The following is a 144,179-nucleotide window of genomic DNA, read 5'->3' as shown; positions in this document are numbered from 1 at the left end:
TTCTGTGTTCCGAACACGCTTCATGTATCTCGGATTCGACAAATATTCACTACAGAGTTTTTAGCATGAGGATTACCGAACTTTCATCCACCCTACTTGGCATATTTACACCGAGAAAATATTCATCTCATTTCGCAGCGTTTTCCTAACACCAGTTTCAAAAATCAGGCAGATTTCTCAGGAAAAACTCTTGGAGTGATTTCTAACCAAGAGAAATGTAATTTACATAAACTGCCTGGCCATGAAATCCCGTGTTCCGAACATGCTACATGCATAATGGATTCGACAAATATTCACTACAGATTTGTTAGCATGTGGATTACCGAACATTCATCCCAATAGATTGAATATTGATACTTAGAACTCTTTTCTCAGATCTTGCAGCGTTTTCCAAACGCCAGTTTCAAAAATGCAGCAGTTTTCGCAGAAAAATCCTCTTGGAGCGAGTTCTACCCAATAGAGAAGTAATTTACATTGTTTCAATCACCGTGAAATTCCACGTTCCGAACACGGTATATGCATCACGGATTAGAAAAAGATTCTTTAATATGTTGTGAAAATGTGGATTACCGAACTTTCTTCCAACATAAAGGCATATTTACACCTAGAAATATTTACTCTCATTTTGCAGCTTTCTCCAAACTTCAGATTCGATAATCATGCAATTTTCGCAGAAAAATTCTATTCTAGCTAGTTCTACCCAATAGAATTGTAATTTACATTGTTTCATTACCGTGAAATTCCGTTTTCCAAAAGCGCTCCATGAATCACGGTTTGAAAAATAATTACTACACTGTTATTAACATGTGGATTACCGGACTTTCATTCACCATTCAAGGCATATTGACCCTTAGAAGCATTTTCTCAGATTTCACAGGGTTCTCCTAATGGCAGTTTTGAAAATGAGGCACATTTCGCAGAAAAATTCTCTTCAAGCGGTTTCTACCCAATAGACATGTAATTAACGTTGTTTCCTTCAATATGACATTCCGTATTCCGAACACTTTACATGCATCACGAATTCGACAAACATTCTTTAATGAGTGGGAGCATGTGGATTAGCGAACTTTCATCCACCATACAACGCATATTTACACCTAGAAGTGTTTATTCTGATTTCGCAGGTTTTTCCTAACATCCAGTTTCGAAAATCATGAAATGTTCGCAGAAGAATTCAATTCAAGCGAGTTCTATCCAGTAGAATTTTTATTTTCTGAGTTTCACTCACCGAGACATTCCATGTTCCAAAAAAGTTACATTCATCACGGCTTCGACAAACATTATTTAATGACAGTGAGCATGTGGATTACCGATGTTTCAACCACAATACAAGGCATATTTACACCTAGAAATATTTACTTAGATTTCGCAGATTTTTTCCAACATCACTTACGAAAATCAAGCAGTTTTCGCAGAAAAATTCTCTTGCTGCATGTTCGATCCAATAGACATCCCATTTTCATTGATACCGTCACCGTAACATTCCGTTATCTGAAAAAGTTACGTGAACATTGGATTCAGCAAATTTTCACAGCTGATTTTTAAGAATGTGAAATACAAATCTTTATTAAACCATTGAAGAAATATTGTCACCTTAAAGCATTTGCTCAGATTTTGCAGCGTTTTCATAACACCAGTTTCCAAACAGAGGTAGATTTTACAGTAAAATGCTCCTGGAGCGGGTTCTCACCAATAGATATGTAATTTACATAGTTTCTTCAATGTGACATTCCGTGTTCCGAACACACTACATACATCACGGATTTGAGAAACATTTTTAATGAGTTGTGTACATGTGTATTACAGAACTTTCATCCACCATACCAGGCATATTTACACCTAGAAACTTAAACTCTTAGTTTCCAGCTTTTTCCTAATAACAGTTTCAAAAATCAGGCAGTTTCCAAGGAAAAAACTGTTGGAGCCTGATCTACCCAATACATATGTAAATTACATAGATTCTCCTGCTGTGAAATTCCGTGTTTCAAACACGCTACATGCAGATAGGATTCGACAAAATACACTACAGAGGTGTTTGCATGTGGATTACAGGACTTTCATCATAATACAAGGCATATTGATGCTTAAAGCATTTTCTCTGATTTCACAGAGCTTTCCAAACGCCAGTTTCGAAACTGAGGCAGATTTCATGGCAAAAACCTCTTGGACTGGGCTCAAAACAATAGACATGTAATTTACATGGTTTCGCTCACCGTGAATTTCCGTGTTCCGAAAACGCTACATGCTTCTCGGAGTCGACAAATATTTACTACATAGTTGTTAGCAAGTGGATTACAACACTTTCATCCACCATACAAGGCTTACTGACACTTTGAAAGATTTTCTGAGATTTCACAGGTTAGTTTTAATGCCAGGTTTGAAAATGAGGCAGATTTGGCAGGAAAATTATCTTGAAGCGAGTTCTACCCAAAAGATATGTAATTTACCTCGTTTCTCTCACCGAGACATTCTGTGTTCTGAACACGTTACATGCATCACGGATTCAATAAACATTCTTTAATGAGTTGTGAACATGTGTATTACCGAACTTTTATCCACCTTACAATGCATATTTATACATAGAAAGTTTTATACTGATTTAGTAGATTTCTCCTAATGTCAGTTTTTAAATCATGCAGTTTTCGCAGAAAAATCCTCTTGGAGCGAGTTCTACCCAATAGACATGCAATTTACATAGAACCGGCCATCGTGAAATTCCATGTTCCGAAAAAGCTACATGCATCACGGATTCGACAAATATTCACTACAGAGTCGTTAGCATAAGGATTACTGAACTTTCATCCACCATAAAAGCCATATTGACACATTGAAGCATTTACTCATATTTCGAAAGTTTTTCCTAATGCCCTTTTCGAAAATGAGGCCGAATTCTCAGAAAAAGCTCTTGGAGCGAGTTCTACTCAAGAGATATATATTTTATATAGATTCGCTCACCGTGATATTCTGTGTTCCGAACACGCTTCATGTATCTCGGATTCGACAAATATTCACTACAGAGTTGTTAGCATGCGGATTACCGAACTTTCATCCACCCTACTTGGCATATTTACACCGAGAATCTATTCATCTGAGTTCGCAGCGTTTCCTAAAGCCAGTTTCAAAAATCAGGCAGATTTCTCAGGAAAAATCTCTTGGAGTGATTTCTAACCAAGAGAAATGTAATTTACATAAACTCCCTGGATATGAAATCCCGTGTTCCGAACATGCTACATGCATAATGGATTCGACAAATATTCACTACAGTTTTGTTAGCATGTGGATTACCGAACTTTCATCACAATAGATTGAATATTGATACTTAGAAGTATTTTCTCAGATTTTGCAGCGTTTTCCATATGGCAGTTTCAAAAATGCAGCATTTTTCGCAGAAAAATTCTCTTGGAGCGAGTTCTACCCAATAGAGAAGTAATTTACATTGTTTCAATCACCGTGAAATTCCACGTTCCGAACACGGTATATGCATCACGGATTAGAAAAAGATTCTTTAATATGTTGTGAAAATGTGGATTACCGAACTTTCTTCCAACATAAAGGCATATTTACACCTAGAAATATTTACTCTCATTTTGCAGCTTTCTCCAAACTTCAGATTCGATAATCATGCAATTTTCGCAGAAAAATTCTATTCTAGCTAGTTCTACCCAATAGAATTGTAATTTACATTGTTTCATTATGGTGAAATTCCGTTTTTCAAAAGCGCTCCATGAATCACGGTTTGAAAAATAATTACTACACTGTTATTAACATGTGGATTACCGGACTTTCATTCACCATTCAAGGCATATTGACACTTAGAAGCATTTTCTCAGATTTCACAGGGTTCTCCTAAAGGCAGTTTGGAAATTGAGGCACGTTTCGCAGAAAAATTCTCTTCAAGCGAGTTCTACCCAATAGACATGTTATTAACGTTGTTTCCTTCAATATGACATTCCGTATTCCGAACACGTTACATGCATCACGAATTCGACAAACATTCTTTAATGAGTGGAAGCATGTGGATTACCGAACTTTCATCCACCATAAAAGGCATATTTACACCGAGAAGTGTTTATTCTGATTTCGCAGGTTTTTCCTAACATCCAGTTTCGAAAATCATGAAATGTTCGCAGAAGAATTCAATTCAAGCGAGTTCTATCCAGTAGAATTTTTATTTTCTGAGTTTCACTCACCGAGACATTCCATGTTCCGAAAACGTTACATTCATCATGGCTTCGACAAACATTATTTAATGACAGTGAGCATGTGGATTACCGATGTTTCAATCACAATACAAAGCATATTTACACCTAGAAATATTTACTTAGATTTCGCAGATTTTTTCCATCATCACTTAAGAAAATCAAGCAGTTTTCGCAGAAAAATACTCTTGCTGAATGTTCGATCCAATAGACATCCCATATTCATAGATACCGTCAATGTAACATTCTGTGTTCTGAAAAATTAACATGCACATTGGATTCAGCAAATTTTCACAGCTGAGTTGTTAGAATATGAATTACACATCTTTAATAAACCATTGAAGACATATTGTCACCTTAAAGCATTTGCTCAGATTTTGCAGCGTTTTCATAACACCAGTTTCCAAACAGAGGTAGATTTTACAGTAAAATGCTCCTGGAGCGGGCTCTCGCCAATAGATATGTAATTTACATAGTTTCCTTCAACGTGACATGCCGTGTTCCGAACACACTACATACATAACCGATTTCAGAAACATTTTTAATGAGATGTGTACATGTGTATTAAAGAACTTTCATCCACCATACAAGGCATATTTACACCTAGAAATTTTAACTCTTAGTTTGCAAATTTTTCCAAATAGCATTTTAAAAATCAGGCAGTTTCCTAAGGAAAAAACTATCAGAGCGTGTTCTAACGAATAGTTATGTAAATTTCATAGATTCTCCTGCTGTGAAATTCCGTGTTTCGAACACGCTACATGCAGATTGTATTCGACAAAATAAACTACAGGGTTGTTTGCATGTGGATTACAGTACTTTCATAACAATACAAGGCATATTGATGCTTAGAAGCATTTTCTCTGATTTCACAGAGCTTTCCAAACGCCAGTTGCGAAACTGAGGCAGATTTCATGGCAAAAACCTCTTGGAGTGGGCTCAGAACAATAGACATGTAATTAACATGGATTCGCTCACCGTGAAATTCCATGTTCTGAACACGCTACATGCTTCTCAGAGTCGACAAATATTCACCACACAGTTGTTAGCAAGTGGATTACAGCACTTTCATCCACCATACAAGGCTTACTGACACTTTGAAGAATTTTCTGAGATTTCACAATTTAGTTTTAATTCCAGGTTTGAAAATGAGGCAGAATTGTCAGGAAAATGCTCTTGGAGCGAGTTCTACCCAAAAGATATGTAGTTTACCTAGTTTCACTCACCGTGACATTCCGTATTCTGAACACGTTACATGCATCACGGATTCGACAAACATTCTTTAATGAGTTGTGAACATGTGTATTACCAAACTTTCATCCACCTTACAATGCATATTTATACATAGAAAGTTTTTTCTGATTTAGTAGTTTTCTCCTAATGTCAGTTTTTAAATCATGCAGTTTTTGCAGAAAAATCCTCTTGGAGCGAGTTCTACCCAATAGACATGCAATTTACATAGAACCGGCCATCGTGAAATTCCATGTTCCGAAAAAGCTACATGCATCACGGATTCGACAAATATTCACTACAGAGTCGTTAGCATAAGGATTACTGAACTTTCATCCACCATGAAAGCCATATTGAAACTTTGAAGCATTTTCTCATATTTCGAAAATTTTTCCTAATGCCCGTTTTGAAAATGAGGCCGAATTCTCAGAAAAAGCTCTTGGAGCGAGTTCTACCCAAGAGACATGTATTTTACATAGATTAGCTCACTGTGATATTCTGTGATCCGAACACGCTTCATGTATATCGGATTCGACAAATATTCACTACAGAGTTATTAGCATGCGGATTACCGAACTTTCATCCACCCTACAAGGCATATTTACATCGGGAATCTATTCATCTTATTTCGCAGCATTTTCCTAACGCCAGTTTCAAAAATCAGGCAGATTTCTCAGGAAAAACTCTTGGAGTGATTTCTAACCAAGAGAAATGTAATTTACATAAACTCCCAGGCCATGAAATCCCGTGTTTCGAACATGCTACATGCATAATGGATTCGACAAATATTCACTACAGATTTGTTAGCATGTGGATTAACGAACATTCATCACAATAGTTTGAATATTGATACTTAGAAGTATTTTCTGAGATTTTGCAGAATTTTCCAAACGCCAGTTTCAAAAATGCAGCAGTTTTCGCAGAAAAATTCTCTTGGAGCGAGTTCTACCCAATAGAGAAGTAATTTACATTGTTTTAATCACCGTGAAATTCCACGTTCCAAACACTGTATATGCATCATGGATTAGAAAAAGATTCTTTAATATGTTGTGAAAATGTGGATTACCGAACTTTCTTCCAACATAAAGGCATATTTACACCTAGAAATATTTACTCTCATTTTGAAGCTTTCTCCAATCTTCAGATTCGATAATCATGCAATTTTCACAGAAAAATTCTATTCTAGCTAGTTCTACCCAATAGAATTGTAATTTACATTGTTTCATTACGGTGAAATTCCATTTTCCAAAAGCACTCCATGAATCACGGTTTGAAAAATAATTACTACACTGTTATTAACATGTGGATTACCGGACTTTCATTCACCATTCAAGGCATATTGACACTTAGAAGCATTTTCTCAGATTTCACAGGGTTCTCCTAATGGCAGTTTTGAAAATGAGGCACATTTCGCAGAAAAATTCTCTTCAAGCGAGTTCTACCCAATAGACATGTAATTAACATTGTTTCCTTCAATAAGACATTCCGTATTCCGAACACGTTACATGCATCACGAATTCGACAAACATTCTTTAATGAGTGGGAGCATGTGGATTAGCGAACTTTCATCCACCATACAACGCATATTTACACCTAGAAGTGTTTATTCTGATTTCGCAGGTTTTTCCTAACATCCAGTTTCGAAAATCATGAAATTTTCGCAGAAAAATTCAATTCAAGTGAGTTCTATCCAGTAGAATTTTTATTATCTGTGTTTCACTCACCGAGACATTCCATGTTCCGAAAAGGTTACATTCATCACGGCTTCGACAAACATTATTTAATGACCGTGAGCATGTGGATTACCGATGTTTCAACCACAATACAAGGCATATATACACCTAGAAATATTTACTTAGATTTCGCAGATTTTTCCTAACATCACTTACGGATATCAAGCAGTTTTCGCAGAAAAATTCTCTTGCTGCATGTTCGATCCAATAGACATCCCATTTTCATAGATACCGTCACCGTAACATTCCGTGTTCTGAAAAATTAACGTGCATATTGGATTCAGCAAATTTTCACAGCTGAGTTGTTAGAATGTGAATTACACATCTTTAATAAACCATTGAAGACATATTGTCACCTTAAAGCATTTGCTCAGATTTTGCAGCGTTTTCATAACACCAGTTTCCAAACAGAGGTAGATTTTACAGTAAAATGCTCCTGGAGCGGGTTCTCACCAATAGATATGTAACTTACATAGTTTCCTTCAACGTGACATTCCGTTTTCCGAACACACTACATACATAACAGATTTGAGAAACATTTTTAATGAGTTGTGTACATGTGTATTACAGAACTTTCATCCACCATACAAGGCATATTTACACCTAGAAACTTTAACACTTAGTTTGCAGCTTTTTTCTAATAGCAGTTTCAAATATCAGGCAGTTTCCTAAGGAAAAAACTGTTGGAGCGTGTTCTACCCAATAGATATGTAAATTACATAGATTCTCCTGCTGTGAAATTCCGTGTTTCGAACACGCTACATGCAGATAGTATTCGACAAAATACACTACAGTGTTGTTTGCATGTGGATTAAAGTACTTTCATCACAATACAAGGCATATTGATGCTTAGAAGCATTTTCTCTGATTTCACAAAGCTTTCCCAACGCCAGTTTCGAAACTGAGGCAGAATTCACCGCAAAAAATCTTGGAGTGGGCTCAAAACAATAGACATGTAATTTACATAGATTCGCTCACCGTGAAATTCCGTGTTCTGAACAAGCTACATGCTTCTCGGAGTCGACAAATATTCACTACACAGTTGTTAGCAAGTGGATTACAGCACTTTCATCCACTATACATGGCTTACTGACACTTTGAAGAATTTTCTGAGATTTCACAATTTAGTTTTAATGCCAGGTTTGAAAATGAGGCAGAATTGTCAGGAAAATGCTCTTGGAGCGAGTTCTACCCAAAAGATATGTAGTTTACCTAGTTTCACTCACCGTGACATTCCGTATTCTGAACACGTTACATGCATCACGGATTCGACAAACATTCTTTAATGAGTTGTGAACATGTGTATTACCAAACTTTCATCCACCTTACAATGCATATTTATACATAGAAAGTTTTTTCTGATTTAGTAGATTTCTCCTAATGTCAGTTTTTAAATCATGCAGTTTTTGCAGAAAAATCCTCTTGGAGCGAGTTCTACCCAATAGACATGCAATTTACATAGAACCGGCCATCGTGAAATTCCATGTTCCGAAAAAGCTACATGCATCACGGATTCGACAAATATTCACTACAGAGTCGTTAGCATAAGGATTACTGAACTTTCATCCACCATGAAAGCCATATTGAAACTTTGAAGCATTTTCTCATATTTCGAAAATTTTTCCTAATGCCCGTTTTGAAAATGAGGCCGAATTCTCAGAAAAAGCTCTTGGAGCGAGTTCTACCCAAGAGACATGTATTTTACATAGATTAGCTCACTGTGATATTCTGTGATCCGAACACGCTTCATGTATATCGGATTCGACAAATATTCACTACAGAGTTATTAGCATGCGGATTACCGAACTTTCATCCACCCTACAAGGCATATTTACATCGGGAATCTATTCATCTTATTTCGCAGCATTTTCCTAACGCCAGTTTCAAAAATCAGGCAGATTTCTCAGGAAAAACTCTTGGAGTGATTTCTAACCAAGAGAAATGTAATTTACATAAACTCCCAGGCCATGAAATCCCGTGTTTCGAACATGCTACATGCATAATGGATTCGACAAATATTCACTACAGATTTGTTAGCATGTGGATTAACGAACATTCATCACAATAGTTTGAATATTGATACTTAGAAGTATTTTCTGAGATTTTGCAGAATTTTCCAAACGCCAGTTTCAAAAATGCAGCAGTTTTCGCAGAAAAATTCTCTTGGAGCGAGTTCTACCCAATAGAGAAGTAATTTACATTGTTTTAATCACCGTGAAATTCCACGTTCCAAACACTGTATATGCATCATGGATTAGAAAAAGATTCTTTAATATGTTGTGAAAATGTGGATTACCGAACTTTCTTCCAACATAAAGGCATATTTACACCTAGAAATATTTACTCTCATTTTGAAGCTTTCTCCAATCTTCAGATTCGATAATCATGCAATTTTCGCAGAAAAATTCTATTCTAGCTAGTTCTACCCAATAGAATTGTAATTTACATTGTTTCATTACACTGAAATTCCGTTTTCCAAAAGCACTCCATGAATCACGGTTTGAAAAATAATTACTACACTGTTATTAACATGTGGATTACCGGACTTTCATTCACCATTCAAGGCATATTGACACTTAGAAGCATTTTCTCAGATTTCACAGGGTTCTCCTAATGGCAGTTTTGAAAATGAGGCACATTTCGCAGAAAAATTCTCTTCAAGCGTGTTCTACCCAATAGACATGTAATTAACATTGTTTCCTTCAATAAGACATTCCGTATTCCGAACACGTTACATGCATCACGAATTCGACAAACATTCTTTAATGAGTGGGAGCATGTGGATTAGCGAACTTTCATCCACCATACAACGCATATTTACACCTAGAAGTGTTTATTCTGATTTCGCAGGTTTTTCCTAACATCCAGTTTCGAAAATCATGAAATTTTCGCAGAAAAATTCAATTCAAGTGAGTTCTATCCAGTAGAATTTTTATTATCTGTGTTTCACTCACCGAGACATTCCATGTTCCGAAAAGGTTACATTCATCACGGCTTCGACAAACATTATTTAATGACCGTGAGCATGTGGATTACCGATGTTTCAACCACAATAGAAGGCATATATACACCTAGAAATATTTACTTAGATTTCGCAGATTTTTCCTAACATCACTTACGGATATCAAGCAGTTTTCGCAGAAAAATTCTCTTGCTGCATGTTCGATCCAATAGACATCCCATTTTCATAGATACCGTCACCGTAACATTCCGTGTTCTGAAAAATTAACGTGCATATTGGATTCAGCAAATTTTCACAGCTGAGTTGTTAGAATGTGAATTACACATCTTTAATAAACCATTGAAGACATATTGTCACCTTAAAGCATTTGCTCAGATTTTGCAGCGTTTTCATAACACCAGTTTCCAAACAGAGGTAGATTTTACAGTAAAATGCTCCTGGAGCGGGTTCTCACCAATAGATATGTAACTTACATAGTTTCCTTCAACGTGACATTCCGTGTTCCGAACACACTACATACATAACGGATTTGAGAAACATTTTTAATGAGTTGTGTACATGTGTATTACAGAACTTTCATCCACCATACAAGGCATATTTACACCTAGAAACTTTAACACTTAATTTGCAGCTTTTTTCTAATAGCAGTTTCAAATATCAGGCAGTTTCCTAAGGAAAAAACTGTTGGAGCGTGTTCTACCCAATAGATATGTAAATTACATAGAATCTCCTGCTGTGAAATTCCGTGTTTCGAACACGCTACATGCAGATAGTATTCGACAAAATACACTACAGTGTTGTTTGCATGTGGATTAAAGTACTTTCATCACAATACAAGGCATATTGATGCTTAGAAGCATTTTCTCTGATTTCACAAAGCTTTCCCAATGCCAGTTTCGAAACTGAGGCAGAATTCACCGCAAAAAATCTTGGAGTGGGCTCAAAACAATAGACATGTAATTTACATAGATTCGCTCACCGTGAAATTCCGTGTTCTGAACAAGCTACATGCTTCTCGGAATCGACAAATATTCACTACACAGTTGTTAGCAAGTGGATTACAGCACTTTCATCCACTATACATGGCTTACTGACACTTTGAAGAATTTTCTGAGATTTCACAATTTAGTTTTAATGCCAGGTTTGAAAATGAGGCAGAATTGTCAGGAAAATTCTCTTGGAGCGAGTTCTACCCAAAAGATATGTAATTTACCTCGTTTCACTCACCGTGACATTCCGTGTTCTGAACACGTTACATGCATCACGGATTCGACAAACATTCTTTAATGAGTGGTGAACATGTGTATTACCGAACTTTCATCCACCTTACAATGCATATTTATACATAGAAAGTTTTTTCTGATTTAGTAGATTTCTCCTAATGTCAGTTTTTAAATCATGCAGTTTTCTCAGAAAAATCCTCTTGGAGCGAGTTCTACCCAATAGACATGCAATTTACATAGAACCCGCCATCGTGTAATTCCATGTTCCGAAAAAGCTACATGCATCACGGATTCGACAATTATTCACTACAGAATCGTTAGCATAAGGATTACCGAACTTTCATCCACCATAAAATCCATATTGACACTTTGAAGCATTTTCTCATTTTTCGAAAGTTTTTCCTAATGCCCGTTTTGAAAATGAGGCCGAATTCTCAGAAAAATCTCTTGGAGCGAGTTCTACCCAAGGGATATGTATTTTACATAGATTCGATCACCGTGATATTCTGTGTTCCGAACACGTTTCATGTATCTCGGATTCGGCAAATATTCACTACAGAGTTGTTAGCATGCGGATTACCAAACTTTCATCCACCCTACAAGGCATATTTACACCGTGAATCTATTCATCTGAGTTCGCAGTCTGTTCCTAATCCCAGTTTCGAACATCAGGCAGAATTCTCAGGAAAAATCTCTTGGAGTGATTTCTAACCAAGAGAAATGTAATTTACATAATCTCCCTGGCCATGAAATCCCGTGTTCCGAACATGCTACATGCATAATCGATTCGACAAATATTCAATACAGATTTGTTAGCATGTGGATTAGCGAACTTTCATCACAATAGATTGAATATTGATACTTAGAGGTATTTTTTCAGATTTTGCAGCGTTTTCCAAACGCCAGTTTAAAAAATGAAACAGTTTTCGCAGAAAAAATCTCTTGGAGCAACTTCTACCCAATAGAGAAGTAATTTACATTGTTTCAATCACCGTGAAATTCCACGTTCCGAACACGGTATATGCATCACGGATTAGAAAAAGATTCTTTAATATGTTGTGAAAATGTGGATTACCGAACTTTCTTCCAACATAAAGGCATATTTACACCTAGAAATATTTACTCCCATTTTGAAGCTTTCTCCAAACTTCAGATTCGATAATCATGCAATTTTCAGAGAAAAATTCTATTCTAGCTAGTTCTACCCAATAGAATTGTAATTTACATTGTTTCATTACACTGAAATTCCGTTTTCCAAAAGCACTCCGTGAATCACGGTTTGAAAAATAATTACTACACTGTTATTAACATGTGGATTACCGGACTTTCATTCACCATTCAAGGCATATTGACACTTAGAAGCATTTTCTCAGATTTCACCGTGTTCTCCTAATGGCAGTTTTGAAAATGAGGCACATTTCGCAGAAAAATTCTCTTCAAGCGGTTTCTACCCAATAGACATGTAATTAACATTGTTTCCTTCAATAAGACATTCCGTATTCCGAACACGTTACATGCATCACGAATTCGACAAACATTCTTTAATGAGTGGGAGCATGTGGATTACCGAACTTTCATCCACCATACAACGCATATTTACACCTAGAAGTGTTTATTCTGATTTCGCAGGTTTTTCCTAACATCCAGTTTCGAAAATCATGAAATTTTCGCAGAAAAATTCAATTCAAGTGAGTTCTATCCAGTAGAATTGTTATTATCTGAGTTTCACTCACCGAAACATTCCATGTTCCGAAAAGGTTACATTCATCACGGCTTCGACAAACATTATTTAATGACCGTGAGCATGTGGGTTACCGATGTTTCAACCACAATACAAGGCATATATACACCTAGAAATATTTACTTAAATTTCGCAGATTTTTCCTACCATCACTTACGGATATCAAGCAGTTTTCGCAGAAAAATTCTCTTGCTGCATGTTCGAACCAATAGACATCCCATTTTCATAGATACCGTCACCGTAACATTCCGTGTTCTGAAAAATTAACGTGCATATTGGATTCAGCAAATTTTCACAGCTGAGTTGTTAGAATGTGAATTACACATCTTTAATAAACCATTGAAGACATATTGTCACCTTAAAGCATTTGCTCAGATTTTGCAGCGTTTTCATAACAACAGTTTCCAAACAGAGGTAGATTTTACAGTAAAATGCTCCTGGAGCGGGTTCTCACCAATAGATATGTAATTTACATAGTTTCCTTCAACGTGACATTCCGTGTTCCGAACACACTACATACATAACGGATTTGAGAAACATTTTTAATGAGTTGTGTACATGTGTATTAAAGAACCTTCATCCACCATACAAGGCATATTTACACCTAGAAACTTTAACACTTAGTTTGCAGCTTTTTTCTAATAGCAGTTTCAAATATCAGGCAGTTTCCTAAGGAAAAAACTGTTGGAGCGTGTTCTACCCAATAGATATGTAAATTACATAGATTCTCCTGCTGTGAAATTCCGTGTTTCGAACACGCTACATGCAGATAGTATTCGACAAAATACACTACAGTGTTGTTTGCATGAGGATTAAAGTACTTTCATCACAATAAAAGGCATATTGATGCTTAGAAGAATTTTCTCTGATTTCACAAAGCTTTCCCAACGCCAGTTTCGAAACGGAGGCAGAATTCACCGCAAAAAATCTTGGAGTGGGCTCAAAACAATAGACATGTAATTTACATAGATTCGCTCACCGTGAAATTCCGTGTTCTGAACAAGCTACATGCTTCTCGGAGTCGACAAATATTCACTACACAGTTGTTAGCAAGTGGATTACAGCACTTTCATCCACTATACATGTCTTACTGACACTTTGAAGAATTTTCTGAGATTTCACAGGTTAGTTTTAATGCCAGGTTTGAAAATGAGGCAGAATTGTCAGGAAAATGCTCTTGGAGCGAGTTCTACCCAAAAGATATGTAATTTACCTCGTTTCACTCACCGTGACATTCCGTGTTCTGAAAACGTTACATGAATCACGGATTCGACAAACATTCTTTAATGAGTGGTGAACATGTGTATTACCGAACTTTCATCCACCTTCCAATGCATATTTATACATAGAAAGTTTTTTCTGATTTAGTAGATTTCTCCTAATGTCAGTTTTTAAATCATGCAGTTTTCGCAGAAAAATCCTCTTGGAGCGAGTTCTACCCAATAGACATGCAATTTACATAGAACCGGCCATCGTGAATTTCCATGTTCCGAAAAAGCTACATGCATCACAGATTCGACAAATATTCACTACAGAGTCGTTAGCATAAGGATGACCGAACTTTCATCCACCATAAAAGCCATATTGACACTTTGAAGCATTTTCTCATATTTCGAAATTTTTTCCTAATGCCCGTTTTGAAAATGAGGCCGAAATCGCAGAAAAAGCTTTTGGAGCGAGTTCTACCCAAGAGACATGTATTTTACATAGATTAGCTCACCGTGATATTCTGTGTTCCGAACACGCTTCATGTATCTCGGATTCGACAAATATTCACTACAGAGTTGTTAGCATGCGGATTACCGAACTTTCATCCACCCTACAAGGCATATTTACACCGTGAATCTTTTCATCTGAGTTCGCAGTGTTTTCCTAATGCCAGTTTCGAACATCAGGCAGAATTCTCAGGAAAAATCTCTTGGAGTGATTTCTAACCAAGAGAAATGTAATTTACATAATCTCCCTGGCCATGAAATCCCGTGTTCCGAACATGCTACATGCATAATCGATTCGACAAATATTCACTATAGATTTGTTAGCATGTGGATTAGCGAACTTTCACCACAATAGATTGAATATTGATACTTAGAGGTATTTTTTCAGATTTTGCAGCGTTTTCCAAACGCCAGTTTAAAAAATGAAGCAGTTTTTGCAGAAAAATTCTCTTGGAGCGAGTTCTACCCAATAGAGAAGTAATTTATATTGTTTCAATCACCGTGAAATTCCACGTTCTGAACACGGTATATGCATCACGGATTAGAAAAAGATTTTTTAATATGTTGTGAAAATGTGGATTACCGAACTATCTTCCAACATAAAGGCATATTTACACCTAGAAATATTTACTCTCATTTTGAAGCTTTCTCCAAACTTCAGATTCGATAATCATGCAATTTTCACAGAAAAATTCTATTCTAGCTAGTTGTACCCAATAGAATTGTAATTTACATTGTTTCATTAGAGTGAAATTCCGTTTTCCAAAAGCGCTCCATGAATCACGGTTTGAAAAATAATTACTACACTGTTATTAACATGTGGATTACCGGACTTTCATTCACCATTCAAGGCATATTGACACTTAGAAGCATTTTATCAGATTTCACCGTGTTCTCCTAATGGTAGTTTTGAAAATGAGGCACATTTCGCAGAAAAATTCTCTTCAAGCGGTTTCTACCCAATAGACATGTAATTACCATTGTTTCCTTCAATAAGACATTCCGTATTCCGAACACGTTACATGCATCACGAATTCGACAAACATTCTTGAATGAGTGGGAGCATGTGGATTACCGAACTTTCATCCACCATAAAGGAATATTTACACCTAGAAGTGTTTATTCTGATTTCACAGGTTTTTCCTAACACCCAGTTTCGAAAATCATGAAATTTTCGCAGAAAAATTCAATTCAAGTGAGTTCTATCCAGTAGAATTGTTATTATCTGAGTTTCACTCACCGAAACATTCCATGTTCCGAAAACGTTACATTAATCACGGCTTCGACAAACATTATTTAATGACCGTGAGCATGTGGGTTACCGATGTTTCAACCACAATACAAGGCATATATACACCTAGAAATATTTACTTAAGTTTCGCAGATTTTTCCTAACATCACTTACGGATATCAAGCAGTTTTCGCAGAAAAATACTCTTGCTGCATGTTCGAACCAATAGACATCCCATTTTCATAGATACGGTCACCGTAACATTCCGTGTTCTGAAAAATTAACGTGCATATTGGATTCAGCAAATTTTCACAGCTGAGTTGTTAGAATGTGAATTACACATCTTTAATAAACCATTGAAGACATATTGTCACCTTAAAGCATTTGCTCAGATTTTGCAGCGTTTTCATAACAACAGTTTCCAAACAGAGGTAGATTTTACAGTAAAATGCTCCTGGAGCGGGTTCTCACCAATAGATATGTAACTTACATAGTTTCCTTCAACGTGACATTCCGTGTTCCGAACACACTACATACATAACGGATTTGAGAAACATTTTTAATGAGTTGTGTACATGTGTATTAAAGAACTTTCATCCACCATACAAGGCATATTTACACCTAGAAACTTTAACACTTAGTTTGCAGCTTTTTTCTAATAGCAGTTTCAAATATCAGGCAGTTTCCTAAGGAAAAAACTGTTGGAGCGTGTTCTACCCAATAGATATGTAAATTACATAGAATCTCCTGCTGTGAAATTCCGTGTTTCGAACACGCTACATGCAGATAGTATTCGACAAAATACACTACAGTGTTGTTTGCATGTGGATTAAAGTACTTTCATCACAATACAAGGCATATTGATGCTTAGAAGCATTTTCTCTGATTTCACAAAGCTTTCCCAACGCCAGTTTCGAAACTGAGGCAGAATTCACCGCAAAAAATCTTGGAGTGGGCTCAAAACAATAGACATGTAATTTACATAGATTCGCTCACCGTGAAATTCCGTGTTCTGAACAAGCTACATGCTTCTCGGAGTCGACAAATATTCACTACACAGTTGTTAGCAAGTGGATTACAGCACTTTCATCCACTATACATGGCTTACTGACACTTTGAAGAATTTTCTGAGATTTCACAGGTTAGTTTTAATGCCAGGTTTGAAAATGAGGCAGAATTGTCAGGAAAATGCTCTTGGAGCGAGTTCTACCCAAAAGGTATGTAATTTACCTCGTTTCACTCACCGTGACATTCCGTGTTCTGAAAACGTTACATGCATCACGGATTCGACAAACATTCTTTAATGAGTGGTGAACATGTGTATTACCGAACTTTCATCCACCTTACAATGCATATTTATACATAGAAAATTTTTTCTGATTTAGTAGATTTCTCCTAATGTCAGTTTTTAAATCATGCAGTTTTCACAGAAAAATCCTCTTGGAGCGAGTTCTACCCAATAGACATGCAATTTACATAGAACCGGCCATCGTGAAATTCCATGTTCCGAAAAAGCTACATGCATCACGGATTCGACAAATATTCACTACAAAGTCGTTAGCATAAGGATGACTGAACTTTCATCCACCATAAAAGCCATATTGACACTTTGAAGCATTTTCTCATATTTCGAAAGTTTTTCCTAATGCCCGTTTTGAAAATGAGGCCGAAATCGCAGAAAAAGCTCTTGGAGCGAGTTCTACCCAAGAGACATGTATTTTACATAGATTAGCTCACCGTGATATTCTGTGATCCGAACACGCTTCATGTATATCGGATTCGACAAATATTCACTACAGAGTTATTAGCATGCGGATTACCGAACTTTCATCCACCCTACAAGGCATATTTACATCGAGAATCTATTCATCTTATTTCGCAGCATTTTCCTAACGCCAGTTTCAAAAATCAGGCAGATTCCTCAGGAAAAACTCTTGCAGTGATTTCTAACCAAGAGAAATGTAATTTACATAAACTCCCAGGCCATGAAATCCCGTGTTTCGAACATGCTACATGCATAATGGATTCGACAAATATTCACTACAGATTTGTTAGCATGTGGATTAACGAACATTCATCACAATAGTTTGAATATTGATACTTAGAAGTATTTTCTCAGATTTTGCAGCGTTTTCCAAACGCCAGTTTCAAAAATGCAGCAGTTTTCGCAGAAAAATTCTCTTGGAGCGAGTTCTACCCAATAGAGAAGTAATTTACATTGTTTTAATCACCGTGAAATTCCACGTTCCGAACACGGTATATGCATCACGGATTAGAAAAAGATTTTTTAATATGTTGTGAAAATGTGGATTACCGAACTTTCTTCCAACATAAAGGCATATTTACACCTAGAAATATTTACTCTCATTTTGAAGCTTTCTCCAAACTTCAGATTCGATAATCATGCAATTTTCGCAGAAAAATTCTATTCTAGCTAGTTCTACCCAATAGAATTGTAATTTACATTGTTTCATTACGGTGAAATTCCGTTTTCCAAAAGCGCTCCATGAATCACGGTTTGAAAAATAATTACTACACTGTTATTAACATGTGGATTACCGGACTTTCATTCACCATTCAAGGCATATTGACACTTAGAAGCATTTTCTCAGATTTCACAGGGTTCTCCTAATGGCAGTTTTGAAAATGAGGCACATTTCGCAGAAAAATTCTCTTCAAGCGTGTTCTACCCAATAGACATGTAATTACCATTGTTTCCTTCAATAAGACATTCCGTATTCCGAACACGTTACATGCATCACGAATTCGACAAACATTCTTTAATGAGTGGGAGCATGTGGATTAGCGAACTTTCATCCACCATACAACGCATATTTACACCTAGAAGTGTTTATTCTGATTTCGCAGGTTTTTCCTAACATCCAGTTTCGAAAATCATGAAATTTTCGCAGAAAAATTCAATTCAAGTGAGTTCTATCCAGTAGAATTGTTATTATCTGTGTTTCTCTCACCGAGACATTCCATGTTCCGAAAAGGTTACATTCATCACGGCTTCGACAAACATTATTTAATGACCGTGAGCATGTGGATTACCGATGTTTCAACCACAATACAAGGCATATATACACCTAGAAATATTTACTTAGATTTCGCAGATTTTTCCTAACATCACTTACGGATATCAAGCAGTTTTCGCAGAAAAATTCTCTTGCTGCATGTTCGATCCAATAGACATCCCATTTTCATAGATACCGTCACCGTAACATTCCGTGTTCTGAAAAATTAACGTGCATATTGGATTCAGCAAATTTTCACAGCTGAGTTGTTAGAATGTGAATTACACATCTTTAATAAACCATTGAAGACATATTGTCACCTTAAAGCATTTGCTCAGATTTTGCAGCGTTTTCATAACACCAGTTTCCAAACAGAGGTAGATTTTACAGTAAAATGCTCCTGGAGCGGGTTCTCACCAATAGATATGTAACTTACATAGTTTCCTTCAACGTGACATTCCGTGTTCCGAACACACTACATACATAACGGATTTGAGAAACATTTTTAATGAGTTGTGTACATGTGTATTAAAGAACTTTCATCCACCATACAAGGCATATTTACACCTAGAAACTTTAACACTTAGTTTGCAGCTTTTTTCTAATAGCAGTTTCAAATATCAGGCAGTTTCCTAAGGAAAAAACTGTTGGAGCGTGTTCTACCCAATAGATATGTAAATTACATAGATTCTCCTGCTGTGAAATTCCGTGTTTCGAACACGCTACATGCAGATAGTATTCGACAAAATACACTACAGTGTTGTTTGCATGAGGATTAAAGTACTTTCATCACAATACAAGGCATATTGATGCTTAGAAGCATTTTCTCTGATTTCACAAAGCTTTCCCAACGCCAGTTTCGAAACTGAGGCAGAATTCACCGCAAAAAATCTTGGAGTGGGCTCAAAACAATAGACATGTAATTTACATAGATTCGCTCACCGTGAAATTCCGTGTTCTGAACAAGCTACATGCTTCTCGGAGTCGACAAATATTCACTACACAGTTGTTAGCAAGTGGATTACAGCACTTTCATCCACTATACATGGCTTACTGACACTTTGAAGAATTTTCTGAGATTTCACAATTTAGTTTTAATGCCAGGTTTGAAAATGAGGCAGAATTGTCAGGAAAATGCTCTTGGAGCGAGTTCTACCCAAAAGATATGTAATTTACCTCGTTTCACTCACCGTGACATTCCGTGTTCTGAACACGTTACATGCATCACGGATTCGACAAACATTCTTTAATGAGTGGTGAACATGTGTATTACCGAACTTTCATCCACCTTACAATGCATATTTATACATAGAAAGTTTTTTCTGATTTAGTAGATTTCTCCTAATGTCAGTTTTTAAATCATGCAGTTTTCGCAGAAAAATCCTCTTGGAGCGAGTTCTACCCAATAGACATGCAATTTACATAGAACCCGCCATCGTGTAATTCCATGTTCCGAAAAAGCTACATGCATCACGGATTCGACAATTATTCACTACAGAATCGTTAGCATAAGGATTACCGAAATTTCATCCACCATAAAATCCATATTGACACTTTGAAGCATTTTCTCATTTTTCGAAAGTTTTTCCTAATGCCCGTTTTGAAAATGAGGCCGAATTCTCAGAAAAAGCTCTTGGAGCGAGTTCTACCCAAGGGATATATATTTTACATAGATTCGCTCACCGTGATATTCTGTGTTCCGAACACGCCTCATGTATCTCGGATTCGGCAAATATTCACTACAGAGTTGTTAGCATGCGGATTACCAAACTTTCATCCACCCTACAAGGCATATTTACACCGTGAATCTTTTCATCTGAGTTCGCAGTGTTTTCCTAATGCCAGTTTCAAACATCAGGCAGAATTCTCAGGAAAAATCTCTTGGAGTGATTTCTAACCAAGAGAAATGTAATTTACATAATCTCCCTGGCCATGAAATCCCGTGTTCCGAACATGCTACATGCATAATCGATTCGACAAATATTCACTATAGATTTGTTAGCATGTGGATTACCGAACTTTCATCACAATAGTTTGAATATTGATACATAGAACTATTTTCTCAGAATTTGCTGCGTTTTCCTAACTCCAGATTCAAAAATGAAGCAGTTTTCAGAGAAAAATTCTCTTGGAGCGAGTTCTACCCAATAGAAATGCAATTTACATAGAACCAGCCATCGTGAATTTCCATGTTCTGAAAAAGCTACATGCATCACAGATTCGACAAATATTCACTACAGAGTCGTTAGCATAAGGATGACCGAACTTTCATCCACCATAAAAGCCATATTGACACTTTGAAGCATTTTCTCATATTTCGAAATTTTTTCCTAATGCCCGTTTTGAAAATGAGGCCGAAATCGCAGAAAAAGCTTTTGGAGCGAGTTCTACCCAAGAGACATGTATTTTACATAGATTAGCTCACCGTGATATTCTGTGTTCCGAACACGCTTCATGTATCTCGGATTCGACAAATATTCACTACAGAGTTGTTAGCATGCGGATTACCGAACTTTCATCCACCCTACAAGGCATATTTACACCGTGAATCTTTTCATCTGAGTTCGCAGTGTTTTCCTAATGCCAGTTTCGAACATCAGGCAGAATTCTCAGGAAAAATCTCTTGGAGTGATTTCTAACCAAGAGAAATGTAATTTACATAATCTCCCTGGCCATGAAATCCCGTGTTCCGAACATGCTACATGCATAATCGATTCAACAAATATTCACTATAGATTTGTTAGCATGTGGATTAGCGAACTTTCACCACAATAGAATGAATATTGATACTTAGAGGTATTTTTTCAGATTTTGCAGCGTTTTCCAAACGCCAGTTTAAAAAATGAAGCAGTTTTTGCAGAAAAATTCTCTTGGAGCGAGTTCTACCCAATAGAGAAGTAATTTACATTGTTTCAATCACCGTGAAATTCCACGTTCCAAACACTGTATATGCATCATGGATTAGAAAAAGATTCTTTAATATGTTGTGAAAATGTGGATTACCGAACTTTCTTCCAACATAAAGGCATATTTACACCTAGAAATATTTACTCTCATTTTGAAGCTTTCTCCAATCTTCAGATTCGATAATCATGCAATTTTCGCAGAAAAATTCTATTCTAGCTAGTTCTACCCAATAGAATTGTAATTTACATTGTTTCATTACACTGAAATTCCGTTTTCCAAAAGCACTCCATGAATCACGGTTTGAAAAATAATTACTACACTGTTATTAACATGTGGATTACCGGACTTTCATTCACCATTCAAGGCATATTGACACTTAGAAGCATTTTCTCAGATTTCACAGGGTTCTCCTAATGGCAGTTTTGAAAATGAGGCACATTTCGCAGAAAAATTCTCTTCAAGCGTGTTCTACCCAATAGACATGTAATTAACATTGTTTCCTTCAATAAGACATTCCGTATTCCGAACACGTTACATGCATCACGAATTCGACAAACATTCTTTAATGAGTGGGAGCATGTGGATTAGCGAACTTTCATCCACCATACAACGCATATTTACACCTAGAAGTGTTTATTCTGATTTCGCAGGTTTTTCCTAACATCCAGTTTCGAAAATCATGAAATTTTCGCAGAAAAATTCAATTCAAGTGAGTTCTATCCAGTAGAATTTTTATTATCTGTGTTTCACTCACCGAGACATTCCATGTTCCGAAAAGGTTACATTCATCACGGCTTCGACAAACATTATTTAATGACCGTGAGCATGTGGATTACCGATGTTTCAACCACAATAGAAGGCATATATACACCTAGAAATATTTACTTAGATTTCGCAGATTTTTCCTAACATCACTTACGGATATCAAGCAGTTTTCGCAGAAAAATCCTCTTGCTGCATGTTCGATCCAATAGACATCCCATTTTCATAGATACCGTCACCGTAACATTCCGTGTTCTGAAAAATTAACGTGCATATTGGATTCAGCAAATTTTCACAGCTGAGTTGTTAGAATGTGAATTACACATCTTTAATAAACCATTGAAGACATATTGTCACCTTAAAGCATTTGCTCAGATTTTGCAGCGTTTTCATAACACCAGTTTCCAAACAGAGGTAGATTTTACAGTAAAATGCTCCTGGAGCGGGTTCTCACCAATAGATATGTAACTTACATAGTTTCCTTCAACGTGACATTCCGTGTTCCGAACACACTACATACATAACGGATTTGAGAAACATTTTTAATGAGTTGTGTACATGTGTATTACAGAACTTTCATCCACCATACAAGGCATATTTACACCTAGAAACTTTAACACTTAATTTGCAGCTTTTTTCTAATAGCAGTTTCAAATATCAGGCAGTTTCCTAAGGAAAAAACTGTTGGAGCGTGTTCTACCCAATAGATATGTAAATTACATAGAATCTCCTGCTGTGAAATTCCGTGTTTCGAACACGCTACATGCAGATAGTATTCGACAAAATACACTACAGTGTTGTTTGCATGTGGATTAAAGTACTTTCATCACAATACAAGGCATATTGATGCTTAGAAGCATTTTCTCTGATTTCACAAAGCTTTCCCAATGCCAGTTTCGAAACTGAGGCAGAATTCACCGCAAAAAATCTTGGAGTGGGCTCAAAACAATAGACATGTAATTTACATAGATTCGCTCACCGTGAAATTCCGTGTTCTGAACAAGCTACATGCTTCTCGGAGTCGACAAATATTCACTACACAGTTGTTAGCAAGTGGATTACAGCACTTTCATCCACTATACATGGCTTACTGACACTTTGAAGAATTTTCTGAGATTTCACAATTTAGTTTTAATGCCAGGTTTGAAAATGAGGCAGAATTGTCAGGAAAATTCTCTTGGAGCGAGTTCTACCCAAAAGATATGTAATTTACCTCGTTTCACTCACCGTGACATTCCGTGTTCTGAACACGTTACATGCATCACGGATTCGACAAACATTCTTTAATGAGTGGTGAACATGTGTATTACCGAACTTTCATCCACCTTACAATGCATATTTATACATAGAAAGTTTTTTCTGATTTAGTAGATTTCTCCTAATGTCAGTTTTTAAATCATGCAGTTTTCTCAGAAAAATCCTCTTGGAGCGAGTTCTACCCAATAGACATGCAATTTACATAGAACCCGCCATCGTGTAATTCCATGTTCCGAAAAAGCTACATGCATCACGGATTCGACAATTATTCACTACAGAATCGTTAGCATAAGGATTACCGAACTTTCATCCACCATAAAATCCTTATTGACACTTTGAAGCATTTTCTCATTTTTCGAAAGTTTTTCCTAATGCCCGTTTTGAAAATGAGGCCGAATTCTCAGAAAAATCTCTTGGAGCGAGTTCTACCCAAGGGATATGTATTTTACATAGATTCGATCACCGTGATATTCTGTGTTCCGAACACGTTTCATGTATCTCGGATTCGGCAAATATTCACTACAGAGTTGTTAGCATGCGGATTACCAAACTTTCATCCACCCTACAAGGCATATTTACACCGTGAATCTATTCATCTGAGTTCGCAGTCTGTTCCTAATCCCAGTTTCGAACATCAGGCAGAATTCTCAGGAAAAATCTCTTGGAGTGATTTCTAACCAAGAGAAATGTAATTTACATAATCTCCCTGGCCATGAAATCCCGTGTTCCGAACATGCTACATGCATAATCGATTCGACAAATATTCAATACAGATTTGTTAGCATGTGGATTAGCGAACTTTCATCACAATAGATTGAATATTGATACTTAGAAGTATTTTTTCAGATTTTGCAGCGTTTTCCAAACGCCAGTTTAAAAAATGAAACAGTTTTCGCAGAAAAAATCTCTTGGAGCAACTTCTACCCAATAGAGAAGTAATTTACATTGTTTCAATCACCGTGAAATTCCACGTTCCGAACACGGTATATGCATCACGGATTAGAAAAAGATTCTTTAATATGTTGTGAAAATGTGGATTACCGAACTTTCTTCCAACATAAAGGCATATTTACACCTAGAAATATTTACTCCCATTTTGAAGCTTTCTCCAAACTTCAGATTCGATAATCATGCAATTTTCAGAGAAAAATTCTATTCTAGCTAGTTCTACCCAATAGAATTGTAATTTACATTGTTTCATTACACTGAAATTCCGTTTTCCAAAAGCACTCCGTGAATCACGGTTTGAAAAATAATTACTACACTGTTATTAACATGTGGATTACCGGACTTTCATTCACCATTCAAGGCATATTGACACTTAGAAGCATTTTATCAGATTTCACCGTGTTCTCCTAATGGCAGTTTTGAAAATGAGGCACATTTCGCAGAAAAATTCTCTTCAAGCGGTTTCTACCCAATAGACATGTAATTAACATTGTTTCCTTCAATAAGACATTCCGTATTCCGAACACGTTACATGCATCACGAATTCGACAAACATTCTTTAATGATTGGGAGCATGTGGATTACCGAACTTTCATCCACCATACAACGCATATTTACACCTAGAAGTGTTTATTCTGATTTCGCAGGTTTTTCCTAACATCCAGTTTCGAAAATCATGAAATTTTCGCAGAAAAATTCAATTCAAGTGAGTTCTATCCAGTAGAATTGTTATTATCTGAGTTTCACTCACCGAAACATTCCATGTTCCGAAAAGGTTACATTCATCACGGCTTCGACAAACATTATTTAATGACCGTGAGCATGTGGGTTACCGATGTTTCAACCACAATACAAGGCATATATACACCTAGAAATATTTACTTAAATTTCGCAGATTTTTCCTACCATCACTTACGGATATCAAGCAGTTTTCGCAGAAAAATTCTCTTGCTGCATGTTCGAACCAATAGACATCCCATTTTCATAGATACCGTCACCGTAACATTCCGTGTTCTGAAAAATTAACGTGCATATTGGATTCAGCAAATTTTCACAGCTGAGTTGTTAGAATGTGAATTACACATCTTTAATAAACCATTGAAGACATATTGTCACCTTAAAGCATTTGCTCAGATTTTGCAGCGTTTTCATAACAACAGTTTCCAAACAGAGGTAGATTTTACAGTAAAATGCTCCTGGAGCGGGTTCTCACCAATAGATATGTAATTTACATAGTTTCCTTCAACGTGTCATTCCGTGTTCCGAACACACTACATACATAACGGATTTGAGAAACATTTTTAATGAGTTGTGTACATGTGTATTAAAGAACCTTCATCCACCATACAAGGCATATTTACACCTAGAAACTTTAACACTTAGTTTGCAGCTTTTTTCTAATAGCAGTTTCAAATATCAGGCAGTTTCCTAAGGAAAAAACTGTTGGAGCGTGTTCTACCCAATAGATATGTAAATTACATAGAATCTCCTGCTGTGAAATTCCGTGTTTCGAACACGCTACATGCAGATAGTATTCGACAAAATACACTACAGTGTTGTTTGCATGAGGATTAAAGTACTTTCATCACAATAAAAGGCATATTGATGCTTAGAAGAATTTTCTCTGATTTCACAAAGCTTTCCCAACGCCAGTTTCGAAACGGAGGCAGAATTCACCGCAAAAAATCTTGGAGTGGGCTCAAAACAATAGACATGTAATTTACATAGATTCGCTCACCGTGAAATTCCGTGTTCTGAACAAGCTACATGCTTCTCGGAGTCGACAAATATTCACTACACAGTTGTTAGCAAGTGGATTACAGCACTTTCATCCACTATACATGTCTTACTGACACTTTGAAGAATTTTCTGAGATTTCACAGTTTAGTTTTAATGCCAGGTTTGAAAATGAGGCAGAATTGTCAGGAAAATGCTCTTGGAGCGAGTTCTACCCAAAAGATATGTAATTTACCTCGTTTCACTCACCGTGACATTCCGTGTTCTGAAAACGTTACATGAATCACGGATTCGACAAACATTCTTTAATGAGTGGTGAACATGTGTATTACCGAACTTTCATCCACCTTCCAATGCATATTTATACATAGAAAGTTTTTTCTGATTTAGTAGATTTCTCCTAATGTCAGTTTTTAAATCATGCAGTTTTCGCAGAAAAATCCTCTTGGAGCGAGTTCTACCCAATAGACATGCAATTTACATAGAACCGGCCATCGTGAATTTCCATGTTCCGAAAAAGCTACATGCATCACAGATTCGACAAATATTCACTACAGAGTCGTTAGCATAAGGATGACCGAACTTTCATCCACCATAAAAGCCATATTGACACTTTGAAGCATTTTCTCATATTTCGAAATTTTTTCCTAATGCCCGTTTTGAAAATGAGGCCGAAATCGCAGAAAAAGCTTTTGGAGCGAGTTCTACCCAAGAGACATGTATTTTACATAGATTAGCTCACCGTGATATTCTGTGTTCCGAACACGCTTCATGTATCTCGGATTCGACAAATATTCACTACAGAGTTGTTAGCATGCGGATTACCGAACTTTCATCCACCCTACAAGGCATATTTACACCGTGAATCTTTTCATCTGAGTTCGCAGTGTTTTCCTAATGCCAGTTTCGAACATCAGGCAGAATTCTCAGGAAAAATCTCTTGGAGTGATTTCTAACCAAGAGAAATGTAATTTACATAATCTCCCTGGCCATGAAATCCCGTGTTCCGAACATGCTACATGCATAATCGATTCGACAAATATTCACTATAGATTTGTTAGCATGTGGATTAGCGAACTTTCACCACAATAGATTGAATATTGATACTTAGAGGTATTTTTTCAGATTTTGCAGCGTTTTCCAAACGCCAGTTTAAAAAATGAAGCAGTTTTTGCAGAAAAATTCTCTTGGAGCGAGTTCTACCCAATAGAGAAGTAATTTATATTGTTTCAATCACCGTGAAATTCCACGTTCTGAACACGGTATATGCATCACGGATTAGAAAAAGATTTTTTAATATGTTGTGAAAATGTGGATTACCGAACTATCTTCCAACATAAAGGCATATTTACACCTAGAAATATTTACTCTCATTTTGAAGCTTTCTCCAAACTTCAGATTCGATAATCATGCAATTTTCACAGAAAAATTCTATTCTAGCTAGTTGTACCCAATAGAATTGTAATTTACATTGTTTCATTAGAGTGAAATTCCGTTTTCCAAAAGCGCTCCATGAATCACGGTTTGAAAAATAATTACTACACAGTAATTAACATGTGGATTACCGGACTTTCATTCACCATTCAAGGCATATTGACACTTAGAAGCATTTTATCAGATTTCACCGTGTTCTCCTAATGGTAGTTTTGAAAATGAGGCACATTTCGCAGAAAAATTCTCTTCAAGCGGTTTCTACCCAATAGACATGTAATTACCATTGTTTCCTTCAATAAGACATTCCGTATTCCGAACACGTTACATGCATCACGAATTCGACAAACATTCTTGAATGAGTGGGAGCATGTGGATTACCGAACTTTCATCCACCATAAAGGAATATTTACACCTAGAAGTGTTTATTCTGATTTCACAGGTTTTTCCTAACACCCAGTTTCGAAAATCATGAAATTTTCGCAGAAAAATTCAATTCAAGTGAGTTCTATCCAGTAGAATTGTTATTATCTGAGTTTCACTCACCGAAACATTCCATGTTCCGAAAACGTTACATTAATCACGGCTTCGACAAACATTATTTAATGACCGTGAGCATGTGGGTTACCGATGTTTCAACCACAATACAAGGCATATATACACCTAGAAATATTTACTTAAGTTTCGCAGATTTTTCCTAACATCACTTACGGATATCAAGCAGTTTTCGCAGAAAAATACTCTTGCTGCATGTTCGAACCAATAGACATCCCATTTTCATAGATACGGTCACCGTAACATTCCGTGTTCTGAAAAATTAACGTGCATATTGGATTCAGCAAATTTTCACAGCTGAGTTGTTAGAATGTGAATTACACATCTTTAATAAACCATTGAAGACATATTGTCACCTTAAAGCATTTGCTCAGATTTTGCAGCGTTTTCATAACAACAGTTTCCAAACAGAGGTAGATTTTACAGTAAAATGCTCCTGGAGCGGGTTCTCACCAATAGATATGTAACTTACATAGTTTCCTTCAACGTGACATTCCGTGTTCCGAACACACTACATACATAACGGATTTGAGAAACATTTTTAATGAGTTGTGTACATGTGTATTAAAGAACTTTCATCCACCATACAAGGCATATTTACACCTAGAAACTTTAACACTTAGTTTGCAGCTTTTTTCTAATAGCAGTTTCAAATATCAGGCAGTTTCCTAAGGAAAAAACTGTTGGAGCGTGTTCTACCCAATAGATATGTAAATTACATAGAATCTCCTGCTGTGAAATTCCGTGTTTCGAACACGCTACATGCAGATAGTATTCGACAAAATACACTACAGTGTTGTTTGCATGTGGATTAAAGTACTTTCATCACAATACAAGGCATATTGATGCTTAGAAGCATTTTCTCTGATTTCACAAAGCTTTCCCAACGCCAGTTTCGAAACTGAGGCAGAATTCACCGCAAAAAATCTTGGAGTGGGCTCAAAACAATAGACATGTAATTTACATAGATTCGCTCACCGTGAAATTCCGTGTTCTGAACAAGCTACATGCTTCTCGGAGTCGACAAATATTCACTACACAGTTGTTAGCAAGTGGATTACAGCACTTTCATCCACTATACATGGCTTACTGACACTTTGAAGAATTTTCTGAGATTTCACAGGTTAGTTTTAATGCCAGGTTTGAAAATGAGGCAGAATTGTCAGGAAAATGCTCTTGGAGCGAGTTCTACCCAAAAGGTATGTAATTTACCTCGTTTCACTCACCGTGACATTCCGTGTTTTGAAAACGTTACATGCATCACGGATTCGACAAACATTCTTTAATGAGTGGTGAACATGTGTATTACCGAACTTTCATCCACCTTACAATGCATATTTATACATAGAAAATTTTTTCTGATTTAGTAGATTTCTCCTAATGTCAGTTTTTAAATCATGCAGTTTTCACAGAAAAATCCTCTTGGAGCGAGTTCTACCCAATAGACATGCAATTTACATAGAACCGGCCATCGTGAAATTCCATGTTCCGAAAAAGCTACATGCATCACGGATTCGACAAATATTCACTACAAAGTCGTTAGCATAAGGATGACTGAACTTTCATCCACCATAAAAGCCATATTGACACTTTGAAGCATTTTCTCATATTTCGAAAGTTTTTCCTAATGCCCGTTTTGAAAATGAGGCCGAAATCGCAGAAAAAGCTCTTGGAGCGAGTTCTACCCAAGAGACATGTATTTTACATAGATTAGCTCACCGTGATATTCTGTGATCCGAACACGCTTCATGTATATCGGATTCGACAAATATTCACTACAGAGTTATTAGCATGCGGATTACCGAACTTTCATCCACCCTACAAGGCATATTTACATCGAGAATCTATTCATCTTATTTCGCAGAATTTTCCTAACGCCAGTTTCAAAAATCAGGCAGATTTCTCAGGAAAAACTCTTGGAGTGATTTCTAACCAAGAGAAATGTAATTTACATAAACTCCCAGGCCATGAAATCCCGTGTTTCGAACATGCTACATGCATAATGGATTCGACAAATATTCACTACAGATTTGTTAGCATGTGGATTAACGAACATTCATCACAATAGTTTGAATATTGATACTTAGAAGTATTTTCTCAGATTTTGCAGCGTTTTCCAAACGCCAGTTTCAAAAATGCAGCAGTTTTCGCAGAAAAATTCTCTTGGAGCGAGTTCTACCCAATAGAGAAGTAATTTACATTGTTTTAATCACCGTGAAATTCCACGTTCCGAACACGGTATATGCATCACGGATTAGAAAAAGATTTTTTAATATGTTGTGAAAATGTGGATTACCGAACTTTCTTTCAACATAAAGGCATATTTACACCTAGAAATATTTACTCTCATTTTGAAGCTTTCTCCAAACTTCAGATTCGATAATCATGCAATTTTCGCAGAAAAATTCTATTCTAGCTAGTTCTACCCAATAGAATTGTAATTTACATTGTTTCATTACGGTGAAATTCCGTTTTCCAAAAGCGCTCCATGAATCACGGTTTGAAAAATAATTACTACACTGTTATTAACATGTGGATTACCGGACTTTCATTCACCATTCAAGGCATATTGACACTTAGAAGCATTTTCTCAGATTTCACAGGGTTCTCCTAATGGCAGTTTTGAAAATGAGGCACATTTCGCAGAAAAATTCTCTTCAAGCGTGTTCTACCCAATAGACATGTAATTACCATTGTTTCCTTCAATAAGACATTCCGTATTCCGAACACGTTACATGCATCACGAATTCGACAAACATTCTTTAATGAGTGGGAGCATGTGGATTAGCGAACTTTCATCCACCATACAACGCATATTTACACCTAGAAGTGTTTATTCTGATTTCGCAGGTTTTTCCTAACATCCAGTTTCGAAAATCATGAAATTTTCGCAGAAAAATTCAATTCAAGTGAGTTCTATCCAGTAGAATTGTTATTATCTGTGTTTCTCTCACCGAGACATTCCATGTTCCGAAAAGGTTACATTCATCACGGCTTCGACAAACATTATTTAATGACCGTGAGCATGTGGATTACCGATGTTTCAACCACAATACAAGGCATATATACACCTAGAAATATTTACTTAGATTTCGCAGATTTTTCCTAACATCACTTACGGATATCAAGCAGTTTTCGCAGAAAAATTCTCTTGCTGCATGTTCGATCCAATAGACATCCCATTTTCATAGATACCGTCACCGTAACATTCCGTGTTCTGAAAAATTAACGTGCATATTGGATTCAGCAAATTTTCACAGCTGAGTTGTTAGAATGTGAATTACACATCTTTAATAAACCATTGAAGACATATTGTCACCTTAAAGCATTTGCTCAGATTTTGCAGCGTTTTCATAACACCAGTTTCCAAACAGAGGTAGATTTTACAGTAAAATGCTCCTGGAGCGGGTTCTCACCAATAGATATGTAACTTACATAGTTTCCTTCAACGTGACATTCCGTGTTCCGAACACACTACATACATAACGGATTTGAGAAACATTTTTAATGAGTTGTGTACATGTGTATTAAAGAACTTTCATCCACCATACAAGGCATATTTACACCTAGAAACTTTAACACTTAGTTTGCAGCTTTTTTCTAATAGCAGTTTCAAATATCAGGCAGTTTCCTAAGGAAAAAACTGTTGGAGCGTGTTCTACCCAATAGATATGTAAATTACATAGATTCTCCTGCTGTGAAATTCCGTGTTTCGAACATGCTACATGCAGATAGTATTCGACAAAATACACTACAGTGTTGTTTGCATGAGGATTAAAGTACTTTCATCACAATACAAGGCATATTGATGCTTAGAAGCATTTTCTCTGATTTCACAAAGCTTTCCCAACGCCAGTTTCGAAACTGAGGCAGAATTCACCGCAAAAAATCTTGGAGTGGGCTCAAAACAATAGACATGTAATTTACATAGATTCGCTCACCGTGAAATTCCGTGTTCTGAACAAGCTACATGCTTCTCGGAGTCGACAAATATTCACTACACAGTTGTTAGCAAGTGGATTACAGCACTTTCATCCACTATACATGGCTTACTGACACTTTGAAGAATTTTCTGAGATTTCACAATTTAGTTTTAATGCCAGGTTTGAAAATGAGGCAGAATTGTCAGGAAAATGCTCTTGGAGCGAGTTCTACCCAAAAGATATGTAATTTACCTCGTTTCACTCACCGTGACATTCCGTGTTCTGAACACGTTACATGCATCACGGATTCGACAAACATTCTTTAATGAGTGGTGAACATGTGTATTACCGAACTTTCATCCACCTTACAATGCATATTTATACATAGAAAGTTTTTTCTGATTTAGTAGATTTCTCCTAATGTCAGTTTTTAAATCATGCAGTTTTCGCAGAAAAATCCTCTTGGAGCGAGTTCTACCCAATAGACATGCAATTTACATAGAACCCGCCATCGTGTAATTCCATGTTCCGAAAAAGCTACATGCATCACGGATTCGACAATTATTCACTACAGAATCGTTAGCATAAGGATTACCGAAATTTCATCCACCATAAAATCCATATTGACACTTTGAAGCATTTTCTCATTTTTCGAAAGTTTTTCCTAATGCCCGTTTTGAAAATGAGGCCGAATTCTCAGAAAAAGCTCTTGGAGCGAGTTCTACCCAAGGGATATATATTTTACATAGATTCGCTCACCGTGATATTCTGTGTTCCGAACACGCTTCATGTATCTCGGATTCGGCAAATATTCACTACAGAGTTGTTAGCATGCGGATTACCAAACTTTCATCCACCCTACAAGGCATATTTACACCGTGAATCTTTTCATCTGAGTTCGCAGTGTTTTCCTAATGCCTGTTTCAAACATCAGGCAGAATTCTCAGGAAAAATCTCTTGGAGTGATTTCTAACCAAGAGAAATGTAATTTACATAATCTCCCTGGCCATGAAATCCCGTGTTCCGAACATGCTACATGCATAATCGATTCGACAAATATTCACTATAGATTTGTTAGCATGTGGATTACCGAACTTTCATCACAATAGTTTGAATATTGATACATAGAACTATTTTCTCAGAATTTGCTGCGTTTTCCTAACTCCAGATTCAAAAATGAAGCAGTTTTCAGAGAAAAATTCTCTTGGAGCGAGTTCTACCCAATAGAAATGCAATTTACATAGAACCAGCCATCGTGAATTTCCATGTTCCGAAAAAGCTACATGCATCACAGATTCGACAAATATTCACTACAGAGTCGTTAGCATAAGGATGACCGAACTTTCATCCACCATAAAAGCCATATTGACACTTTGAAGCATTTTCTCATATTTCGAAATTTTTTCCTAATGCCCGTTTTGAAAATGAGGCCGAAATCGCAGAAAAAGCTTTTGGAGCGAGTTCTACCCAAGAGACATGTATTTTACATAGATTAGCTCACCGTGATATTCTGTGTTCCGAACACGCTTCATGTATCTCGGATTCGACAAATATTCACTACAGAGTTGTTAGCATGCGGATTACCGAACTTTCATCCACCCTACAAGGCATATTTACACCGTGAATCTTTTCATCTGAGTTCGCAGTGTTTTCCTAATGCCAGTTTCGAACATCAGGCAGAATTCTCAGGAAAAATCTCTTGGAGTGATTTCTAACCAAGAGAAATGTAATTTACATAATCTCCCTGGCCATGAAATCCCGTGTTCCGAACATGCTACATGCATAATCGATTCAACAAATATTCACTATAGATTTGTTAGCATGTGGATTAGCGAACTTTCACCACAATAGAATGAATATTGATACTTAGAGGTATTTTTTCAGATTTTGCAGCGTTTTCCAAACGCCAGTTTAAAAAATGAAGCAGTTTTTGCAGAAAAATTCTCTTGGAGCGAGTTCTACCCAATAGAGAAGTAATTTACATTGTTTCAATCACCGTGAAATTCCACGTTCCGAACACGGTATATGCATCACGGATTAGAAAAAGATTCTTTAATATGTTGTGAAAATGTGGATTACCGAACTTTCTTTCAACATAAAGGCATATTTACACCTAGAAATATTTACTCTCATTTTGAAGCTTTCTCCAAACTTCAGATTCGATAATCATGCAATTTTCACAGAAAAATTCTATTCTAGCTAGTTGTACCCAATAGAATTGTAATTTACATTGTTCCATTAGAGTGAAATTCCGTTTTCCAAAAGCGCTCCATGAATCACGGTTTGAAAAATAATTACTACACTGTTATTTACATGTGGATTACCGGACTTTCATTCACCATTCAAGGCATATTGACACTTAGAAGCATTTTATCAGATTTCACCGTGTTCTCCTAATGGCAGTTTTGAAAATGAGGCACATTTCGCAGAAAAATTCTCTTCAAGCGGTTTCTACCCAATAGACATGTAATTACCATTGTTTCCTTCAATAAGACATTCCGTATTCCGAACACGTTACATGCATCACGAATTCGACAAACATTCTTGAATGAGTGGGAGCATGTGGATTACCGAACTTTCATCCACCATAAAAGGAATATTTACACCTAGAAGTGTTTATTCTGATTTCGCAGGTTTTTCCTAACACCCAGTTTCGAAAATCATGAAATTTTCGCAGAAAAATTCAATTCAAGTGAGTTCTATCCAGTAGAATTGTTATTATCTGTGTTTCACTCACCGAGACATTCCATGTTCCGAAAAGGTTACATTCATCACGGCTTCGACAAACATTATTTAATGACCGTGAGCATGTGGGTTACCGATGTTTCAACCACAATACAAGGCATATATACACCTAGAAATATTTACTTAATTTTCGCAGATTTTTCCTAACATCACTTACGGATATCAAGCATTTTTCGCAGAAAAATACTCTTGCTGCATGTTCGAACCAATAGACATCCCATTTTCATAGACACGGTCACCGTAACATTCCGTGTTCTGAAAAAGTAACGTGCATATTGGATTCAGCAAATTTTCACAGCTGAGTTGTTAGAATGTGAATTACACATCTTTAATAAACCATTGAAGACATTTTGTCACCTTAAAGCATTTGCTCAGATTTTGCAGCGTTTTCATAACAACAGTTTCCAAACAGAGGTAGATTTTACAGTAAAATGCTCCTGGAGCGGGTTCTCACCAATAGATATGTAATTTACATAGTTTCCTTCAACGTGACATTCCGTGTTCCGAACACACTACATACATCACGGATTTGAGAAACATTTTTTATGAGTTGTGTACATGTGTATTAAAGAACTTTGATCCACCATACAAGGCATATTTACACCTAGAAACTTTAACACTTAGTTTGCAGCTTTTTTCTAATAGCAGTTTCAAATATCAGGCAGTTTCCTAAGGAAAAAACTGTTGGAGCGTGTTCTACCCAATAGATATGTAAATTACATAGAATCTCCTGCTGTGAAATTCCGTGTTTCGAACACGCTACATGCAGATAGTATTCGACAAAATACACTACAGTGTTGTTTGCATGTGGATTAAAGTACTTTCATCACAATAAAAGGCATATTGATGCTTAGAAGCATTTTCTCTGATTTCACAAAGCTTTCCCAACGCCAGTTTCGAAACTGAGGCAGAATTCACCGCAAAAAATCTTGGAGTGGGCTCAAAACAATAGACATGTAATTTACATAGATTCGCTCACCGTGAAATTCCGTGTTCTGAACAAGCTACATGCTTCTCGGAGTCGACAAATATTCACTACACAGTTGTTAGCAAGTGGATTACAGCACTTTCATCCACTATACATGGCTTACTGACACTTTGAAGAATTTTCTGAGATTTCACAATTTAGTTTTAATGCCAGGTTTGAAAATGAGGCAGAATTGTCAGGAAAATGCTCTTGGAGCGAGTTCTACCCAAAAGGTATGTAATTTACCTCGTTTCACTCACCGTGACATTCCGTGTTCTGAAAACGTTACATGCATCACGGATTCGACAAACATTCTTTAATGAGTGGTGAACATGTGTATTACCGAACTTTCATCCACCTTACAATGCATATTTATACATAGAAAGTTTTTTCTGATTTAGTAGATTTCTCCTAATGTCAGTTTTTAAATCATGCAGTTTTCACAGAAAAATCCTCTTGGAGCGAATTCTACCCAATAGACATGCAATTTACATAGAACCGGCCATCGTGAAATTCCATGTTCCGAAAAAGCTACATGCATCACGGATTCGACAAATATTCACTACAAAGTCGTTAGCATAAGGATGACCGAACTTTCATCCACCATAAAAGCCATATTGACACTTTGAAGCATTTTCTAATATTTCGAAAGTTTTTCCTAATGCCCGTTTTGAAAATGAGGCCGAATTCTCAGAAAAAGCTCTTGGAGCGAGTTCTACCCAAGAGACATGTATTTTACATAGATTAGCTCACCGTGATATTCTGTGTTCCGAACACGCTTCATGTATATCGGATTCGACAAATATTCACTACAGAGTTATTAGCATGCGGATTACCGAACTTTCATCCACCCTACAAGGCATATTTACATCGAAAATCTATTCATCTTATTTCGCAACATTTTCCTAACGCCAGTTTCAAAAATCAGGCAGATTTCTCAGGAAAAATCTCTTGGAGTGATTTCTAACCAAGAGAAATGTAATTTACATAAACTCCCTGGCCATGAAATCCCGTGTTCCGAACATGCTACATGCATAATGGATTCGACAAATATTCACTACAGATTTGTTAGCATGTGGATTAACGAACATTCATCACAATAGTTTGAATATTGATACTTAGAAGTATTTTCTCAGATTTTGCAGCGTTTTCCAAACGCCAGTTTCAAAAATGCAGCAGTTTTCGCAGAAAAATTCTCTTGGAGCGAGTTCTACGCAATAGAGGAGTAATTTACATTGTTTTAATCACCGTGAAATTCCACATTCCAAACACTGTATATGCATCATGGATTAGAAAAAGATTCTTTAATATGTTGTGAAAATGTGGATTACCGAACTTTCTTCCAACATAAAGGCATATTTACACCTAGAAATATTTACTCTCATTTTGAAGCTTTCTCCAAACTTCAGATTCGATAATCATGCAATTTTCGCAGAAAAATTCTATTCTAGCTAGTTCTACTCAATAGAATTGTAATTTACATTGTTTCATTACAGTGAAATTCCGTTTTCGAAAAGCGCTCCATGAATCACGGTTTGAAAAATAATTACTACACTGTTATTAACATGTGGATTACCGGACTTTCATTCACCATTCAAGGCATATTGACACTTAGAAGCATTTTCTCAGATTTCACAGGGTTCTCCTAATGGCAGTTTTGAAAATGAGGCACTTTTCGCAGAAAAATTCTCTTCAAGCGGGTTCTACCCAATAGACATGTAATTACCATTGTTTCCTTCAATAAGACATTCCGTATTCCGAACACGTTACATGCATCACGAATTCGACAAACATTCTTTAATGAGTGGGAGCATGTGGATTAGCGAACTTTCATCCACCATACAACGCATATTTACACCTAGAAGTGTTTATTCTGATTTCGCAGGTTTTTCCTAACATCCAGTTTCGAAAATCATGAAATTTTCGCAGAAAAATTCAATTCAAGTGAGTTCTATCCAGTAGAATTGTTATTATCTGTGTTTCACTCACCGAGACATTCCATGTTCCGAAAAGGTTACATTCATCACGGCTTCGACAAACATTATTTAATGACCGTGAGCATGTGGATTACCGATGTTTCAACCACAATACAAGGCATATATACACCTAGAAATATTTACTTAGATTTCGCAGATTTTTCCTAACATCACTTACGGATATCAAGCAGTTTTCGCAGAAAAATTCTCTTGCTGCATGTTCGATCCAATAGACATCCCATTTTCATAGATACAGTCACCGTAACATTCCGTGTTCTGAAAAATTAACGTGCATATTGGAATCAGCAAATTTTCACAGCTGAGTTGTTAGAATGTGAATTACACATCTTTAATAAACCATTGAAGACATATTGTCACCTTAAAGCATTTGCTCAGATTTTGCAGCGTTTTCATAACAACAGTTTCCAAACAGAGGTAGATTTTACAGTAAAATGCTCCTGGAGCGGGTTCTCACCAATAGATATGTAACTTACATAGTTTCCTTCAACGTGACATTCCGTGTTCCGAACACACTACATACATAACGGATTTGAGAAACATTTTTAATGAGTTGTGTACATGTGTATTAAAGAACTTTCATCCACCATACAAGGCATATTTACACCTAGAAACTTTAACACTTAGTTTGCAGCTTTTTTCTAATAGCAGTTTCAAATATCAGGCAGTTTCCTAAGGAAAAAACTGTTGGAGCGTGTTCTACCCAATAGATATGTAAATTACATAGATTCTCCGGCTGTGAAATTCCGTGTTTCGAACACGCTACATGCAGATAGTATTCGACAAAATACACTACAGTGTTGTTTGCATGAGGATTAAAGTACTTTCATCACAATACAAGGCATATTGATGCTTAGAAGCATTTTCTCTGATTTCACAAAGCTTTCCAAACGCCAGTTTCGAAACTGAGGCAGAATTCACGGCAAAAAATCTTGGAGTGGGCTCAAAACAATAGACATGTAATTTACATAGATTCGCTCACCGTGAAATTCCGTGTTCTGAACAAGCTACATGCTTCTCGGAGTCGACAAATATTCACTACACAGTTGTTAGCAAGTGGATTACAGCACTTTCATCCACTATACATGGCTTACTGACACTTTGAAGAATTTTCTGAGATTTCACAATTTAGTTTTAATGCCAGGTTTGAAAATGAGGCAGAATTGTCAGGAAAATGCTCTTGGAGCGAGTTCTACCCAAAAGATATGTAATTTACCTCTTTTCAATTACCGTGACATTCCGTGTTCTGAACACGTTACATGCATCACGGATTCGACAAGCATTCTTTAATGAGTGGTGAACATGTGTATTACCGAACTTTCATCCACCTTACAATGCATATTTATACATAGAAAGTTTTTTCTGATTTAGTTGATTTCTCCTAATGTCAGTTTTTAAATCATGCAGTTTTCACAGAAAAATCCTCTTGGAGCGAGTTCTACCCAATAGACATGCAATTTACATACAACACGCCATCGTGTAATTCCATGTTCCGAAAAAGCTACATGCACCACGGATTCGACAATTATTCACTACAGAATCGTTAGCATAAGGATTACCGAACTTTCATCCACCATAAAATCCATATTGACACTTTGAAGCATTTTCTCATTTTTCGAAAGTTTTTCCTAACGCCCGTTTTGAAAATGAGGCCGAATTCTCAGAAAAAGCTCTTGGAGCGAGTTCTACCCAGGGATATGTATTTTACATGGATTCGCTCACCGTGATATTCTGTGTTCCGAACACGCATCATGTATCTCGGATTCGGCAAATATTCACTACAGAGTTGTTAGCATGCGGATTACCGAACTTTCATCCACCCTACAAGGCATATTTACACCGTGAATCTTCATCTGAGTTCGCAGTGTTTTCCTAATGCCAGTTTCGAACATCAGGCAGAATTCTCAGGAAAAATCTCTTGGAGTGATTTCTAACCAAGAGAAATGTAATTTACATAATCTCCCTGGCCATGAAATCCCGTGTTCCGAACATGCTACATGCATAATCGATTCGACAAATATTCACTATAGATTTGTTAGCATGTGGATTACCGAACTTTCATCACAATAGTTTGAATATTGATACATAGAAATATTTTCTCAGATTTTGCAGCGTTTTCCTAACTCCAGATTCAAAAATGAAGCAGTTTTCAGAGAAAAATTCTCTTGGAGCGAGTTCTACCCAATAGAAATGCAATTTACATAGAACCAGCCATCGTGAATTTCCATGTTCCGAAAAAGCTACATGCATCACAGATTCGACAAATATTCACTACAGAGTCGTTAGCATAAGGATGACCGAACTTTCATCCACCATAAAAGCCATATTGACACTTTGAAGCATTTTCTCATATTTCGAAATTTTTTCCTAATGCCCGTTTTGAAAATGAGGCCGAAATCGCAGAAAAAGCTTTTGGAGCGAGTTCTACCCAAGAGACATGTATTTTACATAGATTAGCTCACCGTGATATTCTGTGTTCCGAACACGCTTCATGTATCTCGGATTCGACAAATATTCACTACAGAGTTGTTAGCATGCGGATTACCGAACTTTCATCCACCCTACAAGGCATATTTACACCGTGAATCTTTTCATCTGAGTTCGCAGTGTTTTCCTAATGCCAGTTTCGAACATCAGGCAGAATTCTCAGGAAAAATCTCTTGGAGTGATTTCTAACCAAGAGAAATGTAATTTACATAATCTCCCTGGCCATGAAATCCCGTGTTCCGAACATGCTACATGCATAATCGATTCAACAAATATTCACTATAGATTTGTTAGCATGTGGATTAGCGAACTTTCACCACAATAGAATGAATATTGATACTTAGAGGTATTTTTTCAGATTTTGCAGCGTTTTCCAAACGCCAGTTTAAAAAATGAAGCAGTTTTTGCAGAAAAATTCTCTTGGAGCGAGTTCTACCCAATAGAGAAGTAATTTACATTGTTTCAATCACCGTGAAATTCCACGTTCCGAACACGGTATATGCATCACGGATTAGAAAAAGATTCTTTAATATGTTGTGAAAATGTGGATTACCGAACTTTCTTTCAACATAAAGGCATATTTACACCTAGAAATATTTACTCTCATTTTGAAGCTTTCTCCAAACTTCAGATTCGATAATCATGCAATTTTCACAGAAAAATTCTATTCTAGCTAGTTGTACCCAATAGAATTGTAATTTACATTGTTCCATTAGAGTGAAATTCCGTTTTCCAAAAGCGCTCCATGAATCACGGTTTGAAAAATAATTACTACACTGTTATTTACATGTGGATTACCGGACTTTCATTCACCATTCAAGGCATATTGACACTTAGAAGCATTTTATCAGATTTCACCGTGTTCTCCTAATGGCAGTTTTGAAAATGAGGCACATTTCGCAGAAAAATTCTCTTCAAGCGGTTTCTACCCAATAGACATGTAATTACCATTGTTTCCTTCAATAAGACATTCCGTATTCCGAACACGTTACATGCATCACGAATTCGACAAACATTCTTGAATGAGTGGGAGCATGTGGATTACCGAACTTTCATCCACCATAAAAGGAATATTTACACCTAGAAGTGTTTATTCTGATTTCGCAGGTTTTTCCTAACACCCAGTTTCGAAAATCATGAAATTTTCGCAGAAAAATTCAATTCAAGTGAGTTCTATCCAGTAGAATTGTTATTATCTGTGTTTCACTCACCGAGACATTCCATGTTCCGAAAAGGTTACATTCATCACGGCTTCGACAAACATTATTTAATGACCGTGAGCATGTGGGTTACCGATGTTTCAACCACAATACAAGGCATATATACACCTAGAAATATTTACTTAAGTTTCGCAGATTTTTCCTAACATCACTTACGGATATCAAGCATTTTTCGCAGAAAAATACTCTTGCTGCATGTTCGAACCAATAGACATCCCATTTTCATAGATACGGTCACCGTAACATTCCGTGTTCTGAAAAATTAACGTGCATATTGGATTCAGCAAATTTTCACAGCTGAGTTGTTAGAATGTGAATTACACATCTTTAATAAACCATTGAAGACATTTTGTCACCTTAAAGCATTTGCTCAGATTTTGCAGCGTTTTCATAACAACAGTTTCCAAACAGAGGTAGATTTTACAGTAAAATGCTCCTGGAGCGGGTTCTCACCAATAGATATGTAATTTACATAGTTTCCTTCAACGTGACATTCCGTGTTCCGAACACACTACATACATCACGGATTTGAGAAACATTTTTAATGAGTTGTGTACATGTGTATTAAAGAACTTTGATCCACCATACAAGGCATATTTACACCTAGAAACTTTAACACTTAGTTTGCAGCTTTTTTCTAATAGCAGTTTCAAATATCAGGCAGTTTCCTAAGGAAAAAACTGTTGGAGCGTGTTCTACCCAATAGATATGTAAATTACATAGAATCTCCTGCTGTGAAATTCCGTGTTTCGAACACGCTACATGCAGATAGTATTCGACAAAATACACTACAGTGTTGTTTGCATGTGGATTAAAGTACTTTCATCACAATACAAGGCATATTGATGCTTAGAAGCATTTTCTCTGATTTCACAAAGCTTTCCCAACGCCAGTTTCGAAACTGAGGCAGAATTCACCGCAAAAAATCTTGGAGTGGGCTCAAAACAATAGACATGTAATTTACATAGATTCGCTCACCGTGAAATTCCGTGTTCTGAACAAGCTACATGCTTCTCGGAGTCGACAAATATTCACTACACAGTTGTTAGCAAGTGGATTACAGCACTTTCATCCACTATACATGGCTTAATGACACTTTGAAGAATTTTCTGAGATTTCACAGGTTAGTTTTAATGCCAGGTTTGAAAATGAGGCAGAATTGTCCGGAAAATGCTCTTGGAGCGAGTTCTACCCAAAAGGTATGTAATTTACCTCGTTTCACTCACCGTGACATTCCGTGTTCTGAAAACGTTACATGCATCACGGATTCGACAAACATTCTTTAATGAGTGGTGAACATGTGTATTACCGAACTTTCATCCACCTTACAATGCATATTTATACATAGAAAGTTTTTTCTGATTTAGTAGATTTCTCCTAATGTCAGTTTTTAAATCATGCAGTTTTCACAGAAAAATCCTCTTGGAGCGAGTTCTACCCAATAGACATGCAATTTACATAGAACCGGCCATCGTGAAATTCCATGTTCCGAAAAAGCTACATGCATCACGGATTCGACAAATATTCACTACAAAGTCGTTAGCATAAGGATGACCGAACTTTCATCCACCATAAAAGCCATATTGACACTTTGAAGCATTTTCTCATATTTCGAAAGTTTTTCCTAATGCCCGTTTTGAAAATGAGGCCGAATTCTCAGAAAAAGCTCTTGGAGCGAGTTCTACCCAAGAGACATGTATTTTACATAGATTAGCTCACCGTGATATTCTGTGTTCCGAACACGCTTCATGTATATCGGATTCGACAAATATTCACTACAGAGTTATTAGCATGCAGATTACCGAACTTTCATCCACCCTACAAGGCATATTTACATCGAAAATCTATTCATCTTATTTCGCAACATTTTCCTAACGCCAGTTTCAAAAATCAGGCAGATTTCTCAGGAAAAATCTCTTGGAGTGATTTCTAACCAAGAGAAATGTAATTTACATAAACTCCCTGGCCATGAAATCCCGTGTTCCGAACATGCTACATGCATAATGGATTCGACAAATATTCACTACAGATTTGTTAGCATGTGGATTAACGAACATTCATCACAATAGTTTGAATATTGATACTTAGAAGTATTTTCTCAGATTTTGCAGCGTTTTCCAAACGCCAGTTTCAAAAATGCAGCAGTTTTCGCAGAAAAATTCTCTTGGAGCGAGTTCTACGCAATAGAGGAGTAATTTACATTGTTTTAATCACCGTGAAATTCCACATTCCAAACACTGTATATGCATCATGGATTAGAAAAAGATTCTTTAATATGTTGTGAAAATGTGGATTACCGAACTTTCTTCCAACATAAAGGCATATTTACACCTAGAAATATTTACTCTCATTTTGAAGCTTTCTCCAAACTTCAGATTCGATAATCATGCAATTTTCGCAGGAAAATTCTATTCTAGCTAGTTCTACTCAATAGAATTGTAATTTACATTGTTTCATTACAGTGAAATTCCGTTTTCCAAAAGCGCTCCATGAATCACGGTTTGAAAAATAATTACTACACTGTTATTAACATGTGGATTACCGGACTTTCATTCACCATTCAAGGCATATTGACACTTAGAAGCATTTTCTCAGATTTCACAGGGTTCTCCTAATGGCAGTTTTGAAAATGAGGCACTTTTCGCAGAAAAATTCTCTTCAAGCGGGTTCTACCCAATAGACATGTAATTACCATTGTTTCCTTCAATAAGACATTCCGTATTCCGAACACGTTACATGCATCACGAATTCGACAAACATTCTTTAATGAGTGGGAGCATGTGGATTAGCGAACTTTCATCCACCATACAACGCATATTTACACCTAGAAGTGTTTATTCTGATTTCGCAGGTTTTTCCTAACATCCAGTTTCGAAAATCAGGAAATTTTCGCAGAAAAATTCAATTCAAGTGAGTTCTATCCAGTAGAATTGTTATTATCTGTGTTTCACTCACCGAGACATTCCATGTTCCGAAAAGGTTACATTCATCACGGCTTCGACAAACATTATTTAATGACCGTGAGCATGTGGATTACCGATGTTTCAACCACAATACAAGGCATATATACACCTAGAAATATTTACTTAGATTTCGCAGATTTTTCCTAACATCACTTACGGATATCAAGCAGTTTTCGCAGAAAAATTCTCTTGCTGCATTTTCGATCCAATAGACATCCCATTTTCATAGATACCGTCACCGTAACATTCCGTGTTCTGAAAAATTAACGTGCATATTGGAATCAGCAAATTTTCACAGCTGAGTTGTTAGAATGTGAATTACACATCTTTAATAAACCATTGAAGACATATTGTCACCTTAAAGCATTTGCTCAGATTTTGCAGCGTTTTCATAACAACAGTTTCCAAACAGAGGTAGATTTTACAGTAAAATGCTCCTGGAGCGGGTTCTCACCAATAGATATGTAACTTACATAGTTTCCTTCAACGTGACATTCCGTGTTCCGAACACACTACATACATAACGGATTTGAGAAACATTTTTAATGAGTTGTGTACATGTGTATTAAAGAACTTTCATCCACCATACAAGGCATATTTACACCTAGAAACTTTAACACTTAGTTTGCAGCTTTTTTCTAATAGCAGTTTCAAATATCAGGCAGTTTCCTAAGGAAAAAACTGTTGGAGCGTGTTCTACCCAATAGATATGTAAATTACATAGATTCTCCTGCTGTGAAATTCCGTGTTTCGAACACGCTACATGCAGATAGTATTCGACAAAATACACTACAGTGTTGTTTGCATGAGGATTAAAGTACTTTCATCACAATACAAGGCATATTGATGCTTAGAAGCATTTTCTCTGATTTCACAAAGCTTTCCAAACGCCAGTTTCGAAACTGAGGCAGAATTCACGGCAAAAAATCTTGGAGTGGGCTCAAAACAATAGACATGTAATTTACATAGATTCGATCACCGTGAAATTCCGTGTTCTGAACAAGCTACATGCTTCTCGGAGTCGACAAATATTCACTACACAGTTGTTAGCAAGTGGATTACAGCACTTTCATCCACTATACATGGCTTACTGACACTTTGAAGAATTTTCTGAGATTTCACAATTTAGTTTTAATGCCAGGTTTGAAAATGAGGCAGAATTGTCAGGAAAATGCTCTTGGAGCGAGTTCTACCCAAAAGATATGTAATTTACCTCTTTTCAATTACCGTGACATTCCGTGTTCTGAACACGTTACATGCATCACGGATTCGACAAACATTCTTTAATGAGTGGTGAACATGTGTATTACCGAACTTTCATCCACCTTACAATGCATATTTATACATAGAAAGTTTTTTCTGATTTAGTTGATTTCTCCTAATGTCAGTTTTTAAATCATGCAGTTTTCACAGAAAAATCCTCTTGGAGCGAGTTCTACCCAATAGACATGCAATTTACATACAACACGCCATCGTGTAATTCCATGTTCCGAAAAAGCTACATGCACCACGGATTCGACAATTATTCACTACAGAATCGTTAGCATAAGGATTACCGAACTTTCATCCACCATAAAATCCATATTGACACTTTGAAGCATTTTCTCATTTTTCGAAAGTTTTTCCTAACGCCCGTTTTGAAAATGAGGCCGAATTCTCAGAAAAAGCTCTTGGAGCGAGTTCTACCCAGGGATATGTATTTTACATGGATTCGCTCACCGTGATATTCTGTGTTCCGAACACGCATCATGTATCTCGGATTCGGCAAATATTCACTACAGAGTTGTTAGCATGCGGATTACCGAACTTTCATCCACCCTACAAGGCATATTTACACCGTGAATCTTCATCTGAGTTCGCAGTGTTTTCCTAATGCCAGTTTCGAACATCAGGCAGAATTCTCAGGAAAAATCTCTTGGAGTGATTTCTAACCAAGAGAAATGTAATTTACATAATCTCCCTGGCCATGAAATCCCGTGTTCCGAAAATGCTACATGCATAATCGATTCGACAAATATTCACTATAGATTTGTTAGCATGTGGATTACCGAACTTTCATCACAATAGTTTGAATATTGATACATAGAAATATTTTCTCAGATTTTGCAGCGTTTTCCTAACTCCAGATTCAAAAATGAAGCAGTTTTCAGAGAAAAATTCTCTTGGAGCGAGTTCTACCCAATAGAAATGCAATTTACATAGAACCAGCCATCGTGAATTTCCATGTTCCGAAAAAGCTACATGCATCACGGATTCGACAAATATTCACTACAGAGTCATTAGCATAAGGATTACCGAACTTTCATCCACCATATAAGCCATATTGACACTTTGAAGCATTTTCTCATATTTCGAAAATTTTTCCTAATGCCCGTTTTGAAAATGAGGCCGAATTCTCAGAAAAAGCTCTTGGAGCGTGTTCTACCCAAGAGACATGTATTTTACATAGATTCGCTCACCGTGATATTCTGTGTTCCGAACACGCTTCATGTATATCGGATTCGACAAATATTCACTACAGAGTTGTTAGCATGTGGATTACCGAACCTTCATCCACCCTACAATACATATTTACACCGTGAAACTATTCATCTGAGTTCGCAGTGTTTTCCTAATCCCAGTTTCGAACATCAGGCAGAATTCTCAGGAAAAATCTTTTGGAGTGATTTCTAACCAAGAGAAATGTAATTTACATAATCTCCCTGGCATTGAAATCCCATGTTCCGAACATGCTACATGCATAATGGATTCGACAAATATTCACTACAGATTTGTTAGCATGTGGATTAGTGAACTTTCATCACAATAGATTGAATATTGATACTTAGAACTCTTTTCTCAGATCTTGCAGCGTTTTCCAAACGCCAGTTTCAAAAATGCAGCAGTGTTCGCAGAAAAATACTCTTGGAGCGAGTTCTACCCAATAGAGAAGTAATTTATATTGTTTCAATCACCGTGAAATTCCACGTTCCGAACACGGTATATGCATCACGTATTAGAAAAAGATTCTTTAATATGTTGTGAAAATGTGGATTACCGAACTTTCTTCCAACATAAAGGCATATTTACACCTAGAAATATTTACTCTCATTTTGAAGCTTTCTCCAAACTTCAGATTCGATAATCATGCAATTTTCACAGAAAAATTCTATTCTAGCTAGTTGTACCCAATAGAATTGTAATTTACATTGTTTCATTAGAGTGAAATTCCGTTTTCCAAAAGCGCTCCATGAATCACGGTTTGAAAAATAATTACTACACTGTTATTAACATGTGGATTACCGGACTTTCATTCACCATTCAAGGCATATTGACACTTAGAAGCATTTTATCAGATTTCACCGTGTTCTCCTAATGGCAGTTTTGAAAATGCGGCACATTTCGCAAAAAAATTCTCTTCAAGCGGGTTCTACCCAATAGACATGTAATTACCATTGTTTCCTTCAATAAGACATTCCGTATTCCGAACACGTTACATGCATCACGAATTCAACAAACATTCTTGAATGAGTGGGAGCATGTGGATTACCGAACTTTCATCCACCATACAACGCATATTTACACCTAGAAGTGTTTATTCTGATTTCGCAGGTTTTTCCTAACATCCAGTTTCGAAAATCATGAAATTTTCGCAGAAAAATTCAATTCAAGTGAGTTCTATCCAGTAGAATTGGTATTATCTGAGTTTCACTCACCGAAACATTCCATGTTCCGAAAACGTTACATTCATCACGGCTTCGACAAACATTATTTAATGACCGTGAGCATGTGGGTTACCGATGTTTCAACCACAATACAAGGCATATATACACCTAGAAATATTTACTTAAATTTCGCAGATTTTTCCTAACATCACTTACGGATATCAAGCAGTTTTCGCAGAAAAATTCTCTTGCTTCATGTTCGATCCAATAGACATCCCATTTTCATAGATACCGTCACCGTAACATTCCGTGTTCTGAAAAATTAACGTGCATATTGGATTCAGCAAATTTTCACAGCTGAGTTGTTAGAATGTGAATTACACATCTTTAATAAACCATTGAAGACATATTGTCACCTTAAAGCATTTGCTCAGATTTTGCAGCGTTTTCATAACAACAGTTTCCAAACAGAGGTAGATTTTACAGTAAAATGCTCCTGGAGCGGGTTCTCACCAATAGATATGTAATTTACATAGTTTCCTTCAACGTGACATTCCGTGTTCCGAACACACTACATACATAACGGATTTGAGAAACATTTTTAATGAGTTGTGTACATGTGTATTAAAGAACTTTCATCCACCATACAAGGAATATTTACACCTAGAAACTTTAACACTTAGTTTGCAGCTTTTTTCTAATAGCAGTTTCAAATATCAGGCAGTTTCCTAAGGAAAAAACTGTTGGAGCGTGTTCTACCCAATAGATATGTAAATTACATAGATTCTCCTGCTGTGAAATTCCGTGTTTCGAACACGCTACATGCAGATAGTATTCGACAAAATACACTACAGTGTTGTTTGCATGTGGATTAAAGTACTTTCATCACAATACAAGGCATATTGATGCTTAGAAGCATTTTCTCTGATTTCACAAAGCTTTCCAAACGCCAGTTTCGAAACTGAGGCAGAATTCACGGCAAAAACTCTTGGAGTGGGCTCTAAACAATAGACATGTAATTTACATAGATTCGATCACCGTGAAATTCCGTGTTCTGAAAAAGCTACATGCTTCTCGGAGTCGACAAATATTCACTACACAGTTGTTAGCAAGTGGATTACAGCACTTTCATCCACTATACATGGCTTACTGACACTTTGAAAAATTTTCTGAGATTTCACAATTTAGTTTTAATGCCAGGTTTGAAAATGAGGCAGAATTGTCAGGAAAATGCTCTTGGAGCGAGTTCTACCCAAAAGATATGTAATTTACCTCGTTTCACTCACCGTGACATTCCGTGTTCTGAACACGTTACATGCATCACGGATTCGACAAACATTCTTTAAAGAGTGGTGAACATGTGTATTACCGAACTTTCATCCACCTTACAATGCATATTTATACATAGAAAGTTTTTTCTGATTTAGTAGATTTCTCCTAATGTCAGTTTTTAAATCATGCAGTTTTCACAGAAAAATCCTCTTGGAGCGAGTTCTACCCAATAGACATGCAATTTACATACAACCCGCCATCGTGTAATTCCATGTTCCGAAAAAGCTACATGCATCACGGATTCGACAAATATTCACTACAGAGTCGTTAGCATAAGGATTACCGAACTTTCATCCACCATAAAATCCATATTGACACTTTGAAGCATTTTCTCATTTTTCGAAAGTTTTTCCTAATGCCTGTTTTGAAAATGAGGCCGAATTCTCAGAAAAAGCTCTTGGAGCGAGTTCTAACCAAGAGACATGTATTTTTCATAGATTCGCTCACCGTGATATTCTGTGTTCCGAACACGCTTCATGTATCTCGGATTCGGCAAATATTCACTACAGAGTTGTTAGCATGCGGATTACCGAACTTTCATCCACCCTACAAGGCATATTTACACCGTGAATCTTTTCATCTGAGTTCGCAGTGTTTTCCTAATTCCAGTTTCGAACATCAGGCAGAATTCTCAGGAAAAACCTCTTGGAGTGATTTCTAACCAAGAGAAATGTAATTTACATAATCTCCCTGACCATGAAATCCCGTGTTCCGAACATGCTACATGCATAATCGATTCGACAAATATTCACTATAGATTTGTTAGCATGTGGATTACCGAACTTTCATCACAATAGTTTGAATATAGGTACATAGATCTATTTTCTCAGATTTTGCAGCGTTTTCCTAACTCCAGAAACAAAAATGAAGCAGTTTTCAGAGAAAAATTCTCTTGGAGCGAGTTCTACCCAATAGAAATGCAATTTACATAGAACCAGCCATCGTGAATTTCCATGTTCCGAAAAAGCTACATGCATCACGGATTCGACAAATATTCACTACAGAGTCATTAGCATAAGGATTACCGAACTTTCATCCACCATAAAAGCCATATTGACACTTTGAAGCATTTTCTCATATTTCGAAAATTTTTCCTAATGCCCGTTTTGAAAATGAGGCCGAATTCTCAGAAAAAGCTCTTGGAGCGTGTTCTACCCAAGAGACATGTATTTTACATAGATTCGCTCACCGTGATATTCTGTGTTCCGAACACGCTTCATGTATATCGGATTCGACAAATATTCACTACATAGTTGTTAGCATGTGGATTACCGAACCTTCATCCACCCTACAATACATATTTACACCGTGAATCTATTCATCTGAGTTCGCACTGTTTTCCTAATGCCAGTTTCGAACATCAGGCAGAATTCTCAGGAAAAATCTCTTGGAGTGACTTCTAACCAAGAGAAATGTAATTTACATAATCTCCCTGGCCATGAAATCCCGTGTTCCGAACATGCTACATGCATAATCGATTCGACAAATATTCACTACAGATTTCTTAGCATGTGGATTACCAAACTTTCATCACAATAGATTAAATATTGATACTTAGAGGTATTTTCTCAGATTTTGCAGCGTTTTCCAAACGCCAGTTTCAAAAATGCAGCAGTTTTCGCTGAAAAATTCTCTTGGAGCGAGTTCTACCCAATAGAGTAGTAATTTACATTGTTTCAATCACCGTGAAATTCCACGTTCCAAACACGGTATATGCATCACGGATTAGAAAAAGATTCTTTAATATGTTGTGAAAATGTGGATTACCGAACTTTCTTCCAACATAAAGGCATATTTACACCTAGAAATATTTACTCTCATTTTGCAGCTTTCTCCAAACTTCAGATTCGATAATCATGCAATTTTCGCAGAAAAATTCTATTCTAGCTAGTTCTACGCAATAGAATTGTAATTTACATTGTTTTTTACACTGAAATTCCGTTTTCCAAAAGCACTCCGTGAATCACGGTTTGAAAAATAATTACTACACTGTTATTAACATGTGGATTACCGGACTTTCATTCACCATTCAAGGCATATTGAAACTTAGAAGCATTTTCTCAGATTTCACAGGGTTCTCCTAATGGCAGTTTTGAAAATGAGGCACATTTCGCAGAAAAATTCTCTGCAAGCGGGTTCTACCCAATAGATATGTAATTTACATTGTTTCCTTCAATAAGACATTCCGTATTCCGAACACGTTACATGCATCACGAATTCGACAAACATTCTTTAATGAGTGGGAGCATGTGGATTACTGAACTTTCATCCACCATAAAAGGAATATTTACACCTAGAAGTGTTTATTCTGATTTCGCAGGTTTTTCCTAACATCCAGTTTCGAAAATCATGAAATTTTCGCAGAAAAATTCAAGTGAGTTCTATCCAGTAGAATTGTTATTATCTGAGTTTCACTCACCGAGACATTCCATGTTCCGAAAACGTTACATTCATCACGGCTTCGACAAACATTATTTAATGACCGTGAGCATGTGGATTACCGATGTTTCAACCACAATACAAGGCATATATACACCTAGAAATATTTACTTAGATTTCGCAGATTTTTCCTAACATCACTTACGGATATCAAGCAGTTTTCGCAGAAAAATTCTCTTGCTGCATGTTCGATCCAATAGATATCCCATTTTCATAGATACCGTCACCGTAACATTAGGTGTTCTGAAAAATTAACGTGCATATTGGATTCAGCAAAATTTCACAGCTGAGTTGTTAGAATGTGAATTACACATCTTTAATAAACCATTGAAGACATATTGTCACCTTAAAGCATTTGCTCAGATTTTGCAGCGTTTTCATAACAACAGTTTCCAAACAGAGGTTGATTTAACAGTAAAATGCTCCTGGAGCGGGTTCTCACCAATAGATATGTAATTTACATAGTTTCCTTCAACGTGACATTCCGTGTTCCGAACACACTACATACATCACGGATTTGAGAAACATTTTTAATGAGTTGTGTACATGTGTATTAAAGAACTTTCATCCACCATACAAGGCATATTTACACCTAGAAACTTTAACACTTAGTTTGCAGCATTTTTCTAATAGCATTTCAAATATCAGGCAGTTTCCTAAGGAAAAAACTGTTGGAGCGTGTTCTACCCAATAGATATGTAAATTACATAGATTCTCCTGCTGTGAAATTCCGTGTTTCGAACACGCTACATGCGGATAGTATTCGACAAAATACACTACAGTGTTGTTTGCATGTGGATTAAAGTACTTTCATCACAATACAAGGCATATTGATGCTTAGAAGCATTTTCACTTATTTCACAAAGCATTCCAAACGCCAGTTTCGAAACTGAGGCAGAATTCACGGCAAAAACTCTTGGAGTGGGCTCTAAACAATAGACATGTAATTTACATAGATTCGATCACCGTGAAATTCCGTGTTCTGAACAAGCTACATGCTTCTCGGAGTCGACAAATATTCACTACACAGTTGTTAGCAAGTGGATTACAGCACTTTCATCCACTATACATGGCTTACTGACACTTTGAAGAATTTTCTGAGATTTCACAATTTAGTTTTAATGCCAGGTTTGAAAATGAGGCAGAATTGTCAGGAAAATGCTCTTGGAGTGAGTTCTACCCAAAAGATATGTAATTTACCTCGTTTCACTCACCGTGACATTCCGTGTTCTGAACACGTTACATGCATCACGGATTCGACAAACATTCTTTAAAGAGTGGTGAACATGTGTATTACCGAACTTTCATCCACCTTACAATGCATATTTATACATAGAAAGTTTTTTCTGATTTAGTAGATTTCTCCTAATGTCAGTTTTTAAATCATGCAGTTTTCACAGAAAAATCCTCTTGGAGCGAGTTCTACCCAATAGACATGCAATTTACATACAACCCGCCATCGTGTAATTCCATGTTCCGAAAAAGCTACATGCATCACGGATTCGACAAATATTCACTACAGAGTCGTTAGCATAAGGATTACCGAACTTTCATCCACCATAAAATCCATATTGACACTTTGAAGCATTTTCTCATTTTTCGAAAGTTTTTCCTAATGCCTGTTTTGAAAATGAGGCCGAATTCTCAGAAAAAGCTCTTGGAGCGAGTTCTAACCAAGAGACATGTATTTTTCATAGATTCGCTCACCGTGATATTCTGTGTTCCGAACACGCTTCATGTATCTCGGATTCGGCAAATATTCACTACAGAGTTGTTAGCATGCGGATTACCGAACTTTCATCCACCCTACAAGGCATATTTACACCGTGAATCTTTTCATCTGAGTTCGCAGTGTTTTCCTAATTCCAGTTTCGAACATCAGGCAGAATTCTCAGGAAAAACCTCTTGGAGTGATTTCTAACCAAGAGAAATGTAATTTACATAATCTCCCTGGCCATGAAATCCCGTGTTCCGAACATGCTACATGCATAATCGATTCGACAAATATTCACTATAGATTTGTTAGCATGTGGATTACCGAACTTTCATCACAATAGTTTGAATATTGGTACATAGAACAATCTTCTCAGATTTTGCAGCGTTTTCCTAACTCCAGAAACAAAAATGAAGCAGTTTTCAGAGAAAAATTCTCTTGGAGCGAGTTCTACCCAATAGAAATGCAATTTACATAGAACCAGCCATCGTGAATTTCCATGTTCCGAAAAAGCTACATGCATCACGGATTCGACAAATATTCACTACAGAGTCATTAGCATAAGGATTACCGAACTTTCATCCACCATAAAAGCCATATTGACACTTTGAAGCATTTTCTCATATTTCGAAAATTTTTCCTAATGCCCGTTTTGAAAATGAGGCCGAATTCTCAGAAAAAGCTCTTGGAGCGTGTTCTACCCAAGAGACATGTATTTTACATAGATTCGCTCACCGTGATATTCTGTGTTCCGAACACGCTTCATGTATATCGGATTCGACAAATATTCACTACAGAGTTGTTAGCATGTGGATTACCGAACCTTCATCCACCCTACAATACATATTTACACCGTGAATCTATTCATCTGAGTTCGCACTGTTTTCCTAATGCCAGTTTCGAACATCAGGCAGAATTCTCAGGAAAAATCTCTTGGAGTGACTTCTAACCAAGAGAAATGTAATTTACATAATCTCCCTGGCCATGAAATCCCGTGTTCCGAACATGCTACATGCATAATCGATTCGACAAATATTCACTACAGATTTCTTAGCATGTGGATTACCAAACTTTCATCACAATAGATTAAATATTGATACTTAGAGGTATTTTCTCAGATTTTGCAGCGTTTTCCAAACGCCAGTTTCAAAAATGCAGCAGTTTTCGCAGAAAAATTCTCTTGGAGCGAGTTCTACCCAATAGAGTAGTAATTTACATTGTTTCAATCACCGTGAAATTCCACGTTCCGAACACGGTATATGCATCACGGATTAGAAAAAGATTCTTTAATATGTTGTGAAAATGTGGATTACCGAACTTTCTTCCAACATAAAGGCATATTTACACCTAGAAATATTTACTCTCATTTTGCAGCTTTCTCCAAACTTCAGATTCGATAATCATGCAATTTTCGCAGAAAAATTCTATTCTAGCTAGTTGTACCCAATAGAATTGTAATTTACATTGTTTCATTAGAGTGAAATTCCGTTTTCCAAAAGCACTCCGTGAATCACGGTTTGAAAAATAATTACTACACTGTTATTAACATGTGGATTACCGGACTTTCATTCACCATTCAAGGCATATTGACACTTAGAAGCATTTTCTCAGATTTCACAGGGTTCTCCTAATGGCAGTTTTGAAAATGAGGCACATTTCGCAGAAAAATTCTCTTCAAGCGGGTTCTACCCAATAGATATGTAATTTACATTGTTTCCTTCAATAAGACATTCCGTATTCCGAACACGTTACATGCATCACGAATTCGACAAACATTCTTTAATGAGTGGGAGCATGTGGATTACTGAACTTTCATCCACCATAAAAGGAATATTTACACCTAGAAGTGTTTATTCTGATTTCGCAGGTTTTTCCTAACATCCAGTTTCGAAAATCATGAAATTTTCGCAGAAAAATTCAAGTGAGTTCTATCCAGTAGAATTGTTATTATCTGAGTTTCACTCACCGAGACATTCCATGTTCCGAAAACGTTACATTCATCACGGCTTCGACAAACATTATTTAATGACCGTGAGCATGTGGATTACCGATGTTTCAACCACAATACAAGGCATATATACACCTAGAAATATTTACTTAAATTTCGCAGATTTTTACTAACATCACTTACGGATATCAAGCAGTTTTCGCAGAAAAATTCTCTTGCTGCATGTTCGAACCAATAGACATCCCATTTTCATAGATACCGTCACCGTAACATTCCGTGTTCTGAAAAATTAACGTGCATATTGGATTCAGCAAATTTTCACAGCTGAGTTGTTAGAATGTGAATTACACATCTTTAATAAACCATTGAAGACATATTGTCACCTTAAAGCATTTGCTCAGATTTTGCAGCGTTTTCATAACAACAGTTTCCAAACAGAGGTAGATTTTACAGTAAAATGCTCCTGGAGCGGGTTCTCACCAATAGATATGTAATTTACATATTTTCCTTCAACGTGACATTCCGTGTTCCGAACACACTACATACATCACGGATTTGAGAAACATTTTTAATGAGTTGTGTACATGTGTATTAAAGAACTTTCATACACCATACAAGGCATATTTACACCTAGAAACTTTAACTCTTAGTTTGCAACATTTTCCAAATAGCATTTTAAAAATCAGGCAGTTTCCTAAGGAAAAAACTGTTGGAGCGTGTTCTACCGAATAGTTATGTAAATTTCATAGATTCTCCTGCTGTGAAATTCCGTGTTTTGAACAAGCTACATGCAGATTGTATTCAGCAAAATACACTACATGTTTGTTTGCATGAGGATTACAGTACTTTCATCACAATACAAGGCATATTGATGCTTAGAAGCATTTTCTCTGATTTCACAGAGCTTTCCAAACGCCAGTTTCGAAACTGAGGCAGATTTCATGGCAAAAATCTCTTGGAGTGGGCTCAGAACAATAGACATGTAATTAACATGGATTCGCTCACCGTGAAATTCCATGTTCTGAACACGCTACATGCTTCACAGAGTCGACAAATATTCACTACACAGTTGTTAGCAAGTGGATTACAGCACTTTCATCCACCATACATCGCTTACTGACACTTTGAAGAATTTTCTGAGATTTCACAATTTAGTTTTAATGCCAGGTTTGAAAATGAGGCAGATTTGGCAGGAAAATACTCTTGGAGTGAGTTCTACCCAAAAGATATGTAATTTACCTCGTTTCACTCACCGTGACATTCCGTGTTCTGAAAACGTTACATGCATCACGGATTCGACAAACATTCTTTAATGAGTTCTGAACATGTGTATTACCAAACTTTCATTCACTTTACAATGCATATTTATACATAGAAAGTTTTTTCTGATTTAGTAGATTTCTCCTAATGTCAGTTTTTAAATCATGCAGTTTTCGCAGAAAAATCCTCTTGGAGCGAGTTCTACCCAATAGACATGCAATTTACATAGAACCGGCCATCGTGAAATTCCATGTTCCGAAAAAGCTACATGCATCACGGATTCGACAAATATTTACTACAGAGTCGTTAGCATAAGGATTATCGAACTTTCATCCACCATAAAAGCCATATTGACACTTTGAAGCATTTTCTCATATTTCGAAAGTTTTTCCTAATGCCCGTTTTGAAAATGAGGCCGAATTCTCAGAAAAAGCTCTTGGAGCGAGTTCTACCCAAGAGACATGTATTTTACATAGATTCGCTCACCGTGATATTCTGTGTTCCGAACACGCTTCATGTATCTCGGATTCGACAAATATTCACTACAGAGTTATTACCATGCGGATTACCGAACTTTCATCCACCCTACAAGGCATATTTACACTGAGAATCTATTCAACTTATTTCGCAGCATTTTCCTAACGCCAGTTTCCAAAATCAGGCAGATTTCTCAGGAAAAAACTCTTGGAGTGATTTCTAACCAAGAGAAATGTAATTTACATAAACTCTCAGGCCATGAAATCCCGTGTTTCGAACATGCTACATGCATAATGGATTCGACAAATGTTCACTACAGTTTTGTTAGCATGTGGATTACCGAACATTCATCACAATAGTTTGAATATTGATACTTAGAATTATCTTCTCAGATTTTGCAGCGTTTTCCAAACGCCAGTTTCAAAAATGCAGCAGTTTTCGCCGAAAAATTCTCTTGGAGAGTGTTCTACCCAATAGAGAAGTAATTTACATTGTTTCAATCACCGTGAAATTCCACGTTCTGAACACGGTATATGCATCACGGATTAGAAAAAGATTCTTTAATATGTTGTGAAAATATGGATTACCTAACTTTCTTCCAACATAAAGGCATATTTACACCTAGAAATATTTACTCTCATTTTGAAGCTTTCTCCAAACTTCAGATTCGATAATCATGCAATTTTCGCAGAAAAATTCTATTCTAGCTAGTTCTACCCAATAGAATTGTAATTTACATTGTTTCATTAGAGTTAAATCCTTTTTCCAAAATCGCTCCATAAATCACGGTTTGAAAAATAATTACTACACTTTTATTAACATGTGGATTACCGGACTTTCATTCACCATTCAAGGCATATTGTCACTTAGAAGCATTTTCTCAGATTTCACAGGGTTCTCCTAACGGCACTTTTGAAAATGGGGCACATTTCGCAGAAAAATTTTCTTCAAGCGGATTCTACCCAATAGACATGTAATTACCATTGTTTCCTTCAATAAGACATTCCGTATTCCGAACACGTTACATGCATCACGAATTCGACAAACATTCTTTAGTGAGTGGGAGCATGTGGATTACCGAACTTTCATCCACCATAAAAGGCATATTTACACCGAGAAATGTTTATTCTGATTTCGCAGATTTTTCCTAACATCCAGTTTCGAAAATCATGAAATTTTCGCTGAAAAATTCAATTCAAGTGAGTTCTATCCAGTAGAATTGTTATTATCTGAGTTTCACTCCCCGAGACATTCCATGTTCCGAAAACGTTACATTCATCACGGCTTCGACAAACATTATTTAATGACCATGAGCATGTGCATTACTGATGTTTCAACCACAATACAAGGCATATATACACCTAGAAATATTTACTTAGATTTCGCAGATTTTTCCTAACATCACTTACGGATATCAAGCAGTTTTCGCAGAAAAATTCTCTTGCTGCATGTTCGATCCAATAGACATCCCATTTTCATAGATACCGTCACCGTAACATTAGGTGTTCTGAAAAATTAACGTGCATATTGGATTCAGCAAATTTTCACAGCTGAGTTGTTAGAATGTGAATTACACATCTTTAATAAACCATTGAAGACATATTGTCACCTTAAAGCATTTGCTCAGATTTTGCAGCGTTTTCATAACAACAGTTTCCAAACAGAGGTAGATTTTACAGTAAAATGCTCCTGGAGCGGGTTCTCACCAATAGATATGTAATTTACATAGTTTCCTTCAACGTGACATTACGTGTTCCGAACACACTACATACATCACGGATTTGAGAAACATTTTTAATGAGTTGTGTACATGTGTATTAAAGAACTTTCATCCACCATACAAGGCATATTTACACCTAGAAACTTTAACACTTAGTTTGCAGCATTTTTCTAATAGCATTTCAAATATCAGGCAGTTTCCTAAGGAAAAAACTGTTGGAGCGTGTTCTACCCAATAGATATGTAAATTACATAGATTCTCCTGCTGTGAAATTCCGTGTTTCGAACACGCTACATGCGGATAGTATTCGACAAAATACACTACAGTGTTGTTTGCATGTGGATTAAAGTACTTTCATCACAATACAAGGCATATTGATGCTTAGAAGCATTTTCTCTTATTTCACAAAGCTTTCCAAACGCCAGTTTCGAAACTGAGGCAGAATTCACGGCAAAAACTCTTGGAGTGGGCTCTAAACAATAGACATGTAATTTACATAGATTCGATCACCGTAAAATTCCGTGTTCTGAACAAGCTACATGCTTCTCGGAGTCGACAAATATTCACTACACAGTTGTTAGCAAGTGGATTACAGCACTTTCATCCACTATACATGGCTTACTGACACTTTGAAGAATTTTCTGAGATTTCACAATTTAGTTTTAATGCCAGGTTTGAAAATGAGGCAGAATTGTCAGGAAAATGCTCTTGGAGTGAGTTCTACCCAAAAGATATGTAATTTACCTCGTTTCACTCACCGTGACATTCCGTGTTCTGAACACGTTACATGCATCACGGATTCGACAAACATTCTTTAATGAGTTGTGAACATGTGTATTACCGATCTTTCATCCACCTTACAATGCATATTTATACATAGAAAGTTTTTTTTGATTTAGTAGATTTCTCCTAATGTCAGTTTTTAAATCAAGCAGTTTTCGCAGAAAAATCCTCTTGGAGCGAGTTCTACCCAATAGACATGCAATTTACATAGAACCCGCCATCGTGTAATTCCATGTTCCAAAAAAGCTACATGCATCACGGATTCGACAAATATTCACTACAGAGTCATTAGCATAAGGATTACCGAACTTTCATCCACCATAAAAGCCATATTGACACTTTGAAGCATTTTCTCATATTTCGAAAATTTTTCCTAATGCCCGTTTTGAAAATGAGGCCGAATTCTCAGAAAAAGCTCTTGGAGCGAGTTCTACCCAAGAGATATGTATTTTACATAGATTCGCTCATCGTGATATTCTGTGTTCCGAACACGCTTCATGTATATCGGATTCGACAAATATTCACTACAGAGTTGTTAGCATGTGGATTACCGAACCTTCATCCACCCTACAATACATATTTACACCGTGAATCTATTCATCTGAGTTCGCAGTGTTTTCCTAATGCCAGTTTCAAACATCAGGCAGATTTCTCAGGAAAAATCTCTTGGAGTGATTTCTAACCAAATGAAATGTAATTTACATAAACTTCTTGGCCATGAAATCCCGTGTTTCGAACATGCTACATGCATAATGGATTCAACAAATATTCAATACAGATTTATTAGCATGTGGATTACCGAACTTTCATCACAATAGATTGAATATTGATACTTAGAAGTATTTTCTCAGATTTTGCAGCGTTTTCCAAAATCCAGTTTCAAAAATGAAGCAGTTTTCACAGAAAAATTCTCTTGGAGCGAGTTCTACCCAATAGAGAAGTAATTTACATTGTTTCAATCACCATGAAATTCCACGTTCCGAACACGGTATATGCATCACGGATTAGAAAAAGATTCTTTAATATGTTGTGAAAATGTGGATTACCGAACTTTCTTCCAACATAAAGGCTTATTTACACCTAGAAATATTTACTCTCATTTTGAAGCTTTCTCCAAACTTCAGATACGATAATCATGCAATTTTCGCAAAAAATTCTATGCTAGGTAGTTCTACCCAATAGAATTGTAATTTACATTGTTTCATTACGGTGAAATTCCTTTTTCCAAAGCACTCCATGAATCACGGTTTGAAAAATAATTACTGCACTGTTATTAACGTGTGGATTACCGGACTTTCATTCACCATTCAAGGCATATTGACACTTAGAAGCATTTTCTCAGATTTCACAGGGTTCTCCTAAAGGCAGTTTTGAAAATGAGGCGCATTTTGCAGAAAAATTCTCTTCAAGCGAGTTCTACCCAATAGACATGTAATTTACATTGTTTCCTTCAATATGACATTCCGTACTCCGAACACGTTACATGCATCACGAATTCGACAAACATTCTTTAATGAGTGGGAGCATGTGGATTAGCGAACTTTCATCCACCATAAAAGGCATATTCACACAGAGAAGTGTTTATTCTGATTTCGCAGGTTTTTCCTTACACCCAGTATCGAAAATCATGAAATTTTCGCTGAAATATTCAATTCAAGCGAGTTCTATCCAGTAGAATTGTTATTTTCTGAGTTTCACTCACCGAGACATTCCATGTTCCGAAAACGTTACATTAATCACGGCTTCGACAAACATTATTTAATGACCGTGAGCATGTGGATTACCGATGTTTCAACCACAATACAAGGCATATATACACCTAGATATATTTACTTAGATTTTGCAGATTTTTCCTTACATCACTTACGAAAATCAAGCAGTTTTCGCAGAAAAATTCTCTTGCTGCATGTTCAATCCAATAGACGTCCCATTTTCATAGATACCGTCACCGTAACATTCCGTGTCCTGAAAAAGTTATGTGCACATTGGATTCAGAAATTTTCACAGCTGAATTGTTAGAATGTGAATTACACATCTTTAATAAACCATTGAAAACTTATTGTCACCTTAATGCATTTGCTCAGATTTTGCAGCGTTTTCAAAACACCAGTTTCCAAACAGAGGTAGATTTTACAGTAAAATGCTCCTGGAGCGGGTTCTCACCAATAGATAAGTAATTTACATAGTTTTCTTCAACGTGACATTCCGTGTTCCGAACACACTACATACATCACGGATTTGAGAAACATTTTTAATGAGTTGTGTACATGTGTATTACAAAACTTTCATCCACAATACAAGGCATATTTACACCTAGAAACTTTAACTCTTAGTTTGCAGCATTTTCCTAAAAGCAGTTTCAAAAATCAGGCAGTTTCCTAAGGAAAAAACTGTTGGAGCGGTTTCTACCCAATAGATATGTAAATTACATAGATTCTCCTGCTGTGAAATTCCATGTTTCAAACACACGACATGCAGATAGGATTCGACAAAATACACTACAGAGTTGTTTGCATGTGGATTACAGGACTTTCATCATAATACAAGGCATATTGACGCTTAGAAGCATTTTCTCTGATTTCACAGAGATTTCCAAACGCCAGTTTGGAACCTGAATCAGATTTCACGGCAAAAACCTCTTGCAGCGGGTTCAAAACAATAGACATGTAATTAACATGGATTCGCTCACCATGAAATTCCGTGTTCCGAACACGTTACAAGCTTCTCGGATTCGACAAATATTCACTAAAGAGTTGTTAGCAAGTGGATTACAGCTCTTTCATCCACCATACATGGCCTACTGACACTTTGAAGAATTTTCTGGGATTTCACAGGTTAGTTTTAATGCCAGGTTTGAAAATGAGGCAGATTTGGCAGGAAAATGCTCTTGGAGCGAGTTCTACCCAAAAGGCATGTAATTTTCCTTGTTTCACTCACCGTGACATTCCGTGTTCTGAACACGTTACATGCATCACAGATTCGACAAACATTCTTCAATGAGTTGTGAACATGTGTATTACCGAACTTTCATCCAGCTTACAATGCATATTTATACATAGAAAGTTTTTTCTGATTTAGTAGATTTCTCCTAATGTCAGTTTTTAAATCATGCAGTTTTCGCAGAAAAATCCTCTTGGAGCGAGATCTACCCAATAGACATGCAATTTACTTAGAACCCTCCATCGTGAAATTCCATGTTCCAAAAAAGTTACATGCATCTCGGATTCGACAAATATTCACTACAGAGTCGTTAGCATAAGGATTACCGAACTTTCATCCACCATAAAAGCCACATTGACACTTTGAAGCATTTTCTCATATTTCGAAAGTTTTTCCTAATGCCCGTTTTGAAAATGAGGCCGAATTCTCAGAAAAAGCTCTTGGAGCGAGTTCTACCCAAGACACATTTATTTTACATAGATTCACTCACCGTGATATTCTGTGTTCCGAACACGGTTCATGTATCTCGGATTCGGCAAATATTCACTACAGAGTTGTTAGCATGCGGATTACCGAACTTTCATCCAACCTACAAGGCATATTTACACTGTGAATCTATTCATCTGAGTTCGCAGTCTTTTCCTAATGCCAGTTTCGAACATCAGGCCGATTTCTCAGGAAAAATCTTTTGGAGTGATTTCTAAACAATAGAAATGTAATTTACATAAAATCCCTGGCCATCAAATCGGTATTCCGAACATGCTACATGCATAATGGATTCGACAAATATTCACTACAGATTTGTTAGCATGTGGATTACCGAACTTTCATCACAATAGATTGAATATTGATACTTAGAAGTATTTTCTCAGATTTTGCAGCGTTTTCTAAACTCCAGATTCAAAAATGAAGCAGTTTTCAAAGAAAAATTCTCTTGGAGCGAGTTCTACCCAATAGAGAAGTAATTTACATTGTTTCAATCGCCGTGAAATTCCACGATCCGAACACGGTATATGCATCACAGATTAGGAAAAGATTCTTTAATATGTTGTGAAAATATGGATTACCGAACTTTCTTCCAACATAAAGGCATATTTACACCTAGAAATATTTACTGTCATTTTGAAGCTTTCTCCAAAATTCAGATTCGATAATCATGCAATTTTCGCAGAAAAATTCTATTCTAGCTAGTTCTACCCAATAGAATTGTAATTTACATTGTTTCATTACGGTGAAATTCCGTTTTCCAAAAGCACTCCATGAATCACGGTTTGAAAAATAATTACTACACTGTTACTAACATGTGGATTACCGGACTTTCATTCACCATTCAAGGCATATTGACACTTAGAAGCATTTTCTCAGATTTCACAGGGTTCTCCTAATGGCAGTTTTGAAAATGAGGCACATTTCGCAGAAAAATTCTCTTCAAGCGAGTTCTACCCAATAGACATGTAATTTACATTGTTTCCTTCAAAATGACATTCCGTATTCCGAACACGTTACATGCATCACGAATTCGACAAACATTCTTTAATGAGTGGGAGCATGTGGATTACCGAACTTTCATCCACCATAAAAGGCATATTTAAACCGAGAAGTGTTTATTCTGATTTTGCAGGTTTTTCCTAACATCCAGTTTCGAAAATCATGAAATTTTCGCTGAAAAATTCAATTCAAGCGAGTTCTATCCAGTAGAATTGTTATTTTCTGAGTTTCACTCACCGAGACATTCCATGTTCCGAAAACTTTACATTAATCACGGCTTTGACAAACATTATTTAATGACCGTGAGCATGTGGATTACCGATGTTTCAACAACAATACAAGGCATATATACCCCTAGAAATATTTACTAAGATTTCGCAGATTTTTCCTAGCATCACTTACGAAAATCAAGCAGTTTTCGCAGAAAAATTCTCTTGCTGCATGTTCGATCCAATAGACATCCCATTTTCATAGATAACGTCACCGTAACATTCCGTGTTCTGAAAAAGTTACGTGCACATTGGATTCATCAAATTTTCACAGCTGAGTTGTTAGAATGTGAATTACACATCTTTAATAAACCATTGAAAACATATTGTCACCTTAAAGCATTTGCTCAGATTTTGCAGCTTTTTCATAACACCAGTTTCGAAACAGAGGTAGATTTTACAGTCAAATGCTCCTGGAGCGAGTTCTCACCAATAGATATGTAATTTACATAGTTTCCTTCAACGTGACATTCCGTGTTCCGAACACACTACATACATCACGGATTTGAGAAATATTTTTAATGAGTTGTGTACATGTGTATTAAAGAACTTTCATCCACCATACAAGGCATATTTACTCCTAGAATCTTTAACCCTTAGTTTGCAGCTTTTTCCTAATAGCAGTTTCAAAAATCAGGAAGCTTCCTAAGGAAAAAACTGTTGGAGCGTGTTCTACCCAATAGATATGTAAATTACAAACATTCTCCTGCTGTGAAATTCTGTGTTTCAAACACGCTACATGCAAATAGGATTCGACAAAATACACTACAGAGGTGTTTGTATGTGAATTACAGTACTTTCATCATAATACAAGGCATATTGATGCTTAGAAGCATTTTTTCTGATTTCACAGAGCTTTCCAAACGCCAGGTTCGAAACTGAGGAAGATTTCACGGCAAAAATCTCTTGGAGCGGGTTCAAAACAATAGACATGTAATTTACATGGATTCGCTCACCGTGAAATTCCGTGTTCCGAATAAGTTACATGCTTCTCGGATTCGACAAGTATTCACTAAAGAGTTGTTAGCAAGTGGATTACAGCACTTTCATCCACCATACATGGCTTACTGACACTTTGAAGAATTTTTTCAGATTTCACAGGTTAGTTTTAATGCCAGTTTTGAAAATGAGGCAGATTTGGCAGGAAAATGATCTTGGAGCGAGTTCTACCCAAAAGATATGTAGATTACCTAGTTTCACTCACTGTGACATTCCGCGTTCTGAACACGTTACATGCATCACGGATTCGACAATCATTCTTTAATGAGTTGTGAACATGTGTATTACCGAACTTTCATCCACCTTACAATGCATATTTATACAAAGGAAATTTTTTCTGATTTAGTAGATTTCTCCTAATGTCAGTTTTTAAATCATGCAGTTTTCGCAGAAAAATCCTCTTGGAGCGAGTTCTACCCAATAGCTATGCAATTTACATAGAACCGGCCATCGTGAAATTCCATGTTCCGAAAAAGCTACATGCATCACGGATTCGACAAATATTCACTACAGAGTCGTTAGCATAAGGATTACCGAACTTTCATCCACCATAAAAGCCATATTGACACTTTGAAGCATTTTCTCATATTTCGAAAGTTTTTCCTAATGCCCGTTTTGAAAATGAGACCGAATTCTCAGAAAAAGCTCTTGGAACGAGTTCTACCCAAGAGACATGTATTTTACATAGATTCGCTCACCGTGATATTCTGTGTTCCGAACACGCTTCATGTATCTCGGACTCGATAAATATTAACTACAGAGTTGTTAGCATGAGGATTACCGAACTTTCATCACAGTAGATTGAATATTGATACTTAGAAGTATTTTCTCAGATTTTGCAGTGTTTTCTAAACTCCAGATTCAAAAATGAAACAGTTTTGAAACAAAAATTCTCTTGGAACGAGTTCTACCCAATAGAAAAGTAATTTACATTGTTTCAATCGCTGTGAAATTCCACGTTCCGAACACGGTATATGCATCACAGATTAGGAAAAGATTCTTTAATATGTTGTGAAAATGTGGATTACCGAACTTTCTTCCAACATAAAGGCATATTTACACCTAGAAATATTTACTGTCATTTTGAAGCTTTCTCCAAACTTCAGATTCGATAATCATGCAATTTTCGCAGAAAAATTCTATTCTAGGAAGTTCTACCCAATAGAATTGTAATTTACATTGTTTCATTACGGTGAAATTCCGTTTTCCAAAAGCACTCCATGAATCACGGTTTGAAAAATAATTACTACACTGTTACTAACATGTGGATTACCGGACTTTCATTCACCATTCAAGGCATATTGACACTTAGAAGCATTTTCTCAGATTTCACAGGGTTCTCGTAATGGCAGTTTTGAAAATGAGGCACATTTTGCAGAAAAATTCTCTTCAAGCGAGTTCTACACAATAGACATGTAATTTACTTTGTTTCCTTCAAAATGACATTCTGTATTCCGAACACGTTACATGCATCACAAATTCGACAAACATTCTTTAATGAGTGGGAGCATGTGTATTACCGAACTTTCATCCACCATAGAAGGCATATTTACACCGAGAAGTGTTTATTCTGATTTCGCAGGTTTTTCCTTCCATCCAGTTTCGAAAATCATGAAATTTTCGCTGAAATATTCAATTCAAGCGAGTTCTATCCAGTAGAATTGTTATTTTCTGAGTTTCACTCACCGAGACATTCCATGTTCCGAAAACGTTACATTCATCACGGCTTCGACAAACATTATTTAATGACACTGACCATGTGGATTACCGATATTTCAACAACAATACAAGGCCTATTTACACCTAGAAATATTTAGTTACATTTCGCAGACTTTTCCTAACATCACTTAAGAAAATCAAGCAGTTTTCGCAGAAAAATCCTCTTGCTGCATGTTCGATGCAATAGATATCCCATTTTCATAGATACCATCACCGTAACATTCCGTGTTCTGAAAAATTAACGTGCACATTGGATTCAGCAAATTTTCACAGCTGAGTTGTTAGAATGTGAATTAAACATCTTTAATAAACCATTGAAAACATATTGTCACCTTAAAGCATTTGCTCAGATTTTGCAGCGTTTTCATAACACCAGTTTCCAAACAGAGGTAGATTTTACAGTAAAATGCTCCTGGAGCGGGTTCTCACCAATAGATATGTAATTTACATAGTTTCCTTCAACGTGACATTCCGTGTTCCGAACACACTACATACATCACGGATTTGAGAAATATTTTTAATGAGTTGTGAACATGTGTATTACCGAACTTTCATCCACCTTACAATGCATATTTATACATAGAAAGTTTTTTCTGATTTAGTAGATTTCTCCTAATGTCAGTTTTTAAATCATGCAGTTTTCGCAGAAAAATCCTCTTGGAGCGAGTTCTACCCAATAGACATGCAATTTACATAGAACCCGCCATCGTGAAATTCCATGTTCCGATAAAGCTACATGCATCACGGATTCGACAAATATTCACTACAGATTAGTTAGCATAAGGATTACTGAACTTTCATCCACCATAAAAGCCATATTGACACTTTGAAGCATTTTCTCATATGTCGAAAGTTTTTCCTAATGCCCGTTTTGAAAATGAGGCCGAATTCTCAGAAAAAGCTCTTGGAGCGAGTTCTATCCAAGAGACATGTATTTTAAATAGATTCGCTCACCGTGATATTCTGTGTTCCGAACACGCTTCATGTATCTCGGATTCGACAAATATTCACTACAGAGTTGTTAGCATGCGGATTACCGAACTTTCATCCACCCTACTTGGCATATTTACACCGTGAATCTATTCATTTGAGTTCGCAGTGTTTTCCTAATGCCAGTTTCGAACATCAGGCAGATTTCTCAGGAAAAATCTTTTGGAGTGATTTCTAAACAAGAGAAATGTAATTTACATAAATTCCTTGGCCATGAAATCCCGTGTTCTGAACATGCTACATACATAATGGATTCGACAAATAATCACTACAGATTTGTTATCATGTGGATTACCGAACTTTCATCACAATAGATTGAATATTGATACTTAGAATTATTTTCTCAGATTTTGCAGCGTTTTCCAAACCCCAGATTCAAAAATGAAGCAGTTTTCACAGAAAAATCCTCTTGGAGCGAGGTCTACCAAATAGAGAAGTAATTTACATTGTTTCAATCACCGTGAAATTCCACGTTCCGAACACGGTATATGCATCACAGATTAGGAAAAGATTCTTTAATATGTTGTGAAAATGTGGATTACCGAACTTTCTTCCAACATAAAGGCATATTTACACCTAGAAATATTTACTCTCATTTTGAAGCTTTCTCCAAACTTCAGATTCGATAATCATGCAATTTTCGCAGAAAAATTCTATTCTAGGTAGTTCTACCCAATAGAATTGTAATTTACATTGTTTCATTACGGTGAAATTTTGGTTTCCAAAAGCGCTCCATGAATCACGGTTTGAAAAATAATTACTACACTGTTATTAACATGTGGATTACCGGACTTTCATTCACCATTCAAGGCATTTTGACACTTAGAAGCATTTTCTCAGATTTCACAGGGTTCTCCTAATGGCAGTTTTGAAAATGAGGCACATTTCACAGAAAAATTCTCTTCAAGCGAGTTCTACCCAATAGACATGTAATTTACATTGTTTCCTTCAATAAGACATTCCGTATTAGGAACACGTTACATGCATCACGAATTCGACAAACATTCATAAATGAGTGGGAGCATGTGGTTTACCGAACTTTCATCCACCATAAAAGGCATATTTACACCGAGAAGTGTTTATTCTGATTTTGCAGGTTTTTCCTAACATCCAGTTTCAAAAATCATGAAATTTTCGCTGAAAAATTCAATTCAAGCGAGTTCTATCCAGTAGAATTGTTATTTTCTGAGTTTCACTCACCGAGACATTCCATGTTCCGAAAACGTTACATTAATCACGGCTTCGACAAACATTATTTAATGACACTGACCATGTGGATTACCGATGTTTCAACCACAATACAAGGCATGTATACCCCTAGAAATATTTACTTAGATTTCACAGATTTTTCCTAGCACCACTTACGAAAATCAAGCAGTTTTCGCAGAAAAATTCTCTTGCTGCATGTTCGATCCAATAGACATCCCACTTTCATAGATACCATCACCGTAACATTCCGTGTTCTGAAAAAGTTACGTGCACATTGGATTCAGCAAATTTTCACAGCTGAGTTGTTGGAATGTGAATTACACATCTTTAATAAACCATTGAAAACATATTGTCACCTTAAAGCATTTGCTCAGATTTTGCAGCGTTTTCATAACACCAGTTTCCAAACAGAGGTAGATTTTACAGTAAAATGCTCCTGGAGCGGTTTCTCACCAATAGATATGTAATTTACATAGTTTCCTTCAACGTGACATTCCGTGTTCCGAACACACTACATACATCATGGATTTGAGAAACATTTTTAATGAGTTGTGTACATGTGTATTAAAGAACGTTCATCCACCATACAAGGCATATTTACACCTAGAAACTTTTACTCTTAGTTTGCCGCTTTTTCCTAATAGCAGTTTCAAAAATCAGGCAGTTTCCTAAGGAAAAAACTGTTGGATCGTGTTCTACCCAATAGATATGTAAATTACATAGATTCTCCTGCTGTGAAATTCCGTGTTTCAAACACGCTACATGCAGATAGGATTCGACAAAATACACTACAGAGGTGTTTGCGTGTGGATTACAGTGCTTTCATCATAATACAAGGCATATTGATGCTTAGAAGCATTTTCTCTGATTTCACAGAGCTTTCCAAACGCCAGTTTCGAAACTGAGGCAGATTTCACTGCAAAAATCTCTTGGAGCGGGTTCAAAACAATAGACATGTAATTTACATGGATTCGCTCACCGTGAAATTCCGTGTTCCGAACACGCTACATGCTTCTCGGATTCGACAAATATTCACTAAAGAGTTGTTAGCAAGTGGATTACAGCACTTTCATCCACCATACATGGCTTACTGACACTTTGAAGAATTTTTTCAGATTTCACAGGTTAGTTTTAATGCCAGGTTTGAAAATGAGGCAGATTTAGCAGGAAAATGCTCTTGGAGCGAGTTCTACCCAAAAGATATGTAGTTTACCTAGTTTCACTCACCGCGACATTCCGTGTTCTGAACATGTTACATGCATCACGGATTCGACAATCATTCTTTAATGAGTTGTGAACATGTGTATTACCGAACTTTCATCCACCTTACAATGCATATTTATACATAGAAAGTTTTTTCTGCTTTAGTAGATTTCTCCTAATGTCAGTTTTTAAACCATGCAGTTTTCGCAGAAAAATCCTCTTGGAGCGAGTTCTACCCAATAGACATGCAATTTACATAGAACCGGCCATCGTGAAATTCCATGTTCCGAAAAAGCTACATGCATCACGGATTCGACAAATATTCACTACAGAGTCGTTAGCATGCGGATTACCGAACTTTCATCCAACCTACAAGGCATATTTACATCGTGAATCTATTCATCTGAGTTCGCAGTGTTTTCCTAATGCCAGTTTCGAACATCAGGCATATTTCTCAGGAAAAAACTTTTGGAGTGATTTCTACACAAGAGAAATGTAATTTACATAAATTCCTTGGCCATGAAATCCCGTGTTCCGAACATGCTACATGCATAATCGATTCGACAAATATTCACTACAGATTTGTTAGCATGTGGATTACCGAACTTTCATCACAATAGATTGAATATTGATACTTAGAAGTATTTTCTCAGATTTTGCAGCGTTTTCCAAACTCCAGATTCAAAAATGAAGCAGTTTTCACAGAAAAATCCTCTTGGAGCGAGTTCTACCCAATAGAGAAGTAATTTACATTGTTTCAATCACCGTGAAATTCCACGTTCCGAACACGGTATATGCATCACAGATTAGAAAAAGATTCTTTAATATGTTGTGAAAATGTGGATTACCGAACTTTCTTCCAACATAAAGGCATATTTACACCTAGAAATATTTACTCTCATTTTGAAGCTTTCTCAAACTTCAGATACGATAATCATGCAATTTTCGCAAAAAATTCTATGCTAGGTAGTTCTACCCAATAGAATTGTAATTTACATTGTTTCATTACGGTGAAATTCCTTTTTCCAAAGCACTCCATGAATCACGGTTTGAAAAATAATTACTGCACTGTTATTAACGTGTGGATTACCGGACTTTCATTCACCATTCAAGGCATATTGACACTTAGAAGCATTTTCTCAGATTTCACAGGGTTCTCCTAAAGGCAGTTTTGAAAATGAGGCGCATTTTGCAGAAAAATTCTCTTCAAGCGAGTTCTACCCAATAGACATGTAATTTACATTGTTTCCTTCAATATGACATTCCGTACTCCGAACACGTTACATGCATCACGAATTCGACAAACATTCTTTAATGAGTGGGAGCATGTGGATTAGCGAACTTTCATCCACCATAAAAGGCATATTCACACAGAGAAGTGTTTATTCTGATTTCGCAGGTTTTTCCTTACACCCAGTATCGAAAATCATGAAATTTTCGCTGAAATATTCAATTCAAGCGAGTTCTATCCAGTAGAATTGTTATTTTCTGAGTTTCACTCACCGAGACATTCCATGTTCCGAAAACGTTACATTAATCACGGCTTCGACAAACATTATTTAATGACCGTGAGCATGTGGATTACCGATGTTTCAACCACAATACAAGGCATATATACACCTAGATATATTTACTTAGATTTTGCAGATTTTTCCTTACATCACTTACGAAAATCAAGCAGTTTTCGCAGAAAAATTCTCTTGCTGCATGTTCAATCCAATAGACGTCCCATTTTCATAGATACCGTCACCGTAACATTCCGTGTCCTGAAAAAGTTATGTGCACATTGGATTCAGAAATTTTCACAGCTGAATTGTTAGAATGTGAATTACACATCTTTAATAAACCATTGAAAACTTATTGTCACCTTAAAGCATTTGCTCAGATTTTGCAGCGTTTTCAAAACACCAGTTTCCAAACAGAGGTAGATTTTACAGTAAAATGCTCCTGGAGCGGGTTCTCACCAATAGATAAGTAATTTACATAGTTTTCTTCAACGTGACATTCCGTGTTCCGAACACACTACATACATCACGGATTTGAGAAACATTTTTAATGAGTTGTGTACATGTGTATTACAAAACTTTCATCCACAATACAAGGCATATTTACACCTAGAAACTTTAACTCTTAGTTTGCAGCATTTTCCTAAAAGCAGTTTCAAAAATCAGGCAGTTTCCTAAGGAAAAAACTGTTGGAGCGGTTTCTACCCAATAGATATGTAAATTACATAGATTCTCCTGCTGTGAAATTCCATGTTTCAAACACACGACATGCAGATAGGATTCGACAAAATACACTACAGAGTTGTTTGCATGTGGATTACAGGACTTTCATCATAATACAAGGCATATTGACGCTTAGAAGCATTTTCTCTGATTTCACAGAGATTTCCAAACGCCAGTTTGGAACCTGAATCAGATTTCACGGCAAAAACCTCTTGCAGCGGGTTCAAAACAATAGACATGTAATTAACATGGATTCGCTCACCATGAAATTCCGTGTTCCGAACACGTTACAAGCTTCTCGGATTCGACAAATATTCACTAAAGAGTTGTTAGCAAGTGGATTACAGCTCTTTCATCCACCATACATGGCCTACTGACACTTTGAAGAATTTTCTGGGATTTCACAGGTTAGTTTTAATGCCAGGTTTGAAAATGAGGCAGATTTGGCAGGAAAATGCTCTTGGAGCGAGTTCTACCCAAAAGGCATGTAATTTTCCTTGTTTCACTCACCGTGACATTCCGTGTTCTGAACACGTTACATGCATCACAGATTCGACAAACATTCTTCAATGAGTTGTGAACATGTGTATTACCGAACTTTCATCCAGCTTACAATGCATATTTATACATAGAAAGTTTTTTCTGATTTAGTAGATTTCTCCTAATGTCAGTTTTTAAATCATGCAGTTTTCGCAGAAAAATCCTCTTGGAGCGAGATCTACCCAATAGACATGCAATTTACTTAGAACCCTCCATCGTGAAATTCCATGTTCCAAAAAAGTTACATGCATCTCGGATTCGACAAATATTCACTACAGAGTCGTTAGCATAAGGATTACCGAACTTTCATCCACCATAAAAGCCACATTGACACTTTGAAGCATTTTCTCATATTTCGAAAGTTTTTCCTAATGCCCGTTTTGAAAATGAGGCCGAATTCTCAGAAAAAGCTCTTGGAGCGAGTTCTACCCAAGACACATTTATTTTACATAGATTCACTCACCGTGATATTCTGTGTTCCGAACACGGTTCATGTATCTCGGATTCGGCAAATATTCACTACAGAGTTGTTAGCATGCGGATTACCGAACTTTCATCCAACCTACAAGGCATATTTACACTGTGAATCTATTCATCTGAGTTCGCAGTCTTTTCCTAATGCCAGTTTCGAACATCAGGCCGATTTCTCAGGAAAAATCTTTTGGAGTGATTTCTAAACAATAGAAATGTAATTTACATAAAATCCCTGGCCATCAAATCGGTATTCCGAACATGCTACATGCATAATGGATTCGACAAATATTCACTACAGATTTGTTAGCATGTGGATTACCGAACTTTCATCACAATAGATTGAATATTGATACTTAGAAGTATTTTCTCAGATTTTGCAGCGTTTTCTAAACTCCAGATTCAAAAATGAAGCAGTTTTCAAAGAAAAATTCTCTTGGAGCGAGTTCTACCCAATAGAGAAGTAATTTACATTGTTTCAATCGCCGTGAAATTCCACGATCCGGACACGGTATATGCATCACAGATTAGGAAAAGATTCTTTAATATGTTGTGAAAATATGGATTACCGAACTTTCTTCCAACATAAAGGCATATTTACACCTAGAAATATTTACTGTCATTTTGAAGCTTTCTCCAAAATTCAGATTCGATAATCATGCAATTTTCGCAGAAAAATTCTATTCTAGCTAGTTCTACCCAATAGAATTGTAATTTACATTGTTTCATTACGGTGAAATTCCGTTTTCCAAAAGCACTCCATGAATCACGGTTTGAAAAATAATTACTACACTGTTACTAACATGTGGATTACCGGACTTTCATTCACCATTCAAGGCATATTGACACTTAGAAGCATTTTCTCAGATTTCACAGGGTTCTCCTAATGGCAGTTTTGAAAATGAGGCACATTTCGCAGAAAAATTCTCTTCAAGCGAGTTCTACCCAATAGACATGTAATTTACATTGTTTCCTTCAAAATGACATTCCGTATTCCGAACACGTTACATGCATCACGAATTCGACAAACATTCTTTAATGAGTGGGAGCATGTGGATTACCGAACTTTCATCCACCATAAAAGGCATATTTAAACCGAGAAGTGTTTATTCTGATTTTGCAGGTTTTTCCTAACATCCAGTTTCGAAAATCATGAAATTTTCGCTGAAAAATTCAATTCAAGCGAGTTCTATCCAGTAGAATTGTTATTTTCTGAGTTTCACTCACCGAGACATTCCATGTTCCGAAAACTTTACATTAATCACGGCTTTGACAAACATTATGTAATGACCGTGAGCATGTGGATTACCGATGTTTCAACCACAATACAAGGCATATATACCCCTAGAAATATTTACTAAGATTTCGCAGATTTTTCCTAGCATCACTTACGAAAATCAAGCAGTTTTCGCAGAAAAATTCTCTTGCTGCATGTTCGATCCAATAGACATCCCATTTTCATAGATAACGTCACCGTAACATTCCGTGTTCTGAAAAAGTTACGTGCACATTGGATTCAGCAAATTTTCACAGCTGAATTGTTAGAATGTGAATTACACATCTTTAATAAATCATTGAAAACATATGGTCACCTTAAAGCATTTGCTCAGATTTTGCAGCTTTTTCATAACACCAGTTTCGAAACAGAGGTAGATTTTACAGTCAAATGCTCCTGGAGCGAGTTCTCACCAATAGATATGTAATTTACATAGTTTCCTTCAACGTGACATTCCGTGTTCCGAACACACTACATACATCACGGATTTGAGAAATATTTTTAATGAGTTGTGTACATGTGTATTAAAGAACTTTCATCCACCATACAAGGCATATTTACTCCTAGAATCTTTAACCCTTAGTTTGCAGCTTTTTCCTAATAGCAGTTTCAAAAATCAGGAAGCTTCCTAAGGAAAAAACTGTTGGAGCGTGTTCTACCCAATAGATATGTAAATTACAAACATTCTCCTGCTGTGAAATTCTGTGTTTCAAACACGCTACATGCAAATAGGATTCGACAAAATACACTACAGAGGTGTTTGTATGTGAATTACAGTACTTTCATCATAATACAAGGCATATTGATGCTTAGAAGCATTTTGTCTGATTTCACAGAGCTTTCCAAACGCCAGGTTCGAAACTGAGGAAGATTTCACGGCAAAAATCTCTTGGAGCGGGTTCAAAACAATAGACATGTAATTTACATGGATTCGCTCACCGTGAAATTCCGTGTTCCGAATAAGTTACATGCTTCTCGGATTCGACAAGTATTCACTAAAGAGTTGTTAGCAAGTGGATTACAGCACTTTCATCCACCATACATGGCTTACTGACACTTTGAAGAATTTTTTCAGATTTCACAGGTTAGTTTTAATGCCAGTTTTGAAAATGAGGCAGATTTGGCAGGAAAATGATCTTGGAGCGAGTTCTACCCAAAAGATATGTAGATTACCTAGTTTCACTCACTGTGACATTCCGCGTTCTGAACACGTTACATGCATCACGGATTCGACAATCATTCTTTAATGAGTTGTGAACATGTGTATTACCGAACTTTCATCCACCTTACAATGCATATTTATACAAAGGAAATTTTTTCTGATTTAGTAGATTTCTCCTAATGTCAGTTTTTAAATCATGCAGTTTTTGCAGAAAAATCCTCTTGGAGCGAGTTCTACCCAATAGCTATGCAATTTACATAGAACCGGCCATCGTGAAATTCCATGTTCCGAAAAAGCTACATGCATCACGGATTCGACAAATATTCACTACAGAGTCGTTAGCATAAGGATTACCGAACTTTCATCCACCATAAAAGCCATATTGACACTTTGAAGCATTTTCTCATATTTCGAAAGTTTTTCCTAATGCCCGTTTTGAAAATGAGACCGAATTCTCAGAAAAAGCTCTTGGAACGAGTTCTACCCAAGAGACATGTATTTTACATAGATTCGCTCACCGTGATATTCTGTGTTCCGAACACGCTTCATGTATCTCGGACTCGATAAATATTAACTACAGAGTTGTTAGCATGAGGATTACCGAACTTTCATCACAGTAGATTGAATATTGATACTTAGAAGTATTTTCTCAGATTTTGCAGTGTTTTCTAAACTCCAGATTCAAAAATGAAACAGTTTTGAAACAAAAATTCTCTTGGAACGAGTTCTACCCAATAGAGAAGTAATTTACATTGTTTCAATCGCCGTGAAATTCCACGTTCCGAACACGGTATATGCATCACAGATTAGGAAAAGATTCTTTAATATGTTGTGAAAATGTGGATTACCGAACTTTCTTCCAACATAAAGGCATATTTACACCTAGAAATATTTACTGTCATTTTGAAGCTTTCTCCAAACTTCAGATTCGATAATCATGCAATTTTCGCAGAAAAATTCTATTCTAGGAAGTTCTACCCAATAGAATTGTAATTTACATTGTTTCATTACGGTGAAATTCCTTTTTCCAAAGCACTCCATGAATCACGGTTTGAAAAATAATTACTGCACTGTTATTAACGTGTGGATTACCGGACTTTCATTCACCATTCAAGGCATATTGACACTTAGAAGCATTTTCTCAGATTTCACAGGGTTCTCCTAAAGGCAGTTTTGAAAATGAGGCGCATTTTGCAGAAAAATTCTCTTCAAGCGAGTTCTACCCAATAGACATGTAATTTACATTGTTTCCTTCAATATGACATTCCGTACTCCGAACACGTTACATGCATCACGAATTCGACAAACATTCTTTAATGAGTGGGAGCATGTGGATTAGCGAACTTTCATCCACCATAAAAGGCATATTCACACCGAGAAGTGTTTATTCTGATTTCGCAGGTTTTTCCTTACACCCAGTTTCGAAAATCATGAAATTTTCGCTGAAATATTCAATTCAAGCGAGTTCTATCCAGTAGAATTGTTATTTTCTGAGTTTCACTCACCGAGACATTCCATGTTCCGAAAACGTTACATTAATCACGGCTTCGACAAACATTATTTAATGACCGTGAGCATGTGGATTACCGATGTTTCAACCACAATACAAGGCATATATACACCTAGATATATTTACTTAGATTTTGCAGATTTTTCCTAACATCACTTACGAAAATCAAGCAGTTTTCGCAGAAAAATTCTCTTGCTGCATGTTCAATCCAATAGACGTCCCATTTTCATAGATACCGTCACCGTAACATTCCGTGTCCTGAAAAAGTTATGTGCACATTGGATTCAGAAATTTTCACAGCTGAATTGTTAGAATGTGAATTACACATCTTTAATAAACCATTGAAAACTTATTGTCACCTTAAAGCATTTGCTCAGATTTTGCTCGTTTTCAAAACACCAGTTTCCAAACAGAGGTAGATTTTACAGTAAAATGCTCCTGGAGCGGGTTCTCACCAATAGATAAGTAATTTACATAGTTTTCTTCAACGTGACATTCCGTGTTCCGAACACACTACATACATCACGGATTTGAGAAACATTTTTAATGAGTTGTGTACATGTGTATTACAAAACTTTCATCCACAATACAAGGCATATTTACAGCTAGAAACTTTAACTCTTAGTTTGCAGCTTTTTCCTAAAAGCAGTTTCAAAAATCAGGCAGTTTCCTAAGGAAAAAACTGTTGGAGCGTGTTCTACCCAATAGATATGTAAATTACATAGATTCTCCTGCTGTGAAATTCCATGTTTCAAACACACGACATGCAGATAGGATTCGACAAAATACACTACAGAGTTGTTTGCATGTGGATTACAGGACTTTCATCATAATACAAGGCATATTGACGCTTAGAAGCATTTTCTCTGATTTCACAGAGATTTCCAAACGCCAGTTTGGAACCTGAATCAGATTTCACGGCAAAAACCTCTTGCAGCGGGTTCAAAACAATAGACATGTAATTAACATGGATTCGCTCACCATGAAATTCCGTGTTCCGAACACGTTACAAGCTTCTCGGATTCGACAAATATTCACTAAAGAGTTGTTAGCAAGTGGATTACAGCTCTTTCATCCACCATACATGGCCTACTGACACTTTGAAGAATTTTCTGGGATTTCACAGGTTAGTTTTAATGCCAGGTTTGAAAATGAGGCAGATTTGGCAGGAAAATGCTCTTGGAGCGAGTTCTACCCAAAAGGCATGTAATTTTCCTTGTTTCACTCACCGTGACATTCCGTGTTCTGAACACGTTACATGCATCACAGATTCGACAAACATTCTTCAATGAGTTGTGAACATGTGTATTACCGAACTTTCATCCAGCTTACAATGCATATTTATACAAAGGAAATTTTTTCTGATTTAGTAGATTTCTCCTAATGTCAGTTTTTAAATCATGCAGTTTTCGCAGAAAAATCCTCTTGGAGCGAGATCTACCCAATAGACATGCAATTTACTTAGAACCCTCCATCGTGAAATTCCATGTTCCAAAAAAGTTACATGCATCTCGGATTCGACAAATATTCACTACAGAGTCGTTAGCATAAGGATTACCGAACTTTCATCCACCATAAAAGCCACATTGACACTTTGAAGCATTTTCTCATATTTCGAAAGTTTTTCCTAATGCCCGTTTTGAAAATGAGGCCGAATTCTCAGAAAAAGCTCTTGGAGCGAGTTCTACCCAAGACACATTTATTTTACATAGATTCACTCACCGTGATATTCTGTGTTCCGAACACGGTTCATGTATCTCGGATTCGGCAAATATTCACTACAGAGTTGTTAGCATGCGGATTACCGAACTTTCATCCAACCTACAAGGCATATTTACACTGTGAATCTATTCATCTGAGTTCGCAGTCTTTTCCTAATGCCAGTTTCGAACATCAGGCCGATTTCTCAGGAAAAATCTTTTGGAGTGATTTCTAAACAATAGAAATGTAATTTACATAAAATCCCTGGCCATCAAATCGGTATTCCGAACATGCTACATGCATAATGGATTCGACAAATATTCACTACAGATTTGTTAGCATGTGGATTACCGAACTTTCATCACAATAGATTGAATATTGATACTTAGAAGTATTTTCTCAGATTTTGCAGCGTTTTCTAAACTCCAGATTCAAAAATGAAGCAGTTTTCAAAGAAAAATTCTCTTGGAGCGAGTTCTACCCAATAGAGAAGTAATTTACATTGTTTCAATCGCCGTGAAATTCCACGATCCGAACACGGTATATGCATCACAGATTAGGAAAAGATTCTTTAATATGTTGTGAAAATATGGATTACCGAACTTTCTTCCAACATAAAGGCATATTTACACCTAGAAATATTTACTGTCATTTTGAAGCTTTCTCCAAAATTCAGATTCGATAATCATGCAATTTTCGCAGAAAAATTCTATTCTAGCTAGTTCTACCCAATAGAATTGTAATTTACATTGTTTCATTACGGTGAAATTCCGTTTTCCAAAAGCACTCCATGAATCACGGTTTGAAAAATAATTACTACACTGTTACTAACATGTGGATTACCGGACTTTCATTCACCATTCAAGGCATATTGACACTTAGAAGCATTTTCTCAGATTTCACAGGGTTCTCCTAATGGCAGTTTTGAAAATGAGGCACATTTCGCAGAAAAATTCTCTTCAAGCGAGTTCTACCCAATAGACATGTAATTTACATTGTTTCCTTCAATATGACATTCCGTATTCCGAACACGTTACATGCATCACGAATTCGACAAACATTCTTTAATGAGTGGGAGCATGTGGATTACCGAACTTTCATCCACCATAAAAGGCATATTTAAACCGAGAAGTGTTTATTCTGATTTTGCAGGTTTTTCCTAACATCCAGTTTCAAAAATCATGAAATTTTCGCTGAAAAATTCAATTCAAGCGAGTTCTATCCAGTAGAATTGTTATTTTCTGAGTTTCACTCACCGAGACATTCCATGTTCCGAAAACTTTACATTAATCACGGCTTTGACAAACATTATTTAATGACCGTGAGCATGTGGATTACCGATATTTCAACCACAATACAAGGCATATATACCCCTAGAAATATTTACTAAGATTTCGCAGATTTTTCCTAGCATCACTTACGAAAATCAAGCAGTTTTCGCAGAAAAATTCTCTTGCTGCATGTTCGATCCAATAGACATCCCATTTTCATAGATAACGTCACCGTAACATTCCGTGTTCTGAAAAAGTTACGTGCACATTGGATTCAGCAAATTTTCACAGCTGAATTGTTAGAATGTGAATTACACATCTTTAATAAATCATTGAAAACATATGGTCACCTTAAAGCATTTGCTCAGATTTTGCAGCTTTTTCATAACACCAGTTTCGAAACAGAGGTAGATTTTACAGTCAAATGCTCCTGGAGCGAGTTCTCACCAATAGATATGTAATTTACATAGTTTCCTTCAACGTGACATTCCGTGTTCCGAACACACTACATACATCACGGATTTGAGAAATATTTTTAATGAGTTGTGTACATGTGTATTAAAGAACTTTCATCCACCATACAAGGCATATTTACTCCTAGAATCTTTAACCCTTAGTTTGCAGCTTTTTCCTAATAGCAGTTTCAAAAATCAGGAAGCTTCCTAAGGAAAAAACTGTTGGAGCGTGTTCTACCCAATAGATATGTAAATTACAAACATTCTCCTGCTGTGAAATTCTGTGTTTCAAACACGCTACATGCAAATAGGATTCGACAAAATACACTACAGAGGTGTTTGTATGTGAATTACAGTACTTTCATCATAATACAAGGCATATTGATGCTTAGAAGCATTTTGTCTGATTTCACAGAGCTTTCCAAACGCCAGGTTCGAAACTGAGGAAGATTTCACGGCAAAAATCTCTTGGAGCGGGTTCAAAACAATAGACATGTAATTTACATGGATTCGCTCACCGTGAAATTCCGTGTTCCGAATAAGTTACATGCTTCTCGGATTCGACAAGTATTCACTAAAGAGTTGTTAGCAAGTGGATTACAGCACTTTCATCCACCATACATGGCTTACTGACACTTTGAAGAATTTTTTCAGATTTCACAGGTTAGTTTTAATGCCAGTTTTGAAAATGAGGCAGATTTGGCAGGAAAATGATCTTGGAGCGAGTTCTACCCAAAAGATATGTAGATTACCTAGTTTCACTCACTGTGACATTCCGCGTTCTGAACACGTTACATGCATCACGGATTCGACAATCATTCTTTAATGAGTTGTGAACATGTGTATTACCGAACTTTCATCCACCTTACAATGCATATTTATACAAAGGAAATTTTTTCTGATTTAGTAGATTTCTCCTAATGTCAGTTTTTAAATCATGCAGTTTTCGCAGAAAAATCCTCTTGGAGCGAGTTCTACCCAATAGCTATGCAATTTACATAGAACCGGCCATCGTGAAATTCCATGTTCCGAAAAAGCTACATGCATCACGGATTCGACAAATATTCACTACAGAGTCGTTAGCATAAGGATTACCGAACTTTCATCCACCATAAAAGCCATATTGACACTTTGAAGCATTTTCTCATATTTCGAAAGTTTTTCCTAATGCCCGTTTTGAAAATGAGACCGAATTCTCAGAAAAAGCTCTTGGAACGAGTTCTACCCAAGAGACATGTATTTTACATAGATTCGCTCACCGTGATATTCTGTGTTCCGAACACGCTTCATGTATCTCGGACTCGATAAATATTAACTACAGAGTTGTTAGCATGAGGATTACCGAACTTTCATCACAGTAGATTGAATATTGATACTTAGAAGTATTTTCTCAGATTTTGCAGTGTTTTCTAAACTCCAGATTCAAAAATGAAACAGTTTTGAAACAAAAATTCTCTTGGAACGAGTTCTACCCAATAGAAAAGTAATTTACATTGTTTCAATCGCTGTGAAATTCCACGTTCCGAACACGGTATATGCATCACAGATTAGGAAAAGATTCTTTAATATGTTGTGAAAATGTGGATTACCGAACTTTCTTCCAACATAAAGGCATATTTACACCTAGAAATATTTACTGTCATTTTGAAGCTTTCTCCAAACTTCAGATTCGATAATCATGCAATTTTCGCAGAAAAATTCTATTCTAGGAAGTTCTACCCAATAGAATTGTAATTTACATTGTTTCATTACGGTGAAATTCCGTTTTCCAAAAGCACTCCATGAATCACGGTTTGAAAAATAATTACTACACTGTTACTAACATGTGGATTACCGGACTTTCATTCACCATTCAAGGCATATTGACACTTAGAAGCATTTTCTCAGATTTCACAGGGTTCTCGTAATGGCAGTTTTGAAAATGAGGCACATTTCACAGAAAAATTCTCTTCAAGCGAGTTCTACACAATAGACATGTAATTTACTTTGTTTCCTTCAAAATGACATTCTGTATTCCGAACACGTTACATGCATCACGAATTCGACAAACATTCTTTAATGAGTGGGAGCATGTGTATTACCGAACTTTCATCCACCATAGAAGGCATATTTACACCGAGAAGTGTTTATTCTGATTTCGCAGGTTTTTCCTTCCATCCAGTTTCGAAAATCATGAAATTTTCGCTGAAATATTCAATTCAAGCGAGTTCTATCCAGTAGAATTGTTATTTTCTGAGTTTCACTCACCGAGACATTCCATGTTCCGAAAACGTTACATTCATCACGGCTTCGACAAACATTATTTAATGACACTGACCATGTGGATTACCGATATTTCAACAACAATACAAGGCCTATTTACACCTAGAAATATTTAGTTACATTTCGCAGACTTTTCCTAACATCACTTACGAAAATCAAGCAGTTTTCGCAGAAAAATCCTCTTGCTGCATGTTCGATGCAATAGATATCCCATTTTCATAGATACCATCACCGTAACATTCCGTGTTCTGAAAAATTAACGTGCACATTGGATTCAGCAAATTTTCACAGCTGAGTTGTTAGAATATGAATTAAACATCTTTAATAAACCATTGAAAACATATTGTCACCTTAAAGCATTTGCTCAGATTTTGCAGCGTTTTCATAACACCAGTTTCCAAACAGAGGTAGATTTTACAGTAAAATGCTCCTGGAGCGGGTTCTCACCAATAGATATGTAATTTACATAGTTTCCTTCAACGTGACATTCCGTGTTCCGAACACACTACATACATCACGGATTTGAGAAATATTTTTAATGAGTTGTGAACATGTGTATTACCGAACTTTCATCCACCTTACAATGCATATTTATACATAGAAAGTTTTTTCTGATTTAGTAGATTTCTCCTAATGTCAGTTTTTAAATCATGCAGTTTTCGCAGAAAAATCCTCTTGGAGCGAGTTCTACCCAATAGACATGCAATTTACATAGAACCCGCCATCGTGAAATTCCATGTTCCGATAAAGCTACATGCATCACGGATTCGACAAATATTCACTACAGATTAGTTAGCATAAGGATTACTGAACTTTCATCCACCATAAAAGCCATATTGACACTTTGAAGCATTTTCTCATATGTCGAAAGTTTTTCCTAATGCCCGTTTTGAAAATGAGGCCGAATTCTCAGAAAAAGCTCTTGGAGCGAGTTCTACCCAAGAGACATGTATTTTAAATAGATTCTCTCACCGTGATATTCTGTGTTCCGAACACGCTTCATGTATCTCGGATTCGACAAATATTCACTACAGAGTTGTTAGCATGCGGATTACCGAACTTTCATCCACCCTACTTGGCATATTTACACCGTGAATCTATTCATTTGAGTTCGCAGTGTTTTCCTAATGCCAGTTTCGAACATCAGGCAGATTTCTCAGGAAAAATCTTTTGGAGTGATTTCTAAACAAGAGAAATGTAATTTACATAAATTCCTTGGCCATGAAATCCCGTGTTCTGAACATGCTACATACATAATGGATTCGACAAATAATCACTACAGATTTGTTATCATGTGGATTACCGAACTTTCATCACAATAGATTGAATATTGATACTTAGAATTATTTTCTCAGATTTTGCAGCGTTTTCCAAACCCCAGATTCAAAAATGAAGCAGTTTTCACAGAAAAATCCTCTTGGAGCGAGGTCTACCAAATAGAGAAGTAATTTACATTGTTTCAATCACCGTGAAATTCCACGTTCCGAACACGGTATATGCATCACAGATTAGGAAAAGATTCTTTAATATGTTGTGAAAATGTGGATTACCGAACTTTCTTCCAACATAAAGGCATATTTACACCTAGAAATATTTACTCTCATTTTGAAGCTTTCTCCAAACTTCAGATTCGATAATCATGCAATTTTCGCAGAAAAATTCTATTCTAGGTAGTTCTACCCAATAGAATTGTAATTTACATTGTTTCATTACGGTGAAATTTTGGTTTCCAAAAGCGCTCCATGAATCACGGTTTGAAAAATAATTACTACACTGTTATTAACATGTGGATTACCGGACTTTCATTCACCATTCAAGGCATTTTGACACTTAGAAGCATTTTCTCAGATTTCACAGGGTTCTCCTAATGGCAGTTTTGAAAATGAGGCACATTTCACAGAAAAATTCTCTTCAAGCGAGTTCTACCCAATAGACATGTAATTTACATTGTTTCCTTCAATAAGACATTCCGTATTAGGAACACGTTACATGCATCACGAATTCGACAAACATTCATAAATGAGTGGGAGCATGTGGTTTACCGAACTTTCATCCACCATAAAAGGCATATTTACACCGAGAAGTGTTTATTCTGATTTTGCAGGTTTTTCCTAACATCCAGTTTCAAAAATCATGAAATTTTCGCTGAAAAATTCAATTCAAGCGAGTTCTATCCAGTAGAATTGTTATTTTCTGAGTTTCACTCACCGAGACATTCCATGTTCCGAAAACGTTACATTAATCACGGCTTCGACAAACATTATTTAATGACACTGACCATGTGGATTACCGATGTTTCAACCACAATACAAGGCATGTATACCCCTAGAAATATTTACTTAGATTTCGCAGATTTTTCCTAGCACCACTTACGAAAATCAAGCAGTTTTCGCAGAAAAATTCTCTTGCTGCATGTTCGATCCAATAGACATCCCATTTTCATAGATACCATCACCGTAACATTCCGTGTTCTGAAAAAGTTACGTGCACATTGGATTCAGCAAATTTTCACAGCTGAGTTGTTGGAATGTGAATTACACATCTTTAATAAACCATTCAAAACATATTGTCACCTTAAAGCATTTGCTCAGATTTTGCAGCGTTTTCATAACACCAGTTTCCAAACAGAGGTAGATTTTACAGTAAAATGCTCCTGGAGCGGTTTCTCACCAATAGATATGTAATTTACATAGTTTCCTTCAACGTGACATTCCGTGTTCCGAACACACTACATACATCATGGATTTGAGAAACATTTTTAATGAGTTGTGTACATGTGTATTAAAGAACGTTCATCCACCATACAAGGCATATTTACACCTAGAAACTTTTACTCTTAGTTTGCCGCTTTTTCCTAATAGCAGTTTCAAAAATCAGGCAGTTTCCTAAGGAAAAAACTGTTGGATCGTGTTCTACCCAATAGATATGTAAATTACATAGATTCTCCTGCTGTGAAATTCCGTGTTTCAAACACGCTACATGCAGATAGGATTCGACAAAATACACTACAGAGGTGTTTGCGTGTGGATTACAGTGCTTTCATCATAATACAAGGCATATTGATGCTTAGAAGCATTTTCTCTGATTTCACAGAGCTTTCCAAACGCCAGTTTCGAAACTGAGGCAGATTTCACTGCAAAAATCTCTTGGAGCGGGTTCAAAACAATAGACATGTAATTTACATGGATTCGCTCACCGTGAAATTCCGTGTTCCGAACACGCTACATGCTTCTCGGATTCGACAAATATTCACTAAAGAGTTGTTAGCAAGTGGATTACAGCACTTTCATCCACCATACATGGCTTACTGAAACTTTGAAGAATTTTTTCAGATTTCACAGGTTAGTTTTAATGCCAGGTTTGAAAATGAGGCAGATTTAGCAGGAAAATGCTCTTGGAGCGAGTTCTACCCAAAAGATATGTAGTTTACCTAGTTTCACTCACCGCGACATTCCGTGTTCTGAACACGTTACATGCATTACGGATTCGACAATCATTCTTTAATGAGTTGTGAACATGTGTATTACCGAACTTTCATCCACCTTACAATGCATATTTATACATAGAATGTTTTTTCTGCTTTAGTAGATTTCTCCTAATGTCAGTTTTTAAACCATGCAGTTTTCGCAGAAAAATCCTCTTGGAGCGAGTTCTACCCAATAGACATGCAATTTACATAGAACCGGCCATCGTGAAATTCCATGTTCCGAAAAAGCTACATGCATCACGGATTCGACAAATATTCACTACAGAGTCGTTAGCATGCGGATTACCGAACTTTCATCCAACCTACAAGGCATATTTACATCGTGAATCTATTCATCTGAGTTCGCAGTGTTTTCCTAATGCCAGTTTCGAACATCAGGCATATTTCTCAGGAAAAACCTTTTGGAGTGATTTCTAAACAAGAGAAATGTAATTTACATAAATTCCTTGGCCATGAAATCCCGTGTTCCGAACATGCTACATGCATAATCGATTCGACAAATATTCACTACAGATTTGTTAGCATGTGGATTACCGAACTTTCATCACAATAGATTGAATATTGATACTTAGAAGTATTTTCTCAGATTTTGCAGCGTTTTCCAAACTCCAGATTCAAAAATGAAGCAGTTTTCACAGAAAAATCCTCTTGGAGCGAGTTCTACCCAATAGAGAAGTAATTTACATTGTTTCAATCACCGTGAAATTCCACGTTCCGAACACGGTATATGCATCACAGATTAGGAAAAGATTCTTTAATATGTTGTGAAAATGTGGATTACCGAACTTTCTTCCAACATAAAGGCATATTTACACCTAGAAATATTTACTCTCATTTTGAAGCTTTCTCCAAACTTCAGATTCGATAATCATGCAATTTTCGCAGAAAAATTCTATTCTAGCTAGTTCTACCCAATAGAATTGTAATTTACATTGTTTCATTACGGTGAAATTCCGTTTTCCAAAAGCGCTCCATGAATCACGGTTTGAAAAATAATTACTACACTGTTATTAACATGTGGATTACCGGACTTTCATTCACCATTCAAGGCATATTGACACTTAGAAGCATTTTCTCAGATTTCACAGGGTTCTCCTAATGGCAGTTTTGAAAATGAGGCACATTTCGCAGAAAAATTCTCTTCAAGCGGGTTCTACCCAATAGACATGTAATTTACATTGTTTCTTCACTATGACATTCCGTATTCCGAACACGTTACATGCATCACGAATTCGACAAACATTGATAAATGAGTGGGAGCATGTGGTTTACCGAACTTTCATCCACCATAAAGGCATATTTACACCGAGAAGTGTTTATTCTGATTTTGCAAGTTTTTCCTAACATCCAGTTTCGAAAATCATGAAATTTTCGCTGAAAAATTCAATTCAAGCGAGTTCTATCCAGTAGAATTGTTATTTTCTGAGTTTCACTCACCGAGACATTCCATGTTCCAAAAACGTTACATTCATCACGGCTTCGACAAACATTATTTAATGACCGTGTGCATGTGGATTACCGATGTTTCAACCACAATACAAGGCATGTATACCCCTAGAAATATTTACTTAGATTTCGCAGATTTTTCGTAGCACCTCTTACAAAAATCAAGCAGTTTTCGCAGAAAAATTCTCTTGCTGCATGTTCGATCCAATAGACATCTCATTTTCATAGATACCGTCACCGTAACATTCCATGTTCTGAAAAAGTTACGTGCACATTGGATTCAGCAAATTTTCACAGCTGAGTTGTTAGAATGTGAATTACACATCTTTAATAAACCATTGAAAACATATTGTCACCTTAAAGCATTTGCTCATATTTTGCAGCATTTTCATAACACCAGTTTCCAAACAGAGGTAGATTTTACAGTAAAATGCTCCTGGAGCGGGTTCTCACCAATAGATATGTAATTTACATAGTTTCCTTCAACGTGACATTCCGTGTTCCGAACACACTACATACATCACGGATTTGAGAAACATTTTTAATGAGTTGTGTACATGTGTATTACAGAACTTTCATCCACCATACAAGGCATATTTACACCTAGAAACTTTAACTCTTAGTTTGCAGCATTTTCCTAATAGCAGTTTCAAAAATCAGGCAGCTTCCTAAGGAAAAAACTGTTGGATCGTGTTCTACCCAATAGATATGTAAATTACATAGCTTCTCCTGCTGTGAAATTCCGTGTTTCAAACACGCTACATGCAGATAGGATTCGACAAAATACACTACAGAGGTGTTTGCATGTGGATTACAGTACTTTCATCATAATACAAGGCATATTGATGCTTAGAAGCATTTTCTCTGATTTCACAGAGCTTTCCAAAAGCCAGTTTCGAAACTGAGGCAGATTTCACTGCAAAAATCTCTTGGAGCGGGTTCAAAACAATAGACATGTAATTTACATGGATTCGCTCACCGTGAATTTCCGTGTTCCGAACACGCTACATGCTTCTCGGATTCGACAAATATTCACTAAAGAGTTGTTAGCAAGTGGATTACAGCACTTTCATCCACCATACATGGCTTACTGACACTTTGAAGAATTTTTTCAGATTTCACAGGTTAGTTTTAATGCCAGTTTTGAAAATGAGGCAGATTTGGCAGGAAAATGCACTTGGAGCGAGTTCTACCCAAAAGATATGTAGTTTACCTAGTTTCACTCACCGCGACATTCCGTGTTCTGAACACGTTACATGCATCACGGATTCGACAAACATTCTTTAATGAGTTGTGAACATGTGTATTACCGAACTTTCATCCACCTTACAATGCATATTTATACATAGAAAGTTTTTTCTACTTTAGTAGATTTCTCCTAATGTCAGTTTTTAAATCATGCAGTTTTCACAGAAAATTCCCCTTGGAGCGAGTTCTACCCAATAGACATGCAATTTACATAGAATCGGCCATCGTGAAATTCCATGTTCCGAAAAAGCTACATGCATCACGGATTCGACAAATAATCACTACAGAGTCGTTAACATAAGGATTACCGAACTTTCATCCACCATAAAAGCCATATTGACACTTTGAAGCATTTTCTCATATGTCGAAAGTTTTTCCTAATGCCCGTTTTGAAAATGAGGCCGAATTCTCAGAAAAAGCTCTTGGAGTGTGTTCTACCCAAGAGAAATGTATTTTACATAGATTCGCTCACCGTGATATTCTGTGTTCCGAACACGCTTCATGTATCTCGGATTCGGCAAATATTCACTACAGAGTTGTTAGCATGCGGATTACCAAACTTTCATCCAACCTACAAGGCATATTTACACCGTGAATCTATTCATCTGAGTTCGCAGTGTTTTCCTAATGCCAGTTTCGAACATCAGGCAGATTTCTCAGGAAAAATCTTTTGGAGTGATTTCTAAACAAGAGAAATGTAATTTACATAAACTCCCTGGCCATGAAATCCCGTGTTCTGAACATGCTACATGCATAATGGATTCGACAAATATTCACTACAGATTTGTTAGCATGTGGATTACCGAACTTTCATCACAATAGATTGAATATTGATACTTAGAAGTATTTTCTCAGATTTTGCAGCGTTTTCCAAAATCCAGATTCAAAAATGAAGCAGTTTTCACAGAAAAATTTTCTTGGAGCGAGTTCTACCCAATAGAGAAGTAATTTACATTGTTTCAATCACCGTGAAATTCCACGTTCCGAACACGGTATATGCATCACAGATTAGGAAAAGATTCTTTAATATGTTGTGAAAATGTGGATTACCGAACTTTCTTCCAACATAAAGGCATATTTACACCTAGAAATATTTACTCTCATTTTGAAGCTTTCTCCAAACTTCAGATTCGATAATCATGCAATTTTCGCAGAAAAATTCTATTCTAGCTAGTTCTACCCAATAGAATTGTAATTTACATTGTTTCATTACGGTGAAATTCCGTTTTCCAAAAGCGCTCCATGAATCACGGTTTGAAAAATAAATACTACATTGTTATTAACATGTGGATTACCGGACTTTCATTCACCATTCAAGGCATATTGACACTTAGAAGCATTTTCTCAGATTTCACAGGGTTCTCCTAATGGCAGTTTTGAAAATGAGGCACATTTCACAGAAAAATTCTCTTCAAGCGAGTTCTACCCAATAGACATGTAATTTACATTGTTTCTTCAATATGACATTCCATATTCCGAACACGTTACATGCATCACGAATTCGACAAACATTCATAAATGAGTGGGAGCATGTGGTTTACCGAACTTTCATCCACCATAAAAGGCATATTTACACCGAGAAGTGTTTATTCTGATTTTGCAAGTTTTTCCTAACATCCAGTTTCGAAAATCATGAAATGTTCGCTGAAAAATTCAATTCAAGCGAGTTCTATCCAGTAGAATTGTTATTTTCTGACTTTCACTCACCGAGACATTCCATGTTCCGAAAACGTTACATTCATCACGGCTTCGACAAACATTATTTAATGACCGTGTGCATGTGGATTACCGATATTTCAACCACAATACAAGGCATGTATACCCCTAGAAATATTTACTTAGATTTCGCAGATTTTTCCTAGCACCACTTACAAAAATCAAGCAGTTTTCGCAGAAAAATTCTCTTGCTGCATGTTCGATCCAATAGACATCTCATTTTCATAGATACCGTCACCGTAACATTCCGTGTTCTGAAAAAGTTACGTGCACATTGGATTCAGCAAATTTTCACAGCTGAGTTGTTAGAATGTGAATTACACATCTTTAATAAACCATTGAAAACATATTGTCACCTTAAAGCATTTGCTCATATTTTGCAGCATTTTCATAACACCAGTTTCCAAACAGAGGTAGATTTTACAGTAAAATGCTCCTGGAGCGGGTTCTCACCAATAGATATGTAATTTACATAGTTTCCTTCAACGTGACATTCCGTGTTCCGAACACACTACATACATCACGGATTTGAGAAACATTTTTAATGAGTTGTGTACATGTGTATTACAGAACGTTTATCCACCATACAAGGCATATTTACACCTAGAAACTTTAACTCTTAGTTTGCAGCTTTTTCCTAATAGCAGTTTCAAAAATCAGGCAGCTTCCTAAGGAAAAACCTGTTGGATCGTGTTCTACCCAATAGATATGTAAATTACATAGATTCTCCTGCTGTGAAATTCCGTGTTTCAAACACGCTACATGCAGATAGGATTCGACAAAATACACTACAGAGGTGTTTGCATGTGGATTACAGTACTTTCATCATAATACAAGGCATATTGATGCTTAGAAGCATTTTCTCTGATTTCACAGAGCTTTCCAAACGCCAGTTTCGAAACTGAGGCAGATTTCACTGCAAAAATCTCTTGGAGCGGGTTCAAAACAATAGACATGTAATTTACATGGATTCGTTCACCGTGAAATTCCGTGTTCCGAACACGCTACATGCTTCTCAGATTCGACAAATATTCACTAAAGAGTTGTTAGCAAGTGGATTACAGCACTTTCATCCACCATACAAGGCTTACTGACACTTTGAAGAATTTTTTCAGATTTCACAGGTTAGTTTTAATGCCAGTTTTGAAAATGAGGCAGATTTGGCAGGAAAATGCACTTGGAGCGAGTTATACCCAAAAGATATGTAGTTTACCTAGTTTCACTCACCGCGACATTCCGTGTTCTGAACATGTTACATGCATCACGGATTCGACAAACATTCTTTAATGAGTTGTGAACATGTGTATTACCGAACTTTCATCCACCTTACAATGCATATTTATACATAGAAAGTTTTTTCTACTTTAGTAGATTTCTCCTAATGTCAGTTTTTAAATCATGCAGTTTTCACAGAAAAATCCTCCTGGAGCGAGTTCTACCCAATAGACATGCAATTTACATAGAATCGGCCATCGTGAAATTCCATGTTCCGAAAAAGCTACATGCATCACGGATTCGACAAATAATCACTACAGAGTCGTTAACATAAGGATTACCGAACTTTCATCCACCATAAAAGCCATATTGACACTTTGAAGCATTTTCTCATATGTCGAAAGTTTTTCCTAATGCCCGTTTTGAAAATGAGGCCGAATTCTCAGAAAAAGCTCTTGGAGCGTATTCTACCCAAGAGAAATGTATTTTACATAGATTCGCTCACCGTGATATTCTGTGTTCCGAACACGCTTCATGTATCTCGGATTCGGCAAATATTCACTACAGAGTTGTTAGCATGCGGATTACCAAACTTTCATCCAACCTACAAGGCATATTTACACCGTGAATCTATTCATCTGAGTTCGCAGTGTTTTCCTAATGCCAGTTTCGAACATCACGCAGATTTCTCAGGAAAAATCTTTTGGAGTGATTTCTAAACAAGAGAAATGTAATTTACATAAACTCCCTGGCCATGAAATCCCGTGTTCTGAACATGCTACATGCATAATGGATTCGACAAATATTCACTACAGATTTGTTAGCATGTGGATTACCGAACTTTCATCACAATAGATTGAATATTGATACTTAGAAGTATTTTCTCAGATTTTGCAGCGTTTTCCAAACTTCAGATTCAAAAATGAAGCAGTTTTCACAGAAAAATTTTCTTGGAGCGAGTTCTGCATAATAGAGAAGTAATTTACATTGTTTCAATCACCGTGAATTTCCATGTTCTGAACACGGTATATGCATCACAGATTAGGAAAAGATTCTTTAATATGTTGTGAAAATGTGGATTACCGAACTTTCTTCCAACATAAAGGCATATTTACACCTAGAAATATTTACTCTCATTTTGAAGCTTTCTCCAAACTTCAGATTCGATAATCATGCAATTTTCGCAGAAAAATTCTATTCTAGCTAGTTCTACCCAATAGAATTTTAATTTACATTGTTTCATTACGGTGAAATTCCGTTTTCCAAAAGCGCTCCATGAATCACGGTTTGAAAAATAATTACTACACTGTTATTAACGTGTGGATTACCGGACTTTCATTCACCATTCAAGGCATATTGACACTTAGAAGCATTTTCTCAGATTTCACAGGGTTCTCCTAATGGCAGTTTTGAAAATGAGGCACATTTCACAGAAAAATTCTCTTCAAGCGAGTTCTACCCAATAGACATGTAATTTACATTGTTTCCTTCAATATGACATTACGTATTCCGAACACGTTACATGCATCACGAATTCGACAAACATTGATAAATGAGTGGGAGCATGTGGTTTACCGAACTTTCATCCACCATAAAAGGCATATTTACACCGAGAAGTGTTTATTCTGATTTTGCAGGTTTTTCCTAACATCCAGTTTCAAAAATCATGAAGTTTTCGCTGAAAAATTCAATTCAAGCGAGTTCTATCCAGTAGAATTGTTATTTTCTGAGTTTCACTCACCGAGACATTCCATGTTCCGAAAACGTTACATTCATCACGGCTTCGACAAACATTATTTAATGACACTGACCATGTGGATTACCGATGTTTCAACCACAATACAAGGCATGTATACCCCTAGAAATATTTACTTAGATTTCGCAGATTTTTCCTAGCACCACTTACGAAAATCAAGCAGTTTTCACAGAAAAATTCTCTTGCTGCATGTTCGATCCAATAGACATCCCATTTTCATAGATACCGTCACCGTAACATTCCGTGTTCTGAAAAAGTTACGTGCACATTGGATTCAGCAAATTTTCACAGCTGAGTTGTTAGAATGTGAATTACACATCTTTAATAAACCGTTGAAAACATATTGTCACCTTAAAGCATTTGCTCCGATTTTGCAGCATTTTCATAACACCAGTTTCCAAACAGAGGTAGATTTTACAGTAAATTGCTCCTGGAGCGGGTTCTCACCAATAGATATGTAATTTACATAGTTTCCTTCAACGTGACATTCCGTGTTCTGAACACACTACATACATCACGGATTTGAGAAACATTTTTAATGAGTTGTGTACATGTGTATTACAGAACGTTCATCCACCATACAAGGCATATTTACACCTAGAAACTTTAACTCTTAGTTTGCCGCTTTTTCCTAATAGCAGTTTCAAAAATCAGGCAGCTTCCTAAGGAAAAACCTGTTGGATCGTGTTCTACCCAATAGATATGTAAATTACATAGATTCTCCTGCTGTGAAATTCCGTGTTTCAAACACGCTACATGCAGATAGGATTCGACAAAATACACTACAGAGGTGTTTGCATGTGGATTACAGTACTTTCATCATAATACAAGGCATATTGATGCTTAGAAGCATTTTGTCTGATTTCACAGAGCTTTCCAAACGCCAGTTTCGAAACTGAGGCAGATTTCACTGCAAAAATCTCTTGGAGCGGGTTCAAAACAATAGACATGTAATTTACATGGATTCGCTCACCGTGAAATTCCGTGTTCCGAACACGCTACATGCTTCTCGGTTTCGACAAATATTCACTAAAGAGTTGTTAGCAATTGGATTACAGCTCTTTCATCCACCATACATAGCTTACTGACACTTTGAAGAATTTTTTCAGATTTCACAGGTTAGTTTTAATGCCAGGTTTGAAAATGAGGCAGATTTGGCAGGAAAATGCTCTTGGAGCGAGTTCTACCCAAAAGATATGTAGTTTACCTAGTTTCACTCACCGCGACATTCCGTGTTCTGAACACGTTACATGCATCACGGATTCGACAAACATTCTTTAATGAGTTGTGAACATGTGTATTACCGAACTTTCATCCACCTTACAATGCATATTTATACATAGAAAGTTTTTTCTGCTTTAGTAGATTTCTCCTAATGTCAGTTTTTAAATCCTGCAGTTTTCACAGAAAAATTCTCTTGGAGCGAGTTCTACCCAATAGACATGCAATTTACATAGAACCGGCCATCGTGAAATTCCATGTTCCGAAAAAGCTACATGCATCACGGATTCGACAAATATTCACTACAGAGTCGTTAGCATAAGGATTACCGAACTTTCATCCACCATAAAAGCCATATTGACACTTTGAAGCATTTTCTCATATTTCGAAAGTTTTTCCTAATGCCCGTTTTGAAAATGAGGCCGAATTCTCAGAAAAAGCTCTTGGAGCGAGTTCTACCCAAGAGACATTTATTTTACATAGATTCGCTCACCGTGATATTCTGTGTTCCGAACACGCTTCATGTATCTCGGATTCGGCAAATATTCACTACAGAGTTGTTAGCATGCGGATTACCGAACTTTCATCCAACCTACAAGGCATATTTACACCGTGAATCTATTCATCTGAGTTCGCAGTGTTTTCCTAATGCCAGTTTCGAATATCAGGCAGATTTCTCAGGAAAAACCTTTTGGAGTGATTTCTAAACAAGAGAAATGTAATTTACATAAATTCCTTGGCCATGAAATCCCGTGTTCCGAACATGCTACATGCATAATGGATTCGACAAATATTCACTACAGATTTGTTAGCATGTGGATTACCGAACTTTCATCACAATAGATTGAATATTGATACTTAGAAGTATTTTCTCAGATTTTGCAGCGTTTTCCAAACTCCAGATTCAAAAATGAAGCAGTTTTCACAGAAAAATACTCTTGGAGCTAGTTCTACCCAATAGAGAAGTAATTTACATTGTTTCAATCACCGTGAATTTCCACGTTCCGAACACGGTATATGCATCACAGATTAGGAAAAGATTCTTTAATATGTTGTGAAAATGTGGATTACTGAACTTTCTTCCAACATAAAGGCATATTTACACCTAGAAATATTTACTCTCATTTTGAAGCTTTCTCCAAACTTCAGATTCGATAATCATGCAATTTTCGCAGAAAAATTCTATTCTAGCTAGTTCTACCCAATAGAATTTTAATTTACATTGTTTCATTACGGTGAAATTCCGTTTTCCAAAAGCGCTCCATGAATCACGGTTTGAAAAATAATTACTACACTGTTATTAACGTGTGGATTACCGGACTTTCATTCACCATTCAAGGCATATTGACACTTAGAAGCATTTTCTCAGATTTCACAGGGTTCTCCTAATGGCAGTTTTGAAAATGAGGCACATTTCACAGAAAAATTCTCTTCAAGCGAGTTCTACCCAATAGACATGTAATTTACATTGTTTCCTTCAATATGACATTACGTATTCCGAACACGTTACATGCATCACGAATTCGACAAACATTGATAAATGAGTGGGAGCATGTGGTTTACCGAACTTTCATCCACCATAAAAGGCATATTTACACCGAGAAGTGTTTATTCTGATTTTGCAGGTTTTTCCTAACATCCAGTTTCAAAAATCATGAAGTTTTCGCTGAAAAATTCAATTCAAGCGAGTTCTATCCAGTAGAATTGTTATTTTCTGAGTTTCACTCACCGAGACATTCCATGTTCCGAAAACGTTACATTCATCACGGCTTCGACAAACATTATTTAATGACACTGACCATGTGGATTACCGATGTTTCAACCACAATACAAGGCATGTATACCCCTAGAAATATTTACTTAGATTTCGCAGATTTTTCCTAGCACCACTTACGAAAATCAAGCAGTTTTCACAGAAAAATTCTCTTGCTGCATGTTCGATCCAATAGACATCCCATTTTCATAGATACCGTCACCGTAACATTCCGTGTTCTGAAAAAGTTACGTGCACATTGGATTCAGCAAATTTTCACAGCTGAGTTGTTAGAATGTGAATTACACATCTTTAATAAACCGTTGAAAACATATTGTCACCTTAAAGCATTTGCTCCGATTTTGCAGCATTTTCATAACACCAGTTTCCAAACAGAGGTAGATTTTACAGTAAATTGCTCCTGGAGCGGGTTCTCACCAATAGATATGTAATTTACATAGTTTCCTTCAACGTGACATTCCGTGTTCTGAACACACTACATACATCACGGATTTGAGAAACATTTTTAATGAGTTTTGTACATGTGTATTACAGAACGTTCATCCACCATACAAGGCATATTTACACCTAGAAACTTTAACTCTTAGTTTGCCGCTTTTTCCTAATAGCAGTTTCAAAAATCAGGCAGCTTCCTAAGGAAAAACCTGTTGGATCGTGTTCTACCCAATAGATATGTAAATTACATAGATTCTCCTACTGTGAAATTCCGTGTTTCAAACACGCTACATGCAGATAGGATTCGACAAAATACACTACAGAGGTGTTTGCATGTGGATTACAGTACTTTCATCATAATACAAGGCATATTGATGCTTAGAAGCATTTTGTCTGATTTCACAGAGATTTCCAAACGCCAGTTTCGAAACTGAGGCAGATTTCACTGCAAAAATCTCTTGGAGCGGGTTCAAAACAATAGACATGTAATTTACATGGATTCGCTCACCGTGAAATTCCGTGTTCCGAACACGCTACATGCTTCTCGGATTCGACAAATATTCACTAAAGAGTTGTTAGCAATTGGATTACAGCTCTTTCATCCACCATACATAGCTTACTGACACTTTGAAGAATTTTTTCAGATTTCACAGGTTAGTTTTAATGCCAGGTTTGAAAATGAGGCAGATTTGGCAGGAAAATGCTCTTGGAGCGAGTTCTACCCAAAAGATATGTAGTTTACCTAGTTTCACTCACCGCGACATTCCGTGTTCTGAACACGTTACATGCATCACGGATTCGACAAACATTCTTTAATGAGTTGTGAACATGTGTATTACCGAACTTTCATCCACCTTACAATGCATATTTATACATAGAAAGTTTTTTCTGCTTTAGTAGATTTCTCCTAATGTCAGTTTTTAAATCCTGCAGTTTTCACAGAAAAATCCTCTTGGAGCGAGTTCTACCCAATAGACATGCAATTTACATAGAACCGGCCATCGTGAAATTCCATGTTCCGAAAAAGCTACATGCATCACGGATTCGACAAATATTCACTACAGAGTCGTTAGCATAAGGATTACCGAACTTTCATCCACCATAAAAGCCATATTGACACTTTGAAGCATTTTCTCATATTTCGAAAGTTTTTCCTAATGCCCGTTTTGAAAATGAGGCCGAATTCTCAGAAAAAGCTCTTGGAGCGAGTTCTACCCAAGAGACATTTATTTTACATAGATTCGCTCACCGTGATATTCTGTGTTCCGAACACGCTTCATGTATCTCGGATTCGGCAAATATTCACTACAGAGTTGTTAGCATGCGGATTACCGAAATTTCATCCAACCTACAAGGCATATTTACACCGTGAATCTATTCATCTGAGTTCGCAGTGTTTTCCTAATGCCAGTTTCGAATATCAGGCAGATTTCTCAGGAAAAAACTCTTGAAGTGATTTCTAAACAAGAGAAATGTAATTTACATAAATTCCTTGGCCATGAAATCCCGTGTTCCGAACATGCTACATGCATAATGGATTCGACAAATATTCACTACAGATTTGTTAGCATGTGGATTACCGAACTTTCATCACAATAGATTGAATATTGATACTTAGAAGTATTTTCTCAGATTTTGCAGCGTTTTCCAAACGCCAGATTCAAAAATGAAGCAGTTTTCACAGAAAAATACTCTTGGAGCTAGTTCTACCCAATAGAGAAGTAATTTACATTGTTTCAATCACCGTGAATTTCCACGTTCCGAAAACGGTATATGCATCACAGATTAGGAAAAGATTCTTTAATATGTTGTGAAAATGTGGATTACCGAACTTTCTTCCAACATAAAGGCATATTTACACCTAGAAATATTTACTCTCATTTTGAAGCTTTCTCCAAACTTCAGATTCGATAATCATGCAATTTTCGCAGAAAAATTCTATTCTAGCTAGTTCTACCCAATAGAATTGTAATTTACATTGTTTCATTACGGTGAAATTCCGTTTTCCAAAAGCGCTCCATGAATCACGGTTTGAAAAATAATTACTACACTGTTATTAACGTGTGGATTACCGGACTTTCATTCACCATTCAAGGCATATTGACACTTAGAAGCATTTTCTCAGATTTCACAGGGTTCTCCTAATGGCAGTTTTGAAAATGAGGCACATTTCACAGAAAAATTCTCTTCAAGCGAGTTCTACCCAATAGACATGTAATTTACATTGTTTCCTTCAATATGACATTACGTATTCCGAACACGTTACATGCATCACGAATTCGACAAACATTCATAAATGAGTGGGAGCATGTGGTTTACCGAACTTTCATCCACCATAAAAGGCATATTTACACCGAGAAGTGTTTATTCTAATTTTGCAGGTTTTTCCTAACATCCAGTTTCAAAAATCATGAAATTTTCGCTGAAAAATTCAATTCATGCGAGTTCTATCCAGTAGAATTGTTATTTTCTGAGTTTCACTCACCGAGACATTCCATGTTCCGAAAACGTTACATTAATCACGGCTTCGACAAACATTATTTAATGACCGTGAGCATGTGGATTACCGATGTTTCAACCACAATACAAGGCATATTTACACCTAGAAATTTTTACTTAGATTTCGCAGATTTTTCCTAACATCAGTTATGAAAATCAGGCAGTTTTTGCAGAAAAATTCTCTTGCTGCATGTTCGATCCAATAGATATCCCATTTTCATAGATACCGTCACCGTAACATTCCGTGTTCTGAAAAAGTAACGTGCACATTGGATTCAGCAAATTTTCACAGCTGAGTTGTTAGAATGTGAATTACACATCTTTAATAATCCATTGAAGACATATTGTCACCTTAAAGCATTTGCTCAGATTTTGCAGCGTTTTCATAACACCAGTTTCCAAACAGAGGTAGATTTTACAGTAAAATGCTCCTGGAGCGAGTTCTCACCAATAGATATGTAATTTACATAGTTTCCTTCAACGTGACATTCCGTGTTCCGAACAAACTACATACATCACGGATTTGAGAAACATTTTTAATGAGTTGTGTACATGTGTATTACAGAACTTTCATCCACCATATAAGGCATATTTACACCTAGAAAATTTAACTCTTTGTTTGCAGCTTATTCCTAATAGCAGTTTCAAAAATCAGGCAGTTTCCTAAGGAAAAAACTGTTGGAGCGTGTTCTACCCAATAGATATGTAAAATACATAGATTCTCCTGCTGTGAAATTCCGTATTTTGAACACGCTACATGCAGATAGGATTCTACAAAATACACTACAGAGGTGTTTGCATGTGGATTACAGGACTTTCATCACAATACAAGGCATATTGATGCTTAGAAGCATTTTCCCTGATTTCACAGAACTTTCCAAACGCCGGTTTCGAAAGTGAGGTAGATATAACGTCAAAAAAATCTTGGAGCGGGTTCAAAACTATAGACATATAATTTACATGGATTCGCTCACCTTGATATTCCGTGTTCCGAACACGCTACATGCATCTAGGATCCGACAAATATTCACTACAGAGTTGTTAGCAAGTGGATTACAGCTCTTTCATCCACCATACATGGCTTACTGACACTTTGAAAAATTTTCTGAGATTTCACACGTTAGTTTTAATGCCAGCTTTGAAAATGAGGCAGATTTGGCAGGAAAATTCTCTTGGAGCCAGTTCTACCCAATAGATATGTAATTTACCTAGTTTCACTCACCGTGACATTCCGTGTTCTGAACACGTTACATGCATCACGGATTCGAAAAACATTCTTTAATGAGTTGTTAACATGTGTATTAACGAACTTTCATCCACCTTACAATGCATATATATACATAGAAATTTTTTTTCTGATTTAGTAGATTTCTCCTAATGTCAGTTTTTAAATCATTCAGTTTTCGCAGAAAAATCCTCTTGGAGCCGGTTCTACCCAATAGACATGCAATTTACATAGAACCCGTCATCGTGAAATTCCGTGTTCCGAAAAAGCTACATGCATCACGGATTCGACAAATATTCACTACAGAGTCGTTAGCATTAGGATTACCGAACTTTCATCCACCATAAAAGCCATATTGACACTTTGAAGCACTTTCTCATATTTCAAAACGTTTTCCTAATGCCAGTTTTGAAAATGAGGCAGAATTCGCAGAAAAAGCTCTTGGGGCGAATTCTAACCAAGAGACATGTATTTTGCATAGATTCACTCACCGTGATATTCTGTGTTCCGAACACGCTTCATGTATCTCGGATTCGACAAATATTCACTACAGAGTTGTTAGCATGCGGATTACCGAAATTTCATCCACCCTACAAGGCATATTTACACCGAGAATCTATTCATCTGAGTTCGCAGTGATTTCCTAATGCCAGTTTCGAAAATCAGGCAGATTTCTCAGGAAAAATCTCTTGGAGTGATTTCTAACCAAGAGAAATGTAAGTTACATAAACTCCCTGGCCATGAAATCCTGTGTTCCGAACATGTTACATGCATAATGGTTTCGACAAATATTCACTACAGATTTGTTAGCATGTGGATTAACGAACTTTCATCACAATAGATTGAATATTGATACTTACAAGTATTTTCTCAGATTTTGCAGCGTTTTCCAAACGTCAGTGTCAAAAATGCACCAGTTTTCGCAGAAAAATACTCTTGGAGCGAGTTCTACCCAATAGAGAAGTAATTTACATTGTTTCAATCACCGTGAAATTCCACGTTCCGAACACGGTATATGCATCACGGATTAGAAAAAGATTCTTTAATATGTTGTGAAAATGTGGATTACCGAACTTTCTTCCAACATAAAGGCATATTTACACCTAGATATATTTACTCTCATCTTGAAGCTTTCTCCAAACTTCAGAGTCTATAATCATGCAGTTTTCGCAAAAAATTCTATTCTAGCTAGTTCTACCCAATAGAATTGTAATTTACATTGTTTCATTAAGGTGAAATTCCGTTTTCCAAAAGCGCTCCATGAATCACGGTTTGAAAAATAATTACTACACTGTTATTAACATGTGGATTACCGGACTTTCATTCACCATTCAAGGCATATTGACCCTTAGAAGCATTTTCTCAGATTTCACAGGGTTCTCCTAATGGCAGTTTGGAAAATGAGGCACGTTTCGCAGAAAAATTCTCTTCAAGCGAGTTCTACCCAATAGACATGTAATTTACATTTTAACCTTCAATATGACATTCCGTATTCCGAACACGTTACATGCATTACGAATTCGACAAACATTATTTAATGAGTGGGAGCATGTGGATTACCGAACTTTCTTTCACCATACAAAGCATATTTACACCTAGAAGTTTTTATTCTGATTTTGAAAGTTTTTCCTAACATCCAGTTTCGAAAATCATGAAATTTTCGCTGAAAAATTCAATTCAAGCGAGTTCTATCCAGCAGAATTGTTATTTTCGAGTTTCACTCACCGAGACATTCCATGTTCCGAAAACGTTACATTCATCACGGCTTCGACAAACATTCTTTAATGACCGTGAGCATGTGGATTACCGATGTTTCAACCACAATACAAGGCATGTTTACCCCTAGAAATTTTTACTTAGATTTCGCAGATTTTTCCTAACGTCAGTTACGAAATCAGGCAGTTTTTGCAGAAAAATTCTCTTGCTGCATGTTCGATCCAATAGACATCCCATTTTCATAGATACCTTCACCGTAACATTCCGGGTTCTGAAAAAGTAACGTGCATTTGGATTCAGCAAATTTTCACAGCTGAGTTGTTAGAATGTGAATTACACATCTTTAATAAACCATTGAAGACATATTGTCACCTTAAAGCATTTGCTCAGATTTTGCAGCGTTTTCATAACAACAGTTTCCAAACAGAGGTAGATTTTACAGTAAAATGCTCCTGGAGGCGGTACTCACTAATAGATATGTAATTTACATAGTTTCTTTCAATGTGACATTCCGTGATCTGTACACACTTCATACATCACGGATTTGAGAAACATTTTTAATTAGTTGTGTACATGTGTATTACAGAACTTTCATCCACCATACAAGGCATATTTACACCTAGAAACTTTAACTCTTAGTTTGCAGTTTTTTCCTAATAGCAGTTCCAAAAATCAGGCATTTTCCGAAGGAAAAAACTATTGGAGCGTGTTCTACCCAATAGATATGTAAATTACATAGATTCTCATGCTGTGAAATTCTGTGATTCGAACACGCTACATGCAGATAGGATTCGACAAAAATACACAACAGAGTTGTTTGCGTGTGGATTACAGTACTTTCATCACAATACAAGGCATATTGATGCTTAGAAGCATTTTCTCTGATTTCACAGAGCTTTCCAAACGCCAGGTTCGAAAATGAAGCAGATTTCACGGCAAAAATCTCTTGGAGCGGGTTCAAAACAATAGACATGTAATTTATGTAGACTCGCTCACCGTGATATTCTGTGTTCCGAACATGCTTCATGTATATCGTATTCGACAAATATTCACTACTGAGTTGTTAGCATGCGGATAAGTGAACTTTCATCCACCCTACAAGGCATATTTACACCGAGAAACTCTTCATCTGAGTTTGCACTGTTTTCCTAACGTCAGTTTCAAAAATGCAGCAGTTTTCGCAGAAAAATTCTCTTGGAGCGAGTTCTACCCAATAGAGAAATAATTTATATTGTTTCAATCACCGTGAAATTCCACGTTCCGAACACAGTATATGCATTACGGATTAGAAAAGGATTCTTTAATATGTTGTGAAAATGTGGATTACCGAACTTTCTTCCAACATAAATGCATATTTACACCTAGAAATATTTACACTTTTTGAAGCTTTCTCCAAACTTCAGATCCGATAATCATGCAATTTTCGCAGAAAAATTGTATTCTAGCTAGTTCTACCCAATAGAATTATAATTTACATTGTTTCATTACGGTGAAATTCCGTTTTGCAAAAGCGCTCCATGAATCACGGTTTGAAAAATAATTACTACACTGTTATTAACATGTGGATTACCGGACTTTCATTCACCATTCAAGGCATATTGATACTTAGAAGCATTTTCTCAGCTTTCACAGGGATCTCCTAATTGCAGTTTTGAAAATGAGGCACATTTCGCAGAAAAACTCTCTTCAAGCGAGTTCTACACAATAGACATGAAATTTACATTGTATCCTTCAATATGACATTCCGTATTCCCAACAATTTATGCATCACGAATTCGACAAACATTGTTTAATGAGTGGGAGCATGTGGATTACTGAACTTTCATCCAGCATACAAGGCATATTTACACCGAGAAGTGTTTATTCTGATTTCGCAGGTTTTTCCTTACATCCAGTTTCGAAAATCATGAAATTTTCGCTGAAAAATTCAATTCATGCGAGTTCTATCCAGTAGAATTGTTATTTTCTGAGTTTCACTCCCCGAGACATTCCATGTTCCGAAAACTTTACATTCATCACGGCTTCGACAAACATTATTTAATGACCGTGAGCATGTGGATTACCGATGTTTCAACCACAATACAAGGCCTATTTACACCTAGAAATTTTTACTTTGATTTCGCAGATTTTTCCTAACGTCAGTTATGAAAATCAGGCAGTTTTTGCAGAAAAATTCTCTTGCTGCATGTTCGATCCAATAGATATCCCATTTTCATAGATACCGTCACCGTAACATTCCGTGTTCTGAAAAAGTAACGTGCACATTGGATTCAGCAAATTTTCACAGCTGAGTTGTTAGAATGTGAAATGCACATCTTTAATAAACCATTGAAAACATATTGTCACCTTAAAGCATTTGCTCAGATTTTGCAGCGTTTTCATAACACCAGTTTCCAAACAGAGGTAGATTTTACAGTAAAATGCTCCTGGAGCTAGTTCTCAAAAATAGATATGTAATTTACATAGTTTCCTTCAACGTGACATTCCGTGTTCCGAACACACTACATACATCACGGATTTGAGAAACATTTTTAATGAGTTGTGTACATGTGTATTACAGAACTTTCATCCACCATATAAGGCATATTTACACCTAGAAAATTTAACTCTTTGTTTGCAGCTTTTTCCTAATAGCAGTTTCAAACTCAGGCAGTTTCCTAAGGAAAAAACTGTTGGAGCGTGTTCTACCCAATAGATATGTAAATTACATAGATTCTCATGCTGTGAAATTCCGTGTTTCGAACACGCTACATGCAGATAGGTTTCTACAAAATACACTACATGTTTGTTTGCATGTGGATTAAAATACTTTCATCACAATACAAGGCATATTGATGCTTAGAAGCATTTTCTCTGATTTCACAGAGCTTTCCAAATGCCAGGTTCGAAACTGAGGCAGATTTCACGGCAAAAAACTCTTGGAGCGGGTTCAAAACAATAGACATGTAATTTACATAGACTCGCTCACCGTGATATTCTGTGTTCCGAACACGCTTCATGTATCTCGTGTTCGACAAATATTCATTACGGAGTTGTTAGCATGCGGATAAGTGAACTTTCATCCACCCTACAAGGCATATTTACACCGAGAAACTCTTCATCTGAGTTTGCACTCTTTTCCTAACGTCAGTTTCAAAAATGCAGCAGTTTTCACAGAAAAATTCTCTTGGAGCGAGTTCTACCCAATAGAGAAGTAATTTACATTGTTTCAATCACCGTGAAATTCCACGTTCCGAACACGGTATATGCATCACGGATTAGAAAAATATTCTTTAATATGTTGTGAAAATGTGGATTACCGAACTTTCTTCCAACATAAAGGCATACTTACACCTAGAAATATTTACTCTTTTTGAAGCTTTCTCCAAACTTCAGATCCGATATTCATGCAATTTTCGCAGAAAAATTCTATTCTAGCTAGTTCTACCCAATAGAATTGTAATTTACATTGTTTCATTACGGTGAAATTCCGTTTTGCAAAAGCGCTCCATGAATCACGGTTTGAAAAATAATTACTACACTGTTATTAACATGTGGATTACCGGACTTTCATTCACCATTCAAGGCATATTGACACTTAGAAGCATTTTCTCAGCTTTCACAGTGTTCTCCTAATGGCAGTTTTGAAAATGAGGCACATTTCGCAGAAAAACTCTCTTCAAGCGAGTTCTACACAATAGACATGAAATTTACATTGTATCCTTCAATATGACATTCCGTATTCCCAACAATTTATGCATCACGAATTCGACAAACATTGTTTAATGAGTGGGAGCATGTGGATTACTGAACTTTCATCCAGCATACAAGGCATATTTACACCGAGAAGTGTTTATTCTGATTTCGCAGGTTTTTCCTTACATCCAGTTTCGAAAATCATGAAATTTTCGCTGAAAAATTCAATTCATGCGAGTTCTATCCAGTAGAATTGTTATTTTCTGAGTTTCACTCCCCGAGACATTCCATGTTCCAAAAACTTTACATTCATCACGGCTTCGACAAACATTATTTAATGACCGTGAGCATGTGGATTACCGATGTTTCAACCACAATACAAGGCCTATTTACACCTAGAAATTTTTACTTTGATTTCGCAGATTTTTCCTAACGTCAGTTATGAAAATCAGGCAGTTTTTGCAGAAAAATTCTCTTGCTGCATGTTCGATCCAATAGATATCCCATTTTCATAGATACCGTCACCGTAACATTCCGTGTTCTGAAAAAGTAACGTGCACATTGGATTCAGCAAATTTTCACAGCTGAGTTGTTAGAATGTGAAATGCACATCTTTAATAAACCATTGAAAACATATTGTCACCTTAAAGCATTTGCTCAGATTTTGCAGCGTTTTCATAACACCAGTTTCCAAACAGAGGTAGATTTTACAGTAAAATGCTCCTGGAGCTAGTTCTCAAAAATAGATATGTAATTTACATAGTTTCCTTCAACGTGCCATTCCGTGTTCCGAACACACTACATACATCACGGATTTGAGAAACATTTTTAATGAGTTGTGTACATGTGTATTACAGAACTTTCATCCACCATATAAGGCATATTTACACCTAGAAAATTTAACTCTTTGTTTGCAGCTTTTTCCTAATAGCAGTTTCAAACTCAGGCAGTTTCCTAAGGAAAAAACTGTTGGAGCGTGTTCTACCCAATAGATATGTAAATTACATAGATTCTCATGCTGTGAAATTCCGTGTTTCGAACACGCTACATGCAGATAGGTTTCTACAAAATACACTACATGTTTGTTTGCATGTGGATTAAAATACTTTCATCACAATACAAGGCATATTGATGCTTAGAAGCATTTTCTCTGATTTCACAGAGCTTTCCAAATGCCAGGTTCGAAACTGAGGCAGATTTCACGGCAAAAAACTCTTGGAGCGGGTTCAAAACAATAGACATGTAATTTACATAGACTCGCTCACCGTGATATTCTGTGTTCCGAACACGCTTCATGTATCTCGTGTTCGACAAATATTCATTACGGAGTTGTTAGCATGCGGATAAGTGAACTTTCATCCACCCTACAAGGCATATTTACACCGAGAAACTCTTCATCTGAGTTTGCACTCTTTTCCTAACGTCAGTTTCAAAAATGCAGCAGTTTTCACAGAAAAATTCTCTTGGAGCGAGTTCTACCCAATAGAGAAGTAATTTACATTGTTTCAATCACCGTGAAATTCCACGTTCCGAACACGGTATATGCATCACGGATTAGAAAAATATTCTTTAATATGTTGTGAAAATGTGGATTACCGAACTTTCTTCCAACATAAAGGCATACTTACACCTAGAAATATTTACTCTTTTTGAAGCTTTCTCCAAACTTCAGATCCGATATTCATGCAATTTTCGCAGAAAAATTCTATTCTAGCTAGTTCTACCCAATAGAATTGTAATTTACATTGTTTCATTACGGTGAAATTCCGTTTTGCAAAAGCGCTCCATGAATCACGGTTTGAAAAATAATTACTACACTGTTATTAACATGTGGATTACCGGACTTTCATTCACCATTCAAGGCATATTGACACTTAGAAGCATTTTCTCAGCTTTCACAGTGTTCTCCTAATGGCAGTTTTGAAAATGAGGCACATTTCGCAGAAAAACTCTCTTCAAGCGAGTTCTACACAATAGACATGAAATTTACATTGTATCCTTCAATATGACATTCCGTATTCCCAACAATTTATGCATCACGAATTCGACAAACATTGTTTAATGAGTGGGAGCATGTGGATTACTGAACTTTCATCCAGCATACAAGGCATATTTACACCGAGAAGTGTTTATTCTGATTTCGCAGGTTTTTCCTTACATCCAGTTTCGAAAATCATGAAATTTTCGCTGAAAAATTCAATTCATGCGAGTTCTATCCAGTAGAATTGTTATTTTCTGAGTTTCACTCCCCGAGACATTCCATGTTCCGAAAACTTTACATTCATCACGGCTTCGACAAACATTATTTAATGACCGTGAGCATGTGGATTACCGATGTTTCAACCACAATACAAGGCCTATTTACACCTAGAAATTTTTACTTTGATTTCGCAGATTTTTCCTAACGTCAGTTATGAAAATCAGGCAGTTTTTGCAGAAAAATTCTCTTGCTGCATGTTCGATCCAATAGATATCCCATTTTCATAGATACCGTCACCGTAACATTCCGTGTTCTGAAAAAGTAACGTGCACATTGGATTCAGCAAATTTTCACAGCTGAGTTGTTAGAATGTGAAATGCACATCTTTAATAAACCATTGAAAACATATTGTCACCTTAAAGCATTTGCTCAGATTTTGCAGCGTTTTCATAACACCAGTTTCCAAACAGAGGTAGATTTTACAGTAAAATGCTCCTGGAGCTAGTTCTCAAAAATAGATATGTAATTTACATAGTTTCCTTCAACGTGACATTCCGTGTTCCGAACACACTACATACATCACGGATTTGAGAAACATTTTTAATGAGTTGTGTACATGTGTATTACAGAACTTTCATCCACCATATAAGGCATATTTACACCTAGAAAATTTAACTCTTTGTTTGCAGCTTTTTCCTAATAGCAGTTTCAAACTCAGGCAGTTTCCTAAGGAAAAAACTGTTGGAGCGTGTTCTACCCAATAGATATGTAAATTACATAGATTCTCATGCTGTGAAATTCCGTGTTTCGAACACGCTACATGCAGATAGGTTTCTACAAAATACACTACATGTTTGTTTGCATGTGGATTAAAATACTTCCATCACAATACAAGGCATATTGATGCTTAGAAGCATTTTCTCTGATTTCACAGAGCTTTCCAAATGCCAGGTTCGAAACTGAGGCAGATTTCACGGCAAAAAACTCTTGGAGCGGGTTCAAAACAATAGACATGTAATTTACATAGACTCGCTCACCGTGATATTCTGTGTTCCGAACACGCTTCATGTATCTCGTGTTCGACAAATATTCATTACGGAGTTGTTAGCATGCGGATAAGTGAACTTTCATCCACCCTACAAGGCATATTTACACCGAGAAACTCTTCATCTGAGTTTGCACTCTTTTCCTAACGTCAGTTTCAAAAATGCAGCAGTTTTCACAGAAAAATTCTCTTGGAGCGAGTTCTACCCAATAGAGAAGTAATTTACATTGTTTCAATCACCGTGAAATTCCACGTTCCGAACACGGTATATGCATCACGGATTAGAAAAATATTCTTTAATATGTTGTGAAAATGTGGATTACCGAACTTTCTTCCAACATAAAGGCATACTTACACCTAGAAATATTTACTCTTTTTGAAGCTTTCTCCAAACTTCAGATCCGATATTCATGCAATTTTCGCAGAAAAATTCTATTCTAGCTAGTTCTACCCAATAGAATTGTAATTTACATTGTTTCATTACGGTGAAATTCCGTTTTGCAAAAGCGCTCCATGAATCACGGTTTGAAAAATAATTACTACACTGTTATTAACATGTGGATTACCGGACTTTCATTCACCATTCAAGGCATATTGACACTTAGAAGCATTTTCTCAGCTTTCACAGTGTTCTCCTAATGGCAGTTTTGAAAATGAGGCACATTTCGCAGAAAAACTCTCTTCAAGCGAGTTCTACCCAATAGAAATGTAATTTACATTGTATCCTTCAATATGACATTCCGTATTCCCAACAATTTATGCATCACGAATTCGACAAACATTCTTTAATGAGTGGGAGCATGTGGATTACTGAACTTTCATCCACCATAAAAGGAATATTTACACCTAGAAGTGTTTATTCTGATTTCGCAGGTTTTTCCTTACATCCAGTTTCGAAAATCATGAAATTTTCGCGAAAAATTCATTTCATGCGAGTTCTATCCAGTAGAATTTTTATTTTCTGATTTTCACTCACCGAGACATTCCATGTTCCGAAAACGTTACATTCATCACGGCTTCGACAAACATTATTTAATGACCGTGAGCATGTGGATTACTGATGTTTCAACCACAATACAAGGCATATTTACACCTAGAAATTTTTACTTAGATTTCTCAGCTTTTTCCTTACGTCAGTTATGAAAATCAGGCAGTTTTTGCAGAAAAATTCTCTTGCTGCATGTTCGATCCAATAGATATCCCATTTTCATAGATACCGTCACCGTAACATTCCGTGTTCTGAAAAAGTAACGTGCACATTGGATTCAGCAAATTTTCACAGCTGAGTTTTTAGAATGTGAATTACACATCTTTAATAAACCATTGAAGACATATTGTCACCTTAAAGCATTTGCTCAGATTTTGCAGCGTTTTCATAACACCAGTTTCCAAACAGAGGTAGATTTTACAGTAAAATGCTCCTGGAGCGGGTTCTCACCAATAGATATGTAATTTACATAGTTTCGTTCAACGTGACATTCCGTGTTCCGAAGACACTACATACATCACGGATTTGAGAAACATTTTTAATGAGTTGTGTACATGTGTATTACAGAACTTTCATCCACCATATAAGGCATATTTACACCTAGAAAATTTAACTCTTTGTTTGCAGCTTTTCCCTAATAGCAGTTTCAAAAATCAGGCAGTTTCCTAAGGAAAAAAATGTTGGAGCGTGTTCTACCCAATAGATATGTAAATTACATAGATTCTCCTGCTGTGAAATTCCGTATTTCGAACACGGTACATGCAGATAGGATTCTACAAAATACACTACAAATTTGTTTGCATGTGGATTACAGGACTTTCATCATAATACAAGGCATATTGATGCTTAGAAGCATTTTCCCTGATTTCACAGAGCTTTCTAAACGCCGGTTTCGAAATTGAGGTAGATATAACGTCAAAAAAATCTTGCAGTGGGTTCAAAACTATAGACATGTAATTTACATGGATTCGCTCACCGTGATATTCCGTGTTCCAAACACGCTACATGCATCTCGGATCCGACAAATATTCACTACAGAGTTGTTAGCAAGTGGATTACAGCACTTTCATCCACCATACATGGCTTACTGACACTTTGAAAAATGTTCTGTGATTTCACATGTTAGTTTTATTGCCAGGTTTGAAAATGAGGCAGATTTGGCAGGAAAATTCTCTTGGAGCCAGTTCTACCCAATAGATATGTATTTACCTAGTTTCACTCACCGTGACATTCCGTGTTCTGAACACGTTACATGCATCACGGATTCGACAAACATTCTTTAATGAGTTGTTAACATGTGTATTAACGAACTTTCATCCACCTTACAATGCATATATATACATAGAAATTTTTTTCTGATTTAGTAGATTTCTCCTAATGTCAGTTTTTAAATCATGCAGTTTTCGCAGAAAAATCCTCTTGGAGCCGGTTCTACAAAATAGACATGCAATTTACAAAGAACGCGTCATCGTGAAATTCCGTGTTCCGAAAAAGCTACATGCATCACGGATTCGACAAATATTCACTACAGAGTCGTTAGCATAAGGATTACCGAACTTTCATCCACTATAAAAGTCATATTGACACTTTGAAGCACTTTCTCATATTTCAAAACGTTTTCCTAATCCCAGTTTTGAAAATGAGGCAGAATTCGCAGAAAAAGCTCTTGGAGCGAATTCTAACCAAGAGACATGTATTTTGCATAGATTCACTCACCGTGATATTCTGTGTTCTGAACACGCTTCATGTATCTCGGATTCGACAAATATTCACTACAGAGTTGTTAGCATGCGGATTACCGAAATTTCATCCACCCTACAAGGCATATTTACACCGAGAATCTATTCATCTGAGTTCGCAGTGATTTCCTAATGCCAGTTTCGAAAATCAGGCAGATTTCTCAGGAAAAATCTCTTGGAGTGATTTCTAACCAAGAGAAATGTAATTTACATAAACTCCCTAGCCATGAAATCCTGTGTTCCGAACATGTTACATGTATAATGGTTTCGACAAATATTCACTACAGACTTGTTAGCATGTGGATTACCGAACTTTCATCACAATAGATTGAATATTGATACTTAGAAGTATTTTCTCAGATTTTGCAGCGTTTTCCAAACGCCAGTTTCAAAAATGCACCAGTTTTCGCAGAAAAATACTCTTGGAGCGAGTTCTACCCAATAGAGAAGTAATTTACATTGTTTCAATCACCGTGAAATTCCACGTTCCGAACACGGTATATGCATCACGGATTAGAAAAATATTCTTTAATATGTTGTGAAAATGTGGATTACCGAACTTTCTTCCAACATAAAGGCATACTTACACCTAGAAATATTTACTCTTTTTGAAGCTTTCTCCAAACTTCAGATCCGATATTCATGCAATTTTCGCAGAAAAATTCTATTCTAGCTAGTTCTACCCAATAGAATTGTAATTTACATTGTTTCATTACGGTGAAATTCCGTTTTGCAAAAGCGCTCCATGAATCACGGTTTGAAAAATAATTACTACACTGTTATTAACATGTGGATTACCGGACTTTCATTCACCATTCAAGGCATATTGACACTTAGAAGCATTTTCTCAGCTTTCACAGTGTTCTCCTAATGGCAGTTTTGAAAATGAGGCACATTTCGCAGAAAAACTCTCTTCAAGCGAGTTCTACCCAATAGAAATGTAATTTACATTGTATCCTTCAATATGACATTCCGTATTCCCAACAATTTATGCATCACGAATTCGACAAACATTCTTTAATGAGTGGGAGCATGTGGATTACTGAACTTTCATCCACCATAAAAGGAATATTTACACCTAGAAGTGTTTATTCTGATTTCGCAGGTTTTTCCTTACATCCAGTTTCGAAAATCATGAAATTTTCGCGAAAAATTCATTTCATGCGAGTTCTATCCAGTAGAATTTTTATTTTCTGATTTTCACTCACCGAGACATTCCATGTTCCGAAAACGTTACATTCATCACGGCTTCGACAAACATTATTTAATGACCGTGAGCATGTGGATTACTGATGTTTCAACCACAATACAAGGCATATTTACACCTAGAAATTTTTACTTAGATTTCTCAGCTTTTTCCTTACGTCAGTTATGAAAATCAGGCAGTTTTTGCAGAAAAATTCTCTTGCTGCATGTTCGATCCAATAGATATCCCATTTTCATAGATACCGTCACCGTAACATTCCGTGTTCTGAAAAAGTAACGTGCACATTGGATTCAGCAAATTTTCACAGCTGAGTTTTTAGAATGTGAATTACACATCTTTAATAAACCATTGAAGACATATTGTCACCTTAAAGCATTTGCTCAGATTTTGCAGCGTTTTCATAACACCAGTTTCCAAACAGAGGTAGATTTTACAGTAAAATGCTCCTGGAGCGGGTTCTCACCAATAGATATGTAATTTACATAGTTTCGTTCAACGTGACATTCCGTGTTCCGAAGACACTACATACATCACGGATTTGAGAAACATTTTTAATGAGTTGTGTACATGTGTATTACAGAACTTTCATCCACCATATAAGGCATATTTACACCTAGAAAATTTAACTCTTTGTTTGCAGCTTTTCCCTAATAGCAGTTTCAAAAATCAGGCAGTTTCCTAAGGAAAAAAATGTTGGAGCGTGTTCTACCCAATAGATATGTAAATTACATAGATTCTCCTGCTGTGAAATTCCGTATTTCGAACACGGTACATGCAGATAGGATTCTACAAAATACACTACAAATTTGTTTGCATGTGGATTACAGGACTTTCATCATAATACAAGGCATATTGATGCTTAGAAGCATTTTCCCTGATTTCACAGAGCTTTCTAAACGCCGGTTTCGAAATTGAGGTAGATATAACGTCAAAAAAATCTTGCAGTGGGTTCAAAACTATAGACATGTAATTTACATGGATTCGCTCACCGTGATATTCCGTGTTCCAAACACGCTACATGCATCTCGGATCCGACAAATATTCACTACAGAGTTGTTAGCAAGTGGATTACAGCACTTTCATCCACCATACATGGCTTACTGACACTTTGAAAAATGTTCTGTGATTTCACATGTTAGTTTTATTGCCAGGTTTGAAAATGAGGCAGATTTGGCAGGAAAATTCTCTTGGAGCCAGTTCTACCCAATAGATATGTAATTTACCTAGTTTCACTCACCGTGACATTCCGTGTTCTGAACACGTTACATGCATCACGGATTCGACAAACATTCTTTAATGAGTTGTTAACATGTGTATTAACGAACTTTCATCCACCTTACAATGCATATATATACATAGAAATTTTTTTTCTGATTTAGTAGATTTCTCCTAATGTCAGTTTTTAAATCATGCAGTTTTCGCAGAAAAATCCTCTTGGAGCCGGTTCTACAAAATAGACATGCAATTTACAAAGAACCCGTCATCGTGAAATTCCGTGTTCCGAAAAAGCTACATGAATCACGGATTCGACAAATATTCACTACAGAGTCGTTAGCATAAGGATTACCGAACTTTCATCCACTATAAAAGTCATATTGACACTTTGAAGCACTTTCTCATATTTCAAAACGTTTTCCTAATGCCAGTTTTGAAAATGAGGCAGAATTCGCAGAAAAAGCTCTTGGAGCGAATTCTAACCAAGAGACATGTATTTTGCATAGATTCACTCACCGTGATATTCTGTGTTCTGAACACGCTTCATGTATCTCGGATTCGACAAATATTCACTACAGAGTTGTTAGCATGCGGATTACCGAAATTTCATCCACCCTACAAGGCATATTTACACCGAGAATCTATTCATCTGAGTTCGCAGTGATTTCCTAATGCCAGTTTCGAAAATCAGGCAGATTTCTCAGGAAAAATCTCTTGGAGTGATTTCTAACCAAGAGAAATGTAATTTACATAAACTCCCTAGCCATGAAATCCTGTGTTCCGAACATGTTACATGCATAATGGTTTCGACAAATATTCACTACAGACTTGTTAGCATGTGGATTACCGAACTTTCATCACAATAGATTGAATATTGATACTTAGAAGTATTTTCTCAGATTTTGCAGCGTTTTCCAAACGCCAGTTTCAAAAATGCACCAGTTTTCGCAGAAAAATACTCTTGGAGCGAGTTCTACCCAATAGAGAAGTAATTTACATTGTTTCAATCACCGTGAAATTCCACGTTCCGAACACGGTATATGCATCACGGATTAGAAAAAGATTCTTTAATATGTTGTGAAAATGTGGATTACCGAACTTTCTTCCAACATAAAGGCATATTTACACCTAGAAATATTTACTCTCATTTTGAAGCTTTCTCCAAATTTCAGATTCTATAATCATGCAATTTTCGCAAAAAATTCTATTCTAGCTAGTTCTACCCAATAGAATTGTAATTTACATTGTTTCATTAAGGTGAAATTCCGTTTTCCAAAAGCACTCCATGAATCACGGTTTGAAAAATAATTACTACACTGTTATTAACATGTGGATTACCGGACTTTCATTCACCATTCAAGGCATATTGACACTTAGAAGCATTTTCTCAGATTTCACAGTGTTCTCGTAATGGCAGTTTTGAAAATGAGGCACATTTCATAGAAAAATTCTCTTCAAGCGAGTTCTACCCAATAGACATGTAATTAACATTGTTTCCTTCAATATGACATTCCGTATTCCGAACACGTTACATGCATCACGAATTCGACAAACATTCTTTAATGAGTGGGAGCATGTGGATTACCGAACTTTCTTTCCCCATAAAAAGCATATTTACACCTAGAAGTTTTTATTCATATTTTGAAAGTTTTTCCTAACATCCAGTTTCGAAAATCATGAAATTTTCGCTGAAAAATTCAATTCAAGCGAGTTCTATCCAGCAGAATTGTTATTTTCTGAGTTTCACTCACCGAGACATTCCATGTTCCGAAAACGTTACATTCATCACGGCTTCGACAAACATTATTTAATGACCGTGAGCATGTGGATTACCGATGTTTCAACCACAATACAAGGCATGATTACCCCTAGAAATTTTTACTTAGATTTCGCAGATTTTTCCTAACGCCAGTTACGAAAATCAGGCAGTTTTCGCCGAAAAGTTCTCTTGCTGCATGTTCGATCCAATAGACATCCCATTTTCATAGATACCGTCACCGTAACATTCCGTGTTCTGAAAAAGTAATGTGCATATTGGATTCAGCAAATTTTCACAGCTGAGTTGTTAGAATGTGAATTACACATCTTTAATAATCCATTGAAGACATATTGTCGCCTTAAAGCATTTGCTCAGATTTTGCAGCGTTTTCATAACACCAGTTTCCAAACAGAGGTAGATTTTACAGTAAAATGCTCCTGGAGCCGGTACTCACTAATAGATATGTAATTTACATAGTTTCTTTCAACGTGACATTCCGTGTTCTGTACACACTACATACATCACGGATTTGAGAAACATTTTTAATGAGTTGTGTACATGTGTATTACAGAACGTTCATCCACCATACAAGGCATATTTACACCTAGAAACTTTAACTCTAAGTTTGCAGCTATTTCCTAATAGCAGTTTCAAAATTCAGGCATTTTCCGAAGGAAAAAACTATTGGAGCGTGTTCTACACAAAGATATGTAAATTACATAGATTCTCATGCTGTGAAATTCTGTGATTCGAACACGCTACATGCAGATAGGATTCGACAAAAATACACTACAGAGTTGTTTGCATGTGGATTACAGTACTTTCATCACAATACAAGGCATATTGATGCTTAGAAGCATTTTCTCTGATTTCACAGAGCTTTCCAAATGCCAGGTTCGAAACTGAGGCAGATTTCACGGCAAAAACCTCTTGGAGCGGGTTCAAAACAATAGACACGTAATTTACATAGACTCACTCACCGTGATATTCTGTGTTCCGAACACGCATCATGTATCTCGTATTCGACAAATATTCACTACAGAGTTGTTAGCATGCGGATAAGTGAACTTTCATCCACCCTACAAGGCATATTTACACCGAGAAATACTTCATCTGAGTTTGCAGTGTTTTCCTAACGACAGTTTCAAAAATGCAGCAGTTTTCGCAGAAAAATTCTCTTGGAGCTAGTTCTACCCAATAGAGAAATAATTTACATTGTTTCAATCACCGTGAAATTCCACGTTCCGAACACGGTATATGCATTACGGATTAGAAAAATATCCTTTAATATGTTGTGAAAATGTGGATTACCGAACTTTCTTCCAACATAAAGGCATATTTACACCTAGAAATATTTACTCTTTTTGAAGCTTTCTCCAAACTTCAGATCCGATAATCATGCAATTTTCGCAGAAAAATTCTATTCTAGCTAGTTCTACCCAATAGAATTGTAATTTACATTGTTTCGTTACGGTGAAATTCCGTTTTGCAAAAGCGCTCCATGAATCACGGTTTGAAAAATAATTACTACACTGTTATTAACATGTGGATTACCGGACTTTCATTCACCATTCAAGGCATTTTGACACTTAGAAGCATTTTCTCAGCTTTCACAGTGTTCTCCTAATGGCAGTTTTGAAAATGAGGCACATTTCGCAGAAAAACTCTCTTCAAGCGAGTTCTACCCAATAGACATGTAATTTACATTGTATCCTTCAATATGACATTCCGTATTCCGAACACGTTACATGCATCACGAATTCGACAAACATTCTTTAATGAGTGGGAGCATGTGGATTACTGAACTTTCATCCACCATATAAGGCATATTTACACCTAGAAAATTTAACTCTTTGTTTGCAGCTTTTTCCTAATAGCAGTTTCAAAAATCAGGCAGTTTCCTAAGGAAAAAACTGTTGGAGCGTGTCCTACCCAATAGATATGTAAATTACATAGATTCTCCTGCTGTGAAATTCCGTATTTCGAACACGCTACATGCAGATAGGATTCTACAAAATACACTACAAATTTGTTTGCATGTGGATTACAGGACTTTCATCACAATACAAGGCATATTGATGCTTAGAAGCATTTTCCCTGATTTCACAGAGCTTTCCAAATGCCGGTTTCTAAAGTGAGGTAGATATAACGTCAAAAAAATCTTGGAGCTGGTTCAAAACTATAGACATGTAATTTACATGGATTCGCTCACCGTGATATTCCGTGTTCCAAACACGCTACATGCATCTCGGATCCGACAAATATTCACTACAGAGTTGTTAGCAAGTGGATTACAGCACTTTCATCCACCAAACATGGCTTACTGACACTTTGAAAAATTTTCTGAGGTTTCACATGTTAGTTTTAATGCCAGGTTTGAAAATGAGGCAGATTTGGCAGGAAAATACTCTTGGAGCCAGTTCTACCCGATAGATATGTAATTTACCTAGTTTCACTCACCGTGACATTCCGTGTTCTGAACATGTTACATGCATCACGGATTCGAAAAACATTCTTTAATGAGTTGTTAACATGTGTATTAACGAACTTTCATCCACCTTACAATGCATATATATAAATAGAAATTTTTTTTCTGATTTAGTAGATTTCTCCTAATGTCAGTTTTTAAATCATGCAGTTTTCGCAGAAAAATCCTCTTGGAGCCGGTTCTACCCAATAGACATGCAATTTACATAGAACACGTCATCGTGAAATTCCGTGTTCCGAAAAAGCTACATGCATCACGGATTCGACAAATATTCACTACAGAGTCGTTAGCATAAGGATTACCGAACTTTCATCCACCATAAAAGCCATATTGACACTTTGAAGCACTTTCTCATATTTCAAAACGTTTTCCTAATGCCAGTTTTGAAAATGAGGCAGAATTCGCAGAAAAAGCTCTTGGAGCGAATTCTAACCAAGAGACATGTATTTTGCATAGATTCACTCACCGTGATATTCTGTGTTCCGAACACGCTTCATGTATCTCGGATTCGACAAATATTCACTACAGAGTTGTTAGCATGTGGATTACCGAAATTTCATCCACCCTACAAGGCATATTTACACCGAGAATCTATTCATCTGAGTTCGCAGTGATTTCCTAATGCCAGTTTCGAAAATCAGGCAGATTTCTCAGGAAAAATCTCTTGGAGTGATTTCTAACCAAGAGAAATGTAATTTACATAAACTCCCTGGCCATGAAATCCTGTGTTCCGAACATGTTACATGCATAATGGTTTCGACAAATATTCACTACAGATTTGTTAGCATGTGGATTACCGAACTTTCATCACAATAGATTGAATATTGATACTTAGAAGTATTTTCTCAGATTTTGCAGCGTTTTCCAAACGCCAGTTTCAAAAATGCACCAGTTTTCGCAGAAAAATACTCTTGGAGCGAGTTCTACCCAATAGAGAAGTAATTTACATTGTTTCAATCACCGTGAAATTCCACGTTCCGAACACGGTATATGCATCACGGATTAGAAAAAGATTCTTTAATATGTTGTGAAAATGTGGATTACCGAACTTTCTTCCAACATAAAGGCATATTTACACCTAGAAATATTTACTCTCATTTTGAAGCTTTCTCCAAATTTCAGGTTCTATAATCATGCAATTTTCGCAAAAAATTCTATTCTAGCTAGTTCTACCCAATAGAATTGTAATTTACATTGTTTCATTAAGGTGAAATTCCGTTTTCCAAAAGCGCTCCATGAATCACGGTTTGAAAAATAATTACTACACTGTTATTAACATGTGGATTACCGGACTTTCATTCACCATTCAAGGCATATTGACACTTAGAAGCATTTTCTCAGATTTCACAGTGTTCTCCTAATGGCAGTTTGAAAATGAGGCACATTTCGCAGAAAAATTCTCTTCAAGCGAGTTCTACCCAATAGACATGTAATTTACATTGTAACCTTCAATATGACATTCCGTATTCCGAACATGTTACATGCATCACGAATTCGACAAACATTCTTTAATGAGTGGGAGCATGTGGATTACCGAACTTTCTTTCACCATAAAAAGCATATTTACACCTAGAAGTTTTTATTCTGATTTTGAAAGTTTTTCCTAACATCCAGTTTCGAAAATCATGAAATTTTCGCTGAAAAATTCAATTCAAGCGAGTTCTATCCAGCAGAATTGTTATTTTCTGAGTTTCACTCACCGAGACATTCCATGTTCCGAAAACGTTACATTCATCACGGCTTCGACAAACATTATTTAATGACCGTGAGCATGTGGATTACCGATGTTTCAACCACAATACAAGGCATGATTACCCCTAGAAATTTTTACTTAGATTTCGCAGATTTTTCCTAACGCAAGTTACGAAAATCAGGCAGTTTTCACAGAAAAATTCTCTTGCTGCATGTTCGATCCAATAGACATCCCATTTTCATAGATACCGTCACCGTAACATTCCGTGTTCTGAAAAAGTAACGTGCATATTGGATTCAGCAAATTTTCACAGCTGAGTTGTTAGAATGTGAATTACACATCTTTAATAATCCATTGAAGACATATTGTCGCCTTAAAGCATTTGCTCAGATTTTGCAGCGTTTTCAGAACACCAGTTTCCAAACAGAGGTAGATTTTACAGTAAAATGCTCCTGGAGCCGGTACTCACTAATAGATATGTAATTTACATAGTTTCTTTCAACGTGACATTCCGTGTTCTGTACACACTACATACATCACGGATTTGAGAAACATTTTTAATGAGTTGTGTACATGTGTATTACAGAACTTTCATCCACCATACAAGGCATATTTACACCTAGAAACTTTAACTCTAAGTTTGCAGCTATTTCCTAATAGCAGTTTCAAAAATCAGGCATTTTCCGAAGGAAAAAACTATTGGAGCGTGTTCTACACAATAGATATGTAAATTACATAGATTCTCATGCTGTGAAATTCTGTGATTCGAACACGCTACATGCAGATAGGATTCGACAAAAATACACTACAGAGTTGTTTGCATGTGGATTACAGTACTTTCATCACAATACAAGGCATATTGATGCTTACAAGCATTTTCTCTGATTTCACAGAGCTTTCCAAACGCCAGGTTCGAAACTGAGGCAGATTTCACGGCAAAAACCTCTTGGAGCGGGTTCAAAACAGTAGACACGTAATTTACATAGACTCACTCACCGTGATATTCTGTTTTCTGAACACGCTTCATGTATCTCGTATTCGACAAATATTCACTACAGAGTTGTTAGAATGCGGATAAGTGAACTTTCATCCACCATACAAGGCATATTTACACCGAGAATCTCTTCATCTGAGTTTGCAGTGTTTTCCTAACGTCAGTTTCAAAAATGCAGCAGTTTTCGCAGAAAAATTCTCTTGGAGCTAGTTCTACCCAATAGAGAAATAATTTACATTGTTTCAATCACCGTGAAATTCCACGTTCCGAACACGGTATATGCATCACGGTTTAGAAAAATATTCTTTAATATGTTGTGAAAATGTGGATTACCGAACTTTCTTCCAACATAAAGGCATACTTACACCTAGAAATATTTACTCTTTTTGAAGCTTTCTCCAAACTTCAGATCCGATATTCATGCAATTTTCGCAGAAAAATTCTATTCTAGCTAGTTCTACCCAATAGAATTGTAATTTACATTGTTTCATTACGGTGAAATTCCGTTTTGCAAAAGCGCTCCATGAATCACGGTTTGAAAAATAATTACTACACTGTTATTAACATGTGGATTACCGGACTTTCATTCACCATTCAAGGCATATTGACACTTAGAAGCATTTTCTCAGCTTTCACAGTGTTCTCCTAATGGCAGTTTTGAAAATGAGGCACATTTCGCAGAAAAACTCTCTTCAAGCGAGTTCTACACAATAGACATGAAATTTACATTGTATCCTTCAATATGACATTCCGTATTCCCAACAATTTATGCATCACGAATTCGACAAACATTGTTTAATGAGTGGGAGCATGTGGATTACTGAACTTTCATCCAGCATACAAGGCATATTTACACCGAGAAGTGTTTATTCTGATTTCGCAGGTTTTTCCTTACATCCAGTTTCGAAAATCATGAAATTTTCGCTGAAAAATTCAATTCATGCGAGTTCTATCCAGTAGAATTGTTATTTTCTGAGTTTCACTCCCCGAGACATTCCATGTTCCGAAAACTTTACATTCATCACGGCTTCGACAAACATTATTTAATGACCGTGAGCATGTGGATTACCGATGTTTCAACCACAATACAAGGCCTATTTACACCTAGAAATTTTTACTTTGATTTCGCAGATTTTTCCTAACGTCAGTTATGAAAATCAGGCAGTTTTTGCAGAAAAATTCTCTTGCTGCATGTTCGATCCAATAGATATCCCATTTTCATAGATACCGTCACCGTAACATTCCGTGTTCTGAAAAAGTAACGTGCACATTGGATTCAGCAAATTTTCACAGCTGAGTTGTTAGAATGTGAAATGCACATCTTTAATAAACCATTGAAAACATATTGTCACCTTAAAGCATTTGCTCAGATTTTGCAGCGTTTTCATAACACCAGTTTCCAAACAGAGGTAGATTTTACAGTAAAATGCTCCTGGAGCTAGTTCTCAAAAATAGATATGTAATTTACATAGTTTCCTTCAACGTGCCATTCCGTGTTCCGAACACACTACATACATCACGGATTTGAGAAACATTTTTAATGAGTTGTGTACATGTGTATTACAGAACTTTCATCCACCATATAAGGCATATTTACACCTAGAAAATTTAACTCTTTGTTTGCAGCTTTTTCCTAATAGCAGTTTCAAACTCAGGCAGTTTCCTAAGGAAAAAACTGTTGGAGCGTGTTCTACCCAATAGATATGTAAATTACATAGATTCTCATGCTGTGAAATTCCGTGTTTCGAACACGCTACATGCAGATAGGTTTCTACAAAATACACTACATGTTTGTTTGCATGTGGATTAAAATACTTTCATCACAATACAAGGCATATTGATGCTTAGAAGCATTTTCTCTGATTTCACAGAGCTTTCCAAATGCCAGGTTCGAAACTGAGGCAGATTTCACGGCAAAAAACTCTTGGAGCGGGTTCAAAACAATAGACATGTAATTTACATAGACTCGCTCACCGTGATATTCTGTGTTCCGAACACGCTTCATGTATCTCGTGTTCGACAAATATTCATTACGGAGTTGTTAGCATGCGGATAAGTGAACTTTCATCCACCCTACAAGGCATATTTACACCGAGAAACTCTTCATCTGAGTTTGCACTCTTTTCCTAACGTCAGTTTCAAAAATGCAGCAGTTTTCACAGAAAAATTCTCTTGGAGCGAGTTCTACCCAATAGAGAAGTAATTTACATTGTTTCAATCACCGTGAAATTCCACGTTCCGAACACGGTATATGCATCACGGATTAGAAAAATATTCTTTAATATGTTGTGAAAATGTGGATTACCGAACTTTCTTCCAACATAAAGGCATACTTACACCTAGAAATATTTACTCTTTTTGAAGCTTTCTCCAAACTTCAGATCCGATATTCATGCAATTTTCGCAGAAAAATTCTATTCTAGCTAGTTCTACCCAATAGAATTGTAATTTACATTGTTTCATTACGGTGAAATTCCGTTTTGCAAAAGCGCTCCATGAATCACGGTTTGAAAAATAATTACTACACTGTTATTAACATGTGGATTACCGGACTTTCATTCACCATTCAAGGCATATTGACACTTAGAAGCATTTTCTCAGCTTTCACAGTGTTCTCCTAATGGCAGTTTTGAAAATGAGGCACATTTCGCAGAAAAACTCTCTTCAAGCGAGTTCTACACAATAGACATGAAATTTACATTGTATCCTTCAATATGACATTCCGTATTCCCAACAATTTATGCATCACGAATTCGACAAACATTGTTTAATGAGTGGGAGCATGTGGATTACTGAACTTTCATCCAGCATACAAGGCATATTTACACCGAGAAGTGTTTATTCTGATTTCGCAGGTTTTTCCTTACATCCAGTTTCGAAAATCATGAAATTTTCGCTGAAAAATTCAATTCATGCGAGTTCTATCCAGTAGAATTGTTATTTTCTGAGTTTCACTCCCCGAGACATTCCATGTTCCGAAAACTTTACATTCATCACGGCTTCGACAAACATTATTTAATGACCGTGAGCATGTGGATTACCGATGTTTCAACCACAATACAAGGCCTATTTACACCTAGAAATTTTTACTTTGATTTCGCAGATTTTTCCTAACGTCAGTTATGAAAATCAGGCAGTTTTTGCAGAAAAATTCTCTTGCTGCATGTTCGATCCAATAGATATCCCATTTTCATAGATACCGTCACCGTAACATTCCGTGTTCTGAAAAAGTAACGTGCACATTGGATTCAGCAAATTTTCACAGCTGAGTTGTTAGAATGTGAAATGCACATCTTTAATAAACCATTGAAAACATATTGTCACCTTAAAGCATTTGCTCAGATTTTGCAGCGTTTTCATAACACCAGTTTCCAAACAGAGGTAGATTTTACAGTAAAATGCTCCTGGAGCTAGTTCTCAAAAATAGATATGTAATTTACATAGTTTCCTTCAACGTGCCATTCCGTGTTCCGAACACACTACATACATCACGGATTTGAGAAACATTTTTAATGAGTTGTGTACATGTGTATTACAGAACTTTCATCCACCATATAAGGCATATTTACACCTAGAAAATTTAACTCTTTGTTTGCAGCTTTTTCCTAATAGCAGTTTCAAACTCAGGCAGTTTCCTAAGGAAAAAACTGTTGGAGCGTGTTCTACCCAATAGATATGTAAATTACATAGATTCTCATGCTGTGAAATTCCGTGTTTCGAACACGCTACATGCAGATAGGTTTCTACAAAATACACTACATGTTTGTTTGCATGTGGATTAAAATACTTTCATCACAATACAAGGCATATTGATGCTTAGAAGCATTTTCTCTGATTTCACAGAGCTTTCCAAATGCCAGGTTCGAAACTGAGGCAGATTTCACGGCAAAAAACTCTTGGAGCGGGTTCAAAACAATAGACATGTAATTTACATAGACTCGCTCACCGTGATATTCTGTGTTCCGAACACGCTTCATGTATCTCGTGTTCGACAAATATTCATTACGGAGTTGTTAGCATGCGGATAAGTGAACTTTCATCCACCCTACAAGGCATATTTACACCGAGAAACTCTTCATCTGAGTTTGCACTCTTTTCCTAACGTCAGTTTCAAAAATGCAGCAGTTTTCACAGAAAAATTCTCTTGGAGCGAGTTCTACCCAATAGAGAAGTAATTTACATTGTTTCAATCACCGTGAAATTCCACGTTCCGAACACGGTATATGCATCACGGATTAGAAAAATATTCTTTAATATGTTGTGAAAATGTGGATTACCGAACTTTCTTCCAACATAAAGGCATACTTACACCTAGAAATATTTACTCTTTTTGAAGCTTTCTCCAAACTTCAGATCCGATATTCATGCAATTTTCGCAGAAAAATTCTATTCTAGCTAGTTCTACCCAATAGAATTGTAATTTACATTGTTTCATTACGGTGAAATTCCGTTTTGCAAAAGCGCTCCATGAATCACGGTTTGAAAAATAATTACTACACTGTTATTAACATGTGGATTACCGGACTTTCATTCACCATTCAAGGCATATTGACACTTAGAAGCATTTTCTCAGCTTTCACAGTGTTCTCCTAATGGCAGTTTTGAAAATGAGGCACATTTCGCAGAAAAACTCTCTTCAAGCGAGTTCTACCCAATAGAAATGTAATTTACATTGTATCCTTCAATATGACATTCCGTATTCCCAACAATTTATGCATCACGAATTCGACAAACATTCTTTAATGAGTGGGAGCATGTGGATTACTGAACTTTCATCCACCATAAAAGGAATATTTACACCTAGAAGTGTTTATTCTGATTTCGCAGGTTTTTCCTTACATCCAGTTTCGAAAATCATGAAATTTTCGCGAAAAATTCATTTCATGCGAGTTCTATCCAGTAGAATTTTTATTTTCTGATTTTCACTCACCGAGACATTCCATGTTCCGAAAACGTTACATTCATCACGGCTTCGACAAACATTATTTAATGACCGTGAGCATGTGGATTACTGATGTTTCAACCACAATACAAGGCATATTTACACCTAGAAATTTTTACTTAGATTTCTCAGCTTTTTCCTTACGTCAGTTATGAAAATCAGGCAGTTTTTGCAGAAAAATTCTCTTGCTGCATGTTCGATCCAATAGATATCCCATTTTCATAGATACCGTCACCGTAACATTCCGTGTTCTGAAAAAGTAACGTGCACATTGGATTCAGCAAATTTTCACAGCTGAGTTTTTAGAATGTGAATTACACATCTTTAATAAACCATTGAAGACATATTGTCACCTTAAAGCATTTGCTCAGATTTTGCAGCGTTTTCATAACACCAGTTTCCAAACAGAGGTAGATTTTACAGTAAAATGCTCCTGGAGCGGGTTCTCACCAATAGATATGTAATTTACATAGTTTCGTTCAACGTGACATTCCGTGTTCCGAAGACACTACATACATCACGGATTTGAGAAACATTTTTAATGAGTTGTGTACATGTGTATTACAGAACTTTCATCCACCATATAAGGCATATTTACACCTAGAAAATTTAACTCTTTGTTTGCAGCTTTTCCCTAATAGCAGTTTCAAAAATCAGGCAGTTTCCTAAGGAAAAAAATGTTGGAGCGTGTTCTACCCAATAGATATGTAAATTACATAGATTCTCCTGCTGTGAAATTCCGTATTTCGAACACGGTACATGCAGATAGGATTCTACAAAATACACTACAAATTTGTTTGCATGTGGATTACAGGACTTTCATCATAATACAAGGCATATTGATGCTTAGAAGCATTTTCCCTGATTTCACAGAGCTTTCTAAACGCCGGTTTCGAAATTGAGGTAGATATAACGTCAAAAAAATCTTGCAGTGGGTTCAAAACTATAGACATGTAATTTACATGGATTCGCTCACCGTGATACTCCGTGTTCCAAACACGCTACATGCATCTCGGATCCGACAAATATTCACTACAGAGTTGTTAGCAAGTGGATTACAGCACTTTCATCCACCATACATGGCTTACTGACACTTTGAAAAATGTTCTGTGATTTCACATGTTAGTTTTATTGCCAGGTTTGAAAATGAGGCAGATTTGGCAGGAAAATTCTCTTGGAGCCAGTTCTACCCAATAGATATGTAATTTACCTAGTTTCACTCACTGTGACATTCCGTGTTCTGAACACGTTACATGCATCACGGATTCGACAAACATTCTTTAATGAGTTGTTAACATGTGTATTAACGAACTTTCATCCACCTTACAATGCATATATATACATAGAAATTTTTTTTCTGATTTAGTAGATTTCTCCTAATGTCAGTTTTTAAATCATGCAGTTTTCGCAGAAAAATCCTCTTGGAGCCGGTTCTACAAAATAGACATGCAATTTACAAAGAACCCGTCATCGTGAAATTCCGTGTTCCGAAAAAGCTACATGCATCACGGATTCGACAAATATTCACTACAGAGTCGTTAGCATAAGGATTACCGAACTTTCATCCACTATAAAAGCCATATTGACACTTTGAAGCACTTTCTCATATTTCAAAACGTTTTCCTAATGCCAGTTTTGAAAATGAGGCAGAATTCGCAGAAAAAGCTCTTGGAGCGAATTCTAACCAAGAGACATGTATTTTGCATAGATTCACTCACCGTGATATTCTGTGTTCTGAACACGCTTCATGTATCTCGGATTCGACAAATATTCACTACAGAGTTGTTAGCATGCGGATTACCGAAATTTCATCCACCCTACAAGGCATATTTACACCGAGAATCTATTCATCTGAGTTCGCAGTGATTTCCTAATGCCAGTTTCGAAAATCAGGCAGATTTCTCAGGAAAAATCTCTTGGAGTGATTTCTAACCAAGAGAAATGTAATTTACATAAACTCCCTAGCCATGAAATCCTGTGTTCCGAACATGTTACATGCATAATGCTTTCGACAAATATTCACTACAGACTTGTTAGCATGTGGATTACCGAACTTTCATCACAATAGATTGAATATTGATACTTAGAAGTATTTTCTCAGATTTTGCAGCGTTTTCCAAACGCCAGTTTCAAAAATGCACCAGTTTTCGCAGAAAAATACTCTTGGAGCGAGTTCTACCCAATAGAGAAGTAATTTACATTGTTTCAATCACCGTGAAATTCCACGTTCCGAACACGGTATATGAATCACGGATTAGAAAAAGATTCTTTAATATGTTGTGAAAATGTGGATTACCGAACTTTCTTCCAACATAAAGGCATATTTACACCTAGAAATATTTACTCTCATTTTGAAGCTTTCTCCAAATTTCAGATTATATAATCATGCAATTTTCGCAAAAAATTCTATTCTAGCTAGTTCTACCCAATAGAATTGTAATTTACATTGTTTCATTAAGGTGAAATTCCGTTTTCCAAAAGCACTCCATGAATCACGGTTTGAAAAATAATTACTACACTGTTATTAACATGTGGATTACCGGACTTTCATTCACCATTCAAGGCATATTGACACTTAGAAGCATTTTCTCAGATTTCACAGTTTTCTCCTAATGGCAGTTTTGAAAATGAGGCACATTTCATAGAAAAATTCTCTTCAAGCGAGTTCTACCCAATAGACATGTAATTAACATTGTTTCCTTCAATATGACATTCCGTATTCCGAACACGTTACATGCATCACGAATTCGACAAACATTCTTTAATGAGTGGGAGCATGTGGATTACCGAACTTTCTTTCCCCATAAAAAGCATATTTACACCTAGAAGTTTTTATTCATATTTTGAAAGTTTTTCCTAACATCCAGTTTCGAAAATCATGAAATTTTCGCTGAAAAATTCAATTCAAGCGAGTTCTATCCAGCAGAATTGTTATTTTCTGAGTTTCACTCACCGAGACATTCCATGTTCCGAAAACGTTACATTCATCACGGCTTCGACAAACATTATTTAATGACCGTGAGCATGTGGATTACCGATGTTTCAACCACAATACAAGGCATGATTACCCCTAGAAATTTTTACTTAGATTTCGCAGATTTTTCCTAACGCCAGTTACGAAAATCAGGCAGTTTTCGCCGAAAAGTTCTCTTGCTGCATGTTCGATCCAATAGACATCCCATTTTCATAGATACCGTCACCGTAACATTCCGTGTTCTGAAAAAGTAACGTGCATATTGGATTCAGCAAATTTTCACAGCTGAGTTGTTAGAATGTGAATTACACATCTTTAATAATCCATTGAAGACATATTGTCGCCTTAAAGCATTTGCTCAGATTTTGCAGCGTTTTCAGAACACCAGTTTCCAAACAGAGGTAGATTTTACAGTAAAATGCTCCTGGAGCCGGTACTCACTAATAGATATGTAATTTACATAGTTTCTTTCAGCGTGACATTCCGTGTTCTGTACACACTACATACATCACGGATTTGAGAAACATTTTTAATGAGTTGTGTACATGTGTATTACAGAACGTTCATCCACCATACAAGGCATATTTACACCTAGAAACTTTAACTCTAAGTTTGCAGCTATTTCCTAATAGCAGTTTCAAAATTCAGGCATTTTCCGAAGGAAAAAACTATTTTAGCGTGTTCTACACAAAGATATGTAAATTACATAGATTCTCATGCTGTGAAATTCTGTGATTCGAACACGCTACATGCAGATAGGATTCGACAAAAATACACTACAGAGTTGTTTGCATGTGGATTACAGTACTTTCATCACAATACAAGGCATATTGATGCTTAGAAGCATTTTCTCTGATTTCACAGAGCTTTCCAAATGCCAGGTTCGAAACTGAGGCAGATTTCACGGCAAAAACCTCTTGGAGCGGGTTCAAAACAATAGACACGTAATTTACATAGACTCACTCACCGTGATATTCTGTGTTCCGAACACGCATCATGTATCTCGTATTCGACAAATATTCACTACAGAGTTGTTAGCATGCGGATAAGTGAACTTTCATCCACCCTACAAGGCATATTTACACCGAGAAATACTTCATCTGAGTTTGCAGTGTTTTCCTAACGACAGTTTCAAAAATGCAGCAGTTTTCGCAGAAAAATTCTCTTGGAGCTAGTTCTACCCAATAGAGAAATAATTTACATTGTTTCAATCACCGTGAAATTCCACGTTCCGAACACGGTATATGCATTACGGATTAGAAAAATATCCTTTAATATGTTGTGAAAATGTGGATTACCGAACTTTCTTCCAACATAAAGGCATATTTACACCTAGAAATATTTACTCTTTTTGAAGCTTTCTCCAAACTTCAGATCCGATAATCATGCAATTTTCGCAGAAAAATTCTATTCTAGCTAGTTCTACCCAATAGAATTGTAATTTACATTGTTTCGTTACGGTGAAATTCCGTTTTGCAAAAGCGCTCCATGAATCACGGTTTGAAAAATAATTACTACACTGTTATTAACATGTGGATTACCGGACTTTCATTCACCATTCAAGGCATTTTGACACTTAGAAGCATTTTCTCAGCTTTCACAGTGTTCTCCTAATGGCAGTTTTGAAAATGAGGCACATTTCGCAGAAAAACTCTCTTCAAGCGAGTTCTACCCAATAGACATGTAATTTACATTGTATCCTTCAATATGACATTCCGTATTCCGAACACGTTACATGCATCACGAATTCGACAAACATTCTTTAATGAGTGGGAGCATGTGGATTACTGAACTTTCATCCACCATATAAGGCATATTTACACCTAGAAAATTTAACTCTTTGTTTGCAGCTTTTTCCTAATAGCAGTTTCAAAAATCAGGCAGTTTCCTAAGGAAAAAACTGTTGGAGCGTGTCCTACCCAATAGATATGTAAATTACATAGATTCTCCTGCTGTGAAATTCCGTATTTCGAACACGCTACATGCAGATAGGATTCTACAAAATACACTACAAATTTGTTTGCATGTGGATTACAGGACTTTCATCACAATACAAGGCATATTGATGCTTAGAAGCATTTTCCCTGATTTCACAGAGCTTTCCAAATGCCGGTTTCTAAAGTGAGGTAGATATAACGTCAAAAAATCTTGGAGCTGGTTCAAAACTATAGACATGTAATTTACATGGATTCGCTCACCGTGATATTCCGTGTTCCAAACACGCTACATGCATCTCGGATCCGACAAATATTCACTACAGAGTTGTTAGCAAGTGGATTACAGCACTTTCATCCACCATACATGGCTTACTGACACTTTGAAAAATTTTCTGAGGTTTCACATGTTAGTTTTAATGCCAGGTTTGAAAATGAGGCAGATTTGGCAGGAAAATACTCTTGGAGCCAGTTCTACCCGATAGATATGTAATTTACCTAGTTTCACTCACCGTGACATTCCGTGTTCTGAACATGTTACATGCATCACGGATTCGAAAAACATTCTTTAATGAGTTGTTAACATGTGTATTAACGAACTTTCATCCACCTTACAATGCATATATATAAATAGAAATTTTTTTTCTGATTTAGTAGATTTCTCCTAATGTCAGTTTTTAAATCATGCAGTTTTCGCAGAAAAATCCTCTTGGAGCCGGTTCTACCCAATAGACATGCAATTTACATAGAACACGTCATCGTGAAATTCCGTGTTCCGAAAAAGCTACATGCATCACGGATTCGACAAATATTCACTACAGAGTCGTTAGCATAAGGATTACCGAACTTTCATCCACCATAAAAGCCATATTGACACTTTGAAGCACTTTCTCATATTTCAAAACGTTTTCCTAATGCCAGTTTTGAAAATGAGGCAGAATTCGCAGAAAAAGCTCTTGGAGCGAATTCTAACCAAGAGACATGTATTTTGCATAGATTCACTCACCGTGATATTCTGTGTTCCGAACACGCTTCATGTATCGCGGATTCGACAAATATTCACTACAGAGTTGTTAGCATGTGGATTACCGAAATTTCATCCACCCTACAAGGCATATTTACACCGAGAATCTATTCATCTGAGTTCGCAGTGATTTCCTAATGCCAGTTTCGAAAATCAGGCAGATTTCTCAGGAAAAATCTCTTGGAGTGATTTCTAACCAAGAGAAATGTAATTTACATAAACTCCCTGGCCATGAAATCCTGTGTTCCGAACATGTTACATGCATAATGGTTTCGACAAATATTCACTACAGATTTGTTAGCATGTGGATTACCGAACTTTCATCACAATAGATTGAATATTGATACTTAGAAGTATTTTCTCAGATTTTGCAGCGTTTTCCAAACGCCAGTTTCAAAAATGCACCAGTTTTCGCAGAAAAATACTCTTGGAGCGAGTTCTACCCAATAGAGAAGTAATTTACATTGTTTCAATCACCGTGAAATTCCACGTTCCGAACACGGTATATGCATCACGGATTAGAAAAAGATTCTTTAATATGTTGTGAAAATGTGGATTACCGAACTTTCTTCCAACATAAAGGCATATTTACACCTAGAAATATTTACTCTCATTTTGAAGCTTTCTCCAAATTTCAGATTCTATAATCATGCAATTTTCGCAAAAAATTCTATTCTAGCTAGTTCTACCCAATAGAATTGTAATTTACATTGTTTCATTAAGGTGAAATTCCGTTTTCCAAAAGCGCTCCATGAATCACGGTTTGAAAAATAATTACTACACTGTTATTAACATGTGGATTACCGGACTTTCACTCACCATTCAAGGCATATTGACACTTAGAAGCATTTTCTCAGATTTCACAGTTTTCTCCTAATGGCAGTTTGAAAATGAGGCACATTTCGCAGAAAAATTCTCTTCAAGCGAGTTCTACCCAATAGACATGTAATTTACATTGTAACCTTCAATATGACATTCCGTATTCCGAACATGTTACATGCATCACGAATTCGACAAACATTCTTTAATGAGTGGGAGCATGTGGATTACCGAACTTTCTTTCACCATAAAAAGCATATTTACACCTAGAAGTTTTTATTCTGATTTTGAAAGTTTTTCCTAACATCCAGTTTCGAAAATCATGAAATTTTCGCTGAAAAATTCAATTCAAGCGAGTTCTATCCAGCAGAATTGTTATTTTCTGAGTTTCACTCACCGAGACATTCCATGTTCCGAAAACGTTACATTCATCACGGCTTCGACAAACATTATTTAATGACCGTGAGCATGTGGATTACCGATGTTTCAACCACAATACAAGGCATGATTACCCCTAGAAATTTTTACTTAGATTTCGCAGATTTTTCCTAACGCAAGTTACGAAAATCAGGCAGTTTTCACAGAAAAATTCTCTTGCTGCATGTTCGATCCAATAGACATCCCATTATCATAGATACCGTCACCGTAACATTCCGTGTTCTGAAAAAGTAACGTGCATATTGGATTCAGCAAATTTTCACAGCTGAGTTGTTAGAATGTGAATTACACATCTTTAATAATCCATTGAAGACATATTGTCGCCTTAAAGCATTTGCTCAGATTTTGCAGCGTTTTCAGAACACCAGTTTCCAAACAGAGGTAGATTTTACAGTAAAATGCTCCTGGAGCCGGTACTCACTAATAGATATGTAATTTACATAGTTTCTTTCAACGTGACATTCCGTGTTCTGTACACACTACATACATCACGGATTTGAGAAACATTTTTAATGAGTTGTGTACATGTGTATTACAGAACTTTCATCCACCATACAAGGCATATTTACACCTAGAAACTTTAACTCTAAGTTTGCAGCTATTTCCTAATAGCAGTTTCAAAAATCAGGCATTTTCCGAAGGAAAAAACTATTGGAGCGTGTTCTACACAATAGATATGTAAATTACATAGATTCTCATGCTGTGAAATTCTGTGATTCGAACACGCTACATGCAGATAGGATTCGACAAAAATACACTACAGAGTTGTTTGCATGTGGATTACAGTACTTTCATCACAATACAAGGCATATTGATGCTTACAAGCATTTTCTCTGATTTCACAGAGCTTTCCAAACGCCAGGTTCGAAACTGAGGCAGATTTCACGGCAAAAACCTCTTGGAGCGGGTTCAAAACAGTAGACACGTAATTTACATAGACTCACTCACCGTGATATTCTGTGTTCTGAACACGCTTCATGTATCTCGTATTCGACAAATATTCACTACAGAGTTGTTAGAATGCGGATAAGTGAACTTTCATCCACCCTACAAGGCATATTTACACCGAGAAACTCTTCATCTGAGTTTGCAGTGTTTTCCTAACGTCAGTTTCAAAAATGCAGCAGTTTTCGCAGAAAAATTCTCTTGGAGCTAGTTCTACCCAATAGAGAAATAATTTACATTGTTTCAATCACCGTGAAATTCCACGTTCCGAACACGGTATATGCATTACGGATTAGAAAAATATTCTTTAATATGTTGTGATAATGTGGATTACCGAACTTTCTTCCAACATAAAGGCATATTTACACCTAGAAATATTTACTTTTTTTGAAGCTTTCTCCAAACTTCAGATCCGATAATCATGCAATTTTCGCAGAAAAATTCTATTCTAGCTAGTTCTACCCAATAGAATTGTAATTTACATTGTTTCATTACGGTGAAATTCCATTTTGCAAAAGCGCTCCATGAATCACGGTTTGAATAATAATTACTACACTGTTATTAACATGTGGATTACCGGACTTTCATTCACCATTCAAGGCATAATGACAATTAGAAGCATTTTCTCAGCTTTCACAGTGTTCTCCTAATGGCAGTTTTGAAAATGAGGCACATTTCGCAGAAAAACTCTCTTCAAGCGAGTTCTACCCAATAGACATGTAATTTACATTGTATCCTTCAATATGACATTCCGTATTCCGAACACGTTACATGCATCACGAATTCGACAAACATTCTTTAATGAGTGGGAGCATGTGGATTACTGAACTTTCATCCACCATAAAAGGAATATTTACACCTAGAAGTGTTTATTCTGATTTCGCAGGTTTTTCCTTACATCCAGTTTCGAAAATTATGAAATTTTCGCGAAAAATTCAATTCATGCGAGTTCTATCCAGTAGAATTGTTATTTCCTGAGTTTCACTCACCGAGACATTCCATGTTCCGAAAACGTTACATTCATCACGGCTTCGACAAACATTATTTAATGACCGTGAGCATGTGGATTACCGATGTTTCAACCACAATACAAGGCATATTTACACCTAGAAATTTTTACTTAGATTTCGCAGATTTTTCCTAACGTCAGTTATGAAAATCAGGCAGTTTTTGAGAAAAATTCTCTTGCTGCATGTTCGATCCAATAGATATCCCATTTTCATAGATACCGTCACCGTAACATTCCGTGTTCTGAAAAAGTAACGTGCACATTGGATTCAGCAAATTTTCACAGCTGAGTTGTTAGAATGTGAATTACACATCTTTAATAAACCATTGAAGACATATTGTCACCTTAAAGCATTTGCTCAGATTTTGCAGCGTTTTCATAAAACCAGTTTCCAAACAGAGGTAGATTTTACAGTAAAATGCTCCTGGAGCGGGTTCTCACCAATAGATATGTAATTTACATAGTTTCCTTCAACGTGACATTCCGTGTTCCGAACACACTACATACATCACGGATTTGAGAAACATTTTTAATGAGTTGTGTACATGTGTATTACAGAACTTTCATCCACCATATAAGGCATATTTACACCTAGAAAATTTAACTCTGTTTGCAGCTTTTTCCTAATAGCAGTTTCAAAAATCAGGCGGTTTCCTAAGGAAAAAACTGTTGGAGCGTGTTCTACCCAATAGATATGTAAATTACATAGATTCTCATGCTGTGAAATTCCGTATTTCGAACACGCTACATGCAGATAGGATTCTACAAAATACACTACAGAGTTGTTTGCATGTGGATTACAGGACTTTCATCACAATACAAGGCATATTGATGCTTAGAAGCATTTTCCCTGATTTCACAGAGCTTTCCAAACGCCGGTTTCGAAAGTGAGGTAGATATAACGTCAAAAAAATCTTGGAGCGGGTTCAAAACTATAGACATGTAATTTACATGGATTCGCTCACCGTGATATTCCGTGTTCCAAACACGCTACATGCATCTCGGATCCGACAAATATTCACTACAGAGTTGTTAGCAAGTGGATTACAGCACTTTCATCCACCATACATGGCTTACTGACACTTTGAAAAATTTTCTGAGATTTCACATGTTAGTTTTAATGCCAGGTTTGAAAATGAGGCAGATTTGGCAGGAAAATTCTCTTGGAGCCAGTTCTACCCAATAGATATGTAATTTACCTAGTTTCACTCACCGTGACATTCCGTGTTCTGAACACGTTACATGCATCACGGATTCGAAAAACATTCTTTAATGAGTTGTTAACATGTGTATTAACGAACTTTCATCCACCTTACAATGCATATATATACATAGAAATTTTTTTTCTGATTTAGTAGATTTCTCCTAATGTCAGTTTTTAAATCATGCAGTTTTCGCAGAAAAATCCTCTTGGAGACGATTCTACCCAATAGACATGCAATTTACATAGAACCCGTCATCGTGAAATTCCGTGTTCCGAAAAAGCTACATGCATCACGGATTCGACAAATATTCACTACAGAGTCGTTAGCATAAGGATTACCGAACTTTCATCCACCATAAAAGCCATATTGACACTTTGAAGCACTTTCTCATATTTCAAAACGTTTTCCTAATGGCAGCTTTGAAAATGAGGCAGAATTCGCAGAAAAAGCTCTTGGAGCGAATTCTAACCAAGAGACATGTATTTTGCATAGATTCACTCACCGTGATATTCTGTGTTCCGAACACGCTTCATGTATCGCGGATTCGACAAATATTCACTACAGAGTTGTTAGCATGCGGATTACTGAACTTTCATCCACCCTACAAGGCATATTTACACCGAGAATCTATTCATCTGAGTTCGCAGTGATTTCCTAATGCCAGTTTCGAAAATCAGGCAGATTTCTCAGGAAAAATCTCTTGGAGTGATTTCTAACCAAGAGAAATGTAATTTACATAAACTCCCTGGCCATGAAATCCTGTGTTCCGAACATGTTACATGCATAATGCTTTCGACAAATATTCACTACAGATTTGTTAGCATGTGGATTAACGAACTTTCATCACAATAGATTGAATATTGATACTTAGAAGTATTTTCTCAGATTTTGCAGCGTTTTCCAAACGCCAGTTTCAAAAATGCACCAGTTTTCACAGAAAAATACTCTTGGAGCGAGTTCTACCCAATAGAGAAGTAATTTACATTGTTTCAATCACCGTGAAATTCCACGTTCCGAACACGGTATATGCATCACGGATTAGAAAATGATTCTTTAATATGTTGTGAAAATGTGGATTACCGAACTTTCTTCCAACATAAAGGCATATTTACACCTAGAAATATTTACTCTCATTTTGAAGCTTTCTCCAAATTTCAGATTCTATAATCATGCAATTTTCGCAAAAAATTCTATTCTAGCTAGTTCTACCCAATAGAATTGTAATTTACATTGTTTCATTAAGGTGAAATTCCGTTTTCCAAAAGCGCTCCATGAATCACGGTTTGAAAAATAATTACTACACTGTTATTAACATGTGGATTACCGGACTTTCATTCACCATTCAAGGCATATTGACACTTAGAAGCATTTTCTCAGATTTCACAGTGTTCTCCTAATGGCAGTTTTGAAAATGAGGCACATTTCACAGAAAAATTCTCTTCAAGCGAGTTCTACCCAATAGATATGTAATTTACATTGTAAGCTTCAATATGACATTCCGTATTCCGAACACGTTACATGCATCACGAATTCGACAAACATTCTTTAATGTGTGGGAGCATGTGGATTACCGAACTTTCTTTCACCATAAAAAGCATATTTACACCTAGAAGTTTTTATTCTGATTTTGAAAGTTTTTCCTAACATCCAGTTTCGAAAATCATGAAATTTTCGCTGAAAAATTCAATTCAAGCGAGTTCTATCCAGCAGAATTGTTATTTCCTGAGTTTCACTCACCGAGACATTCCATGTTCCGAAAACGTTACATTCATCACGGCTTCGACAAACATTATTTTTTGACCGTGAGCATGTGGATTACCGATATTTCAACCACAATACAAGGCATGATTACACCTAGAAATTTTTACTTAGATTTCGCAGGTTTTTCATAACGCCAGTTACGAAAATCAGGCAGTTTTCGCAGAAAAATTCTCTTGCTGCATGTTCGATCCAATAGACATCCCATTTTCATAGATACCGTCACCGTAACATTCCGTGTTCTGAAAAAGTAATGTGCATATTGGATTCAGCAAATTTTCACAGCTGAGTTGTTAGAATGTGAATTACACATCTTTAATAATCCATTGAAGACATATTGTCACCTTAAAGCATTTGCTCAGATTTTGCAGCGTTTTCATAACACCAGTTTCCAAACAGAGGTAGATTTTACAGTAAAATGCTCCTGGAGCCGGTACTCACTAATAGATATGTAATTTACATAGTTTCTTTCAACGTGACATTCCGTGTTCTGTACACACTACATACATCACGGATTTGAGAAACATTTTTAATGAATTGTGTACATGTGTATTACAGAACTTTCATCCACCATACAAGGCATATTTACACCTAGAAACTTTAACTCTAAGTTTGCAGCTATCTCCTAATAGCAGTTTCAAAAATCAGGCATTTTCCGAAGGAAAAAATTATTGGAGCGTGTTCTACCCAATAGATATCTAAATTACATAGATTCTCATGCTGTGAAATTCTGTGATTCGAACACGCTACATGCAGATAGGATTCGACAAAAATACACTACAGAGTTGTTTGCATGTGGATTACAGTACTTTCATCACAATACAAGGCATATTGATGCTTAGAAGCATTTTCTCTGATTTCACAGAGCTTTCCAAACGCCAGGTTCGAAACTGAGGCAGATTTAACGGCAAAAACCTCTTGGAGCGGGTTCAAAACAATAGACACGTAATTTACATAGACTCACTCACCGTGATATTCTGTGTTCCGAAAACGCTTCATGTATCTCGTATTCGACAAATATTCACTATAGATTTGTTAGCATGCGGATAAGTGAACTTTCATCCACCCTACAAAGCATATTTACATCGAGAAGCTCTTCATCCGAGTTTGCAGTGTTTTCCTAACGTCAGTTTCAAAAATGCAGCAGTTTTCGCAGAAAAATTCTATTGGAGCTAGTTCTACCCAATAGAGAAATAATTTACATTGTTTCAATCACCGTGAAATTCCACGTTCCAAACACGGTATATGCATTACGGATTAGAAAAATATTCTTTAATATGTTGTGAAAATGTGGATTACCGAACTTTCTTCCAACATAAAGGCATATTTACACCTAGAAATATTTACTCTTTTTGAAGCTTTCTCCAAACTTCAGATCCGATAATCATGCAATTTTCGCAGAAAAATTCTATTCTAGCTAGTTCTACCCAATAGAATTGTAATTTACATTGTTTCATTACGGTGAAATTCCGTTTTGCAAAAGCGCTCCATGAATCACGGTTTGAAAAATAATTACTACACTGTTATTAACATGTGGATTACCGGACTTTCATTCACCATTCAAGGCATATTGACACTTAGAAGCATTTTCTCAGCTTTCACAGTGTTCTCCTAATGGCAGTTTTGAAAATGAGGCACATTTCGCAGAAAAACTCTCTTCAAGCGAGTTCTACCCAATAGACATGTAATTTACATTGTATCCTTCAATATGACATTCCGTATTCCGAACACATTACATGCATCACGAATTCGACAAACATTCTTTAATGAGTGGGAGCATGTGGATTACCGAAATTTCTTTCACCATAAAAAGCTTATTTACACCTAGAAGTTTTTATTCTGATTTTGAAAGTTTTTTCTAACATCCAGTTTCGAAAATCATGAAATTTTCGCTGAAAAATTCAATTCAAGCGAGTTCTATCCAGCAGAATTGTTATTTTCTGAGTTTCACTCACCGAGACATTCCATGTTCCGAAAACGTTACATTCATCACGGCTTCGACAAACATTATTTAATGACCGTGAGCATGTGGATTATCGATGTTTCAACCACAATACAAGGCATATTTACACCTAGAAATTTTTACTTAGATTTCGCAGATTTTTCCTAATGTCAGTTATGAAAATCAGGCAGTTTTTGCAGAAAAATTCTCTTGCTGCATGTTCGATCCAATAGATATCCCATTTTCATAGATACCGTCACCGTAACATTTCGTGTTCTGAAAAAGTAACGTGCACATTGGATTCAGCAAATTTTCACAGCTGAGTTATTAGAATGTGAATTACACATCTTTAATAAACCATTGAAGACATATTGTCACCTTAAAGCATTTGCTCAGATTTTGCAGCGTTTTCATAACACCAGTTTCCAAACAGAGGTAGATTTTACAGTAAAATGCTCCTGGAGCGGGTTCTCACCAATAGATATGTAATTTACATAGTTTCCTTCAACGTGACATTCCGTGTTCCGAACACACTACATACATCACGGATTTGAGAAACATTTTTAATGAGTTGTGTACATGTGTATTACAGAACTTTCATCCACCATATAAGGCATATTTACACCTAGAAAATTTAACTCTGTTTGCAGCTTTTTCCTAATAGCAGTTTCAAAAATCAGGCAGTTTCCTAAGGAAAAAACTGTTGGAGCGTGTTCTACCCAATAGATATGTAAATTACATAGATTCTCCTGCTGTGAAATTCCGTATTTCGAACACGCTACATGCAGATAGGATTCTACAAAATACACTACAAATTTGTTTGCATGTGGATTACAGGACTTTCATCACAATACAAGGCATATTGATGCTTAGAAGCATTTTCCCTGATTTCACAGAGCTTTCCAAACGCCGGTTTCGAAAGTGAGGTAGATATAACGTCAAAAAAATCTTGGAGCGGGTTCAAAACTATAGACATGTAATTTACATGGATTCGCTCACCGTGATATTCCGTGTTCCAAACACGCTACATGCATCTCGGATCCGACAAATATTCACTACAGAGTTGTTAGCAAGTGGATTACAGCACTTTCATCCACCATACATGGCTTACTGACACTTTGAAAAATTTTCTGAGATTTCACATGTTAGTTTTAATGCCAGGTTTGAAAATGAGGCAGATTTGGCAGGAAAATTCTCTTGGAGCCAGTTCTACCCAATAGATATGTAATTTACCTAGTTTCACTCACCGTGACATTCCGTGTTCTGAACACGTTACATGCATCACGGATTCGACAAACATTCTTTAATGAGTTGTTAACATGTGTATTAACGAACTTTCATCCACCTTACAATGCATATATATACATAGAAATTTTTTTTCTGATTTAGTAGATTTCTCCTAATGTCAGTTTTTAAATCATGCAGTTTTCGCAGAAAAATCCTCTTGGAGACGATTCTACCCAATAGACATGCAATTTACAAAGAACCCGTCATCGTGAAATTCCGTGTTCCGAAAAAGCTACATGCATCACGGATTCGACAAATATTCACTACAGAGTCGTTAGCATAAGGATTACCGAACTTTCATCCACCATAAAAGCCATATTGACACTTTGAAGCACTTTCTCATATTTCAAAACGTTTTCCTAATGGCAGCTTTGAAAATGAGGCAGAATTCGCAGAAAAAGCTCTTGGAGCGAATTCTAACCAAGAGACATGTATTTTGCATAGATTCACTCACCGTGATATTCTGTGTTCCGAACACGCTTCATGTATCGCGGATTCGACAAATATTCACTACAGAGTTGTTAGCATGCGGATTACCGAACTTTCTTCCACCCTACAAGGCATATTTACACCGAGAATCTATTCATCTGAGTTCGCAGTTATTTCCTAATTCCAGTTTCGAAAATCAGGCCGATTTCTCAGGAAAAATCTCTTGGAGTGATTTCTAACCAAGAGAAATGTAATTTATATAAACTCCCTGGCCATGAAATCCTGTGTTCCGAACATGTTACATGCATAATGGTTTCGACAAATATTCACTACAGATTTGTTAGCATGTGGATTACCGAACTTTCATCACAATAGATTGAATATTGATACTTAGAAGTATTTTCTCAGATTTTGCAGCGTTTTCCAAACGCCAGTTTCAAAAATGCACCAGTTTTCGCAGAAAAATACTCTTGGAGCGAGTTCTACCCAATAGAGAAGTAATTTACATTGTTTCAATCACCGTGAAATTCCACGTTCCGAACACGATATATGCATCACGGATTAGAAAAAGATTCTTTAATATGTTGTGAAAATGTGGATTACCAAACTTTCTTCCAACATAAAGGCATATTTACACGTAGAAATATTTACTCTCATTTTGAAGCTTTCTCCAAATTTCAGATTCTATAATCATGCAATTTTTGCAAAAAATTCTATTCTAGCTAGTTCTACCCAATAGAATTGTAATTTACATTGTTTCATAAAGGTGAAATTC

The sequence above is a fragment of the Camelus bactrianus genome, chromosome 18 (assembly GCF_048773025.1).
Source record: "Camelus bactrianus isolate YW-2024 breed Bactrian camel chromosome 18, ASM4877302v1, whole genome shotgun sequence".
Classification (NCBI taxonomy): Eukaryota; Metazoa; Chordata; class Mammalia; order Artiodactyla; family Camelidae; genus Camelus; species Camelus bactrianus.
This window is presented reverse-complemented; position numbering follows the sequence as displayed.